The 118,260-nt window shown below is 40.0% G+C and overlaps 10 protein-coding genes and 1 pseudogene across 14 annotated transcripts; 5 read left to right on the forward strand and 6 right to left on the reverse strand.

Moving 5' to 3' along the window:
- Positions 1 to 17,768: 17,768 nt before the first annotated feature.
- On the reverse strand, positions 17,769 to 20,135 carry LOC141657924 (PKS-NRPS hybrid synthetase cheA-like). The gene is made up of 3 exons (XM_074465316.1): positions 20,115 to 20,135; positions 19,325 to 19,532; positions 17,769 to 19,216 (listed from the first exon to the last, which is right to left on the reverse strand). Exons 1-3 carry the CDS (start codon positions 20,133 to 20,135, stop codon positions 17,769 to 17,771), a joined length of 1,677 nt encoding a protein of 558 aa, XP_074321417.1.
- Positions 20,136 to 27,841: 7,706 nt separating this feature from the next.
- LOC141656308 (uncharacterized) lies at positions 27,842 to 32,031 on the forward strand (annotated as a pseudogene).
- A 220-nt stretch (positions 32,032 to 32,251) lies between these two features.
- On the reverse strand, positions 32,252 to 37,161 carry LOC141656307 (putative sodium/metabolite cotransporter BASS1, chloroplastic). The gene is made up of 7 exons (XM_074463149.1): positions 36,506 to 37,161; positions 35,102 to 35,195; positions 34,983 to 35,016; positions 34,850 to 34,904; positions 33,569 to 33,652; positions 33,201 to 33,488; positions 32,252 to 32,656 (listed from the first exon to the last, which is right to left on the reverse strand). The coding sequence occupies exons 1-7, from the start codon at positions 37,055 to 37,057 to the stop codon at positions 32,501 to 32,503; spliced, it is 1,263 nt and encodes a 420-aa protein (XP_074319250.1). The 5' UTR covers positions 37,058 to 37,161; the 3' UTR covers positions 32,252 to 32,500.
- Positions 37,162 to 40,046: 2,885 nt separating this feature from the next.
- LOC141656294 (bidirectional sugar transporter SWEET2) lies at positions 40,047 to 42,868 on the forward strand. Its single transcript, XM_074463131.1, has 7 exons — positions 40,047 to 40,222; positions 41,207 to 41,243; positions 41,349 to 41,565; positions 41,660 to 41,818; positions 42,040 to 42,159; positions 42,257 to 42,390; positions 42,586 to 42,868. The coding sequence occupies exons 1-6, from the start codon at positions 40,162 to 40,164 to the stop codon at positions 42,365 to 42,367; spliced, it is 705 nt and encodes a 234-aa protein (XP_074319232.1). The 5' UTR covers positions 40,047 to 40,161; the 3' UTR covers positions 42,368 to 42,390; positions 42,586 to 42,868.
- A 1,230-nt stretch (positions 42,869 to 44,098) lies between these two features.
- Positions 44,099 to 47,880, reverse strand: LOC141656295 (trifunctional UDP-glucose 4,6-dehydratase/UDP-4-keto-6-deoxy-D-glucose 3,5-epimerase/UDP-4-keto-L-rhamnose-reductase RHM1). The gene is made up of 3 exons (XM_074463132.1): positions 47,780 to 47,880; positions 45,135 to 46,713; positions 44,099 to 44,826 (listed from the first exon to the last, which is right to left on the reverse strand). Exons 2-3 carry the CDS (start codon positions 46,701 to 46,703, stop codon positions 44,371 to 44,373), a joined length of 2,025 nt encoding a protein of 674 aa, XP_074319233.1. The 5' UTR covers positions 46,704 to 46,713; positions 47,780 to 47,880; the 3' UTR covers positions 44,099 to 44,370.
- An 18,171-nt stretch (positions 47,881 to 66,051) lies between these two features.
- LOC141656309 (serine acetyltransferase 5-like) lies at positions 66,052 to 69,302 on the reverse strand. 2 transcript variants are annotated; one of them, XM_074463151.1, is made up of 3 exons: positions 68,607 to 69,193; positions 68,223 to 68,440; positions 66,052 to 68,085 (listed from the first exon to the last, which is right to left on the reverse strand). In XM_074463151.1, exon 3 carries the CDS (start codon positions 67,183 to 67,185, stop codon positions 66,229 to 66,231), a length of 957 nt encoding a protein of 318 aa, XP_074319252.1. In that variant the 5' UTR covers positions 67,186 to 68,085; positions 68,223 to 68,440; positions 68,607 to 69,193; the 3' UTR covers positions 66,052 to 66,228. The 2 variants fall into 2 exon arrangements, with proteins under 2 accessions (XP_074319252.1, XP_074319251.1); XM_074463150.1 differs by lacking the exon at positions 68,223 to 68,440 and having other exon boundaries at positions 66,052 to 67,173; positions 69,049 to 69,302.
- A 555-nt stretch (positions 69,303 to 69,857) lies between these two features.
- Positions 69,858 to 73,833, forward strand: LOC141656297 (NADH kinase). The gene is made up of 5 exons (XM_074463135.1): positions 69,858 to 70,322; positions 71,490 to 71,735; positions 71,845 to 71,925; positions 72,888 to 73,039; positions 73,189 to 73,833. Exons 1-5 carry the CDS (start codon positions 70,128 to 70,130, stop codon positions 73,568 to 73,570), a joined length of 1,056 nt encoding a protein of 351 aa, XP_074319236.1. The 5' UTR covers positions 69,858 to 70,127; the 3' UTR covers positions 73,571 to 73,833.
- Positions 73,834 to 74,832: 999 nt separating this feature from the next.
- LOC141656296 (uncharacterized) lies at positions 74,833 to 82,799 on the forward strand. 2 transcript variants are annotated; one of them, XM_074463133.1, is made up of 6 exons: positions 74,833 to 75,043; positions 75,850 to 75,968; positions 77,360 to 79,387; positions 80,260 to 80,380; positions 81,449 to 81,508; positions 81,604 to 82,799. In XM_074463133.1, exons 3-6 carry the CDS (start codon positions 77,502 to 77,504, stop codon positions 82,543 to 82,545), a joined length of 3,009 nt encoding a protein of 1,002 aa, XP_074319234.1. In that variant the 5' UTR covers positions 74,833 to 75,043; positions 75,850 to 75,968; positions 77,360 to 77,501; the 3' UTR covers positions 82,546 to 82,799. The 2 variants fall into 2 exon arrangements, with proteins under 2 accessions (XP_074319234.1, XP_074319235.1); XM_074463134.1 differs by lacking the exon at positions 75,850 to 75,968.
- A 317-nt stretch (positions 82,800 to 83,116) lies between these two features.
- Positions 83,117 to 87,899, reverse strand: LOC141656298 (E3 ubiquitin-protein ligase CCNB1IP1 homolog). Of its 2 annotated transcripts, XM_074463136.1 has the most exons (12): positions 87,770 to 87,899; positions 87,532 to 87,609; positions 87,352 to 87,423; positions 87,147 to 87,213; positions 85,579 to 85,679; positions 85,355 to 85,427; positions 85,212 to 85,257; positions 85,085 to 85,115; positions 84,634 to 84,893; positions 84,350 to 84,509; positions 83,704 to 83,974; positions 83,117 to 83,555 (listed from the first exon to the last, which is right to left on the reverse strand). In XM_074463136.1, exons 5-12 carry the CDS (start codon positions 85,646 to 85,648, stop codon positions 83,549 to 83,551), a joined length of 918 nt encoding a protein of 305 aa, XP_074319237.1. In that variant the 5' UTR covers positions 85,649 to 85,679; positions 87,147 to 87,213; positions 87,352 to 87,423; positions 87,532 to 87,609; positions 87,770 to 87,899; the 3' UTR covers positions 83,117 to 83,548. The 2 variants fall into 2 exon arrangements, with proteins under 2 accessions (XP_074319237.1, XP_074319238.1); XM_074463137.1 differs by lacking the exon at positions 83,117 to 83,555 and having other exon boundaries at positions 83,700 to 83,974.
- An 885-nt stretch (positions 87,900 to 88,784) lies between these two features.
- On the reverse strand, positions 88,785 to 95,299 carry LOC141656299 (putative alpha,alpha-trehalose-phosphate synthase [UDP-forming] 7). Of its 2 annotated transcripts, XM_074463139.1 has the most exons (5): positions 95,098 to 95,267; positions 90,815 to 93,023; positions 90,445 to 90,718; positions 89,523 to 89,870; positions 88,785 to 89,196 (listed from the first exon to the last, which is right to left on the reverse strand). In XM_074463139.1, exons 2-4 carry the CDS (start codon positions 92,794 to 92,796, stop codon positions 89,544 to 89,546), a joined length of 2,583 nt encoding a protein of 860 aa, XP_074319240.1. In that variant the 5' UTR covers positions 92,797 to 93,023; positions 95,098 to 95,267; the 3' UTR covers positions 88,785 to 89,196; positions 89,523 to 89,543. The 2 variants fall into 2 exon arrangements, with proteins under 2 accessions (XP_074319240.1, XP_074319239.1); XM_074463138.1 differs by having other exon boundaries at positions 88,785 to 89,870; positions 95,098 to 95,299.
- A 14,148-nt stretch (positions 95,300 to 109,447) lies between these two features.
- On the forward strand, positions 109,448 to 112,289 carry LOC141656300 (B-box zinc finger protein 22). Its single transcript, XM_074463140.1, has 3 exons — positions 109,448 to 109,816; positions 111,030 to 111,542; positions 111,674 to 112,289. Exons 1-3 carry the CDS (start codon positions 109,634 to 109,636, stop codon positions 111,947 to 111,949), a joined length of 972 nt encoding a protein of 323 aa, XP_074319241.1. The 5' UTR covers positions 109,448 to 109,633; the 3' UTR covers positions 111,950 to 112,289.
- The last annotated feature ends 5,971 nt before the right edge of the window (positions 112,290 to 118,260 follow it).

Here is a 118,260-nt window from a genome sequence, read left to right on the forward strand (position 1 = left end):
GTAGCGAGGCCAAACTCATTTGTTGAAAAATTGAAGAAATGGTGTGTTTTGCCGGTAGGCCGGCAGCCGGCTCACCGGCATAACGCACCTGGTAAAGCTGAATACACGAAGAATTGATGATGAGGAGTGTGTTTTGCCGGCAGGCCGGCAGCCGGCATGACACACCTGAAGACTTGGAAAATTTTGAAAATTGGTGAAGAGGAGTGTTTTGCCGGTAGGCCGGCAGCCGGCTCACCGGCAAGACACTCATGTATTGAAGTTGGGACGTTGATTTTTGAGAGGGAGTGGTGTTCTGCCGGTAGGCCGGCAGCCGGCTCACCGGCAGAATGCACCTGGTATATGGGAAAATTAATTAGGGAGAGTGATTTGCCGGTGGACCGGCAGCCGGTCTGTCCACCGGCAGCGAGGTCAAAAATCTGAGGAAAAAAAAATTCGAAAAAATTGAGAAAGGGGCGTGTGTTTTACCGGCAGACCGGCTGCTGGTTCGCCAACCGGCAAAACTCACCATCAGACCAAAATTAAAACACGAGAACCCCCCTTTCCTCATTTCATTTCTTCTTTCTTCCTCCTTCACTCCTCCATAATTTTCCCCCTTTCTAACCCTAACTCCATCAAAACTCACTCAAACTCCCCCCAACCTTCACCAATCTACTCCTATCATCAAGATGGCCGGAAGGAGAACAAGAGCAGATATAGCAAGGGACCAAGCGGCATTGATTGCTCAAGCGGCAACCGATACGACCCCCGATCCGGACTTCCCTACGGTCGAATTTGCCACGCCAACTCAGAAGGGTAAGTTTATTCTCTTCAAAAATCGTCCCCTCACCCCAACTAAATTTCTTCATCATCCGTCTTTGTCAACCCTTGGGATTGCTAGGGAGACGGAAGCTTTATTTACGGGGTGTGGTATGAGGGGAATTTTTACCATGCATGAGTACACCTACCCCCGTATTACTTGGGAATTTTTGAGTAGTCTTAAGATTGTAAAACACCGGCAATCAAACATGGTGGCTGCTCTTAGCTTTAGACTCATGAACCGGGAACACAATATCACTTTGGGTCGGTTGGCTACCATTTTTGGACTGGAAAATGCGCCGTCACATACCCCGCCGGCTGATTTTCACTATTTTCGTGTTTGGAAAGTTATTTCGGGCCTTGATGATATAGTTGGTGCGAAAAGGCCCGCAATAAGTTGTCACAACCCCGTCATTCGGGTGTGGCATAGATGTATGGGGTGCACCGTTCTTGCGGTGGATGAGCCATGGGTGTTTAGGACCCATGAACTTGAAATATTGGGGTCCTATTTGTTCACAAAACCCACCCTTTTCAGAATTAATGTGGCTCACTACCTAGCCCTTCACCTCTCAAAGATAGCGAGTTCTCCGGGGCAAAAGGTCCCGATACATGTGGGTGGCATGATCACCCGAATTGCCCGTAATATGGACCGTCCGGTAGACCTTTCTAAGATGAATTGGATACCCGGGGAGACTTACTTGACAAAGCACTACTTGACTACCAAGCTTGAGTGGCTCAAAGTGCACCCCCTTGATGGCCATGAATATTGGCAAATTAATCACAAGAACTCAATCCGGCTTCCAAATGTTACCGCCACTAGAATTGAAAAGGACAAGGATTCCTACCTCCTTGATATTGAACAAGAACCACCCACCGACCAACCTCCTCCTATTATTCCACGTGTATATTCACGGGACCGTCGAGTGGACACTCCTTCCACCCTCCAATACCAAGCGCCACATACTCATCAACCTCCACCGTGGCAATTTCAACAAGGGGGGTCCTCCTCCTCGAACCCTCCTTCCTATCCTCCCTTGCCACCTTCCCTCACCGAGTGGATGGATAGGATGGATATTGCCTCGGCCAAGGCCGCTAGTGAGAGGGACATTTTGGGGAGAAAGTTGGACCGGATATACTATGATCAAGCTACCGGTACTTATCCCATCTACGATGATTTTTGTCGACGGGATTACGTGGGCTATGAGGACCCTCACCCTTCCTACTTCACATGGCCCGATGGGAACTACCCAAGAGAGGATGGGTCGATGGTTCACGGAGGTCTTAACCTCCAACCGGACTACTTTTCTGCCCCTATCTTTCCACCAGAGGGGCAAAGCGCCCATTGGGTAGGGGGTGTTCGGCCCTACTTTGCTAGTGATGTGGGTGCGTCGGGTTCCGGTGGTGGTTTTACGGGAGGTGATGGCGGTGTTATGAACATGAGTGGTGATTTCACGGGCGGTTTCATGAGTGGCGTTGATGGAGGTAACTTCACCTTCAACGCCGAGGATTTAGTTCAAGGCTCCGAGTTAAATACCGGAGAAGATGATGATGATATTGATGATGATGAGATGGGGTCTTAGTCCCCGAGTTGATGGCTTATTTTACTCCCTTTTCAATCCAAAGCCTTTGGTATGCTCCTTATATTCAATCCAAACGACAAGTACGATCTCCCCCTTTTATCCAAATTCTCTCCTTCACGTTTAATTTTTCGCATGCATTTAGTTGATAATTCATTTAGTTGCATCATATAGGATTGCATTAGATTTCAAATTTGTAATATATCGTCACATATAGTTATTGCATCCATATAGAGTAGATCACGCATTGCATTCTTAAAAAAAAAAAAAAAAAACCAACTAAAAATTGAAAAAAATCAAAAACCACCAAAAACATGTTACTTTATTTCACTAATATGCCCTCCCATGTCTATAAATAAGTGTGGGGAGGGCCTAAAAAAAAACAAAAACATGTCTTTTAATTTGAATTCCCTCCACACATTTATTCCCATTTGGAAGTAATGTAAATAAATAAGTGTGGGGAGGGAGTTCTTATATCAAAAAACCACAAAAATATGTTCCTTCCTTTTTCTTATTCACTCCCTATGCTTTTGTCCATTGAGGACAATGTACATTTCAAGTGTGGGGAGGGAAATATCCACTTTGTGAATATTGTTTATATTTCTTCATATCATCATATACTTGTAAATTTGATAAAATTTCAAGAAAATGCCTAAAAATTGAAAAATTTTCTGAAAAATTCAAAAAAAAAAAAATTGCATTGTATATATATGTTTTGTCTAACCTTTGGCATGGCGCATTGACCACTTGAGGCAAAAAGGAGCTAGAAGACCGCTTGGTATAATCCTTCCTACCTCTTGCTCCTTTTTACTATTCTCTCTTTTTGGTATCTTGGATATTTTGAAGGAGAATGGGAATTTTGTTGCTTTGGGTGTCTCCTTGGGAGACCGTTTGGAATTTTGGTGTTGATGTGCTGCTAGGTTTAGCCAATTTGTTGCACGTTTCATTTCATGTTTGTTTAAATTTCCGCATGCATTTGTTCACATGTAAATACTTGTTGCATTTCTTTCTTTTTGCATTGAGTTTGTAAATAAATTTTTAAGAAAGAACATGGTCAAGGAAGGGAACCAAGTACCCCCATGATGAGCTTATGTGCCCAATTGTGCCTTTCCCCTCCTCGTGACTCGCACCCGTGGCCTCTTAGTTAGCCGAGGAAGGAGGGCTTGACCAATGAGTTTAGACCGATCTTGTGAGACCTAGGGCCGTAGACTAGACCTTTGGCTCGACTTAGCTACTCAAAGGTAAGGGTAGAGCCTCCTAGGGTGGGTACATATTTACCCCGCCCTCATCTAGGTTCGAGAGTAGGTCTCCTCGCGAGGCATGTCACATCATTACGCATAAGTGTGTCGCATCGTCCTTAGACCATGAGATTGCATTACATTTTTGTGCACATGATATGAAGCAAAAATCAGTTTTTATGAACCTCACAATAGCCAAATAGCCATGTTTTCTCCCCTACATCGTTTCCCTTTTTGATTCACCCCCTTTGAGCTTAGCCATTTCATTTGGCAAACCCACTTAAAATAGCTACATTCCCATAACCACCATTCCTTAATCAAGAATTGGTCGGTTTTTGTAGTTGTGTTTGTAGGAGGTGATTTGGGTCGTGATGGTGGATGGCTTGCATGTCCACTTGGGTCGGATTTCGATGTGAATTTGGTTTGTATATAAATAAGAGGTTGAAAAATTGTAATGAGAAGCAAAATAGAAAAGTGAAAATGTCGTGAAAAATCAAAAAAAAAATAGTGAGTCATGTTGTATATATGTCATAAAGAAAAAGGCAAGCAACACCCCTCCTCATCATTAAATGGGGTAGAAAAAAGCCGTTGCTAAATAAAAAGGGGCAAATTGATGTTTTTCCAAAGATGGGTCGGGTTTACACATTTTTTGCATGGCTTGGGAAACCGAGTCGTTGTTACGGTGTAGACGTTACCATTTGTTGAAATAAAAGGAGTTTTATCAAATTTTTCCTACTTGAGTTGGGTTTATGCAATTTTTGCATAATTTTGGTCATCAATGCTATGTTAGGGCATAGACGTGTCTCATGTGTTGCAATAAGAGATGGGATGTGATGTGTCGACGATTCTTGATTTGAGCCCCACATGTCCAAACGGTGCTTGCACCAATCCCGTTTCGACCTACTCCTTAGCCCCGTTGTAACCCTTGCTTCATTTTTGTGTGCATTTTACCATTGTTTGCATTTCATTGGACATAGGACGGTTTTACACATTAGATTGCGGGCACGTTTTCGCTAGTTGAGTTAGTTGAGTGATTTTGGTTACATTTATGTCACAAAAATCACCTTGTTCTTTCATTGAGTGACGAGTGAAAACCGTGAGGATGTCGTTGCCTTGGTCCTCTTAGTCATGGGTCCTTCGGTTGAATCTTGTGTCGGTCTTGTAATCCTCGGCGGACTTGCCCTTTCTCCCCTTTCCCCGCTCTCGAATTTGTTTCTTGAGCATTGGTCACACAAGGGTTGCTTTTGTCACATTTAGGGGGTTGGCACCTCAATTGGCACTTCTGAGACGGTACTCCCGACTAAGACCGCGCTACTACAAATGAGCACTTGGGCCACGGCTAAATTCGTGGCGCAAGTACTAAATTTCCGTGGCTAAGTCATTTTGCCACGGGAATACCTTCCGTGGCGCAAGTGGCCGTGGCAAAGGGATAGCCACGGGAAAAACAAGAACGTGGCTATTATTGAATTTTTGGCCACAGATTCTCTCGTGGCTAATAACTCCCGTGGCCAAAGAAATTTCCCGTGGCAAATAATATATATGAAAATTAAATAAATAAAACGTAAAATAATTTATTTATTTTTCACAATGGATATTTTATCATATACAGAACCGTGACAATCTAGGTAATTGTTTCGCTAGTTAACTTGATTCATTTGAACGTTATTTCGTTTCACGAGTCATGCATTTGTGAGCATCGGAGAGGCTTCCCAGGAGGTCACCCATCCCAACACTACTCTCACCTGAGCACGCTTAACCGTAGAGTTATTTTGATGTGCCACCGAAATTGAATGTTACCTTTGTTGATATAATTAGCACTTTGAATCCTTTTAAGTTTATTTTTTTTTCTTTCAAATCTTACCTTTAGTACTATTTAATTACATAAATGTTACATGTTTTACAATTTTTGCGGGAAAAAACATTATTTTGGCCGAAACAATTAAATTTTCGACATTAACCTCCTGATTAATGATTTTGACATCATTTTTTTTGCCCAAGTCTGTAAACCATTTTCTCCAAAAAGTAAAATTAATTGTGTTTTCCTAACATTTTTTTATTTCTTTTGTTTATCGACATACTTATTTTCATTTCTCATGTACTCATTTTTTCGTATATTTTTCTTCGCAAATTTTATTGTATAACCATTGTACCTGCGATATGCAAAATGAGACTATTTTTTGCTAAAATAATGACCGCTTTTTATAATTAAAGGTCTTTTTCCCCAAAGTGATCACTATTAACCAAAAAATAGTCACTTTTTTTTACCCAAAAACCACGAAAAAGATTATTGTACAAAAGAATCGCTTATTTTCCTAAACTGATTTCTCTTTGTTATGATTTATCGTTTCTTTTCTTAAAATTTTCACATTATTTGCACATGTGACTTTAAATTATTATAATTTATATATGTTTCCGTGTGATGCGCTCATTTTCAATGAAAAAAAAAAATTTCCCAATTTTTTTTCTCAGCAAGTTAAATTTTACGTAAATTTTTCACGGTACCCTTGAATTTTGACAGATTACATATGGTACCCTTTTTTTTAAGTTTTTACATATGGTACCCCTGTATTTATGTTTTTCAGTCTCAGAATACCCTTTGACAAACTTCCGTCATAACGCCGCTACTCATATGCCTTATGACGCCTTTTTTTGTTATCTAATACACTATCAATTCATCATCTAATAATACCTAAATCCTTATTTTGTCTAATAAACTAACATTTAGTACCTAAATAATATAACAATAACAACATAACATACACAATTACTCATCAAATTACTTATAGGCGTAACGACGTTATGACGAAATTTCCCCAAAGAGTATTCTGGGAATGAAAAAAGTAAACACAAGGGCAACATATGTAGAAACTTAAAATAAGGGGTATCGTGCGTAATCTGGCAAAGTTCGAGGGTACCATGGGAAATTTCCGTAAATTTTATATCAAATTCAAATTTTTCTATAAATATCCTACAAATAAAGTTGGAAATAAAATTTTGAATGAAATAGTTTAACAATATATTAATTTTGGATTTTCAAAGATAGATGGTAAATAACTTTTTTATTCAATTTGATATGCTATATCTTTAAATGTGATACGATCATTTAAGATTGTTATTCAAGATTATAAAGTTTAATTTGAAAAAGTAAAAGAAATTCACGACTTTAATAAACAGAGTATATATTAAAACAATTTTTTCAAATTATCAATATTTTGAAAAACCTACAAAACATAAATGTGATCTGTAAAAAATCAAAAAATTAGACAATAAACTTTTCTTTGCTTGCATATAGGTGTATAAAATTTTAAAATTTCTTATTAAAGTAAATAAAACAATAAAAAAAAATTAATTAAACTAATCAAAGTGTTTCTAAATTTTTATATTCAAATGTATTTTCATATTATTATATTTGATTAAATTTCATTCAGATTTAAGTCGGAAAAGATACTCGCCACGGGTGTTTGTTTGTTCGTGGCTAAAAAAATATTTGCCACGGAACAATTCGTGACTAAATAAAATTTCGCCACGGGTGTGACATAGGCCGTGGCTAAAATGATTATTTGCCACGGGTGTAGCCTAATTCGTGGCGGAAGTGACTTTTTGCCACGGGAAAACTTATCCCGTGGCATAAATTTTTTTCCAAAATAATGAATAAGTTTTTCCCGTGGCTAAGCAAAATTTAGCCACGAATTATGAGTTCCCGTGGCATAATTCGTGGCGCAAGTGATGATTTGTTGTAGTGCCGTGTTTTGTTATTTGAAAAATTCGGCCACTTAGATGAGGAAAGTGGATCATTTTGTTAGATGCATTCTATTTGTTGATTACGTGCTTTCATGATGAATGTGTCGAAAGTTTTGTAGCAAGACCCAACTTGCCTTGCAATAGGGCACTCTCCCCTCATGGTTGTCAAATTGTGAGTTGAAGGGGCGTTGAGTGCGCTAATACTCGATCGGCTTAGGTAGTAGTTTAGTTGAGTGATGCTTATATTGTGCACCCACTCTCCATATCTATCATAATAATGGTTTGTACATTGGTCTTAGGACTTACTCGGGGACGAGTAAGGTTTAAGTGTGGGGAGGTTTGATATACGATTAATTTACTTCTAATTCCCCTCTTTCTTTGATGCATACCGACTCGTATCGAGTCGGTTTCGGGTGTTTTTCCTTGCATTTTGTGCCCAATGCCCGTACTTGTTACCTTGTGTATCCTTTTGTAGGAAACAATCCAAGTATAGAGAAATTGGGGCAAGAAAGGCACCCCATTGCCTTTACATGAAGAAGAGGTGAAGAAATGGTAAACAATGTGTTTTGCCGGCAGGCCGGCAGCCGGCCCACCGGCAGAACACACCCCAGACATACCAAAGAAGTTGAAAAAAGGCTGAGTGCTGTGTTTTGCCGGCAGGCCGGCAGCCGGCCCACCGGTAGAACACAGCTAGAGGAATTAAATGAAGAATTTGAGGAAAAACAAGCTTGACCTCATTTGCGGTAGAGGACACCCAAGCAGCAATGGTCAACTCGTATTACACACCCTTAAGAAGAAGAAGAAGTCCTGAAGAAGGTGCTCTGCCGGCAGGCCGGCAGCCGGCCCACCGGCAAAACACGAATGCCAGATATTTTAATTCCTTGTGCGGTTTTGCCGGTAGGAGCACCGGCACGGCAAGCACCGCAAAACACAAAGAAAGACGAGAATTTGGGCTTTTCTTTCTTTTCTTCCTCTTTTCTTCCTAATCTTGTACAAGCCTATAAATACCCCCTCTTAAACCCTTTTGTACACACAACCCTAGAGCCAGAATATTTCCCTTTTCAAGTTTAAATCTTTGTTAATCTCTTTGTTAATCTTTCCTTAATTAAGAGAAGTTCTTCAATTAAATAGTGTTTGAGTTTGGGTTTGTAAGAAGATTGAAGGATTTCCTTCTTTATTATTTCTATCCAAATTGCTCTTTTGCTATTGAGTTGGTATTAATTCTCCCCTTATTTTCATTTGTTTACATTTTGTTCTTCCTTCAAGTTTGTTTGATTGTTTATGTTAAAATTGTTGTTGGTGTTTGTTTGTTGTTGTTGATTTCATCATTGTTCATCTCTTCCTTGTTTCTCTTTCCTTTGTTTCTCTTTCATTTGTTCATACTTGGATAGTTGTCCTCAAAGACTTAATCTTTGAGTTGATTTGGTTAAAGATTGTATCTTTTAGTTTAATCAACCTTGTTATTAGATTAAATCATCTTTCTTTACAACTATTGTTGGATTGTTGCATGTTTAGTACTAAGATTCATCTCCTCACCATGTTTGTGACCAAAGTTTCCATCTTCATTGTTTATTTTGCAATTAGAACCATGATTAGTGAGTAGTCTTCCACTAGGGCTCGGTTTGACCCAACATGAGTAATTTCACTAATTGGATTTCATAAAGGCTAATTATTTGGGGAATTTGGTGAGGGTAGTTTAGAGGAATGACATGGTTTATGGGTTGACTTTTGGGTAGTGTCGACTTACGACCCTTGACCACCAACGAGAGTTGGTTAGGTTGTGATTTGGATACCCGAGATTTGACCCTATTGTTGACCTTGGTTGAGACCGAAAGGGAGAACCGGGGTAGGACACCTCTAGTCTAGCGTTTGAAATCGACCCTCGAGAGAGGGAGTGGGATGACCCGGGAATTGATGGGGCTTAATGACCTTAGCAAATATTGGACTACCTTTGGAAAATGCATGTTTTTGGGGTAGTCGGGTATTGAGTTAGGGATTCCGACCTTCGAACCCGAGAGGGGGGTTGGTGGGTAGTACTAGTGTCCTATTTCGAACCCGAGAGAGGGGGTCTTAGGCGAATTAGAGTCGTCACCTCCTCACCTTACTACCCTTGTGATTAGCCTAGAGATTTGATTGTGTGGAATTACGAATTGTTTGGGAAGAACCGAGTCTTAGGTTTTTAATATATTTGATTTACAACCATCTATTCTATCTTGCCTTCTTCTCCTATTTCTTACTTAGTTTGTTTAACCTTGTTGTTAGTAGTTCTAGCATAACCTTCTCCCTTTATTGTCGACTTAGCTAAACCATAGAGTTAAAACGATTAGTAGTCTTCCTAGCTCCTTGTGGGATCGACCCTTAATAGTGTACAACGATAAAATCGTGCACTTGCGAGGTATAGCTTGATACCATCAGAAATCTAGAACTTTCTTCATTCATTTGAGTCCCGGATATATGTCTTTGCTCGGATCCTTTTTGAATAACGTTTCTCAATTCCTCAATAGTGGAAATATGTACAATGGTTGTGTTTTCAACCGTAACCATTCCCTAGTATCAACAATCATCCGGCTATTAGTTATAAATGAAAATCAAAACACAATGAAAAATTATTTGTTTCAACAAATTAATTAAAAATAAATATCTGACTACACGCATTCCCACATAAATAAACAAAACAAAACATTGAACAATATTTGATTCTTAGTAAATTCACTTTCGAATCTTTCTTTATGTCTAGTTTCAATCTCTTTGCATTTATCTTGATATAATTCGAGCATATAAACCTTTAATTATCAAAATAAATATTAGTAGCAACATAAATCTAAAAGAGTATATTAAATGCAAATTTTAGAAACTGTTACAAGTCTACTACAAGACTATACCTTCAATGAAAATGAATATTTCTTATCGTCTCTCTTAAGAATCATGAATAGTTCTGATGTGGCACGTGGTGTAAGTCCAGGATTACGTTTATTACCATAAATGGTGTATGTCTTTCCTGAACCGGTTTGACCATAAGTAAATATGCAAACATTATAGCCGTCAACAGCAGATTGCACCAAATATTGTACAAATAAAAACATCATTAAATTAATGACATGGATTGGATACTCAACATGAATAAGAATGCAGAAAATATTTCCTTTATCTTTCTTTTTGTAAATAGAGCTCCAAAGATTGTTTGATAGAGACGAGTTTTGAAATTAGGTCACGAGTTTCACTAAATAGACAAGTTTCCATTGTGCTTTAAATTACTTGCATTTTTTTTATTTTTCTTTGCCACTATACATTTTCTTTCCATTTCTAAAGGAACTAAATACAATCACTTACTCGATCAATTTGTTTCTGTGAATCTTCAGCAGCTTTATTATACAAATCTTGAACACGCTTCTCATTAACTTCTACAGGAGGCGTTGGCTTTGAATTATTCGAAAGATCTCCACTGGTGGCAATAGCTTTTGCTTTAGAATAGCGGCGCAACATGACATCATTTATGTGTGTTTGAAGAGCAACACAAATTTCCTCCCCCTAAAGGCACAAAAAAAAAGTTAGTATTCTCAAAGTTATCATGATAGTTTCATAATGTGAAGTACTTTTATAACAAGCCTCATTTTTATACACACAAGATTACAACGATAAGTTGGGGATTAAGCTGTTTAGTCTCAAACTGAAAGATATGGAGTACACCGGCAACTCTCATTTTAAAGAATACAGCAGTGTTACTGCTGCCAAACTGCATTATGTCCCTTAGCTCTGCAGAATGCAAATACTCTTTGGGGACTGGTCGGAAAAAATGAACTTCACGCTTGTTTATGCCAAGATTGACCTTTCCAGAAGGAGACCAATGGGATCATCAATCTTGCGGACACCGAAAAAAACGGAGTTGCCATATGGAAGCACTCTCAAGATCCTAAGAAATTGCTGCCTAGCATCCTCCTTAGTCAACTTTTCCTACAACAAAACGGAAATAATTTTAAAGAATTAAACAAATAATTATCTTGAATTGTTAGCTATGATAACAGGAAAACAAATTAATGAAATCATTTTGAAAAAGTAACTAGAAAAGTACAAATCTGAGATATTTATTTCATTTCTACTCCTGGGTTGTTTGATTGGGGGTCCAAGAATTAAACAAATAATTATCTTGAATTGTTATCTTTCTTTTTGTAAATAGAGCTCCAAAGATTGTTTGATACAGACGAGTTTTGAAATTAGGTCACGAGTTTCACTAATTTTAGAAGAAAATGAATTCCACTTTTAGAAACTACTTCATCTCCTTTACAATGATCTCCATTGATTTTGCAAAAGATTTACGAAATCCAACAATGAAACAATATAAGTTGTACATTGGGATTAATATATCGTCAAAGTATATTTTCCACAATTTACTAATCGTTTGTCATGGATTATTAGTATTTTGCCACGAATATTGTACGCTTATTAGTGTTTTGTCACGACTATTGTTGTTGTTGTTGTTATTATTATTATTATTATTATTCTTTTTTTTTTTTATTATAAAGGGATGCGCGCAGCTTTCATTAAAATAAAAATAAAAGTTTACATGAAATTGGTGGGGAGCCGAGAGACAATCTGGGCTCCCACACCCTTAGTAATAGCAAAGCTAAGTCTAGTAAAAATGTAAGCGGTCACTCGAGCCCCCGCATCCTGAGATACCGAGAATTTCTGGATCCGCTTGAGCAAGGCAATAGCATCCGAACCCAGCTCCCCAAGTGAAGAGAAAGAGAAAGGTAGGGAACCATAACCCGCTATCGCGCACAAATCCCCATACTTAGCACACTTTCGCTAAGCAGTATCAGCGACAACCCGCCCCGGCACAAAATCTGCCAACCCAGTCTGAGTCAAAGGTAAAGAACCTGTCAGGTCGACGCACACATCACGCCTTCTGTCCCAAGAATAAAGCAATAAATCCGCAGGACGAAGAGAGCTACCATGCCCATCAACCAAACCGATATCAACCTCCTTCCCCGCAGTAATACCAAATCTATAGCAGATGTCGAAAAGAGTGTCCCGGACAAGGTTATGCCGATGTTTAACGCCCACAGTACCAGTACAAGAAACAGCGTGGTCCCCAAAAACATCCCCAGCAAAAACCCGAGAGCAAGCAGGACAGGGCCTAGATACCGTGAATAACTACTATTATTATTATTATTGTTCTTCTTCTTCTTCTTATTATTATTATTATTATTATTATTATTATTATTATTACTACTACTACTACTATTATAGTTCTTATTATTATTATTCCGGATTCGTAAATATCGACGACGTTTTAGTAAACGTCGACGACGTTTTTTTAAAAAAAAGACGCTCACTGCCCCTCCTCTCTCACTAACCCATTCTCCCTACTCTCTCTATTCTCTCTACTCAAACTCAACCTCCAACTTCCACCAACACTCAACCACCACCACCACACTGCCACCACCACGCCGACCACACTGCCACCACCACGCCGACCACCCCGCCTCCACCTTGCCGCCACCACGTTGCCGCCGACATCACCAACAAGGTAAGTGCCGTTTTTTTTTTTTGTTAAATTAGTTTAGAAACTGAAAATAATTGAATTAAACTATGAAATTAAATAGTTTTCTTTTCTTTATTGTTATTGTTAATCGATTAAATTGATTGGATTTTGTTTTGTAATTGAATTAGTTAGTAAATTAGGTTATGTGTTAGATTTTTATTAAAATTAATTGAATTAGTTTAGAAATTGTTAGTTTTTCTATTAAAATTCATGTTAATTAGTTGTTATTATGTAAATTTTGGTATTGTTAGATGTTGTTTGCGAAATAGACTTGATTTTGAGTCGATTTTTGATGTTGTTAAATCGGATTGGGAGTGATTTAGAAGCGATTTGGGGGCGAGACCATGGCAAACGTTGGGAATACACGTTTGGCCATGGTCGAACGTGGTGAATGCTCGTTATGGCCGTGGTCCAAACGAAGGGTTTGGACGTTTGGCTGCGGTCAAACGTGGATTTCTCACGTTTGGCTGTGGTCAAACGTTGGGAAATCTCGTTTGGCCGTGGTCAAACATCGAGATTTTTTGTTTGGCCGCGGTTAAAAAAAAAAAAAAAGTTTGACCATGGTAAAAAAAAAAACGTTTATCCACGGTAAAGCAAGGGGTTTTTTTGTTCAACCGCGGTCAAACAAGGGGCTTTTTTGTTCGCCCGCGGTAAATTAATTTTTTTTATGCTATTATTTGCCGATTTAAACAAGGGGTTTTATGCTATTATTTGCCGATTTTTGTTACTTTATTTGATATTTAGTCGATTAACGTGTTTTCTGACAACTTATAATTTCCTAATGCAGATGGCAGATCGAAATGAGAGAGGAAAGGCAATCACGAATGCTCCGGCTCCGCCTAACATACACGACTGTACCACTGGTCGTAATGTTACGGGCTCGAAGCGTCGTTTGCGAGTTAAGCAGGCCCACAAGCAGCCACCCCCACTTCGAGAGACGTCTGGAATGGTTATAATGCCTACTCCCGGTCATGTCGTTAGAGAGTCGGAGGAGGCGAGGTCACGGGAGGTTGCTGGTAGTTACCAGCATGATAGAGAGGATGAGCCGTCGGATGACGGTTCCGGGGAGGAGGAGGAGGATGTTGGAGAGTATGTGGTCCAACCGAACCCGCCACCGCCGAGAGTGTTGAGTCTGAAGTTGGGCCGGGATAGTAGAGGACGTTATTCGAGTGTTAGAGAGTCCTCTAGCACCGATAGGTCGAGGAGGCCGAGGAGGGATAGTTCTTGGATCCTGAGAGAGCCCGTTCCTGGTGGTCCTAGGAACCCTAACACCCTACGGAGTTTTGGTGGTCACGTTGCGTTCAACAGTTGGTTGGACCCTAACCCGGAGAATATGAGGTCGTGGATCAAGCTCTACGAGAGGCCGAAAGCTGCGAGGGAGATTAGGCACATGGTTCTCACTGAGGGTGTTGCAGCTAGGGTACAGGCGAGCGGGCTTGGGGTTTTGAAGGAGTGTTTTACCACCGGTCTAGATGATAACCTCCTTAGTGCTTTTATCGAGAGGTGGCACCCGGATACTAACACTTTCCATATGCCTTTTGGAGAGATTAGTATCATGCTCCATGATGTCCAGCATATTCTTGGGATACCTGTTAGTGGTGATCGGGTGCTTGTGGCCGGTTCGGGCGAGGATGATGACAGTGGTCTAAGGGGCAAGATTGCGAGGTTTTATGGAGTTCCCGAGTCCGATGTTGTACCACCGCTCTACAAGAATGGCGGTTTACTAAAATCGGACTTGAGGAATGTTGTTTACCTAGGGAACGAGCCTGACTCGTTACGGGCTTACCTCTTGATTTTACTGGGTCATACTCTTTTCATGGATAAGAGTGGTGATAGGGTGTCCGCTCAGTTGTTGCCCTTGTTTGATAGTCTTGATCGGGTTGGTTCATATGCTTGGGGTGCGGCTTGTTTGGCTTACTTGTACCGACAGCTAGGGATAGCATCGCGCCGAGATAGTACTGGTGTTAGTGGGTGTCTACCGTTACTCCAGGCGTGGATATACGAGTACTTTCCCAGGGTCCGACCCGGTGGTGGATTCTTTTTTGAGGACCGTCCTCTTGTTGAGGCTTGGGCCACCTTGCCTCGGAGTAAGGGCGATTCTCATACTTTTCAAATGTATCGTCATAGTTTGGACGATCTTAGGTCAGAGCATGTCCGATGGTTGCCTTACGGGAACCGTCCTCAGGGAGCTTGCAGAGTATCGCTTTACTCGGGTTTTATCAGGCATCTTGATATAGTAGAGCCGTACCAGCCGGATCGGTGCATGCGTCAGTTTGGGTACCGTCAGGCTCTCCCGGTCTCGATGCCTATTGCGGTGATTGAGTCTCGACCCGCGAACGGGCCTTACAGGGTGGACTTCGGGCAAGAGCCCGATAAGACATGGATGACCGAGATATCCACCATACACCTCCGAAACCTGTCAAAGAAAGCATATATGCCTTTCGAGTGTACTAATGGATACATGTCTTGGTATGCAGACCATTCACACCCCTACCTTTATCCCCCCTCACACCGCGTCCATTTTCGGTCTGTCGAGTTTCACGAGGAGCCGGAAGTCGCCTTAGCTCTTAGTCGTAAGTTGAAGAATGTCTTCCAGCAAGCTGATGAGGAGGCCGAGAGAGAGACTCTAGAGGATTTGTTTGCGGGGATGCGTTCTTACTATCAAGACGTGTATGATGACTAGTTTGTTTTTATTTTCTTATGTTTTTCTATTTGTTTGGATTATGTTTGTATGGTTTTTTTAGTATCTTTGTATGGATAATTTTTATGTTTTTGTTTTATTTTCAGATGTTTGTCTCTTTGTTTGGAGACGGTCATTGTGGTTTCCTTTTAATATGCAACGATATTTAATTAAATGACTTAAAACGTAATTTAACATAATTTAATTAAAACATTCATTAATTGAAATACAACGACATTACATAAACCACTTACAACATAATTTAACGACATTGCATAAACCACTTAAAACGTAATTAAAACATAACTAAACCCTAAACCCCAACCCTCAAACCCCAAACCCCAAACCCTAAACCCTAAACCCTAAACCCCAAACCTCAAACCCTAAACCCATACAACGATATTAAATAAAACATAACATAATTAAACCACTATCGAACTTAGTTATCTTCCGATGATGAAGATGACGATTCCTTATCTTTTTCATGATCTTGAACCTCAATTTCTTCAGGTTGGGTAGACATATATTGAGTCAACAAATCATTCATGTAGAGATAAAGATTTCCTTGGTTGGGCACTCTACCAGCACATAAGTCTGATAGTCTTGGGTAATCGATCACGGTGAGAATATGCTCAAAATATGTAAAGACATCACTTCTTAACCTGCGAAACTCCCACATCTTCTCGTTTAACGCTTCATCAGAAACAACCTCATCTCTAACTGCTGGAGTTAGAACATGATCCGGGTTTCCGGCTAAAATTATACAAAGGCTACCAATTGGAGGCTCTTCAAGCATGTGCCATACAGTGGCACTGGGAACCACTGATTCAAGACGCTCAGTTAGAACTGGTAAATTTTGAACAATTAGATCGATTCTGCCTTGATAACCTCTGATTTTTTGAGTATTTGTGAGAACCATTTTAGTATTGTAGTGAGTGAATATGAATGGATGTTGTGATTGAAATTGACATAGAATGGCCTATTTATAAGCTATTAACTATAACGGCTATTCTTGAATGATAACGGCTATTTTTGAAATTTAACGGTTATTTTTGAATTATAACGGTTATTTTTGAATTCTAACGGTTTTTTTGAATTATAACGGTTTTTTTGAATTATAACGGTTATTTTTGAATTATAACGGTTTTTTTTTAATTATAACGGTTTTTTTGAAATCTAACTATTTTTTGAATTATAACGGTTTTTTTCAATAATATATTACATTACGCAAGTGAACTTAATAGTTTTTTCACTCCGAACAACTACTAACTGAGATAACTGTCGCACTATCAGAGACCTGACTTCTACGACGTCTTCTCGGAGTTTCTAACATGAGCGCTTGACAAATGTCAATGTTATGTTGGTACAAAGTCTCTAGGTGAACAACACTGGGATCTCGGAAGGTCAACCAAGCGGGATCAAGTGGCGGCATAGGGAGACTCTCAGGGGGGCTTCTAGAATGCAACCGCATCCAATGGCTATGATGTAGGACAAACCACAAAATACCACACGGTAGTCGGCCTTCCACTCGGGTCTTCAATGGCATGATAGTTTTGCAACTTCCTTCCCAAACATTCTTCCCGTCTTGCCGTGTATGACCAATCACACATATTGTCCAGTTGAACAGCGTTGCAAAAACTAGCAAATCGTCGCTACACATCGAATGGTCCGGCCCACAACTAATCTGCTGAAAAAACTGAACTCGTCGAAGTGCTATATCCAACCCTGACACACCGCTGAGTGGTGATTGAAAACCTCCATACAACTCTGCGTAGATAGAGTCGGTCCTCATCTCCCTCGAACACCATTCCCGCATAACTATATAATCTGTCTCTTGGCCCCGCTGGGCGTGTGATATTACCCGGAATCCACAATGACCGTCATCTCCAACATCCACCCAACCATCGAAGTGGCCCCACAAAACCTCAGGAATACCCCACCGTTTGGCCCATGTTGATATAAGGCCAATGGTAAAGTTCCTTCCCAAAGGAGCACCGGGAGGTCCTGATTCGAAATCACCAAGTCTTTGTTGTGATTGATCTGCATTTGTTGAACCGTGAGTACTTGGTGTCCCGAACTTCCTTTCTGCATGCTCAAAACCCGACTTGTTTCTAGTTGTTGAACCTCTCGGACGACCTTTCGGGTGCTCATTAATAGGGGGTGGCAAAATCTCTTGGTCCTCCGGGTGGTGGAAATCACGCAACAAGTCTATGGCCGCCCAGTTTAACCGGGTCACTGTGCCTCACATCATCCACTAATATCTCCCATAAATCACCGTCATTTTTCGGCATTTGTTGAGGAATATCATACACCAATGTCTTCCAAAAGACATGAATATCCTCGAGATGGACCCTCCTACCTCTTCCGTGCAAAGATGCCAAATTGCATGCACAAGGTAATCCATAAGTCGTTCGTATCACGTGTCGGCATCGATCGTCCACTCCGATACCCAAACCAAGGCCTCTAGTAAGTTCTTTCTCCATTAACTCTATGGCCTTAGTAGACACGTTTCCTTGCAATAAGGAGAAAGTACGAGATGTTCTCCTTGGTTTACTCATTTCATCTTCGAGTTCTTTCTTAATCTTCGAGTGTTGACTTTCAAGCATGCCGTGGATACGGGACGACATGGAGTCAAGCGTGAGATGCTTTGACTTCAACCAAGCCTTCAATAGAGAATGTGCTGACTCAACACGGGAAGTTGCCGTGTTACCAAAATGTAAGACCTCGTTTGTATAGCATAAAACGAACTTCCCTGCGTGTTGACCCCAAGCTGTCCGTACATAATCGGACATAATCGACCACTTACGTTGGAAACACACCCAAGCACGCTGAAACGATTCCTCGGTAACTGAATTGATCACCTTAAACCAACCGTCTTCTTCATTTGAGACGACATATTTCCTCATACTTTCAGTTTTGTATGATGTCAAGGCTTTTGCATTGATGGCTTTGTTAACATGCCATCTACACAATAAATGCTCAGCCCGGGGAAATACTTGCTCAAGAGCGCTGATCAAACCCAATTCCCGGTCGGTGACAAATACAGCAGGGGACGCTACTCCGGCAACATCTAAAATCGCTCCTAACTTTCTCAACAGCCACTTGTAATTCACGTCAGACTCGGTAGGAATCATCGAACATGCAATTAAGAAGGAAGATCCCGTGGGTGTCACACCAACCATCTCAATGAGTGGGTTCTTGTAAATGTTGGTTTTATAAGTCGAATCCATGAGGACGACATAAGGATAAGCCCGGAACAACTTAATCGCTTCAGGATGAGCCATGAAAATGTGAGTCAACTCTTTTGACTCGGAATCAATCTCGTAGAAGCGGACGTATTTCGCTTCCACCGCTAGAGCCAACATTTGTTGAGCGGTGTTTCTTTCACCCATAACTTCTTTCCTAATTTTCCTTGTTTCATTATATAGTTGGGTGCTTGACGGTTGAGGTTTTTCGGGGGTTCTCAAATGAAGACCATTTTTAATATCCCTCGGTAGAACCCCGGCCAATGTTTGTTGCCTAACATATGCTTTCTCTTCCGCGTCCAATCCCGCAAAGTGCCGATCCCCGTCCTTATAAACGGCTACGTTGTGGTTGTGTAGTCCAGCACCCTCGAAGGTTACAATGTTCCACACCACCGTCTCTTTATCATTTTAAGACACGAAATTTTGAACGGCACGAATACGAAACTTGCATGAACACTTCTGCGACCTCCTTGGCTTTTCAAGATCGTCCGATTCTTTTGGTTTACCATGTCTTTTACATCGAAAATAACATGCCAACAACCCAGTCTTTTTCCTATTTTTAGCTCCGTTATTTGCTTTAACCAAAGCAAACCCATTCTCGAATGCGATTTTCTGAGCCCAATTGAAAGCATCGTCACGCGTTTCGAAATCTATAGTAGTCTCAAACAACGGGTTGTAATCAATTGGATTCTCGCCAAAATCCTCCCACGATTCCTGTTACAAGCAATAAGGACTATAGTAAGACAATAAAAAGGATTCATAAACTACATAAATTGCGTAAAACGAAAGAAAAACATGTAAAAACGAGTAGAAAACGAGTAATTCATGCCTAAAACACGAGACCAAACAAATGACCGCGACCAAACATTATTTTCTATCGATCAACCACGGACGAACAACGAAAACCAACTTTAATCCATGGCCAAACAATGAAAATCAACATTTGACCACGGCCAAACAATGAAATCCAACGTTTGACCACGGCCAAACTAAGAATTCCAACGTTGGACCATGGCCAAACGTGGAAATCCTTCGTTGGACCGTGGCCAAACGTGGAAATTCTTCGTTTGGTCTGTGGCAAACGTTGGTTTCCAACGTTTGGACCATGGTCTGAACGTTGGTTTCCAACTTTTGGCCATGGTTCATCCTTTCGGGGGACAATTTTCAGATTACGCAACAAATTCAAACATTCGCTACTACTAAGTTAATACGTCAAGTAATTCAACTATCGAATAGAATGAACGATGCGCACAAAAAAATTGAAAAATTAAGCAAATGATTAAGTTGTTTACGTACCGTTGAATCGAGATCCGACATATTGTTAATTGTTGCTGTTGTTGTTGTTGTTGTTGTTTTTTGTTTTTAATTTAGTTGAGTTTGAGAGAAATTTTTTTAGAGAGAGAAAGTCAAAAGGGCAGTCATCGTCTTTTTTATAAAAAAACGTCGTCGATATTTACTAAAACGTCGTCGATATAAATCAGCCTTCTTATTATTATTACTACTACTACTACTACTATTATTATTGTTCTTGTTCTTGTTGTTCTTTTTATTATTACTATTATTTGTTACCGCAACATTTATTATTATTATTATTATTATAAAAAAACGCAAACTTTTAGTGAGATTAAACAAAAAATTTACATGAAATTAGTGGATAGCCAAGAGAGAACACTGGTAAGAAAATATAATCTAAAACACAAGGTAAAATAATAACATTTTTCCGCTTTATATACATTGGTTTGTTCATACATTATGCTACGTTTACATTATGATAAAAAATAATGAGAAGAGTGATAGTTTTATTTTGAAAATAATAATGTATATATGTATCGAATAATTAATAATGTCAAATATTTTTGCGTCGATTTTAAAAAAAAAATACTCTGTATATTACTTTTCTAAACTGAATTTATAGGATCTGAACTTAAAGATTCTGAACTGAACTTATAGGATCTCGAATCGAATCGAACTTATAGAATCGAATCGAATCGAACTTCTAGGATCGAATCGAACTTATAGGATCTCGAAATCGAATCGAACTTATAGGATCTGAATTGAACTTATAGGATCTGATCTGAACTGAACTGAACTTATAGGATCTGAAGTAATCTTAAATTAAGTGACTTTGAGTTCAAAAGAACAGAGCCTAAGATCAAATAGGGTAACTAATTAAGCAACCCTCGATACATGGTAGAAAAATCAGGAGAAAAAGAAGCACGACCCGGTACGGCATCCGGAACGGTCAAATTGAAGTGTAAAATACACGGTTTTCGGGATTCGAGGGTCCCGGAAAAAAAATGTCCGTAAATCACACGAATGGTTTCTCGGGTCAGACAAAGCACCCTCATAAAGTATGAGGAGCAAAAGAGGAAATTTGAGGTTGCCGGTGCGTGATAAACCAATCTTGGGCGTAACTCGAATACTCGTTAAAAATTGTTCAATACTCGTTATTTGGGGCTAAGATCGAATATAGTAACTCCTAAAGCAACCCTGAATACATGGTAGAAATATAAGGAGAAAAAGAAGCACGATCCGGTACGGCCTCACAGACGGCTGAAATTGAAGTCTATAATACACGGTTTTCTAGATTCGAGAGTCTCAGAACAAAAATATTCGTAAATCACACGGATGGTTTTTCATGAGTCATGTCAGACAATGAGCCTCATAAATTATGGGGAGCAACCGAGTACATTTGAGGCTGCCGGTGCGAGATAAACCAGTCTTGGCGTAAATCGGATACTCGTGAAAAATGGTTTAATACTTGTAATTTAGGGGTGAAATCGAATAGGGTAACTCCTGAACCAACCCTGGATACGTGGTAGAAAAATCAGGAGAAAAAGAAGCACCCCCCGGTACGGCTTCCGGAACGGTTCAAATTGAAGTTTAAAATACACGGTTTCGGGATTCGAGGGTCCCAGAACAAAAATGTCTGTAAATCACACGGATGGTTTCTCGTGTCAGACAAAGCGGCGTCATAAAGTATGAGGAGCAAAAGAGGAAATTTGAGGCTGTCGCTGCGTGATAAACCAATCTTGGGCGTAACTCGAATACTCGTTAAAAATTGTTCAATAATCGTTATTTGGAGCTGAGATCGAATAGGGTAACTCCTGAAACAACCCTGGATACATGGTAGAAAAATCAGGAGAAAAAGAAGCACGACCCGGTACGATCTCACAAATAGCTCAAATTGAAGTTTATAATACACAGTTTTCGAGATTCGAGAGTATCGGAACAAAAATATCCGTAAATCACACGGATGGTTTCTCATAAGTCATGTTAGACAACGAGCCTCATAAATTATGGGGAGCAACAGAGTACATTTGAGGCTATCGGTGCGACATAAACCAGTCAGGGGCGTAAATAGGATAATCGTGAAAAATGGTTTAATAATTGTTATTTAGGGCTGAAATCGAATAGAGTAACTTCTGAACCAACCCTCGACACGTGGTAGAAAAATCAGGAGAAAATGAAGCACGACCCGGTACGGCTTCTGGAACGGGTCAAATTGAAGTGTAATATACGGTTTTCGGGATCTGAGGGCCCCGGAACAAAAATGTCCGTAAATACAACGGATGGTTTCTCGGGTCAGACAGAGCGGTCTCATAAATTATGAGGAACAACAAAGGACATTTGAGGCTGCCGGTGCGTGATAAACCAATCTCGGGCGTAAATCAGACACTTGTTAAAAATGGTTTAATACTTGTTATTTGGCGCTGAAATCAAATAAGATAACTCTTGAAGCGACCTTAGACCAATGGTAAAAAAAATCAAGAGAAAAAGAAGCACGGCGCGCTACGGCCTTACAAACGGCTCAAATTGAAGTCTATAATAAACAGTTTTCGGGATTCAAGGGTACCAGAACAAAAATGTCTGTAAGTTACACGGATAGTTTCTCCAGTCAGACAAAGCGGCCTCATAAAGTATGAGGAGCAAAAGAGCAAATTTGAGGCTACCGGTGCGTGATAAACCAATCTGAGACGTAAGTCGGATACTCGTGAAAAATGGTTCAATACTCGTTATTTGGAGCTGAGATCGAATATGGTGACTCCTGAAACAACCCTGGATACATGGTAGAAAAATCAGGAGAAAAAGAAGCACGACCCGGTACGGTATCCGGAACGGTCAAATTGAAGTGTAAAATACACGGTTTTCGGGATTCGAGGCTCCCGAAAAAAAAATGTCCGTAAATCACACGGATGGTTCTCGTCTCAGACAAAGCGGCCTCATAATGTATGAGGAGCAAAAAAGGAAATTTGAAACTGCCGCTGCGTGATAAACCAATCTTGGGCGTAACTTGAATACTCGTTAAAAATGGTTCAATACTCGTTATTTGGGTCTGAGATCGAATAGGGTAGCTTCTGAAGCAACACTGGATACATGGTAGAAAAATCAGGAGAAAAAGAAGCACGACCCGGTACGGCCTCACAAACGGCTCAAATTGATGTCTATAATACACGGTTTTAGAGATTCAAGGGTCTCGGAATAAAAATATTCGTAAATCACACGGATTGTTTCTTATGAGTCAGGTCAGATAACGGGCCTCATAAATTACGGGGAGCAACCGAGTACATTTGAGGCTGCCGGTGTGAGATAAACCAGTCTCGGGCGTGAATCGGATATTCGTGAAAAATTGGTTAATACTTGTTATTTAGTCCTGAAATCGAATAGGGTAACTCCTGAACCAACCCTGGACACGTGGTAGAAAAATCAGGAGAAAAAGAAGCACGACTGGTACGGCTTCTGGAACGGGTCAAATTGAAGTGTATAATACACTGTTTTCGAGATTCGAGGGTCCCGGAACAAAAATGTCCGTAAATACAACGGATGGTTTCTCGGGTCAGACAGAGCGGCCTCATAAATTATGAGGAACAACAGATGACATTTGAGGCTGCCGGTGTGTGATAAACCAATCTCGGGCGTAAATCATACACTCGTTAAAAATCGTTTAATACTTGTTAATTGGGGTTGAAATCAAATAAAATAATTCTTGAAGCGACCTTGGACACATAGTAAAAAAATCAAGAGAAAAAGAAGCACGGCCCGGTATGGCCTTTCAAACGACTCAAATTGAAGTCATAATACACGGTTTTCGGGATTCAAGGGTCCCCGAATAAAAATGTCTGTAAATTATACGGATAGTTTCTCCGGTCAGACAAAGCGGCCTCATAAAGTATGAGGAGCAAAAGAGCAAATTTGAGGCTACCGGCGCGTGATAAACCAATCTGAGACGTAAGTTGGATACTCGCCAAAAATTGCTCAATACTCGTTATTTGGGGCTAAGATCGAATAGGATAACTCCTGAAGCACCTTGGATACACATGGTAGAAATATCGGGAGAAAAAGAAGCACAACCCGGTACGACCACAAGAACGGGTCGATTTGAAGTGTAAAATACACGGTTTTCGGGATTCGATGGTCCCGGAAAAAAAATGTCCGTAAATCACACAGATGGTTTCTCGAGTCAGACAAAGCGGCCTCATAAAGTATGAGGAGCAAAAGAGGAAATTTGAGGTTGTCGGTGCGTGATAAACCAATCTGAGGCGTAACTTGAATACTCGTTAAAAATGTATCAATACTCGTTATTTGGAGCTGAGATCGAATAGGGCAGCTCCTAAAACAACCCTGGATACATGGTAGAAAAATCAGGAGGAAAAGAAGCGCGACCCGGTACGGCCTCACAAACGGCTCAAATTGAAGTCTATAATAATACACGGTTTTCGGGATTCAAGGGCCCCGGAGCAAAAATGTCCGTAAATTACACGGATGGTTTCTCGGGTCATACAATGAGCCTCATAAATTATGAGGAGCACTCGAGTACATTTGAGGCTGCTGGTGCGAGATAAACCAGTGACGAGCGTAAAACCGATACTCGTGAAAAACGGTATAATACTTGTTATTTTGGCTGAAATCGAATAGGGTAACTCATGAAGCAACCCTCAACACTTGGTAGAAAAATCAGGAGAAAAAGAAGCACGACTCGTTACGGCCTCCGGAACCGGTCAAATTGAAGTGTATAATACATTATTTTCGGGATTCGAGGGCTCTGGAACAAAAATGTCCGTAAATCACACGGTTGATTTTTCGGGTCAGACAAAGCAGCATCATAAATTATGAGGAGCAAATGAAGAAATTTGAGGCTGCCGTTGCGTGATAAACCAATCTCGGGCGTAAATCGGATACTCGTTAAAAATGGTTCAATACTCGTTATTTGGGCTGAGATCGAATATGATAACTCCTGAAGCAACCCTGGATACATGGTAAGAAAATCAGGAGAAAAGAAGCACGACCCGGTACGGCCTCCTATACGGCTCAAATTGAAGTCTATAATAATACACGGTTTTTGAGATTCGAGGGTCTCGTAACAAAAATGTCCGTAAATCACACGGATAGTTTCTTATTAGTCATGTCAGGCAATGAGCCTCATAAATTAAGAGCAGCACCCGAGTACATTTGAGGCTGCCGGTGCGAGATAAACTAGTCCGGGGCGTAAATCGGATACTCGTGAAAAATGGTTTAATACTTGTTATTTAGGGCTGAAATCAAATAGGGTAACTCCTAAACCAATCCTGGACACATGGTAGAAAATTCAGGAGAAAAAGAAGCACGGCCCGTTACGGCTTCCGGAACAGGTCAAATTGAAGTGTATAATACACGGTTTTCGGGATTCGAGGGTCCAGGAACAAAAATGTCCGTAAATCACACGGATGGTTTCTCGGGTCAGACAAAGCGGCCTCATAAAATATGAAGAGCAGAAGAGGAAATTTGAGGCTGCCGGTGCGCGATAAACCAATTTCGGGCGTAACTCGAATACTCGTTAAAAATGGTTCAATACTCGTTATTGGGAGCTGAGATCGAATAGGGTAACTCCTCAAGCAACCTTGGATACATGGTAGAAAAATCAGGAGAAAAGGAAGCACGACTCGGTACGGCTTCACAAACGGCTCAAATTGAAGTCTATAATATACGGTTTCCGAGATTCGATGGTCTCGCAACAAAAATATTCGTAAATCACACGGATGGTTTCTCATGTCAGACAATGAGCCTCATAAATTATGAGGAGCAACCAAGTACATTTGAGACTGCCGGTGCGAGATAAACCAATCTCAATCTTAGACGTAAGTCGCATCCTCATAAATTAGTTGAGCAATGTTGTAGCCTTGTAGGCTAGCTAATACTTCCTCCGTTCCATTTAATTCTTTACGTTTGTTTTATGCACATATGTCAATGCAGGTTTTCTTTTGTTCATATCTTTAACTACGTGTTACTAAAAATTATAAAGTTTGATTTTCTTAATGATGAATAGTGCTCAAAAAGCAAACGTAAAGAAACAAATGGAACGGAGGAAGTAATGCTTTATGCTTGAATGGTCTATGTTGTAGCCAATGCGGGTGGTGTGGGACCACCAACATGTATTGTGGGGCCGGCTATCAAAGCTAGTGCGCTCGCAGTGGTGTAGTGACCACACCAACTTCAGGGCCTCCGACACCTAGTTGTGGGGGAGATGTAGCATCCATTACCTCGACTTTGTTTGATCAGAATATCAGATGCTTAAACACAGAAATGGGAGCAATTGCCCGGCCCATTGGTTTTACACCTTAATGTAGTCATTGCGGCTGCTCGGTCTTTCCCCGGGTTTAGGACTACTAAGCAACAACTACCTGCATTCTTTGCTCAAACCTCTCACGAGACTACTGGTACGGTTTGCTCAAGCCCTGGATGGACCAAACTCGTGGGGATAATGTTTCGTAAGAGAACGAGGCAAACCACTATCAGCTTGTGACTCACCTAATTGGCCTTGCCCTGCTGGCAAAGCATACTATCAGTTAATATATTAGACAACCAGTTGTATATACAACTTATTCAGTGTTGTGGAGCTTTGTTACAAAATTGTCGAGCTCTATTAATAAAATTATCGAGTTATTATATAAAGTTGTTGAGTTTAACAGAATAATTATTTAGCTAAATAACTTCGTAAAATAGCTCAATAACTTGTAAAATAACTGAACAATTTTGTGTGAGAGCTCGATAACTTTGACGCGATTGTACATAACTCTTATACAACCAGTTGCAGGATAATATTTGTGAGCATACTATGGCCGAGGCCCCTATCCAATCGAGACAGTAATCTCATGAAATCTTTGTTATTCTCGTGATTTTACAAGCTAAGCTATCTGATTATTAACTTCCATGTGTTCTAACTTTCAACCATAACGTAAACTTGTGAAGCAACCATAACTATGGACTGGCACGCAAAGCGATAAACGTAGACCTTATAAACAACCCGAATCTAGTAGCCACAGACCCAACCATATCATCCAAGACAGCCATATGGACGTATTCATCTTAACAAATGACTGTCATAGATCGACGATCATGTAATGTAATGAAAAAACAACGAAATAAAGTTGAGAGTTCTATATTATACATTTATACGTCCAGTGTAAAGACATAGAAGGCAAATGTAATTACAACGTTGAGCGAAATTCAAAATATGTAGCCGATCATAAACAATCCCTCAATCTAAACAACGAGGTTCATGAATGGATCATCATAGTACAGAAGGACATAGGTAGACAACTATCTTCTTATATAATGACGGAACTCGCGACCACTGACGGAAAGTTAAGTAAATCATTAGTCTTGACTCTTGACTCTTGAGTGAAATATTCCTACTGGTGTTTGAGTTGAAAATAAAAGAAAGCTAACCCCTTTGTCACTCCATAACCAACTAGCCAACTACACTATTCGTCATTGTCAGTCTCCTATAAGATGGACGTATCCGTCTTATCGGGTGAAATATCAATACCATTTGGACAAATAGGACAATTTTTTTTGCTTTTTTCCACACTCCTCTTTTGTCTTATTCTACTATTTGACCTTTCTTAGATTTAAGACGGGTACACCAGTCTTAAGCAATAATTTGTGGCTACACAGTCATGCCAACCCCATTATAGATATACATAAGAATTTTCCATAGAAGTCAAGCTTGACGCCTTTAACTTGGTCAATATCGACACACTAAGTTAAGCTTATATAACATCATTTTGCCATTGATGTTCACATAACAATATTACAAGTTACAACACTTGATACAGTAAGATGAAACACTATAATATCTCATGTGTGCTGCTATTATTAGCTTGCATTCTAGGAAACACGGTAGCCGAGCAATGCGGAAAGCAAGCTAATAATGCTCTATGCCCAAATGGTCTATGTTGTAGCCAATTTGGGTTTTGTGGGACTACCAGCGCGTATTGTGGGGCTGGGTGCCAGAGTCAGTGCACCGCCAGAGGTGGGCCCACGCCAACTCCATCAACACCGACACCTAGTGGTGGAGGTGATGTAGCATCGATCATCACCCCGGGTTTGTTTGATCAGATGCTTAAACACCGAAATGAGAATAGTTGCCCGGCTAATGGATTTTACACCTATAATGCATTTATTGCGGCCGCTCGCTCTTTCCCTGGGTTTGGGACTAGTAAGCAAGAACTAGCTGCATTCTTCGCTCAAACCTCTCACGAGACTACTGGTATGTTCCGCATCTCTGACAACTCCTTATGACCACCTGATAGTTAAAACTTGTGTCATTTTCAATGACGCGATATGTTTGTGTATATAGGTGGATGGCCTACAGCCCCAGATGGTCCATACGCGTGGGGATACTGCTTCTCAAGAGAACAAGGCAACCCACCGGCTTATTGTGACTCACCTAGCTGGCCTTGCCCTGCTGGCAAAGCGTACTATGGCCGAGGCCCTATCCAATTGACCCAGTAAGCTTATTGAATCTTGATCTTCTCGTGATTTTACCAGCTAAGCTATCTGATTATTAATTTCACAGCATGAATCCTGTGCAGCAACTATAACTATGGACTAGCAGGAAACGCGATAAAATCAGACCTTATAAACAATCCCGATCTAGTAGCCACAGACCCAACCATATCATTCAAGACAGCCATATGGTTCTGGATGACCCCACAAGGCAACAAGCCCTCATGTCACAGCGTCATCACCGGAAGTTGGTCCCCATCTGCCGCCGACCAATCAGCAGGCCGAGTCCCAGGCTTCGGCGTGATCACTAACATAATTAATGGAGGGCTCGAGTGTGGCCATGGGAGTGACCCTAGGGTGGCTGATCGCATTGGTTTCTATAAAAGATATTGCGACCTTTTGGGAATTGGTTACGGAAATAACTTGGACTGTAATTCCCAGCAACCTTTCGCCTAATAATTCCAAGAAATTGTATACGAAAGATTGTCAATTTGTCATACAACTATGTTTATGACTTGTAACGTTATAACAAAAAATACAATGAAATAAAGTCGACAATTTCATACTAAACTGTTCTTATTATTTAGAGTATTACTCATTTCTTGACTTAACTCAAAAACCCAAAATAATGAACTTGAACTTCAAGATCCAAAATAATGTAATACTCAATTTCTCGACTTAACTCAAAGGTTTTTAATTGACTTAAATCGGTTTGTAGGGGCTCTAATTTATATGAATTTCATCCGTCTCAAGTATTTAATAATGCAGATGTTCACCATTATTTACTCGTGATGTACAAAGGTCATAACTTCGTCATATCTAAACCTTACCTTTTATGTTTGGAAAATTTGATGGTAATAATTTATGCAGTTTTGTCATTAAAGTCAAATCTGGACAATAACTCGTGTTAGCTACAAATTCTACAATACATGGATTAACAATAATGGTGTAAGAAAGACTTGAAAAAAGTTAAAAAATTTTAACTAAAAACTTTAAAATTTCCGACTACTCGCCCTGGCTAGCCCTCCTAAATCCAACATTGCATGGATAGATTCAAGTTTTGTTTTTTTTTCCTTTTTAAAAAAAGCTCTCCTTTTCACTCCATAATTAACTACAGTATACCCCACCCCAACCCCCAATATAGTGACAATACATAAATAAATAAATAAAAAAAAAAAGTACCACACTTCATATACTTTTCCACAGGTCAAGTCAACGTCAACGCAGAAGTTAAAAAAAAAAAAAAAAAAAAAAAAAAAACTTTTATAACTTCTTTTTGTCACAATCATTCATAAAAAGAGTAGCACACTTGATATAGTAAGATGAAACACTAACATTTCATGTGTGCTCATTTTATTTACTTGCATTCTAGGAAACACATTAGCTGAGCAATGTGGAAAGCAAGCTAATAATACTCTATGCCCAAATGGTCAATGTTGTAGCCCACACGGGTTTTGTGGGACTACAAGCGCGCATTGTGGGGCCAGGTGCCAAAGCCAGTGCGTCTCCGGTGATAGGCCCATGCCGACTCCATTGACCATGTCATCTAATGGTGTGGGAGATGTAGCCTCCATCATCCCCCTGCCTCTGTTTCATCAGATGCTTAAACACCGAAATGACTATAGATGTCCGGCCCATCGGTTTTACACCTATAATGCATTCATTGAGGCTGCTCGTTCTTTCCCTAGGTTTGGGGCTACTAAGCACGAGCTAGCTGCATTCTTTGCTCAAACCTCTCACGAGACTACTGGTATGGTTCAAAATTCGTACAAATGAATTTCTATATATATATCTGTAATGACGGGGATAAGATTATGTATTCAGGTGGATGGGATGCCGCCCCAGATGGACCATACTCGTGGGGATACTGTTACTCAAAAGAAAAACGCAATCCATCCGCTTACTGTGACTCAACCAGTTGGCCCTGCCCTGCTGGCAAAGCGTACTATGGCCGAGGCCCTATCCAATTGACCTAGTAAGCTCATCGAATCTTGACCACTTCTTCATCCTTTAATTTAGATCATCTAAGTAATTAGTTTGCCTCATTCACTTCTCTAACTAGTTCAATGAGAGAGAATAACTCTGATGTACTTCGTATCATGCAACGGTTTTTTACAAAATCAACTGAATACAAGATAAAGATCTCGATTTTGATTTCTTAAAACTGTAGCAATGTTGTACACTCTTTGGAGAAATCTTTGTCATCCTTTGAATCCTAACCAACTCTAATACGGCTACAGAACGCAAACCACCTCTCATAAGTTTACCGGTTAATACTCCCTCATATTCCCGATAACTATCTCATTGTTGAAATGGCACAAGAATTAAGAAAATGAGTTAAATAATGTAAAGTATTGTAGTGGAGTGAGGTAATTGGAGAGGGGAAGGTATTGTGGGGAATTATTGTGGGTGAAGTGATTAAAATAAGTATTGTTGTGGGATGAGGTGGGGTATTGTTGTGGATTGAAGTGATTAAAATAAATATAAAAGTTTACCAAAAACGGACAATGGGACATTATTGTGAATAGACTGAAATGGAAATTGTGACAGTTATGTATAATAGGAGGGAGTATGTTATTTCATTACGTTCTAGGGAGAAAAAGGAACATACATCGGATGTAATACCTCATATTTTACTTGTTTTTGAGCATAAGTGTATTTTTTATGAGCTTATTACCTACAAGTTTATTTATTTTTGAGCATATGTGTATTTTTTCTGAACTTATAAAGTTAGATTTTAATTTTTTTCGTCAAAACTCAAATTTAACTAAGTTCGTATGTAATGTTTTTGAGTTTTATTGTAATTTTTTGACCTCAATGTTTTAGTGAATGAACTCAAAAACTTTATAGTAAAACTCATAATTTTTAAAACAAACCAGTGGTAGTACATCAGATGTATAATCCACTTACTGCGTTCTAGGCAACAAATAATTACTTCTCTGTGTTTTAACAATAAGGTGGATTTTGTGCAGCAACTATAACTATGGACTGGCAGGTAAAGCAATAAATGTGGACCTTATAAACAACCCAGATCTAGTAGCCACAAACCCGATCATAGCATTCAAGACAGCCATATGGTTTTGGATGACCCCACAAGCCAACAAGCCTTCAGCACACAGTGTCATCACCGGACGGTGGGCCCCATCTGCTGCCGACCAATCCGCAGGCCGAGTCCCAGGCTTCGGAGTGATCACCAACATAATCAATGGTGGGATCAAGTGTGGCCATGGGTTTGACACTTATGTGGATAATCGTATTGGTTTCTATAAGAGATATTTTGGGAATTGATTATGGAAATAACTTGGATTGTTATTCACAGCGACCTTTCGCCTAAGAATTCCACAAGGAGTTTATGTCTTTGCCAAGAAATTGTCATACAACTATGATTATGACTTGTAATGTTAACAAGAAAACAATGAAATAAAGTTGACAATTTCACATTAAACTGTTCTTATCATTTACAGAGTATTACGCTTTTTTGGATCTTGAAATTCAGAAGTAGATGGCTTTCTATTTCTTTGTGGAAGTAGGCACCAAAGCCAATAAAACGGATTATTTGAATTTCCTACCTATTGTCAACAAGCGCTAGGGTTCATGAATGGATCCTCATTCGTCACTCTATATAGTACATACATCACCGAGACTCAAATTTGATGTGTAACCGGTTGAAAAAATAAGAAGCTTACTACTTAATTTCCCGATTAAGAGTCAGATGGTAATACAATATTACTAGAACCTCATATATTACCTCAACATAATTATTGATCTTAATAACACTGGAAGGTCAATCGGTGCATAGATGACACGAAAACTAACATCAGCCCTAGGTAATACAAGTTTGAGAGAACAGTGAAGAACAAACAAACATAGGCTCAAGCAGACGCAAAAGTGTACCTGGCTAAGTCAAGGACAGTTTAGTCAAGCGTCTGCTGCTTAGGCGAGGTCCATCTCCAGAATCCGGCCAAAGCGCTACCCACAATCGAGTGACAAACGCTAGAAACAGCACACGGTACTGCAGTCAGCGGATTTCCAAAGTGCTGGTTGGCAAGCACAAGCCCAAGAACGGAGTTCTGAAACAAAACACATTGATTCAGCTTACACCGCATTTTTCTTCAAATGAGCAAAACAAGAAAAAACTTCCCGAGTTGGTATGACAAGGTGATTTTGATACGAATTGAACTGATTAACCAAGGTAAAACATTCCATCTCAATGAAATCATATAGAAAAATCACTCAACACCCGCACCCAAAATTCAAAAACCCGAGCCAGATTCATTATAGATATCTTTCATACCGGATTTAGCTTATAAACAAAGTTATTGGTTTTACAAGGCTTTATTGGGAGGAAAAAGTTAGTCTCAAAGCAAAAATGATTGGTTCAATCGACTTTCAGATCGGATTTGAATTGGACTATATATAACACGTTATGGATTTGGATGCGGTAGGATTTTTATCTTTGGAACGAGTACGGGTTTCGATAGGTAGTCCATGGCGGGTCATTTTTGTATAATTTTGAATCCGACCTGAAACCGATTCATTATCATGTATTGATGCATGATGTCTACTTCCGAGGAATGACCCAAAACAAGCTACATATAGAATGTGGCATCTTACCTGCATTCCAACCTCTATTGATATAGTTCTTGCAGCTGACTCGTCAACCTTAACCAGCTTTGCAAGAATGTAACCGAAGAAAAAACCAGATATGTGAAGCAGAGCACAAGCCAGCACAATTTTCAGCCCAGACTGCAGGATAGCTGTAGAACTCAAAGCAATTGCATTCCCACATAATATTGCAACAGTTCCCACAGCAATAGGAGGCATCACAGGCGATATGTATCTGACCAGGCCCTGGAAATATTGATTTAGAAATGCACCCCCCAACACGGGAAGCAAGACAACCTGCACAACTGACAGGCGTCAAAACAGCCGATGTAGCAAGACTGGGAATATAGTTAAGCATTTTGAGAGTAAGAGCTGACCTGCAGTGTTGACATTAGAAGTCCATTTGCATCAACTGCAACATATTGCCCAGCGAGTTTCGCAGTGAGGAATGGAGTCATAAGCTGTCAATCAATGTTTGAGAGAAAAATGAGATACGTTAATAATTCTTTGATCATATGATAAGGTGGGTAGTGGTCAGCTTTGTGAGACCTCGAGGAGTCAGTAAAACTCCCTTCGTCCCAGCGAGGTGTTTATGCGCTTGCTTATAGATCCGTTTTTCTTTTCCATGAAAGCATATTAAGGTGAGATAGGAAGTCCAAACTTACTCTCTACAACACAAACCATGCTCTAAAAGGAAGCATAAACTATTGGCTCCTTGGCAGGGGCATACTTAAATGAAATTATGTAAACTATTGGCAGGGACAGCGGCACTAATTACCAAGTCAGTTATGCTTACTCAGCATCTAGACAAGAACATCAATCCTCACACGCGAAAACATATATGAAGCGGTTTTCCATGTGAGACCAACCTTATTAACCCAATATAAGTGAGAACCACTTAGGGACCTGAAATGGCCTTACGTGCGATACCACCTTATACAAGACTCATTGTTCCTAACATCTATTCTATAGGAACTAGAAAAGTAGAACATGCCTGGCCTCATGGAAAGAGAATTTGACTCCTTTAATGCTACAGGAACCAGAAAACACCAGAGAAATTTGAAGAAGGTAAGGAGCGAATTCATGCAATTTCCATGTTATAGATGAGTGAGATAAACATAATAAACATTTATGGGTAGACAGATGGCTATTTCATAGCATTCGCATTACAAAGCTTCAAGTATTATTGTATCAGGCATTCTTGCGTCAAAGAGTAAAAACCCAAGATTTTAAAAAAAAAACACCATGTCAACTATAATGTAAGGCAACCTTCATCTTACAAGTTTCCTTGTTCTTGTACTAGGCAAAGCCTCATTTCATAAACTGCGGTAATAATCATATAAAAGCATAGAGTTCATCAAAGTATTTCTTTTAATGTATGTTTGATATGTAGTTGTGCTTCTCATAGTGGGGTTGATCAGAGAAGGATAAATGTATAGCCATATAAAGAGGTACTCCCTCCATCCCCTTTTTGACTTTGATTATCAACTTTGACCATTAAACTCTCCACGAATATGTAAACGTAGTATCTTTGAAAATGTTGTAGCTATTGCTTATTGTGAGAAGATATGGGGGTGGGGGACAATTTAAATGAGATACATGGAGTATAATGAAGTATAAAGAAGTAAACAATGCATAAGAGTCATAAGGTCACAAACCACAGCTGAGAATGTGCTGGCTGCTGTCATCAAAACTGAAAGTGCAACATTTCCACTGCAGAAAACAATTAATCAGGAATCTATAATTCTGCTACTAAGTAGAAAAATGTCCAAGAAAAGTATATCCACCTACCGTGCAATGTAGGTCACAATATTGCTAGCAGTCCCTGTAGTTTTCACAACTAGCACGTCAATCAGAGAGAAAATACAAAGAAACTGGAATTAATTCCATGAGTTAACAACATAACGCACCACCAGGACAGCAGCCAACCAATATTAGTCCAGCTGCATAATGAGATGGCAACCCTAAAAGCTTGCTGATAAAGTATCCCGACAGTGGCATCACCTACAATGCAAAAAAAAAAGTATACATAACCCCACTCTACACCAAACACGCAACTGCAATAAGCAAAATACACATAAAAGAGACAGAAGAACTTCTGTAGAAGATTCACATTGTAGACAGATTTCTCTTGGAAGATTGTGCCATGAGCGTGCTAAATGAAGACGCTCCAATATATCACAATAAAAGATCATTAAAGTCACCATCTGATGAGATGGTGTCACACAGCAATATCAGTCATCAATATCCCTCCAATCAACCATCGAAATAATATCCATAAACAAGGTGGCAAACTAGCTTAAGCAATCCCAAAATTGCAAAACTACAGTACTTCATATCAGTCATTTTTTAAACTGAAATGATAGTGTGGTAACTGCTGACTAGCTTACTGAAAATGAAAAGGCTTTAGCAATCTCAACCTTCCCTACAAGCTTTAGCAATCTCAACCTAGCCCACAAGCTTTAGTAATAGACGGGAACTCTCGTAAATAGCCAATTTCACATTCCCACTTGTGTCATTTCTTAAGCTGAAATGATAGTGTGATAACAGCTGACTAGCTTGCTGACAATGATAAAACTTTAGCAATCTCAACCTTCCCTACAAGCTTTAGCAATCTCAACTTAGCCCACAAGCTTTAGTAATAGACGGGAATTCTTGTAAACAACCAATTTCACAATCCCACTTGTGTTTAGCCAAGTTAAGGGCATGTACATTAGTACATTACATATATAGGAATCGTAAATTCACCAATTCAAAAGGTATAAAACATGCCCACAAGCTAAATCCCATCACATTGTAGCTCAAGCTTTATCAAACCAAACACAACAAAACAGAATTATAAGCTTAATAACCTTAGAGTGTGTTTGGATAGCAAAAGTGGAGGGAAAGGAAGGGGAGGGGGAAAGAGGGAAGGGAAAGGGAGAGAAGGGAAGGGGAGGGGGAATGGAGTGTGGTTGTTTGGATACAAATTCCCTCCAAATCTTGCCTATTATGGAGAGATTTTGATTAGGCTTGGAGGAGGGAAATTGGATCCCTCCAAATCTCTTCCCCTCCATTTCCTTAGATTTTAAGTCCCCTATTCTCCCTCCCTTTCTTTTCCCCCCAAATCCCTCAATCCAAACACACCCTTAGACAATCACATGATCAAGGTATCAGTTCCATTTAATTCGCAAAAAGATCGAAATATACCAATCCACAAGCTACATTGCATCCCACATTACACAGTACATCAAACTCGACAAAACCCAACATAAAAACAATGAAATCAAAAGCTTAAACCACCACAAAAACAGCTGATAAACAGATAAACTAACCGAGTATTGAAGCAAAAACCCGGTGATAACTTCTTTGGGCATAGCAAAAGCCCCAGCAAGATCATCCAAAGTAAGAGTCATTCCCATACCAAGCATAGTAACAGTCAATCCATAAATTTGATACTGAGGTTTAACCCAATCAAAATAATTCGGCTTAAAAAGCCCCATTAAACATCCCAAAGCTACCCATATCGGAAATGCAGTTGACAATGCCTCACTGATTGCTTCAAGAAAAGCTCTAATCTTTGATTTCTCAGGTGCACTCAAACTGTTCGACGAATTGCCGCAATGAAGCCGAGTACGAACTAAACCCTCATTTTTGAAATTTGGGTTTAAAAAGTTGATTTCTTTGTTGATTACTGAACTTGGTTTTGGAGAATTGTGGTAATTTGAGCTTAATTTGAGTGATGGCGATGCCGGGATTCGACACTTTTGGGTGTATATCGAGCGAAAACGATGCGAATAGTGATTAATTGAGGGTTTAAGTTTGATGGAATTTGAGAAAGATTGGAACTTTAATGTTGTGTTTGGAGATGAGCATGAAGACTGCATTTTTTTTTTTTTTTTTTTAGGAAAACGAAAGTTGACTGAATGAAGATGATAGTAGGGATAGTGTACTATTTTAATCGGTTGTGTCAACCGTCGTAAGTTCAGATGATATTGAACACAAATTAACGGAAAATGTAAAATTAAACGTCGAGGTATTGGAGTGGGGATTCTCTGTTCCATTTGGTGTTTCAATGTGTGTGTCATTCTAATCACCTTCTAACGCATTAACAAATTAATACTCCCTCCTATTCACTATATTCTTCTCCTTTCCTTTTTGCACAAGAATTAAGAAAGTGAATTTGGACCACACAAAACACACTACCGCACATGCAATTTAATTTGAACCACACAAATCAACCCAAAAAAGGAAATAGAGAAGAAAACTCGAATAATCCGATTAAGGAAATAGGGAAGAATATAGCGAATAGGAGGGAGTATAATTATTGCAATATTTTATTTTGAACAAGTGATTGTCAAAAAGTGGACAGAGGATCTTTACCGGAGGTATTGATACCTTTTTTTTTTTCTTTTTGGATGACGGAACTTGTAGCCGCCACGGGCCATGGCGTCACCTTTAGAGCGAACTGGGTAAATCTCGGCTATACGTGATAGGTATTAAGGTTTTGTTCTTTTGGACTTAATTTCAACTTATTTCAGTTCAATTCAGCTTAGCTCTGGTTTTTTCAGCTGGAAAAACCAGAGCCTAATACTCATTATCGTGTTTTATTTGAACAATGTTGAATCATAAACCAAGTTTGGGTTTATTTAGAGACGACTGATTTGTAGGCCACAACCTTGATTAACAAGAAGACGAATACAAACTACAAAATGAAATTGAGACTTGCATCCAGCTGCTTAACTAGCTTTACACTCTTTTAAATTACATGTATTAGTTTTATCTGAAACGAAAATAATCAATTTATACTCTTTTGTAAGGTTTGATCTATACGATATTCTTTTCATTCTAATTATTTATTGGTTTTAAATTAAATTATCTCTTACAAAGTACATAAAAAGTAAATAAATGATTAGAATAGGTGAGTAGTATTTAACATGCCGTATTACAATCGTTAATTGTGACATGAACCCAACTAATAACGTGGCAACCCGATTAATGTGTGAGGTAGTTGTTAATTAAGCAAAGTTAAACATTCATAAAATACAGTTTTGTTGTGATTTTCCTAGATAATCATTTCAATTTAACGACGTCTATCAGAGATGTGCGTATAATTTGTGCATGGACTTAAGCTAGATGATCTAGACTTTCGACATATTTTTAGATATACATTTCTCAAATGTTGAATCATCCAAAAGTAACTTTGTGCATGAATCATCTCTAAGCAATAATGAATTTTCTTCTCACTGAAATATCTTTTATATCCGTCAACAAGTGTTAAATTTGAAAGAAAGTGCAATAAAAACTTGTATTGGAATTTTAGGAGCACTAATTTGAGAAGGTCAACACCTACTTCTAAACATCTTTGAATTGATGATATTCTCCTAAGTTTATTTGGAAAAAAAAGTCAAAAATATCATCTTTTAGAATAGTATCACATCCAAGAGATTACTTACCTAATCAAACAATCTAAAAAGGATCATTTGCCTAAACAAACAATCCCTACGTCAAAGAAAAATCTTATGCAGAATCGAGCACCACGCTTATAAGCGATGAGAAAATTGAAATCGACCATAACATACACAAATAACAAAATACTCCGTACATTTGATAAAACAAAATGAATATTATCACCAATCAGAACATATAAATACGTAATATTTCTCTCGATATAATTTGGGTTATTTTATAACAATAATCCATTCTATTGGTGGTCTGCAATAATCACTCCATCCTATCAATAATTTCAATTAAATCCAACCTAAACACCATACCTTCTAATAACGAACCAGCTGATATTTTGTGATGTTTATGTGTATCAAATAAACCAAGTTCTTGATTCATCAATTGAAAATATTACACATAAACTTCACATATACCAGTTAGGTTGTCCAAAAACTATCAAATATTCCAACATAAACTTCAAAAAAATATCAGCTGGTTCGTTATTAGAAGGTATGATGCTTAAGTTGGATTTAATTGGGATTATTGATAGGATAGAGTAATTATTGCAGACCACCAATAGAATGGATTATTGTTATGAAATAACCCATATAATTTAAGGATAACAATTCCACGATAGAATATGCGGTATACGCTCTAGGAAAACAACTAATGGCCGTAATAAATTTGATTTTTGCAAGCACCCCAACTAGTCCTACACACAAATGGATTATTGATAGCAATTTTCTAAGAAAATGACCCTTGACATTGAAGAAAAAACAGCAAATCTCTAAGGTTTTAGTGTTTTACAATGTGCAAAAACATTAAAAGTAGGACCTATTGGCAACTAAGATTTGAAATTACACAAATTATATCTTTGTTGACCCCATAATATAAAATGACACATCATCATCTTAATCTCTAATAATAGTCTGTATTTGTATACTTACTCTAAATTATTACTGGTGACAGTCTCAAGCTTTCGACAACTCACATTCAAACAAGCTTTCGACAACTCACATTCAATTTAAATAATGTTAAAAAAATATAATGTCACAAACTTCTAACTGTTACTAGTATAACTTATAAGCAAAACTTGTTGACTTAGGTAAATTCTCATTTCAAACAGGTGGTATATGCCTGAAATTAGGATGAATAACATGTCACTATTTTATAAATGTAACATGTCCTGATAAAACGTTATCATTCATTTATTGTTAAAAATTGACAATTTTAGTTATAATTTTTGTTAATAATTAGTCATTTTTCATTATAAAATGGGTGAATTTTTCTCCTTTTTAGTTAAGACCGTGTTTAGGTTTTAAGTCAAGTTTACTAAATAAAAATCCATCTTAATAAGCTTAGAACAGAATAGTGCCGTCACAAACGACAATTTGTGCTCAATATAAAACGTGACAATTCTCATATGCAAACTGTCATAAACCTGGACAAGGACAGGATCAGGATTCAGGACGAGTGCCACACAAGCATAAGACACTAATAAAGCAGAAAAATTTCAGGAGAGAAAATAACTCAAAATTAATTACTCATGGTTTCTTCTTCATTATTTGTGGATTACACCTTTTTAAAGCAAACAGCTGGTGTTGCTGGTAATTCTTGCTGTTTCCCTTTTCTTCTTCTTTTTGTGTGGTTCTTCTTAATCCATGAACATTTCAATGCATTTTTTATGCATTTGTGTTTAGTAATTTGACTGAATTCCTGTACTGCTAAAACAGATTATGTTTTCTGAATTGTTGGTATTATTTGGTGTTGATTTAATGAATGCTGATGCAAAATTCTGGGTGTTGATCATTCAAATCAATGGTTTTATCTTGTGCTGAGAATATTCACTTTTGTTGACCTTTTTTTTGCTGATTTTTGGATGAAAAGTTCCAACTTTTTTGGGATTTTGTCTCTTTTTTCACTAAATTATGGCATTGCTAGGTAAATTATGCTTGAAAGTTTGAATCTTTGCTGAAAAAGATGAATAACACCTGTTGATGATCTGAAAGATCAGAACTTGAACTTCAAGTTTCAAATGAGTTGACATTTGATGATTATGCAGACTGTAAAGATGTGATCTTGATTACTTTGATGAGAAATTTATGAGTATAAATTCACAAATCCTTGTTTAAGACAAAGATATCCGTTTTATTGTTAAAACGGGTCAAGTATTATCCACTTGCATAGATGAAGTCATGAAGACAGAAGAATATCATCTAGGGGTATAAATTATGATTATGCAAACTGTAAAGGTGTGATCTTGCTTACTTTGATGAGAAATTTTTGAGTATAAATTGTGATTTCATAAACTGTAATTCTATAAAGGTGTGATCTTGCTTATTTTAATGGGAAATTTAGGAGTATACAAAATTTCCAAGGAAAAGCTTTCGCTTCGAGGGAATCACAGACGATGTTAATCGTCACCGTTTCAGACGTTTCAGAAAACAATTCAAATACCACGGTTTTGGTTTTATGTTTGAACTTTGTAGTTTGTATCCAAGCAGGATTTATATGCTGTTGTCCTCTTTTGACCTTTTGGGGTTTGATAATCTGATCTAAAGAGCTGATTTTTATAACATTCTACATTGCAGGCAACATTTTTGCTTTTGGGTTATTTGTGTCACCCATGTGAGTTTTTTTCCGTATATTTATGCTGTCATTTGCTTAATAAACATCGCAGTTTGAATGTTGGAGATTCATTTTACTAATATCGATGTTAATTGCAATCAACAGACCAACATTTAGAAGAATTATCAGAAATAAGTCAACAGAACAGTTCTCAGGATTACCCTATATTTACACCCTCCTGAACTGTTTCATTTGCGCCTGGTATGGAACGCCTTATGTATCGGTTGATAACATATTGCTCACAACTGTCAATTCAATTGGAGCAATATTCCAATTGGTCTACATTTCCCTCTTCATAACTTATGCCGAACGACAAAAAAAGGTTGCTCATCATTTCAGATTTTCCTGTAACAATGTCTGGGAGGATTACTTAGTCATTCTCTGACTGGATCCCGTTCTTATTTTGGTGTTCACAGGTAAAAATGCTAGGTCTTCTGGCGGGCGTGCTTGTGCTCTTTGCTGCTCTTGTCGTAATGACCTTAAGCATGTTTGACATGCCCTCAAGGCAAATTTTTGTCGGCTTTCTCAGCTGTGCTTCTCTCATATCAATGTTCGCTTCACCGCTGTTTATAATAGTAAGTTTTCATAGTCACTTTGTAGATATTTCCTGTTTACACACGATTTTCTTGAGTGTTCCTGAAATGACTCGTACCTGCAATGGCCGTACCCAAATCCGACCCAAATGACTCCTGTAACAAGTCTAGGTGGGAGCCTCTGAGGGACTGGAGTAATGTTGTTCAATGCTTGTAGCATTACAGTTTACCATTCTTGATGATGGAAAGAATTGACTTTGCAGAAATTGGTTATTCAAACCAAAAGCGTCGAGTACATGCCATTTTATCTTTCACTGTCATCCTTCTTGATGAGCACCTCTTTCTTTGCATACGGGATGTTTAACTGGGACGCCTTTGTTTATGTAAGTACGCAATTTCATTTACATTTCTTCAAAACATAGGTTTCTTGTATGGTATATTGGAATCTTAATTTTTTGCTTTTCCGGGGTTGAACTTTAGGTTCCAAATGGCATAGGACTTGTTCTGGCGGTTGTACAGTTGGGATTATATTACTACTATAGAAACAGAGCAGCTGAAGATCAAGCGCCTTTAATTGTTTCTTATTCATGACATTGTTCGCTGTAGTTCACAAGGTACAACCTCTTTGCTTCAATCTCTTCTGAAAGTCCAAAGAATAAGAAAGGATGATTGTTTTGTGTCTTTTGCCGAGTTAAGCATGCAACGAGAACCTAATCTGTGTGGAAATTAATTATCCATGACCTACATTTACATTTTCCGTCAAGTACTTGCATATAACTAACGACTGTGATGCTGTCATGTTGTTTCAGGATACATGAAAATTTGTTTGTAATTGAGAAGCAAGAGTTCATTCTTCACTCTCGCCACATCCGTAAACTTGCTGCTCTTAATCAGCTTGTTGATTCTTCTTTTTTCCTGATGGATGGATGGTTTTGTACGTCATTTTTTTGCGCAAATTCTTTTCGTCTCAGGTTACAGCCTCCTGATGTTCATTGTGATTATTTGATTCATGTTCTTAGTGAATAATTTTGTGTTGTAAAACATCATTTTGTTGCACCTGAGAAAAATCCTTCATAGAGTTCTTTTCAATCCTATAATCAGTTAATTTGTATGCCACCTGAAATTGCCCGAACTTTACGGAGCTATATCAGGACACACAGATTGACCATTCTTTTCGCTGGTGTTCTTCTGAATCCTGTTTGGATACCGTCTCCCAACGACCTTATCATCTAATCTGGCGCCTTTATTATCAGATACTTGACCCGGCTTGAGTGCTCGATCAGCTTTCTATGAACCGTGAAAACTTTGACCCGTAACCCGAAATGACCTAAACAACCCGCAGTTTCGAGGCTAGGACCAGGTTCGTTCCAAATCGAACCAACGTGATATCAAACTGTAATGTACTCCGTATTTCAGTATAAGTTTTACAGTAGTAAACCTTGCGACTCGTATCACTTACATTTTACAGTAAATTCAGTTCTCTTATTTCGTTGTACCTTTTACCTACATATATTTACCCGACTTTTATTTGATCCGAATATGATATAACGCTCAGGACAAGTGCTAGAAGACGACCAAAAGGCGCAGATTCCGCAAAATGAGGCAGAAAATGATAGCTGTGTCATACTGTAATGTGATGGATTGATAGATTGTGATACATTTGTAAGCATGCATAAATGTGGCTGCTAAATTATCTGTAGAAATACTGTCGGTCTGAGTGTGGGGTTCAGGAAAATCATCCAGCTTTCAAGCATCATAAAACTTGTGGGCAACTTCACCCTGGCCCTACCAACATCTGGTAGTGGCAGTACACTTGATTTTTTTGTTTCCGGCGTAAGGGAACGGAATGGCAAATTTGATGCCGACGGGATTGAAGAAACAATGACCTTATTAATGGAGTAGTGATGTTAAGATTGCGTCTCGGGTCGAGTTAAACCGCAAACTAAAGTAGGACTAACTCAGATCTATGTTACTCCGACACTTCACTTAACAACCGTGTCGCGTGTCAGTGTCCGACACGACACGACACTTCAATTTAGACCACAAAACAGAAAAATTCACCCGAAATAGCCATGTCCGGCGTGTCTGAGTAACACAGGCTCAGACTCGAAAGGTCCGAGAGCCGACTCAACCCATTCTTATTTTGCTCTTCACAAGAACTTTTTCAAGAAGCTACAAATGTTTATTAAAACAGAAAGAGAGTTCATGCCTAAGACATGTCTTCTATATCAAATAAGGAGCTAAAATTTCAGGTTCAAACCAAAGAGCTGAATAGTTTCAATTTCGAGTTCGGAATGAACCAAAGAGACATCAGTCACAAAATTTATAAAACAAATAAACATGAAATCTTTGACAAAAATTAAAACAATAAATTTATAAAAATTACAAATGGGTGGGAAAAGGGCATTGTTAATACTGTATATAACTATCAAATAAGAGAATAAAATTAAATACTAATGATGAAAGTAATGGAATTCTAAACCCAAACTAGTAAATAGGACATACAGAAGTACTAAGAATGGCTTTTTACCCTGATGAACCCACTCCCAATCCTGCAGACTATAGCATCTCTGAAATTCTCGGAAAATGTCGACTTACGCAGAGTAATTTGTTTTCTTGTTTGGCTCGAAAACGTATTTGATCAGTGATTCCTTAATGCTGAGCAGCTCAGGGAATTCTTTCTTCAATTTGGAGGCATCCATCTCGTTGTTGCTTCTTGCAGCAACGATGACCTTGGCTTGCTCTTCCACGGTGAAGTTAGCCCATTTGAAGCTTGGGTCAATGTAGTTCTTGTACATCTCGAGGATCTCGTTGTGGCTTACGACTCCTGGGTTGGTGAAGTTCCATATGCCTCTGAGATTACGCTTGGCCATCTCTATCGAGATGGGTAGGAGCTCATCCAAGATGGTCATACTGTTGGGGATGTCCACAACCTTATTGTAGCGAGAGATCTTTGTGATGAAGTTTCGTGGGTTGGTGAGGTCCCCAGATATGGGCATGCGGACTCTAAGGGTGCAAACGTTGTCAAACTCCTTGAGCAACTCCTCTACCTGATCATACATCAATCACAGGTCAGTACACCAATAATAATATAACCCGTGTGTCTCAAAAGCTTGCAAATGATGAAGTCGGTCGAATGTATGCAACATTAACCCTGCTTTAACATTAAAAAGGCCGTTTCTAGATGACCTCTAATGAATAACTATATCAAATGACCGTTACTTCACCATATCAAATGTCGCCTTCATAGGAAATGGAAAAATTAGTTCAGTATAACAAAGACAAGAATAAGCGCTGGCCAAGTGGCCAGTAGCCAAGTCGAACAATATTTTAGTCTTCGAAAGAAACTGAAACATACCATGGCTTTAGTCTTGGAGTAGAATGAACCCGCAAAATTGGGTGTGTCCTCCTCCTTGAACCCGATTCCAGAGCCGAGGGGATGTGCAGCATCATACTCAAAAATGCACCCAGTAGCATAATTCATCACAAGCAACCCATGTTCTCTGCAGACATCTGCCAAGGTCAATGTACCAACGACATTGGTGCGAATAGTCTCGGGTTTGTGAGATTCACACCAGTCTACATTGGGCCTACCGGTTACACCAGCGGCATTGAAAACATGGGTTGGCTTGACATTCTGGATATCTGCAATGAGAGATGCTCTATCTTGGAGACGGCCCTTTCCATACTCGTAAGCAATGCCTTGCTTTTCACACATCTGGCCAAGGAGACCACCAATCCAGCCTGTTCTGCCATAGATCAGGAACTTCAACGATGGCTTCTTAGGGGAGGGGGTGGTTTTCGCGACAGGAACCACCATCTTACTTTGAGAGTTGGGAAGTTCTGAAGAAGCGGAATTATCATTGTCAGCTTCCTCAAAATGCCTCTCGATGCCACCTGGCATCATCAACATTCTAGGGTGAGGAAGCAGGGCTCCTGACACATCACCCCACCACTCAGGGTTACTGATATACCACTCCATAGTCTTCTTTAGACCCTCTTCCCAAGGGGTCCTCTCTGACCATCCCAAAATTTTCAACTTCTCGTCGTCGAGGAAGTACCTCTGGTCATTAAAAGGACGGTTCTCGACAAACTTGATGACAGTCTCGGGGTCCACAGAAAATAATTTGCATACATCTCTAGCAACATCAATGACTCTCCTCTCCCTTTTTGTCCCAATGTTGTACACATGGCCTACTTCTCCCTTGTGGAGAATGACCTCAAAGGCCTCGGCGACATCCTCACAATAGAGATAACTTCTCACATTAGAACCATCTCCGTGAATCGGAAGAGGCTTCCCTTGCATGGCCAAAAGGATGAACTTAGGGATCAACTTCTCAGGAAACTGGTTTGGTCCATAAACATTGTTTCCGCGGGTTGTGATAACAGGCAAGCCATATGATCGGCCATAAGCCATCACAAGCATCTCAGCTCCCGCCTTTGTAGCCGAGTATGGGTTTGTCGGGAGAAGCTGAGAAGCTTCGTGGTTTCCCACCACAGCATCCTCATCCGTCTCCCCATAAACTTCATCAGTACTGACATGAATAAACCTCCTGATCTGACCTGTCACCTTACAGGCCTCTAGAAGAACATGAGTACCGTAAATGTTGTTCTTAGTGAACTCAAAGCTGTTACCGAAAGAATTATCGACATGGGTTTGCGCAGCAAAGTGCATAATAGTATCAATGGACTCGGTGATCAAAAGATAATTAACAAGGTCAGCACTTGCAATGTCCCCCTTGACAAACTTGAAATTAGGAGATTTTTGGGAAGGGCGCAAGTTTTTCAGGTTTGAACAATAATCAAGCTTGTCGAGCACGACAATCTTGTAATCGGGGTAACTCCTAATAAGCTTGTTTGCGACATGAGATGCGATGAACCCAGCCGCACCCGTTATAAGAATGTTCTTTGGCGTGTAAGAAGACATAATGGATCACCTTCAACAAAATAACACAACCATATCACTAATTATATCCCATGCATTAGCCAACACACACAAAAAAAAAAAACTCAAAGGTTCATTGCCTACAAGTCACCATAAACAATCACATAAAGATCAACCAAATCGAAAATTAATCGGATTCTTAAAGATCAAATGCATGAATTTAGTAAACCCCATGAAGCGCAACCGACAAAACACAAAATGTGAGCAATAGTCAACACTAGTAATGAATTATTAGTTGTCAGAATGTCAATATCATACAATCATATTCATAAGATCACAAAAAATATCAAACATACCAACCAACCACCACCAATTTTTCTTCCTCCACATCAACCAGATCCATTAATATTAATATACTAATGATTATGTAATGCATAACAAAAATCCAAATTATGAAAGTCACATGCAAATTATAAGCTTAGATCAGACATATACAACCAACAACTACCCATCTAAGATACGGAAAATGAGATGGCACCACCGGGTCATAAAATGATCATAAAATGATGGACTCCACATAAGGGTAGGTGAGAAGATGGTACCGAGACTCAGTACCATATGGTAGAGCCTAGAACGGTCCTACATAAAATGCAATTATCATAACATTAAAAAGATCAAATCTTTCATCCCAATCACTAAGGTCAAAATAAAGCCAACTACGTGAAAGGATGGTATCGAGACTCAGTACCACTGGTAGTGCCTAGCATTGTCCTACATACAAATTCAATCATCATAACATCAAAAAGATCAAATCTTTTATCACAATCACTAAAATCAAGACAAACCCAACTACGATCACATCAAAATAAAAAAAACACCAAAAATCATTGAAATAACACGAAAATTTATGAGATTAAGCAGCCCATTATAGATCTAACAAAATAAATGATTACCCAGATCATGAAATTCTGGAATAACACAAATGTCACTAAATTATGCACAAAAATCCAAGTCCCAACAATCTAGGAAAACCAAAAAAATCAACAATTAATTAATTAATAATTAATACTCCGTATAAAAGAGGTAAAAGGGGTAAAAAAAAAAGAGAGAAGACTTACAGAGTAAAATGAGGGATCAAATCAATGATTTAACGGGAAAAAAGGGAGGATTAATTAGAGGGAAAATCGGGATGATTTTAGGACAGGAAAAAGTTTGGAGGAAAATGAAAGAAGTAATGTGAAAGTATATATAGTGTGTATGAAAAATGAGAGGAGAGTGAGTGGGTTCCACAATTTAATACGACGAGGGTCGGTGTTTGGGACATTGTTTGTGTCTTTGTGTATTCCATTAATAATGCCAAAATTAAATGCATGTATTATTATTCCTTATTATTATGATTATGAGGCAATATTTTACAAGTTGGCGTTTACTGTTTACAACCATGTTTACGGTTCAAATAATGTATATATCTCATACGTAAATACGTAATGATCTAAATGTGATAAGAATTACTCCGTATAAGATATTCTTATAAATTATGATAAATACGATATTATATTTGAATATCTCATTAGAAATCTTGTAAATTTTTCATATTTAGGATATTAGAAAATTATTTTATCATTTAGGCTATGTTTGGTAAAATTAGCTGAAAATGTAGCTGAAACCTGAAAATGTAACTGAAAACTTAAAAGTTAGCTGAAACCTGAAAAGGTAACTGATTAGTTAGCTGAAAATTAGGAACTGATTAAGTAGCTCATTATATAAAAAAGTGTTTGGCAAACTAACTGATTTTGATGAAATGACGTAAAAGAATATGATAATTATTTAATAGTATAAATTTAAGGGGTAAAAACGAAAAATCAAATCACAACATAACTGAAATCTCAATGCTACTCTAGGTAGCATTTCATTTCAGGTAGCTTATTTGGTTAAATAAGTTACTTGCCAAACGCTTATAAAAAAATAAGGTACTTGTAATTTTGGTCAAATAAGTTATTTTGACCAAATCATGTACCTGAAATGACTTGTCAAACGAAACCTTAGGATATGTTTGGCAAGACATTTCAGGTACCTGATTTGACCAAGCAACATAATTTAACTAATATTTCAGGTAGTTGTTTTATCTAGTGCTGTTTGGTAAAGTCATTTCAGGTAGGTACCTCAAATGAAAAGCTACTCCAGATAGCTTTTTAAAGTTTCAGGGAGCTGAAATGTTTTTTTTTTTTTTGAGGGGAAAATGCCAACTTTATTTATTCAAGAAAGATATCCGAGTTTGACTCGGAAGCAACAAGTTCAAAGAGAGTCCAAGCACCATACTTACCCATACTCTAGTAGTGTACAGTAAGGGAAGCAAATGAGCCATACAATGGGCTACTCTATTTCCGTCTCTACGTACAAAACTAAATTCAATAACGTTAAAATGAGAAGCTAAATTCTGAATCGATCTTCCAATATTACCCAAGTAACTTGATCGCATGTTTCGATTTCAAACATGTTCACCGAGTTTTGCGGTCCGATTCCACGATGATTCTCGCAATACCCATCTCGTAAAGCCATTCTTAACCCATACTCCATTGCTTTTGCTTCAGCAATCTCCGCCTCCCATCTCTCTCGTGTTTGCTTTGGACTCCCGCTCTCTCAACATGGCCTTCGTGGTCTCGAATAACCACTCCCAAACCACAACCCATCGCACCCAAAATCGCAAACATCAACATTTAACTTAAAGAAACCCTCCTCGGTGGCTTCCATCTCTCCGTACTCCCATCCGTCCTTCCCTGTTTCCTCCTCTCCTCTCCCTGTGCTCCATTCCACGCCCCGCACCCCAGGCCACTTCAACCACACGTCCGGATCCCACACTTCTCCTCCATGGAGCTCTTTATTTCGTTGGTTCCAAATTGCCCACAGCAGGATGATTAACTTGCTTTGTTCCATCCCCCTGTTGTTGGTAATTATCATCTCAATTAGGTCCGGTAGCAATAGTATTCGATCCCGTGTCTCATTCACTTCGACTCCAGCTTTCTCCCATACCGTCTGAGCATATGGGCACCAAACAAGCGCATGTGACTCACTTTCCAACTGTCCCCGGCATCGAAAGCGAGGTTGGGTCCGCGTCATCAACCCTCCGGTGTATATTCATGGCACAAGGCAAAGCTCCCTTGATCGCCCGCCATATGAAACTCTTCACTTTTGGTGGGACATGTAGCCTCCATAAATTGCCCCATAATTTCGATCCCTCACTCGCATCTCCCCTTCCTTCCATTTGTTCTTTCCTCCACCGGATAAAGTGGTAACCCGTCTTGATTTGTGTACTTACCCGACTTCTCATAATGCCATATCGTTTGTCCTCCACATCTCCGTCACACAGAGGTATTTTAACGACGTCGTGCACCTCAAAGTCAAGGAGGTTTTGCTGCAATTTGTCTACATTCCACCTCCTCGGTCCTTCCATCATCCACTCCGCCACTTTGCTTCCCACTTCACCTCGAGCTGGTGAGATGAGTCTGAGAGGGTGTCCCCTATTCATCCAAGGGTCCGTCCAGAATCTGACCTTATTTCCGTCACCAATTAACCATCTACTTCCCTCCTTAATCACCCACATAGCCTCCATCAAACTCCTCCAGATGAACGATGGGTGATGTCCCAACACGGCAGTGGTGATGTCACCATTAGGATGATACCGTGCAGCTAATAACCGAGCAACCAGTGAGTTGGGGTTGTCATGAAGCCTCCACACCTGTTTTGCAAGCATAGCAACATTAAAGGATTCGAAGTGCCTATACCCAAGACCCCCGTCCCGCTTAGACTTACACATTTTATCCCAGGCCACCCAATGTATTCGATGTTTCTCCTCTCCATGCCCCCACCAAAATCTCGCCAAGTTTCCTTCAATTTCCGAGCAGAGCTTCAATGGAAATTTAAAAAGACCCATTTGGTAGGTAGGGATCGATTGGGCCACCGCCTTAATGAGGACCTCTCTACCCGCAAATGAGAGCAATTTCTCTTTCCATCCTTTAAGCTTTTTCCATATTCGTTCTTTCAGTGGAGTAAAAGCCCGAGTTCTATTTTTTCCTATAGTGGCAGGAATACCGAGGTATTTTGATGGTACTTGGACCACATTAGCATCCAACACTTCTTGCACTTTATTTCTCGCTTCTTAGGGGTATTAGGGCTATAAAAATCTCAGATTTTTGCATATTAAGTCTTTGCCCCGACGCTTCTTGGTAAACATCAATAATCGATCCGATGGTTTTCGCATTCTTTTTATTTGCACGGCTTAAAACAAGAGTATCGTCTGCAAAGAAAAGATGGGTCAACACCGGCGCTGTCGCATATTCGAAGTCCATCAAGGCTTCTCCTCTCTACCTCCTTTGAAATTAACCGAGAAAATACATTCGCACATAGGATAAATAAGTAAGGCGATAGCGGGTCGCCTTGTCTCAGTCCCCGTCGAGGATAAAAGGCTGCCGTTGGTGAGCCATTTATAAGCACAGCCGATCTTCTTCGTCCTAACGCATCTCATTACCATGTCAATCCACTTGGCCGCGAACCCCATTCTAACCATAATCCGTTCTAAGAATGGCCACTCAACTCGGTCGTAGGCTTTGCTCATATCAAGTTTGAATGCCATATATCCCTGCTTCCCTTGATGGTATGATTTTATATAATGGAAAGCTTCAAATGCTATAATAGCATTATCCGTTATTAGTCTTCCCGGGACAAAAGCGCTCTGTTCGCTGTCCACCAAAACATCCAGATAAGGTTTTAGCCTGTTGACGATTACCTTGGCAGCCAGCTTATATAGCACATTGCAAAGCGATATGGGTCGGAAATCCTTCATATGACAAACCTGCTTCACTTTTGGGATTAAAACAATAAAAGTATTGTTTATGCTAGCTATATCCTCCTCTCCTTCAAGACATTTGATTACCAGATCAGCTACTTCACCACCAATAATGTGCCAATATGTTTGGAAAAAATTAGCATTGAACCCATCCGGACCTGGGGCCTTAGATGGCTTCATCTGACTAAGAGCCTGAAATACTTCATCCCTCCTGAACGGTCTTGTGAAGTCTGCATTCATCTCGCCTGTCACATTCGGTGTGAGACATTGTACCCCAACATAGGTAGCATTTCATTTCAGGTAGCTTATTTGGTTAAATAAGTTACTTGCCAAACGCAAAATGTTATACTTTACATATTTACCCTTTATTTAAATTAATTTTTTATAATTATTAATGTCCTTTTATGTCATTTTGCAAAAAATCAGTTACGTTTTCAGTTAGTTTTACCAAACACTTTACAATTAATCAGCTACCTTATCAGTTTTCAATTTTCAGCTAGCTTTTCAGGTACCTTTTTAATTTCAGTCGCCTTATCAGGTTTCAGGTAACTTTTCAGGTTTCAGGTACCTTTTCAGTCAGTTTTACCAAACAGAACCTTAAATAAAACTTATAAGATATACTCATATACGATCGTTTGATGAATGATCTCATGGCTAAATGGTTTTGGTTATAACATTAAACGGATAAACTTAAGCATTTCTCCTTTCATTATTATGGATTTAAAATGACAAGAGTATTGGTACATTCATTTCATTTTTATACATTTGTTTAAGTAGTTAAATATATGCCAAACACAGAGTACAATTAAAATATTTAATCAAACTAATGAAAATGAAATAAATAGAGAAAGAATACTCCTTATTATTTAAGCATTTTTCTCGACGTTACTTTGTACAATATATATGATTGATTAGAAAGTTTTTCAATAATTTTACAGTCTTTCACAAAATCTTGATGAATTACATGTACTCGTATTTGCTTAAATTAAGTTAATTGATGAAATTATTCTGATGGGGCATATTCTGCACCGCTGACCAAGTCAACACACTGAGCAAGGTCAAAGATATCCACAGCAAGTCAACGACTTAGATAGCCTAGCCGATGCATCCCATCGGCCTGCCACCTGGGTCTCGGCGTGACAACCCGCCAAGGGACACACATCCGCGTACTCATATCCAAGACCCTCGGCGGCGAGTCAACATTGTCCGCCGGCCGCCATAGGTCCCTCGGCCGAGGGGTAGATCGATCTTTCCACCGCTAGCCACTTGGCCACTTGGCCACTACGTGACAAAAGGTGAAAGTCTATAAATACTCCTCAACCTTCATTGAGGAAAGCATCTCACAATTATAACCTAAATACACTATTCATCTGGTAATATCTCCCTTATCTCTCTACAATACGCATCTAGCCAAGTAACACAGCTTAATCCTTTAAGTTTACTGACTTGAGCGTCGGAGTGAGTACGCTTGGCACACATGCCCAAGCCCTCGATTCGTTCATTGTTGCGGAGAGGCCGAGCGGGACGATAAGAGCAAGAAGGATTCAGCTCAAGACATTATTCTACAAGCCACGGGTGGTAACTAATCACTGCTCTGGAATTACACCCGGAACAATTGGCGCCGTCTGTGGGGAAAGACACTAGAAACTAGTCACATTCATTCCCAAAAAAAAAAAAAAAAAAAAAAAAAAAAAAAAAAAAAAAAAAAAAACAAAAACCCACCCAAAAAGCTAAGAAAATGTCGAAACAGCAAGAGGTGTTCGTAACCGACGAGCCCCTCCACCCAGATGATACCTTCAACAATTCTGGAGTCGAGCAGCCCTCCACCGGCGGAGTAATCCAACCGGAGTTCGGGATGCCGATAATACAGATCTACGCCACGCCGACCAACCAACAGTCACCATCATGGGACATGTGGTTGAATATAGCAAAACCGAAAATGGTCCTGGACCTAATTAGCAATGCGTCGCTCACACACCGTCACACCGACAAGAGCGGCGGAAACCACCCAGGAGACCCGGGCCCAAAACGTGACTCGAGAAATCGAACGGAGCACTAGGAGAAGTTGACCCAGTCAAGACGCCGGGGGAGCCCAAAGTGGGCGCGGTAGACCTAAGTCCTTCCCGCACTCGCGGAAGGACAGCGTCCCCGCCACACGAACGAGGCATACCCCAAAGGAGCCAGAGGAGTCCGACTCAGCAGAGTTGGAGAAGGAGTCATAGTCGAAGAAGGAGCCCCTCCCGCTACGAGGGGAGAAGCCAGGATAGGGATGCGAGGAGCCGATCGCCACGTGTCATTCAACGCGTGGTCAGGCAACCCCTCAACGCCTACGTCCTAGAAGTCCCGGTGCCAAACAAGCTAAAACTGCCACCCCTATCATACAAGGGGGATAGCGATCCACCGACCACGCCGAGGCTTTCGAGTCTTACATGTCGGTATGGGAGCAGCCCGACGAGGTCTGGTGCCGAATTTTCCCAACAACTCTGCATGGAATGGCTCAGAGCTGGTACAAAGGGCTTCCCGATGGCTCGGTGTACTACTACGCCGACCTGAAGGGCGCTTTCCTAACCCAGTACTCCTGCAATAAGAGAAGGGCCGTAGAGACCTCCGACCTCCTAACTATCAGACAAGAGGGGGGCGAGTCTCTCCGAAGCTACGTGAAGAGGTTTGATGGAGAGGTCCAGCAGATTCGAGAAATCAATCCCGAACTGGCAGCCTTCGCACTGATGAAGGGCCTCCCAAAAGGAGATTTAAAAAATGAGCTCATCAAGTGCGGAGGCCTAGGTTTGGACGCCGCAAGGAAGTTGGCTGACCAAGCCATCAAGGTGGAAGACTACCACAAGACTTGGGAAGGCCCCAGCGAGGCCAAGCACTCAGAAATGAATAGCCGCCGGGAGAATAACCCGGACGAAAGACGCCGTGACAACAATGGGTCACGATCCGATGAGAGACGCCGTGAGAATAATAGGTCACGGCCAGAGAAGTCTGCCAGAAAACAAAGCTCGGCAAATGCCGGGGGGAGCTCGGGGACATACTACAAAAAGCGATACGATGATCACACCCCCCTAGTCGCGTCGGCCGCCGATGTTTTCGCTTTGAGCAAAAACGAGGGCCAGAAATGGGAAAGACCCCCTAGGCCGAGAAGTGATGGTGACACGAGCCAGTACTGTGAGTACCACGGCCACACCGGACACCTAACCAACGATTGCCGACACCTGAAGGATGCCATTGAAGAACTGATTCGGATGGGAAACCTCGGCAAATATGTTGCCAGAGGACAAAAACCAGATGCCGGCAGATCAAAGAGCAAGCCCGCTCCCGAGCGAGTAGGAGTGATCAATGTCGTCGTTAGGGACGACGAGAGCGGCGAGTTCACTCCTGGGCACAAACGGCACCTGGATAAACCTTATCAGGCCATCAACTTTGCGCCCAACACAGTGACCCCCGCTTCCAAAGTTCCCGATATGACCATCGGACAGGAGGATTACGAGAGAGTCGTCGCTCTTCACAGCGACCCACTTATGGTTCACCTAGACATAGCCGACCGCTTGGTGAAGGGGTGCCTGATTGACACAGGCGCCTACACCAATGTTATGAATAAAGAATGCTTTCTCGGCCTCGGTCTGAGGATTGAAGATTTGAGCCCCTGCACCAACCCGTTATACAGCTTTTCTGGGGCCGGCATGGTACCCCTGGGGTCAATCAGTTTGCCGGTAAGGTTCGGCGAGGGAGGTGCAGCCAAGAACGTCATGTCTAAATTCGTGGTCATCGACGGTACACCTGCCTACGATGTACTCATAGGCCGGATCACTTTGAGCGAGATCGATTATTTGTAATATCCATCCGGGCCCTGACATTGATGTATGTCTCGGACCGGGGGGAGGCACATAAGCTCATCTCGAAGAAAGAGGAAGAACCCGGTTTGTGGGAGGTTCACGCTAACGGCCTCTCCGCGACATATGGCTCGAAGGCCGACATGGTTATCATCATCCCAAACGGGGACGTATCCGAGCACGCCTTGGGGCTTACCTCAGTGACCCCCAAGGAATCCAAGTACGAGGCGGTGATAACCGGAATTGAGCTAGCTAAAGCCGCCGGCGTAACGTATCATGGTAAAGACAGATTCGCTCCTCGTGACCAACCAGGTTAGAGGAGAGTGCGAAGCCCAGGACTACAAGACAATAAGGTATCTAGTAAGGGTGAGAGCTGTCGCTTCAGAACTAGAATCGTTCCGGATACAGTACACACCCAGATCCGGGAACGACCGGACCATCGGCATGATCGAAGGAGCAGAGACCGAGGAGGTAGAGATTGATCCGGGCCGCACCATAACCATCGGTGTCAACCCGGAACCAAAATTGAGCCGACCTCCGGACCGCCGAGAAAGAACAAAGACGTTTTCGCATACTCGGCGGCCGAGATGCGGCGTGAATCGAGAGGTGATCGTTCACAAGTTGAACGTACTCCCCACCGCTCGCCCGATCAAGCAGAGAATGAGGAACTCCTCGGTCGAAAAGGACGAAGCCATCAAAGCCGAAGTAGATAAATTACTAGCGGCAGGTTTTATCATGCCTTGTACTTATCCTGAGTGGTTAGCCAATGTTGTAATGGTGAAGAAATCATCGGGGGCGTGGAGAATGTGTGTAGACTTCACCAACCTTAATAAAGCATGCCCCAAAGATTGTTATCCCTTGCCTCGGATAGATAGCTTAATCGACGCCACGGCGAGCTACACCATCTTGAGCTGCTGGACGCCTTCTCGGGATATCACCAAGTGTTTATGGCCGAGGAAGACATGCCTAAATGCGCATTCATCACCGCCAACGGCACATACATGTACAAAATGATGCCGTTCGGTCGAAAGAACGCCGGAGCGACGTATACAAGGCTGGTGGACAAAGTGTTTCAAAATCAGAAAGGACGGAACATTGAGGCATACGTCGACGACGCTATTGTAAAAAGCAAGTCCGACAAATGCGAGCATCGGCTGATTTACACGAGACATTTTGTTCACTAAGGAAATACAAGATGAAGCTCAACCCAATGAAATGCAACTTCGGTGTCCGGGCGGGAAAATTTCTAGGTGTACTTGTCGGCGCGAGGCATAGATGCCAATCCGGACAAAGTCCAAGCAATCCTAGACCTGCCCGAACCAAGGAATCGGAAAGAGGTTATGAATCGTGAGGAGAATGGCGGCTCTCGCCCGTTTCATCTCTCGGTCGGCCGATAAGAGCACCCCATTCTTCAAAGTCTTTGAAAGGAAATAAAGACTTGGTGGGGGGGAGGAAAGAGCACGGCTTTCAAACAATCGAAAGCTCATCTTCGGACTCTCCCAACCCCCGTCTGTGCCGATAATGGGGGAGACGCTATACCTATACATAGCAAGTAACCTCGGCCACGGTCGGTCCGTGATCATCGGGAAGAAGACAAACAAAGCAACACCCAATCTACTTCGTCGTCGACCCATACCTGTTGCCCGCCGAAAGAAACTATCCACTAATCGAAAAAGCAGCCTTCGCCGTCGTCGCCGCCACAAGGAAGTTAAAACCCTACTTCGACGCACACCCCGTGACGGTCCTAACCGATCAACCATTGGAGAAATCCTTGGAAAAATTCGAACAATCCGGGCAGCTCATCAAATGGGCGGTGGAACTCTCGGCTTCGGCATTCAAGACAAACCAAGGCCTTCGATAAAGGGGCAAGCACTTGCAGACTTCCTTGCCGAATGCACGTACCAGGAAGAGCCAAACCCAGGCATATGGGAGGTCTACACCGACGGCTCCTCCACAACGAATAGCTCAGGAGCCGGCATCCTTATCATCAGCCCAAACGGAGACGAGTTTGAGTACGCCTTGAAATTCACATTCTCGGCCTCGAATAACGAATCCGAATACGAGGCGGTGATAACCGGAGTCGAGCTAGCTAGGGCTGCCGGAGCAGAACACATTGTGTTAAAACGACTCACTTTGTTGGTTACTAACCAAATCGAGGGGAGTACGAGGCCCGGACGACGGAATGGTAAGGTACCTAGAAAGGGTAAAAGCCGACGTAGCAAAATTGAAGTCTTTCCAAATACAGTGCGTCCCCAGATCCGAGAACAACCGGGCCGACGCTCTCTCCAAACTGGCCAGCTCAACCATCAAGAATGTCAGCCGAACCGTACTGGTAGACATCAGGAACGCGAAGAGCATCACCGAGACCGCCGGCATGGTGGGTAACATAGAAACCGAGTCAACATGGATGACTCTGATAATGAGATACAAGCTTACGGGTGAATTTCTGGGAGGGCCGCAATCCCTCGGCCAAAATAAAAAGGATCGCCGCCAGGTACCTAATGTTCGAAGGGGAACTATACGAGAAGATCGTAATAAGACCACTCTTGAAGTGTGTCGGTCCGGCCGATGCACTGATGATCTTGACAGAAATTCACGAAGGCATCGTGGACATCACATGGGGGCGAACACTAGCCCACAAAGCTCTCCGAGCTGGCTACTTCTGGCCCACCATGCTTCAAGATTCCCGAGCGAAGACCAAGAAGTGCACGAACTGTCAAATGCATGCCCCGGTGATACACGCTCCCTTCAGGGACCTACAACCGGTGCTTAATCCCCTTCCCTTCGCACAATGGGGGATGGACATGCTAGGGCCATTCCCAACAGACCTCCGGGGAAGGAAGTTCCTAATTGTTGCCGTTGACTACTTCACCAAATGGGTTGAGGCCGTAGCGATGATCGGCGAAGACCACAGCAGCGGCCGTCAGAAAGGTAATCTGGGAAAACGTTATAACCCGCTTCGGATTGCCCCAAGTTATGGTATTTGACCACGGCCGAGAGTTTTGGAGCGACCTAATAATGAACAGGTTAGAGGAGCTTGGCATCAAGTTTGCGTATTCCTCCGTCCGCCACCCACGAGCAACGGGCGGCGGAGCGCGCCCAACAAAACCATCCTCAACGGTTTGAAGAAGACGGTTGAAGACCTCGAGGAAGATGGGCCGATGAACTACCCGGCGTCTGTGGTCCCTTCGAACCACGAGAGAAAGAAGCCACGGGATACACCCCTTTCCACCTGGTCTACGGCTCCGAAGCGGTTTTGCCGATCGAAGCGACGGTGCCGACATTCGTAACGGCCACTTTTGACCCGGTGAAAACGAGGTAGGCCTTAGAGCTTCCCTTGACCTGGTCGAAGAAAGCCGAGACACGGCACGCCTCAACTTGGCCGTATATCAGAGCCGGATGAAGAGAGCCTACAACCGAAGAGTCCACAAAAGGGACTTAAAAGTAGGAGACCTAGTCCTAAGGAAGTCGGCCGCCACCAACAAAGGAAATATTCATGGCAAACTGACGGCCAACTGGGAAGGTCCCTACAAAGTGATCGAAGAAATAAGGCCGGGTACATACCGGCTGACAGACATGGGAGGTGTGCCTCTGATGAGCCATTGGAACACCGATAACTTGAGAAAATACTTTGTGTAGCGGCGGAGGTGTCCGAACACATTGTGGACACCCCAACGCACGATGATAACAAGCAAGTGAATCGCCCAAGTTCTCCATCGCATGTCTGTCCCCTCCACGTTTGCCACTAGACGAAACTCGAAGGGAAAAATCGCTATCGGCCGCAACCCCGATTACCTCGGCCAAAACCGAGAGCGACGGGGAACACGTCGGCCGATACGCTAAAAAGAAACGTATACTCTGTGCAATTGAGACGCCAATCTAGCGGTCAATATGCCTACACGATTGCGATTGCTATCGGCCGCAACCCCGATTACCTCGGCCAAAACCGAGAGCGACGGGGAACACGTCGGCCGATACGCTAAAAAGAAACGTATACTCAGTGCAATTGAGACGCCAATCTAGCGGTCAATATGCCTACACAGTTGCGAGTGCTATCGAAGCCACAACCCCGATTACCTCGGCCAAAACCGAGAGCGACGGGGAACACGTCGGCCGATACGCTAAGAAGAAACGTATACTCAGTGCAATTGAGACGCCAATCTAGCGGTCAATATGCCTACACGATTCTTGAGTGCTATCGGCCGCAACCCCGATTACCTCGGCCAAAACCGAGAGCGACGGGGAACACGTCGGCCGATACGCTAAGAAGAAACGTATACTCAGTGCAATTGAGACGCCAATCTAGCGGTCAATATGCCTACACGATTTGCGATTCTTTATCGGCCGCAACCCCGATTACCTCGGCCAAAACCGAGAGCGACGGGGAACACGTCGGCCGATACGCTAAGAAGAAACGTATACTCAGTGCAATTGAGACGCCAATCTAGCGGTCAATATGCCTACACGATTGCGATTGCTATCGGCCGCAACCCCGATTACCTCGGCCAAAACCGAGAGCGACGGGGAACACGTCGGCCGATACGCTAAAAAGAAACGTATACTCTGTGCAATTGAGACGCCAATCTAGCGGTCAATATGCCTACACGATTTGCGATTGCTATCGAAGCCGCAACCCCGATTACCTCGGCCAAAACCGAGAGCGACGGGGAACACGTCGGCCGATACGCTAAAAAGAAACGTATACTCAGTGCAATTGAGACGCCAATCTAGCGGTCAATATGCCTACACAGTTACGATTGCTATCGAAGCCGCAACCCCGATTACCTCGGCCAAAGCCGAGAGCGACGGGGAACACGCCGGCCGATACGCTAAAAAGAAACGTATACTCAGTGCAATTGAGACGCCAATCTAGCGGTCAATATGCCTACACAGTTACGATTGCTATCGAAGCCGCAACCCCGATTACCTCGGCCAAAGCCAAAACCGAGAGCGACGGGGAACACGTCGGCCGATACGCTAAAAAAAGAAACGTATACACGGTCAATTGAGACGCCAATCTAGCGGTCAACATGTCTACACGGTTAAGACATACATTCAAATCGCCTCAGTCAATGACACAAGAAGGCAAATAAAGGATCGTAATCAGAGTCCCGGCCAAGCCGAGGACCAAAAAGATAAAACCTTGTTAAAATGACTGCAAGAAGAGTACAAACGACGGCCGTCCCCATAAGGATTGCCTAAACTCTACCTACCAGAGCTTTACAAAAAGCAAGGAAACAGAAAAACAAAAGGTACAGACTTGGAAATTGAAGCGCCAAAAGGATGGCAGGGAGAGAAGGCTCAATAATTGGCCCCCGAACAGCTAAAGCTATCCGAGATGCCGGGTGAGTCCGGTGACGACCGTCGTCTCCCTATGCTCGATGCTCCCCTGCGTCGCAGTAGCCACAAAGCATCATCGGTGGCGGCTTTGTTGAAGGCCGAGCACCTTCAAGCGACTTGACCTCTCATCCTCCTTCACTTTCGCATCATAAGCCGCCTTGGCCTCGGCCTCTCCGAGCCGCCTTCGCCGCCTCGGCCTTCTCCGTAGCCGCGGTCTCCTCGGCCTCGACCATTTCATCCAAAAGAGTATCAAATTTATCCCATGGAAAGGAGCCCTCGGGGACGAGTCTTCTTATCGCCTCCCCGTCGCCTCCTCGCCCGGTCCGGAACTGGACGCACATTTTAGGAAGGACCTCATCCTGGAGCATTTCAATATCCTTCTCTTTCTGAGCAAGGATAGCCTGCGTGCCCCTGAGCACCTCTGCTTGCTTCTGAAACCGATCCTCCCACTCGTCCCTCTTGGCAACCACAGAGTCGTAGGCGCCCTTGTACTGTCCCGTTCCTCCATCATCTTGGCCGTGGCGCCATCAGCATCCTCAACTTTGGCCCTCTCGGCCCTCACGCCTTCTCAGCTTCCTCCGCACGCCCCTCAGCAGCACGGAGATCCAGCTTAGCCTTCCCGGCTTCCCCCCTCGCAGCAAGAAGATCAAACTTGAGCTTTGCAATCAGCGGCCCAGATTGGGCCGTGGCCTTTTCTTGCTCCATGATGAGGGAAGCGGCTTGACGTTTCCATCTCCCCAACTTCTTGTATATTTCCTCACCCTCCGCCACGAGTTCGGTAGGGGTAAACTTCTGGGGTGAGGAGTCCACGGTGACACTTTGGTCACCCGTCTTCTCAACCGCCTTCTCAGGCTGCTTCCCTGCTTGCCGTTCAGCGAGGACGGCGGTCTCCGACGATGGAACTGCAAAAAAGTTACAGAGAGCATCCATGTCACCGTGCATTGACACGTCAGAAAGCCTGTCACCCGGGAATGCCCAACGAGCCGGCTAAATCCGAACCACAAGTTAAATCCGTACCGATTCGAACCCTCTTAGTGAAGGGCGGAAACGAGCTCCTCCACGCAACGGCGGAAGCGACAGTGGGTCTTTCCTCTTCTTCGGAGAAGGGACCTTAGCAACGGTCACCTCCCCTCGAAATGTTGATCACCTCCACACGATCCTTTTCGATCACGGGGTCGAAGAGGGAGTTGCCATTGATGCACCGCCGACTTGGACGTCGCCTTCTTTGGTCTTCTCAGCACGTTGCCAAGAACCCGTGCTTGAGCCGTCTCCGGATCCAACGCCTTTGTCTGTCTTTCCATGACTTCGTTAGGAGACAGTCGGCGATCACGTGCTTCAGCCGTAGGATGGCGGGTGAGAACCTTTCCGTCCTTATCAAGCCCAAGCCTCTCCAAGTCCTTCTCTGACAGATCCTGACCAAATCGATCTGCAAGGAATCAAGCAAGAGTTATATGAAAGAAGCAAGAAAGCTCCAAACAGGAACATAACAAGCAAAGGTGGGCCTCACACCGACCCTACTCACCACGGCTGAGGGCGGTATGAGGCCGACGCGGCAGAGCATCTCGTCCGAAGGATAACGGGTCGGGGGCAGCCATCCCTCCTCAGCATCAAATAGCTGCATTGCCCGCTTCTCATCCGCCGTAAGGGGGACAAAAGAAGCGTCCATCTTAACCTTGCTACCCCGGGAGACGTACTTCGCATACTCTTCCCGGGTCTCACACCGCAAATGAACGGGGCCCTGGAAAGACCTCGGCAACGGGTAGTCCTCCGGCACCTGGACGTACACCCATCGCCCCTGCCAATCTTTGCGAGAAGTAAGCTTGTTTACGGAGACATATCCAGGCTCCGTCCGGGACGCTGTACCACCCCACCTTTCGGGAGATCGACGGCCGAAGACTATGAAGTCGGCGGAATAGGTTGACCGTAGGGACCTCCCCTTTAAAAAGGCAGAGCCACACAAAGCCGATTATCGTCCTCATGGCCAACGGATGCAGTTGGGCCACGGCAAGGTTCATAGCTCTGATGATGGCCACAACATGCTCGTTTAAAGGAAACCGGAGCCCGTACTCCAAATGCTTAAGGTACACGCCGATATGGCCCGGGGAGGGCAAAGACCACTCGACCCTCCTCCCGGGACAACAATTTTATACCCCTCACCGAAGGAGAAATGATCTCCGAACAGGGTCCCTCCGGAACTACTAGCGAATTTATTCGTCCAAACACGGTCGAGGCGGTCGTGCAGGCCTCGCCATGACTCGAGCAGTCATCCTCCCACCATCGACGGGAGCCCCAAAGACCGTGATCAACATCATCCTCATCCTCCAACTCCCGGGAGGGGGGGGTCATCTACGGGAGAAGAAGGCCTAGGACCCCCTAACCTTAGCGGGATGGCCTCTAAAATCTCCTCCTCGTCAAGACGCGACGGGGAACCCCCCGGCGCGGAAGTGCTAGCCGGATCAAAAACTCCGAAGATTGGAAGAAAGAAGAAGCCCTTCAGTTTAGCAAGACGAAAATTTTGAAGAAAATTTGAGAAAATGAAATTAGTGACCAAAATCACGAAAAAAGCGCCCTATTTATAGGGAAAAAGCCCATAATAAAGGGCCAATCGAGCACGACCCATGAAGCAACAGCCAATCAACGAGCAAACACGTGTCGAGCATGCAACCACGGAATGTCAATCGTCGCAACAGTTAAACGTCAATCAATGCAACAGTGACCAAGCGTCTTCAACACGCCCGTTCACATCCCTTCAACTATTCATTTTCCTCAACAAATTCCTAGGTATCCGGTCTCCGCCGCCATCCGATCAACCAAGGCTAGGAAGCACGGTACGGGGCAATCAAAATCAACCTAAGCACTCTCGGCCTTGGTCACGGCCGGCGTCATATTCTTTTCCACATCGAGTGCCCTTTACGCATCCATGTGGAGGGGGGATATAGTATACGGCACGGCCTAGGATATGGTATACGGCACGGCCTAGCAAGAGCCACGCCGATGCACAAGAAGAAGCCGTCGAGAAAATTTCTAAAAATTACTTGTGCGAATACATGCTCAACGTACATCGGAGCCCATACCACGGCATAGACTACGCTGGGGGCAAATTGATGGGGCATATTCTCGCACCGCCGACCAAGTCAACACACCGAGCAAGGTCAAAGATATCCACAACAAGTCAACGACTTAGATAGCCTAGCCGATGCATCCCATCGGCCGCCACCGGGTCTCGGCGTGACAACCCGCCAGGGACACACATCCGCGTACTCATATCCAAGACCCCTCGGCGGCGAGTCAACATTGTCCGCCGGCCTGCCATAGGTCCCTCGGCCGAGGGGTAGATCGATCTTTCCACCGCTAGCCACTTGGCCACTTGGCCACTACGTGACAAAAGGTGAAAGTCTATAAATACTCCTCAACCTTCATTGAGGAAAGCATCTCACAATTATAACCTAAATACACTATTCATCTGGTAATATCTCCCTTATCTCTCTACAATACGCATCTAGCCAAGTAACACAGCTTAATCCTTTAAGTTTACTGACTTGAGCGTCGGAGTGAGTACGCTTGGCACACAGCCAAGCCCTCAGTTCGTTCATTGTTGCAGGAGAGGCCGAGCGGGACGATAAGAGCAAGAAGGATTCAGCTCAAGACATTATTCTACAAGCCACGGGTGGTAACTAATCACTGCTCTGGAATTACACCCGGAACATATTCAATATTACTCTCACTGTTTCGGTCATTTGTTGTCCTATTTTATTTTAGGTGTCTCAGAGAATTGTTGTCCCTTTTACTTTAGAATTGCATTTGATGAACAATTTGATCATTCATACTCAATTTGGTCTAATTGTCATCTTATAATTGCCTTGTTCCTTTTTCCTTGGTTTTTGTGCCAAAATCAAGGGAAAATAATTGAACGGAACGGAGGGAGTATATGAATAATTAAATACAATGGCTCACCACATGGTGCACGAGGTCCTTGCTGTCATTGTTGCTTGTTGGCCTTACTGACAGACAAATTGGTAAAACGGATTTACCGGGAACCATGCAATAATACGTCACAATCTAAGAACAAAGGAAGCTAGCTTAACGAGCAAATTATGGGAAAATAGGGCTTCATTCATGAATTTGACGTACAAATTAATCTATATTAAAATTGTTTTGTATACTAAACAATTTTAAAAACATTTGTATATTTTGCCTAAAATCATCGTCTTTCTAACTTATTTAGAAGTCATTATTAATTTCTATAAGCATACGAATAAACTATCAACTACACATATGAAAGTTGTCCGAGAAAAAAGAACATACATCGGATGTATTACCTCAGATTTTACATGTTTTTGAGCATTTTTGTATTTTTTCTGAGCTTATTACCTTAAACTTTATTTGTTTTTGAGCATATGTGTATTTTTTTTGAGCTTATTAAAGTTTATAAGTAAGATTTTATTTTTTTTTCCGTCAAAACTCAAATTTAAGTAAGTTTGTATATAATGTTTTTGAGTTTTATTGTAATTTTTTTGAGCTTAATGTTTTAGTGAATGAACTCAAAAACTTTATAGTAAGACTCATAATTTTTAAAACAAAGCTCAAAAAATTTATTATAATGCTCAGAAAGTATAAAACTTATGGTAGTACATTAGATATATGATCTACTTACTGAAGCTGTCCTTATCATTTATTTCAAGATTTGTCACTAAATTAAGCGGGAGTTTTTATTAAGTTTCTATTGCGACGACCGACAAGTGTGTCTCTTTTCATAACATCATAATCATCAAATGCTAGACGCAAAAACTCATAGGTTGTACAACTACAGAACAGAAGTGACTTGTCTGTGCAATAATTATTGTTGTTTAGAGAACATGTTCAACTAATTTTGTTCAATTTGCATGTCACGGCCAACGAATATCATTCAATTTGCATGTCGGCCACACATTATTTTTATTATATATGAGTATGATTTATGAATGTTATGTACTCCCTCCACACACCTATTTTCACCCCATTTGCTTTTGGGAGGTCAAAGTTTCCGAACTTTGACCGTAAATAACTTGGAGAATAAAAATTATTGGATTATAAAATAAAAACATTCACACTTATTTTCATGATAACTTTCACGAAAAAAAAATTCAAGAAAAAAAATTAACATATAGACGTCGAAAATTACGGTCAGAGTGCCGTCTTGGAGACCGCAATAAAGCAAATGGGGTGAAAATAGGTTTGTGGAGGGAGTATCATTTGTAAGGTCAATGTGTATTATTAGAAGTCAAGCACTCCTGATTTTATGTACTTCATGTGGCACCGTGCCGGGTAGAGTGATCGGATGTATGCAATCTTTACCTACGTTTATAATCCATAACATATACGTCAAGAAAAAAAATCGCCAAATTTGCAGGATTACACTAAACACTGAAGATAGTTATGCATTCTGAATGCATTATTAACAGTGACAAATTTGCAGGATTACATGATACAATTAGATAGAAGTTGGGCTAGGTGAGTTTTAACTACGCGGAATTACTGAGAAATCCGACCAATCTGGGAGAGACGATAGTAGTCATATGATATAATCCGACCACTCTGAAATAAATGAGGTATGATCCATGGATTCTCCCGGTACATCAGCATTCTTGGATGGTTTCTCTTTCCCTCCGACTAACCTAGCCGGATTTCCTACGGCTGTTGTCCTCGGAGGCACGTCGATCAAGACAACAGACCCTGCCCCAATCTTGGCGCCATCGCCAATCTTAATGTTTCCCAAGATGGTAGCTCCTGCTCCTATCAGAACACCATCCCCAACTTTCGGATGACGGTCCCCACCCGCCTTTCCTGTCCCCCCGAGAGTCACATGGTGCAAAATAGAGCAGTTGTTACCAATGACAGCTGTCTCTCCGACTACCACCCCGGTAGCATGGTCGAACAAGATTCCCTTCCCGATGGTAGCCGCCGGGTGGATGTCAACAGAGAATACTTCAGAGATTCTAGCATGGAGGGCGAGGGCGAGGGCCTGCCTCTCCTGGATCCAGAGTCTGTGAGTCAACCGATGGGCCTGACAGGCTAAAAAACCCTTGTAGTTCAGTAGGCAGTGAGAAAAGGAGAGGCAGGCTGGGTCACGGACCCGTGCAGCCCGTAAGTCGGCAACGACAGCAGCACGCAGGGGAGCATCTGAGGATAGGACGTTAAGGAAGAGGTCGTAGAGAAGGGTGGACAACAAAGTGGAGGAACAAAGCTTGTTGCCTAGGTGAAAGGAGAGGGAGCGTGCCAAAGACGAGTGAGAAAGAATTGTTGAGTACAGGTAAGATGCCAAAGCTGGCTCTGACTCAGCGTCTTGCCGTGCCTCGGCCTTGATTTTACCCCACACCCATGCTTCCTCGTCATCGCTAGATTCAAAATCTTCGAATGAGAACTGTGGTGGTTGAGGTATTGTTGATGGTGGCGAGATGAGCTCCCCCGCCGGCATTGCAGGAAGATCAGTTGGCAATCTCGTGGTGTTATTATCCCGCTGCAAATTCATCAAATGTAAATTGAAAGTGAAAACAAAGTTAGAAGAAATCAAGAAACACCAAGATTCATAAATAAACGTACGAAAGACTGACAAACACTCAACAGATTGTCAACTATACAACCTGGCAACCATGGTATTAAATAATCGCTGTTACATAAACAATGTCCAGTATGTAACAGGCTGCCAAAAATTAATCGATATTTTGCCAATACCGTTTATAATGATCAATATAAAAACATGCCGCGATAAACTGCTGATGCTACACCACGTCATAACACGCAATTGGAATTTGTGAACATTACCATGACTGCAACTGATACCATGAGTTAATAATACAATGCTGGCAACATGAATAACAACTACCAAAGTGGTTCTTCTAAAGCCAATATTGTTACCTAGATTAATAGTATATACTCCGCATATAACTAGCGACCAAACACGGCCTTAAATAGAGCCTTCTTGAGTACTATTCGTCTATTCTGCCTAGGCAAAGTCACAGGCTAACCTCAGGGGTAGCCATGGACAAGTCCAGAAAACATGGAATCATCAGATGCAAACATGTATAGAGAAATGCAATTTCGGAGGATAACAAGCTAGAAAAGAAACTAATACGCAAGAAAACGTATTTGAGTCACTCGTTTTAATGCTCACTCACTAGCCTTGGTACTATAAATCATGAATGCACGATGCTACTAAACCTACATCAACAAATTTAAAACAGAACTTCTTTTTCAATGTAACAGTAACAATTCCAAGGCGATTTTGTGATAAATTTGCAAAACAATGATTTCACAAGAACAATGTGCCTCCAACATAACCGCTACAAATTACAATACCATTTTGGAATCTACAAGAATTTAGTGTTACAAAAAACACTCTCTATTCCTCAAGCACAATCATAAGGTACCACTAACACCTTTAAACTCTAAAGAACGCGCATAAATAATAGCCCGAGAATCCCTCTTACAGTGCCTCATACACACAAACCCTCTTCACTCATCCCCCTTTTGACTATGTATTAGAATTTGGAGAGGGCCTGATAATACTATGATATGTGAGATACGATTTCCAAGTATTTTTCGGTTGATTCCCCGTCATAAAGCAAACCCAATAGGAACAACAAACAAACCTCACTAGTAAATGGTCATTGAACTTTCACCTCTAGTACATAATAAGTACATTTAATTCGTAATGCTTCTACACGTGTTGGCAAAATTAACGTCAATCTCCCACAAGCTACAAAAGCAACCAACTCGATTTTATACTGACCCCAAACCAGTGGTGGAGTGAGGGGGGACCTAGCAGGGGCGCGCGCCCCCGCTGAAATTTGAAAAATCCGAAGTTTCTAGTCAAATTTTCCTTAAGAAATTAATTGTTCGCCCCCTCTGAAATTTTTGGCACCCCCTAACAGGGAATCCTGGCTCCGCCACTGCCCCAAACTAAGAATCTTAACTGCCAATTGCGCCAGTCGCACTAAACCAAGACAAACCTCTACTTGGACACCTGCTAAAGGGTAAACTAGTACTCCTTCCGTCTCAATCATTTGTTTACCTTTGATCAAACTTCAAACTACCCCTCACAAAAAAATACACTCCTATAAAAGATAAAGAAATGAATGAGACGAAGAGAATAAAGTTTTAACTAAAGTTTCAATCTTTTCAATGTCTCTGAGACGACTGCTAACCCCCTAGTTCCGCCACTGGTAACATAAACTAACTAACTAACTAAAAAGGTAAAAAGTAATCAACTTGGTAACAATTCAATGACAAAAAACAACACAAACAAATCTAATTAGAGAATAATAATAGTAATAATAATTCCAGCCAAAATTAACTATAAAAAATAAATTAATTAATTAAAGAGGGGGAAAACCTGATTAATAGAACAGTGAAGGGTGAAAACAGGAGGAGGGGTAAATCTGGGGCGGTAAAAAGAAGAAGAAGAAGAAGGGAGAGAAAGAGGGAAAGTATTAAGATGAGAAGATAAATTGGAAGGAGAGAAAGTGAAAGGCAAAGGCAAAGGCGGGACGGAATACCGACCCGCCAACAACATCCGGAGTAATAATGTCGAGAATTAGTTGTGATGAAAGGCAAAGGCAAAGTAAGTGAGTGTGTTTTATGTTTATGTTTTTTTTGGTCGGATGTCCAAGTGCTACTTTTAAGGTTCCAATTCACCGTTACCACAAACTCATTGATCCTTTCCTATCAATCACTAGTATACTTTATACCCGAGTATTGAATAGGTTTTGGTTTAGTGGTTAAGATTGATGTATAGCGATAATATGTCATGAGTTCGAATCGAATTCTCCCTCTATTGTATTGGTTTTGTGGTTCATTTGACACCAGCCAGGTGTTTGATGAGTAGGATGGTTCGGGAGGTTTGAATTTGGGTTTACGGTAAGTAGTTTTAAGTGGAGGTTAATTGGTGTTATACGAGGTTTGGTTGGTTTAATGCGTGAGAATAGGGTAAGAGTCTCGTTTGTAAAACTGTTAGCTTTTTGGTGAGTACGAAATTTATTCTTACTCTTTCACTTTTTTCATGTAACGGTTTAGAAAGAAGAAGATAATCCCCCAATTGTTAGTTTACTTAAAGGGAGTTGCACCTACATAGCGAACCCAATTTAATACAAACTCGTCTGACTAGACAAAATATTTCATTGTCGCAATCTCACATAAAGTTAAATAACTTGACAACCACACCACTCGACCATCCAATATCCGTTTTAAAAAATGACTAAATACATTAATTGAGTGATATCTAGCCCCCAAAATGATTACACATTGATCAAAGTTGATTGTACCCAACAAAAAAAAAACATTGATCAAAATTGAATCAGTCCGCAAATACTTGCCTCTTTTTTTTGCAACATTGGGAAAAGTTGTAGGACAACTAAATAGTTGCACATACTACTAATAATCCGTTAAAGTTAGTTAGATTTGTTAGTAAGTGTGATGCGTCTAACATTGTTAAGGTCTGCAGTTACAACAACCTTCTCAACAGCTATACCCAAAGGTGTTCGTATGTTCTCCTTCCATGGCGATCCCGCTTCAATGGCGGCTAAAAGAAGGCTCCTTTTGCTTCTTAAGCCTTTCAATGCGTACCCTCTTCACAATTCTCATGGCTTCTCCAAGATCACCAATCCTAAGGTTGAATAATGCTTTAAATTGTTATTTTTTTTAGGGTTTAATTCATGCATATTACCTGTTTGATGAAATGTCTTTGTGTGATTTGTCAGTAGAAAAGCCGCGATTTTGCAGGTTTTTGGGTTGTAACTTGTAAGGTTCAATTTCTGTGATGAATTTACCTAATGTCTCTCGTCATTAGACTATCTTACTACGGTTTTGGGGTTGGTATACCATGTTGTGGAATGTCGATTTCTTGTCATTTTGAGGGAAAAAGATCGTATCTTGGATAATGATAGATGAACCATCTCAACCAAAACCTTAAGGTAATGGTTGAGGCCCAACAATTATATTTATTTCCTATTAGATAAGATGTTTAGGCTTTGTTTGGAGAGATGAATTTGGAGAATTGGAGGGCGGAGAGAGGGAGTGAAAAAACCTTGCTGTTTTTGGATGACAAATTGGGTTGGAGGGAAATAAAGGGGAGGAAAATGATGGGTTCTAGTTTCCCTTCTATAAGCCTTGTTAAAGCCACTATAACATAGGAATGTTTTGGAGGGAAAACATAAGGTTCCATTCTCCGAACCTCCCACAAAACTCCTTTTCCGTCTACTCCATCACCCTCCCATCCTCGTGCATCCTATTTTTGTATGCAAACAATGCATTAATAATGAGATAGGTTATGATTTTTGGATTGGAAGGATAGTTGTATAATACAAGGATTGCATTGCATGGTCAGATTAGGATTGTTTCCAATGGATTTTGCTGACGGACAGGTTCAATGAGTTATCCGTGCTTGCTGAAGTTAGCAATTTTCAACTTGATACGAAGTAATTGCTATTTTAGTGACGGCTAGTAATGCATGAGATTACTTAGTAATGTTCTGTACCAAATAATTTGATGTGGAATACGATGTTAATTAAACTACAATTTCTTAGATTGTCTGATTATTATGGTTTCATTGGTCCATTGTCTACGTGATTTATAACGGTGATAACTAAGCACCCTAGTTGTATTGGTAGTGTTCAGGTACTGAAGTTTTGATTAATACATTGAACGACATATGCTGGTAAAGTAGTTGCTGTCAGTGGTGTACAGAGCCATGGAGTTTTTCCCCTCCCATTCTATGTTTCCTTTCCCTTGCTTAGTGAGAAAAGAGTATTCTCTGAGTAGCTTTCTGCAAATTTGCAGATACTACGACATTTTGATGATAGAATTCAGGTTCACAAGGATGCTGTAAAGTATTGTCAGGATATTCTGCGTAGAAAGATGGTTGACTGTGAAACTTTGTTTTACAACGAGTTATCTCGCCCAATCAAGGACGTGGATTTAGTCATAACTATTGGAGGTGATGGCACTCTTTTACAAGCGAGTCACTTTATGGATGACACGATTCCAGTTCTGGGTGTGAATTCAGATCCAACACAGATTGAAGAGGTAGAAGCGCTTCAACCATGCATATCTCAAGAAGTTTGATTGGTACATTTCGGTCAAGAAGAAAGTAAAACTGGACAGGTGTAATTGACCTCAAGTTTCTTTCATGCAGGTGGAACAATTCAAAGACGAGTTTGATGCTACTAGAAGTGCAGGCTACCTCTGTGCCGCTACAACTAAAAATTTCGAACGGGTATAATTTTGCAATGTTTTTTCATCTTTGTATACTATCAGCAGCTGAGAAAATAATTAAAAGGCAAATGTGGGTGAATTATATTTCAAGATCACTGCTTTAATGTCTTGGTACCGTAAATCTTCGTGTGACTTTTTGGGCTTCTTGAGGCAATATCTATGTTTTTTTATGTATGTGTTTTTATTCTTGATTCTTCCACTCAATTCTCCTACTAAGAGCATTTACGAACCACAGTAAATAAAGCCCTTCCATTCCATTTAAGACATTCATTGGGCATTCTCCCTAATTGCGTTACGCCTGCTCAAACTTTAACATAAGTCAAGTGTTACCATTGCTTTTGCCCACAGCCCTCAAATATAGCACACCACTGACTTGTACTGCTTCAAGTCCTAGAAAATAATTCTCTAAACTTGGTTTATCTTCTTGTTTTGCTAAGCATTTCGTGTCCCCATAATTGTATGGAATATTTCAACAATTTTAAGGTGCTTGAAGTTAAGTCTGAACTGATGCTTCCAAAGCATGGATCCTAAATTCTTCAGTTTTTGGAAATTCACGGTAATGACATTTGATTGTGACTACTGAAAGTGCTAAGAAGAGACTGATGTTCGTGAATAAGATAGGAAAAGTATACAGATATCTTCTGGCCATTGTTGATTGAGGCTTGAGTTGACCCTTGACCATTCTGTAAATCATGGTAGAAGTGATGATATGCAAGTAACTGCTGTGCCATAGTTATACATATGATCATGCTAATTGCTGTAGGTTTCCCAAATAGTTATAGAGTTGAAAGTAATTGTTGATCTTTCGTAATCTCGTGTGAATCATGATTACACAGCCTTGGTTTAACTGATGAAAATTTTCTCCAGGTTTTGAGTGTTTTTTTCAGTAGTTTTGTTTTAGAGATTTTCTCTCAAACTCTTATGCTCCTAAACTGTTAACAGTCTAGAAAACTCTCTTTGCAGGTCTTAGATGGCATTCTAGACGAACGTACTGTTGCATCAGAAATCTCACGAATATCAATAAAGCTGAATTCACAGTTGTTGCCTACACATGCACTAAATGATGTTTTGATTGCACATCCATGTCCTGCTTCATTGTCTCGATTTTCATTCAGGTATGAGGTTTGTTCTGGTGCATCTAATTTACAAGTCTCCGTCATTTAGCAGGAACAAATCAGTACCATGTCTCACTTAATACTTGTTGCATGATCTTACAATAAGTTACTGTGGAGTATAACATTGTCTCACTTGTGACTTGCTGCAGAAATGATGGCCAACCAGATGGCTCATTGATAAATTGCCGGTCAAGTGGACTAAGAGTTTCGACTGCAGCCGGATCAACTGCAGCCATGCTCTCTGCTGGTGGGTTTGCAATGCATATACTGTCTAAAGATCTGCAGTACATGGTGAGAGAGCCCATGCAACCAACTCCTGCAAACTTGAGTTCAATGCATGGATTGCTGAAATCTAATCAAACCATGGAAATTCATTGGTCTACAAAAGAAGGTGCAATATATATTGATGGATGTCAAATTGCCCAACCTATCAAACTCGGCGATTTCATTGCATTGTCGACACAGGCCTCCGTTCTGAAGATTTTTCTGCCACCCAACGTGTTACCGGTCAAAGGACCAGCAAAATTATAAGGCTTTCCTTTGTGTATGTGACTGTCTTTGCGTGTTTTTCCCCCAGATCACGGATTCACGGTATATAAAACATGGTAGAAGAAGTTGTTGACAATAAGAGGAATGAATTTATGGTGTTGTACGTGGTTAATTCGTTAAGATCAAATCCATTGGTCGCCATGAATCCTTTTGTTCCAAAAAGGCTTAGAAATAGGTTTCTCAACTAGAGCCTTTTCACGGTGTACGACGACTCTTATTCAGGTTATATTATACGTTTCATTTAATGATCGCACTAATAATTATGTTATCATATTTAGTGGTATTTCACCAAATTACTCACTAAGTGCAATGACGATGATGAAAATATAAGGAGTTCCATACTAAGGAGCTACTCAATAGACGAGAAAAACAATATTATTAAATTTGCACATGGGTCTGAATTGCGCCCATTAAAAAAAAAAAAAATTATGCGTTACTCTCTAATGTGAGACACTTAAAATGCATGTGCACATCTTTGAGTTGGGCTCACTATTTATTAACGTCATCTTTTTTCGGACCCGTCACATACTCGCATAATAACTCGGTATTGCCTTTTGTTGGACTGGATCACTGAAACATCGTCATTTTTCGAACCCATCATAAATGGTTTGTTCGTGTCGAAAGATCTAAACCCTAAAACGACTCACATAAGTTTTGTGTCATATTCGTGTCAACCTAGTTACATAAATAAGTCCTAATATCTTAACTCTAACCCACTAAGTTGATGGGTTGGGTTTAGACCTGGCAAATTGACCCAACTCGAATAACTTGACCCTTGAATATGACCCGAACCCAAATTAACCGACCCAATAAAACTCGAGCTGTATGTTTATTATTGCAAACTAATTATTATTCATAAATAACTTGATAATAGTTTACCTGAATCCAAAATAACCCGATTCTACCCGAAATTAAACCCGATCCAATTGATCCATTTAACAAGTCTAGTTGGGTTTATGTCCTATTTTCGGATTGACCAAAAATTACCACCCTATCTCACCCTAAAATCATCCTAAAAAGGAAAAAAAGAGATAGGGAAGCACAAATTCTTATTATAGACGGGCATTATCCGTCTATACGTATAGACGGATATCATTTTCCCTCACAAATGACCCATTTTGCCATAAAGTGGGAAGCACATGAGGGTGCCCCACCTTGTCCCCCTACCCATTTTATTAGAGGTCTTTACCCGTCTGTTCGCCCCACCCGTCTATACCAAGACCTATTGATAGGGAAGATAGACAGCAGTCAGAGCACGTGTCTATTATAGCTTGAATTGCAAAACCCAGTTTTCATCTTTCTCTCGATTCTCTTCTCACCAAACGTTTCTACCTTTCTACTACGTTTTTAGGGCTTTTTCCTTTTTTTTTTAAATAAAAATCCAGCTTTTTTACTCCACTTTCCTCTTCATCTCTCTCCTTTGACTGCTGTTACTTTGCTATTTGCTGTTCCTCTGTAAGTTTATCTTCCTTAATTCTACCTACCCTTTTGATTTCAACCTTGATATTTTCCTGTTTTATCCCAATTTCAGTTTTAAAACCCTAGTAATTCATGGGTTTTATCTTGTGCTTTTGTCGATTTAGTCATTTATAATCTGTTTTTGTGTGGTTTTATGTGATGGGTTACTGTTTAATTTATCTGGGTATTTCTCAATTTGTGAAAAATTTGGTGGTTTGATTGATTTCTGTTTAAAAAACCCTAATAATTTATGGGTTTTATCTTGTTTTTTTCGTCAATTCATTCATTTGTAATCTATGTTTGTGTGGTTTTATATGATGGGTTGCTGTCGAGTTATCTGGGTATTTCTCAATTTGTGTAAATTTGGTGGTTTGATTGATTTTATTGAAAAATTGCTGGACAATTCAAGTTATGTTAGGGTTTTGATTGAAGATTTGCACGAAAGATTGAAACTTTATTATGAACCATCTAGGAATTGATTGATTGATTGATTGATCTTTTTTTCCGCATCGTTGTGTTATCTCATTGATTTAATCTTGTTGGAAACTGGTGGTGTTACTGTGTTTTTTTTATTTGTTTTAGGGTTGTGTGGATGCGATTCATCAGTTTTTACAGGGTTTATAGTTTTGAATTTACTGCCCTTTTTACCGCCTAATGTATTTCTTTGGAGGTTGTGATCTGCTGATAAAAAACTGTAATATGCTTATTAGTAGCGATTATTGAAGCGGGTTCTACAGAATGATATGTGCTCCTTTGTGGTCATAATACACCCTAATGGAAATTGTATGCTGCTGGGTTTGCAGCTCTTGTGTATTGTCAGCGGCGAAGAAGTGAAGTTTTGCTGTGATGTTGTGGCAGAAGTGACAGATCAGTTTGGAACTTTGGTCGAATGCTGAAGCAAAAATTGCTTACGATTTCTCAGGCAAGATGGCGAATCATTGATAGAACGCGACATGGACTTGAATCGTTTTGCAAATGTTTTGTGTATTTTTCAGTTATCTGATTAAACATTGGTAATTTATGAGCAATGGTGATTCCAAAAATTCCCAAAAAATGTTTCTCATGGAGCTTAAAGTATACTCCAATAATACAATCACATGCCTATAACCACATTCTGATTCCGTTTCGACCTCCTTTAATAGATCATTTTTCTTACCAGAGGAGATGAAAGTTGATTAAAATAATAACTGAAGTTAAACTCCTATCTCTCTTCATTACTGATTTCATTAATAAAGGAAAAAGCTTTTGATTTTGACTAATGGTAATTAAAATTACATGCTTAGTGCACTCAAATTGTACTCCTAAAATTACAATCATACTTTGGCAGTCTAAAACTTGTATAAAAAGAAAAAGTTCTAATCTTTGAGAGCTTAGCTTACCAACATGATCTGCTAGATGATGCTGAAATCAGCTGACTTCCATTTTGGCTGTAACTTGTAATGGTTATAATAACTCAATATAAAAATAAGTTTCAGATCTAACTAATAAATATTTACTGGTAATTCGTCAGTGATTGGAATCTTCAGAGAAATTAAACTATAACTGTCATAGCACCTTTGGATTATCTGGATCTCTTTTGGGAAGTTCCTAGTTTGTGTAACTGTAGAGTGAATTCATTTTGGTCAGGCATACAATTAGTCTAACAATGCAACTGTTTACCAAAGTTGAGTGATTATTGATTAATGTTCAAGGTTTACCAAAGTTTGATGAATGTTCAAGGTGGCCTATAAATAATTGAGTATTTGAGCCTTACCAGCAGAAACTGAACATCATGCTTCTATGCTCTTAAAAGAAACATTTTGTTGTATACATTGTTCTATTGTATGATTGTAGTATTGTACTCTAATGACATTGTGTTGTTGATAGATGACTTTCGTTATACTGACTGGACTGTTTATCTTTTCTGATCTCTGATCAAGTTGAAAGTTTTCATCTTTTATGAGTTTAGTTTGTTCAGAAAAGTTATTTAAGGAGTAATGACCATAGTTCAACAACAATTAAAGAAGTTAAGTGCATAAAGGGTTTCAGGAGATCACGATATGGTTTTCTGTTTACATTCGTTGTATGTTTTGCTGTAACATTCCTTGGTTGGGTTCGCTGTTTTGACTAAGAGCAATGCAAAATTGTCTTTCAGATTAGAAGCTAAAGATTCAGAATGAATGATTTACCTTTCTGCTGTTTCTTTTGAGATTGATTTGCTGAAATGGTTTCTTCATGTGCATATGTGAATTATTCTCCTTTTGCATTTTTCAGTGATGTTGGGTGGTATTTTGAACTATCGATAAGTGTTTAAACTTAACTTTCTGTATGCAGATTAAAATATAACTCGTTTAGACATATAAGACTCAAAGAGGACTTGCTTAGCATGGAGGACTGAGGATTTTTGTGCAGTTTCTTGTGTTGATCCGTACTTAAAATCTCACCCTTTGACATTTATGAACAATCACGGAGAATCATGAATCCTACATTGAACACATGTGATACAACAATGCCAACTGTTCACATAGAAGCAACTGAACTCTCGGACAGAGTTCCTGACAGACTGGAATTTCCTGCAACAACCATGGATTCTGGATTAACCAATTCTTCATTCAGCATGCTTATGTCACAAGAAATGCTGACCCCACATAAACAGCAGGGGGAATTAGAGTCCGTCTATGCTGATTTAGGAGAAGACAAAATGTGTATTTCAAACAAACGAAAGGCAACTACTGAAGTTAGAGCTTATAATCCTAGTTTGCCAAATATGTCAATCTCCAACAAAAGAGTTGCGGTATCAGGAATCTCTCCTAGGAGCCATGGAGTCTCACAGTTGACAACACGAAGTAAGAGAGCAGAGGCTCAGTCTGAATCACCCAAGACAGCTACCCCCGTTTTGACTAAAACCCGGTCAGCTGTTTCGAGAAACCGAGTCAAGCAACCAGATGCACCTTCTGGCATTGCAGCTGAAAAAATCGATCCTGTGAGGGCTAAGTTTAGGGAATCATTAACTGCTGCTCTGGCTCTTGTTTCGCAAGAGAAAACAAGTTCCGTAGATGCTGACAAGACTGAGGATACGGGCCATACAGCTGATGTACAATCTTTAAAGGGAGAGTCTAAGCTAGAGACTTCTGTGTCAAGTAATACTTGTCCTTCAAATGAAGTTAGTACTGTTAAAAATGATTTTCCAGAGATCCATTCAAATGATGTGTCTGGGGAGCCTTGGAAATTTACAGAGCAGGATTTCCAGTCTAATTCTATCTTTCCTGGCGAGGATACTCCATTTGGTGAAAGCTTATTCCTAAAAGACGAGCTTTTGCAAGGGAATGGTCTTTCCTGGGCCCTGGATTTTGACGCGCAGATTGCAGAAATGCGGGCGGTGGAATCTTCACGGAGGGATGAGCTGGCCAATGAAGCAGTTACAGTAGAAAAGGTGCAGGAAGATATGTCCCCTGAATCTGTTGCTTTAAGAATTGAATCGGAATTGTTTACATTATTTGGGAGTGTGAATAAGAAATATAAAGAGAAAGGAAGGTCTCTTTTATTCAACTTGAAAGACAGAAATAACCCTGAGTTAAGAGAAAGAGTTATGTCTGGTGAGATATCAGCAGAGCGCCTTTGCTCAATGACCGCAGAAGAGCTTGCCTCGAAGGAACTTTCACAATGGCGAATGGCAAAGGCTGAAGAGCTTGATCAGATGAAAGTTCTGCCAGATTCAGAAACTAATGTGAGACGTTTGGTTAAGAAAACTCACAAGGGTGAGTATCAAGTAGATTTTGACCAAGATGATAGTGTTGTCGAGGATATTCCTACCAATATAAGTATAGTTCGTGAAAATAGGAAAAGGAAGACGAACAGTAGTGGTGCCGAACACCGTAGTTCCAGTGATGGAGCCAGGGAACATCGAGATGCTCAGTGTACAATTACTATTCCTGGAGATGGTACTGATATGCTAGGGCTAATGGTTGATGATATGAGAGATCTTCCCCCTATTCTCTCTTTAGATGAGTTTATGGATTCACTTGACAAAGAACCACCTTTTGAAAATCTTCCTCGTGACTCTGAAAGAACACCAGAGCTGGATAAAAACATCGCTGATGATGGTGTTGAATCTGCTGATGATGGTACCGAATCCAAATCACCAGTACTACCTTCAAAAGATCCAGATGTGTCAACGTCTGAAAAAGGTGAGAAAGCTGAAGAAGAGAGAGTGCAACCCAAGGGCCATGTCAACAGAGCTGAAAATCAGAGAGCATTGGAGGCAACTAACACGGCTGAACAAGTGAAAGTGGAATATCTCTGGCAGGGATTGCTTCAGCTCACTCTATCTTCTACAGCATATGTTGTCGCATCGTATAAAAGGTGTGCTTATATCCTTTCGAGCAATCTTTTTCACTAGGTTTCATAATTCATGATATTTGTGCAAATGGATTTATGTCTTGGACATATACTAGTTGATTCTTAGTCAAATATTCTGGATCTTAAATTTCTATTACCCTTCCAGTTTTCGGGAATTGACTTTTAGATGGAAATTATTTGGCATAGTCTCTCTACTACCATTTAGACCTCTCTAGACTTTGCCGTTGGCGGATTCTATCAGAGACGTTGGTGGTAATGACTTAGTGTGGTGATGACATATTGACATATTGGTGGAGGTGGTTCACGATATCGTTGCTGTAGGTTCCAGCTTGCCAAATCGCTGTTTGGATATACTAATAGGAGGGAAAGGGAGGATTTGAGTTTGACATGTGGAAAAGGGAAAATGGGTCCTTCCATTTCCCTTTAACCAAACAAGGGGAAGTTGTCCCATTTCCTTTCCCTCCTCTCTCTGCCCTACCCTTCCCTCCAATCAAAGGGCTAGTCTTGCAAGTTGCAAGTGATCACATCGTTTGTGTGCGTCATGGACTTCTAAGATGCGTTCTGATAGTTCTTCACAAAAGAGTTTTTGTACAGTTTTTGAGCCTGAGCTTTACCTTATATGAAATGTACAAATGATTTACAATTGAAAATAGTATGTCAGTAGCTTGTTTTTGTTATAGTGATGGTTTTATGAAGTTCATGGTCGTTGTGTCATTGGTGTTGAACTGCTGATTTATATTAACTGGTAGAAACTTCAGACACAAGGTAGCTACTCATGTTTGAATGCTGATTGGAACATGTTCTTGCTGTATATATAATATTGGTGTGCTCATTTATTATAATTTTCTCATTTTTCTGGTGGATATTGTGTGCAGCGGCGAGAAAGCAACTACAAGGCAGTGGCCAAGCTCTTTTGAGATTAAGGGAAGGGTTAGGCTTGACGCATTTGATAAGTTCCTGCAGGAGCTTCCCAAGTCTCGGACTCGTTCAACAATGGTAAGTTTATAGCCTTTCTAAAATTCATGTTTTTCACTGTTTTCTTGTTTGGACAAGCTACTGTGCTTGAAAAGATAGGCCTTTTTCTATCGAGTCGGATAGACCTGGCAAAAGCAACCCGAGACCCGAACAACATCACCCCGAACGTGGCCCGAAACCCGAATTGACCCGGCCCGAACTTGACTCGAGCTTTCTTGACCGTAACTGACCCGATTTGGAACCACCCAACCCGAAAATGACCCGACAAAACTTAACTTTAATTGAACCGAAAAGACTTGAAATAGCTTTTTCTCTCTTATTCATTGACCCGAAAATGACCTGACCCGCTTAATCCGAACAACAAACCCGAAATAGACCCGAAACCCAAAATGATCCGACCCGACCCGATTTAACCCGAAATCAATGAGAGACCCGAACTGACCCGGCCTGAACCCGGCCCGATTGACCCGTTTGCCAGGTCTATAGTCGGATAACTGAACTTTTGAGAAGGAAACAGGAGGAGATTTGTTTCAGAAGTTTTATACGGTGTTTGTAACAATTTTGTCTTTTCAATTCTGTTTGCCCCCCTCCATTGTATCGTCACAAATGCGTATGTAATGCTCTGTCACTTACGTATTATCTGTATAAGTGTATAACTCTGTGTATTTGACCTATATAGAAAGCAAAATTAGTAACTACCATTACCAAACTTATGATGTGGGTTCAAGTCGCTGTAATGAATGGTTTTATATTAGTATGTTAGTATAAAGTCGTTTAGAAGACCGTTTTGTGTTCTACCTTTAAGTTTGTTATAAGATTATACTTTGGTGGCTAGCCGATTTTGACCATTAATTTCCCCAAATACATACAGCGGTACAATGGTATCTATGCTATGTTTGATTAATCTTTATCAAATAACTACTCGTATTTTTTTAATTTCATACATTCAATTTTAAACAGAAGAAATTGTTATATACTCCTATATTTTAAAATGTCATTGTTACTTGATACCCCGAGTCAAATGGGTATTAAAAGGAGTACATTCTTTTGAGGGATGTTCATTAAAGTTCATTTTGTTCACTTGGTCAGGTTGTTCATTTTGCCCTAGCGAAGCGATGTACAGAGGAAGAGCGCTGCAACCTTATTGATGTATATTCCTCCTTACACTGACTTGTTTTTTCTCTTAATATTTAGCCGTGCTCTTTCTGTTTACTTACATACTCTTCTTGTTCCCGATTTTACAGTTGATTGATTCGTATGTCACTGATCAGAGATTAGGGTATGCGGAGCCCACTCCAGGAGTTGAACTCTATATCTGTCCACCTCGCTCAAAAACAGTTGATATGATTATCAATCATCTACCCAAATCGTACACTGAGAATCTGACTGATATTGATAATGGTCTGATCGGGATTCTCGTATGGCGTAAAGAGCGAATACCATCTACTACGTTGCCTGGGACATTGCCTAATCCCGAAAAGCATTCGACAATTACCAAACCGCCTGCTGAAAGAGACTTGAAACCAAAAGAGAATTTCCCTTCTAAAGCAGTTCCGAAAGGCAATGATGATGATGGTGAGGATGTTCCTCCTGGATTTGGCCCCACGGGAGGGAATCGGGATGACGATGACCTGCCCGAATTTAATTTCTCTGCTGGCCCAAACCTGTCGAGGTTTTCAACAACAAAACTCCAAAGTCCACCGCCAAGAGTGCCGCTTGCTCCTGATGGGGCAGCAGCCAAGCAAGTAGAACAAATGAGGGCATTGATCCAAAAATATGGGAAAAGTGAGGACACTACTGCAGTAAATGGTATCCCAGTACGACCATGGAACGATGATGACGATGACGATATACCAGAATGGCAGCCTCAGGATCAAGCCGCCCATCATTACCGGCAACCCAATCCACTGACTGGTTTGCCGGCTCAAAAAGATACATTGACGGCCCATCTGCCAGTCCGTCCATCTTTTCAGCAGCCAATGGCTCCACTGGCTAAGCCAATGCTGCCTGTAGTGCAACCCAACATTAGATCACAAGGAACTTGGCGGCATCCTGGTCCGAATACTGCACGACCCACTGGCAACCGTGGAGGACGAGGCCAACCCAGAGAAGACCGATTCTACAGGGGCCGCCAAAATAGAGATCGGAGGTCGTCTGCCCCGTATAATAGGAATAGAGGTCACTGACTTTTATTTGCTTGTAAATATGTACAAGTTAGGGTAGCTTGTACAGTAGGCTTTTCTTCCCATTAGTTTTCGTGTAGCTGTAATATTTAGCTTTTGATTTGTGTAGTTTTATAGACCATTTTTCCGGTGTCTAGCATTTGTCGCAACCTAACCATGTTTTGGTGAATGCCGCTAAGTGGCACCGTTTGCTCAACTAAAATTGTGCCTTATTAATACCAGTTGTTATGCCGAAACTTTAGGCGAGTTTGCTGTCATTTGCTTGTTTATGGCCTTTTCTGCCTTTTTGGTGGCTAATGTTTTTGTGTTTCTCGAATCCCGGTATGTTTCAACTAAAGGTAAGTGGTTAAATTTGTAAGTTTACAAGATTGGAGGACCACATTTTATAAAATGTTCTTGCTGAATCTATTCTCTAATTTACGGTTTAACTTTCGAATTTGCTTTCAATTTTACGGCATCTGAGGACTGAATTTTATAAAATATGTTCGTCGCGAGAAATACTTGTATAGAAGTCCACATTTTATGTAGTACCCTACGAATTAGAACGTGACGTAAATTAACAAACTGAAGCAAATTGATCGAAAACGGTATCATGACGCCTTCTTTAAAAAACAACAGAAAAAAAGAGTTACACTGAGAATTGTAAGGAAACCAACGCCGTGTCTGCAGAGACTTTTGAAACCGAAACCTTAATCTGGGTATATACTCACAATTTAGGTACATTTGGAACACCGTAAGGCGGAACGGTTTATTTTCACAAAACACAGTGATTTTAAGTTCCTTAGAAAATGGAACTAAACTTGCTTCAGACTACTAAATTCAGTGAGCCATAACAAATGATCAAGCTCAATTGCAGCACAATTTGTATATGCAAGTTTCGTTGCCAGAGGTGGCGCCATTGTTTGCAGCTACCAAAAGAACGAGCGAGATGAATCAAGCTTCCTATATGCATCTTAAAGACTTTACTCAGCATGCTTTGCACACAGTAGGACACTGAGCTTCTACACTACAACCTGAAAACCACAGTAAATTAAGTTAATCATAGTAGAGATGAATCGGAGATTGTATTATATAAGAGTATATATACGACTGCAGATATCAGTATCACCGCAATTTGCTAACTTGGATTCAAAATCCGTCAACATCAGAAGGCATACTTACGTGAACAGATGAGCGCGGTTGTTACGTGATAACTGAGGACGCTTTATAGGAGAAAGAACCAGATTCCTTAGTGCCATGGAAGCATTATTGCCTCCTGCTCCAAAGGTAGACTGAGTGCCAGATCTTCTGTTTCCAGTATCAACAGGGATTGGGGCCCGCCTTGGCGAACTAGCTGACACCTCAAAGGCTCCACCGGAGTTGTTACTAGTCTGCCGAGCTGGCCAGATATCGCCTCGTGGCCCTGGAGTTTCAGGAGTGAAATATAACCGATCTGCAACAAGTAAGTCCACTGATTTTCCTTGGTGATGCAATATACACTAACATCATTACCCTAGTGCCACAAGAGGTCTCGCAATTGGTGGGGTTTAGGGTTGCACGTACGTAATCTTACCTCTGTATTACTAAGTACTAACACAAACTGTTTCTATTTGAAAAGAAGTGCAGCACCAATGAACCATGCTGGGATAAAATTACTACTCTTCTAGTTTTATTACGAAATATGTTCCACTTTGGTTATGGTAAAATTTTACTCTTTCAATGTACCAACTGCCAAACATATTAAGATGTACCGAGTTTCAATCAAAATGAGTTCAGGATAAAAGTAAGCACAAGTTTTGGCATACTTGAAACATAGGAATGATATTACCTTTCCTCATTGTATCTTGGTTATCCATTAAGTTGGTGGGATTAGAGAACATATCAGGCTCAGGTCTGGAATAGAAACTGTTTGCCGGTTGTATGGCTGAACGCTTCACTGATTCAAACTCGCTTCTCAGCTGATCATACATTTCATCAAGTTTTCTCTTCTGTCTGTTACCAGCAAGCAATATATAAAAGCTTATAAAAAGCAGTATAGAGAATGAAAAGATAAAATATCGAATTCATTCTTAGGCCTGAAGGTGATGAAGGCATGAGGGCATTGTAAGATACTTTCCTTGATTTCTCGGCAAACTTCTCTTGAAGCTCTTGCTTATCTTTGGCCAGGTTCTCCATCTCTTGTTCCATCATCTGACACCTTTTGGCCATTTTTTGATAAGCAGTGTGCATCTGCTCTAGTTTCTCACTGAACTTTTCCTGCAGAGCCTCACATTTCTGTCGGCACTGACCCATAAGCCTGTTCATCTTGCATTGCATCTCAAGTTCCTTTTGCCCTATGTAGAACATCACGCTTCTGTACGCACTCTTCATCACTGGAACAGCTAAGGATAGACAAAGCATGCAACCAAAACTAGCGTACACAAAATTTAATAGTTGCAACAAGAAATCATAATCCTGAAAACTCCACCAAAAATTTAGCTTCTTTATATTACAGTACGTGAAAGGATCGGATTTTGCTCCATAAACAAGTTAATGATAAAATGGTGCAAGAAAACAAGGATACAAATTTGGGGTGAAACCCCTGTCATTGACATCTGCAAGTACAAAAGCTAGTATCGGTACAACTTCCACTCACATAATCACGAGGAAAATCATCAACAAAATTTGTATGTAATGATCAGCCAACTTACATTCACCCATTCGTCATTTGGATTAATTTCAACTGGTTTCATATGACTACAAGAAAAATGAAGGAGATGCATTTGTAAGTCAGAGAGATATCACAACAAAAACATATTCTAAATAAAGTACTGCCACTACAAGCTTATGTTACCTCTTAGATAGAACCTGATCACAGATGGGACACGCTCCATCACTGCCAAGTATCTTGCTTGCATCAGCAGTGCCTTTACGCTTGTTAAGGGAAACTTATGCTACTTATCAGAATGCAGGAGAAGGTGTAAAAACATGAAGAGAAAATGGAGGATTCAGAACTCAGGAGAATATAAGAATACAAAAGAATGCAAAACTTCAGAATTGATGCAATCATCAGGATACACAATAGGTGGCCACAGGTTGTTGTAATCGCCTGGCCTTCCAATTCCCTCCAGCATGCATTGCACCTCATTTTGATCTTCAGTAAAAGTTAATCAATTTGACTGCACATAGTTGAGACCCAGTAAGCATGTAACATTAAATAAACTGATGCCTAATGGCGTAGCTATGAGCTTAATTCGTTACTAATGCAGCATATTCAGATACCGAGTAGTAAACAATGCTGGGAAATATGAAGGGTTATAGGCCTAAAGGTGACAAGGCTGAGCCAATTTGAAATATGTAATGTCTACAGGCATCATAGGGGTTACCAGGGGAGAAGGGAAGGGAAGAGAAAGGTAGTTGGGATATATCAAAATGTGATGAAGACTACACCTCCCTTAGGTCTTTCTCTTCACCACAGACGTTTCTCCCTGGCGACATGACGCACAAGCTATGTTGCTCAAATAAACTTGACATCAGACGTGTAAAACCATAAAAATATCCAAGTATCGGTCTTGCCATGACTCAAAATTTGAGACAGTGGGATTATGTACTAAAACATGGATACAGATACAAGAAAAGTTTTGTGACAAATAATTTTCAGTATCAAATGTAAAGTGAAATACAGACATAATTCAGAGTTTGAAATCACCCAAATTTGTATAGAGACTTCTTCTTCCTCTACTTTTATCATGCAAGTCTCCTAATCTGTCTTCTTGAAAAAAGTTGGACTGTTACACGATGGCACAAATTCCATAATATATTTCAGTCTCGTATCAGACCGACCCCAGAGTGTTGCCTTAGAAGTGAAGAACTGAAATAACATAACACTCAAATCTCAAGTACAACTTATCCACTGTGAGTGTAATTGTTTAATGAGCATGACACAAGATATTCGAATTAAAATCCATGCTGGACTACCCTTAGTAGTACACACCACAGTTTGCAACAGCAGCAAAGACAAATAGCACAAGAAAACAACATCTCAGCATTGGAAAAAAAAAAACAGTCAACATAATCACTCTCCTACTCGAAACAGCACAGCCTATGATTTCCTAGTTTTTTTTAATTCAGTTGTACACTTGTACCATCTTAACATTGAAAAGCATAACTGAGACTAAAGATACTTTTAACATAAAAACTCATCTTTCTATCTAATTAGAAGCCTCTTTACCGGAATGAAATAAAAACAAAAAATAAATCGCCATTTTTACTGATGACCTGCAGTAGTAACATGACCTAAGCCAATCTAAACACAAGGTGATACACAGTTGTCAAAAGAAGCAGCATCAGTCAAATGTGTCGCCCTAAACGAAACCCTCAAGAAACTTCATACACAATATGCAAACATTTAGAACTTACAGAAAGTCACGAAAGCTGAACATAATCAAATCATACACAAAACACTCAAATTGTATCATTAAAACATCAAACAAAGGTCCCTTACATAAGAAATATCGCCAAAAATGGTAAGAAACTTCCAGAAAATCAAATCATCCGCAAGTAACTAATTCCATCACAAAATGACCAATCAAATGAAGTAACGAACAAAATAAAGCGAAAATGGATAAATGTCGAACTAGGTATACCTGAATTAGCCGTAATTTTGAGGACATTGACGAATTCGAAAAATCACGGTCATGTGCTGAAATCAAACTGAAATTCAACGAATTCAAAGGCGTTAGCAAGATCGTCACATGATAAATTGAACAAAATCAACGAAAATTATGAAACTTAACGCAATCAAAAACACACATCAGTAAAACTGTGAAATTGAGCTACTAATTCACTTACTGAATTCAAACTTTAGTACGATGATGATGAAATTAACGAGGATTTGGCAAATTTCAGCTACGAAACATCAATCTGCTAATTTTAACGGAAATTATGCACTTTAATCGAAAATAACAAAATTGAACGCAATCAAAAACACACATCAGTAAAACTGTGAAATTGAGCTACTAATTTACTTACTGAATTCAAATTCTAGTACGACGATGATGAAATTAAAGAGAATTTATCAAATTCAGCTATGAATCATCAACCTGCGAACTATTAACGGAAATTACGCATCAGAAATTGAGCGGGAAAAGTGCGATAAAATTGAGCGGAATGGACGAGTAATTATTCAAAAAAACAGTGAAGAAAATCGAAGCATAGGAATTCGATATAATTGCGAATCGAAGAAGAGAGTGAACGAAGAGATTTTTACCTGAAGATCAATAACAATCAGCAACGGATTATAGAAACTATGTGAATATTATGAAGAAGAAGAAGAAGAAGAAGAAGAAAGAGAAATGAATAAATGATGATTTTGTAGCGCGCGTTATATTTCCTTTTTTTTTTTTTTTCTTTTTTTCTTTTGAGGTTTGGTATGTACGGAGTAGTTATCCACTCTTTGTAATAACACAAAATCTTATTGAAGACGGCGATATCCGTTACAAGCTTGTGACGGATACCGTTTTTTCTCATAAAATATCCATTGAGAAATAAGTGGGAAGCATATGGGGGTGCCCCACCTTGTCCCCTCTCCCTTTTTGTGAGAGATCTTCACAAGCAAGACGCTTTGTTGTAATAATGTTCTCACTTTTGTTTTCTGATCCGTATTACAAATTTACAATAGGTTTATATTCCCGATTTTTTGTTCGCTTATTAATGGTAAGATAGTTTTGTGCCACATACTTTAAAAAAAAGGAAAAAACCTCAAGTTAATCGTATGATGATATAGGATTTCCGTATTTCATCATTACAGATGAGGGAGGTGGATTTCTGAGTTTCCGTATTTCATCGTTACAGATGAGGGAGGTAAGACTGTAAGACACCAGATTTCGATTCAAAAAATTTAGATACAAATGTTCAAGATTTGTCAGACTTTATTATCTCTATTATTCTTTTTTTTTTTTCAGTAGGTAGATTGTAAGTTAAATAGTCACTAGCTATGATACAATTAATTACTAGCTATGATACGATTAATTACTACACCGTATGAATTAAGTTTTGGCGCCTTTAGTTTCATCGGCCATGGTATTCATGACACTCAAGTTGAGTGTTGTGTGAAATTCAACTTATGTCAAGTTTTCAATTTGACCAATAATGTTTCCATGAAGCTTTTGAAATGGACAATTGAGCATCTGTGTTATGATGGTCTAATTGCATAGAGTTCATCAAAGAAAAATCTTGAACCAAGTCAAGGTCGAATCACCTTATACGACATTCTTCCACACGGATTTCATCAAAGAATTAATCAATCAATATTGAAATATTATTTGCCAAAGTCTACAAGTAAAAATTGATGATTCAACAATACAAAACCTAAAGAAAAAGAAAAAGAAAAACTTATTTCAGAAAACAAATGAAGGCTTCCCCAGGTCATCTATACCAACATATTTCCACAAGACATTGTCAATCACTTATTCTGTCCATCAATCAACAGGCAATCAGGCAGTAAGTCGAAAAAGCTCCAAATACCGACTTCCAATCATTCAAACAGAGTCTAAATGGCGGACGCTTGTTGCTTCCTATGTACAATTGTCGTACCAAAATCTTATTTATCGATACATATCGCACCAGTTCCAAATCAAGCGCGATTAAAATCCATTCTCCCTTAATGCAGTCCAGAAATAAATTCTCAAATGTATCCTACATTGCATCCAAGGGCGTGTTCATGTTAACTGCATAGGCCGTGGACACCCTAAAACAATTTTTATGGTGCATTTTGTTCAATCTTGGTGTGAAATAAAGAGTTTAAAATCTGAGTATGTTTTTTATGAAAAAAAAATGACTTGGAATATTTTCAACATGACCCCATCGACAATTTTTTCTCGATTTGCCATTGATTGCATCCATGGTCGGTCAACCTCACTTCTTTACCTTCAGGTGTCTCCACAAACCCATGGCTTAAAGTACAGGACCATATGAACCAGGAGTTTGTAGTAACTTAAGACGAAGAACGAGGTCTAATTTACCTGGTCTGAAAACTGCGGTTATCAAGGCGGGCTTCCAGACCCAATGTCAATGGATGAGATGTCAATGGAGGGAGACGGGTCTGAAACCTCGGCAAGAGCATCAAGCATGGTCATGACTTCGGTTGTGTCATCTAAATAATATTTTGCTTTACTTGGTTTTTGTCCAACTGTACAAGCAAAGACAGAAGTATTTGCTGATAGGATGCCAGAGTTAACAGCACCCCCAATGAACTCAAACATGTCTTCATCAGATCTGTCATCGCCAACACATAGTACAAAATCGGCCTGTTTTCCAATCATTTCCATTCTGTTAAAGATCTTCTCAGCTACTAAACCTTTACTCACTCCCTGAATCATACATAAGATAGAATCAGGATTTTATATTTATATGGTAAAGCCAGAATTCAGGTAGGTAAATTACAAAAACACAAATTCTAATATCAGGATTAGTCAAGGTAAATGGGTGTAATTTAATATTGTAGTTAAATGGGTTGGACTCACATACCATATAGTCATATACTGTATTACATGTGACCCTTCTTCAAGAGAAATGACTGTTTCATGTTAACAGACTTTTGACATTAAATTACACCTATTTCTTGCATCAGGAGTTATGCACCAGAAGGCAATGCAATCAATACCATTACATACATGAAAAATCGGTTACCAAAGAAGTCCAGTACAGTTTCGAGAACTTGTAATCCAACATTTTTACCGGCAGCCTTTCCTAGCCAGCATAAAGCATACTAAGAGTCCTTGGCACAAATTATTACGTAAAATCCACATAAAATAGGATGTCACTGAAATCAGTAAAGTAGTTGCCAAATAGCTAAATGATCACATTAATGCCTATAATTTAGTCATGTGCGTGATATGAACAGAGGCACTATAAAATTCTAGATGGGAAGTAAACAGCACAAACCTGAGGCTTCACTTCAACAATATATTGGCCACTTTTTACGGAAACGGGCTCATTGGCTAACACACTTTCTAAATGATCAAGCATCTCCTTTGCTTGGCATGAACCAAAACCTGGGTCTGCATCTCTATGATGCCAAACCAAGGCACTCTCTTTCGTTTCAATGTAAGAACCATCTGTTGCTTCAGTATATAGTTTCATTACAGGTTCAGCTATCTGTACCCATCCAAAATCACAATTTTGGCCACAAATTTCCCAGTGACTCTCAGCCGACCATCTGACCAGATATCAAATTACATATGTAAGTAGAAGATCACATGCAATAGAGAATTGACGAAATGTAACTAAGCAACTATACAAGTATAGAAAATACCTCATGAAGTATCCATGTTCAGCAGCAATGCCGACCTTCGAGCAAGGTGAAAACCATTTACCTAAGCTATCTCTTCCTCTTCCACTAACAACAAAAACAGTATTCTTCGGGTCCCCAGAAAGTAAGTTGACAATCCTCATCACCTCTTGACTGGGTTGCTTATTTATGGATGTCTGAGGCATCATAGTTCCGTCATAATCTAACAGTATGGCCCTACTTTTAGCTCTGCAGAATGCAGAGACAATGGCATCGATGGTCAACTTTCTGAAATTAGGATCTAGAGCTACTACCCTAAAACCAAAACCCAAACCAATCCCCCAGCAACGCCGTTTAAAGTGGTCTCTGCAACTCCTCTCTAAATCATGGAAAAAGCTTCTTGCCCAGAAAGCCACGTCATGAGAGCTGACATATTTATAATGTTTGTCGTGACGCAAATGCTTCTCAGCATCATTCATGGATATAGCCTCATTCATCGCTTCTGCTGTCGCTTCCACGTTCCATGGGTTTATACGAATAGCACCACTTAAAGAAGGAGAACACCCTATAAATTCTGATACAACCAACATGCTCTTTTTTGGTTTAACAGACGATGAAGCGGATTCGGATTCAGAAGCCCCTTGCCTGCAGACAACATATTCATATGGAATGAGGTTCATTCCATCTCTGACAGCAGTTACAACTACACATTCGGCCGCGGTGTAGTAAGCAACTCTTTCACTCAAAGATACTGGCCTGTCGATGAAAATTATTGGTTCGTAACCAGGACCCCCAAATGTTTCATTGATTCTCTTACAGCTAGCCTGAATTTCACCTTGAATCTCTTCAAGATCTTTACCTTTTCCTCTAGCAGGGTTTGCAATTTGCACCAAAACTGCTTTTCCACGCCACTTGGGATGCAGCTTGAGCATCTGCTCCATTGCCAAAAGTTTCAGATTGACACCTTTAAAAATGTCCATATCATCCACCCCAAGCAGCACAGTCTTTCCTTCAAACTGCTGTTTAAGCTCCTGCACCCTCCATTCTTTATCGGCAAGCCTCAAAACAGACTCAATTTGCCCCATGTGAATCCCCACAGGCATAATCTTTATCCCAACGGTCCTTCCGTAATATTCTAACCCGATATATCCCCTCTTGGATTTATACTCCAAGCCTAACATCCGACTACAACAAGAAAGGAAGTGACGAGCATAATCAAAGGTATGAAATCCAATAAGATCTGCATTTAACAATGCCTTGAGTATCTCTTCCCTCACAGGCAAAGTCCTGTAGATCTCTGAAGAAGGAAATGGACTATGGAGGAAAAATCCCATTCTCAATTTAATGAAACGTCGTCTCAAGAATGTTGGCAACACCATCAAATGGTAATCATGAATCCAGACAAAATCATCCTCAGGATTAATCACCTCAATCACCCTTTGAGAGAATATCTTATTGGCAGCAACATAGGCTTCCCATAGGGAGCGGTCAAAGCGAATACCATGGCTTGCTGAAAAGGGTAACATGTAATGAAAAAGAGGCCATAGATGATGCTTGCAAAAGCCCTGATAGTATTTCTCATGGAGATTAGGGGGTAGGAAAGCGGGGACACATTTGAACTTCTCCAGCAAGATCTGTGAGACGTCATCTTGTTCATCCAGATCCACTTCCACCCTCAACGACCCTACATAGAGCACCTCCATGTCTTCAGGCAAACCATGTTTGACGTGCAAGAGTAACGAATCCTCATCCCAACTAAAACTCCACCCCTGATTATCAGGCCTTCTCTTCGATTTAATGGGAAGATGATTAAAAACCATGATTATACGATCTTGTACAATTGATGAGGGAACATCAGAGGAAATGCTATTAGCTTGATCATCATCAAGCTCAGATATCACACCCGCAACAGTCATCACCCTTGGGAGCCGTTTTTTCTCTCGCCCCATTACTGGGAAATTACCAGACGCTAAATCTAATAGGTTGGTATATGATCTGGACATCATCTTGATAATATCCTTTTTATTCCCCACCTACCAACTTTTTTTTGTTCTCTTATAAATTGCCTACTACAAATTTTGTAGAAGTACTACTATTCTTTGATAGAGCTACTCGGGAAAATAATTATTTTCAACACTGCGTAATCCTAAAATAGAATAATTCTTCAACACAAATTTTTGATTGACCTGTGGCCAAATTCATAAACAGTATGTCTTCAAACACGCAAAATTTCCTACAAAGGTTGAGAGGAGAACAAGATTTCAGTCTTCAAATCAAAGAGAGAACATTTATACAAATAAAGAAACCAACAAAGGGTTGAGAGAAATCGGTGACATACAACAAAACAAACACTGTGTAACCCTAAAATAAAATAAGGTGCTACCTACTCCACAGCCTCACATAATCCTCAAACATTTTTCCTGACTAATATTAATCTTGGTAACTAAATCGAAGCAGTTGCAATTTCAAGTTCATCTGCCAGTTACAATTGCAGCCAATGCTGTTGGTGAAAACCCTAGCAAGAACCGTGTAAAGCCCCGAGAACAACAGCTCAATGACCCATTCACTTCTACGATCACTACAAAACTATTGGCCCACTAATATATGATAATAAGTGAATTCATCATGCATTTTATGATTATAAAAGTACTTCGTCCATCCAATTAATGTTCCTAACGGCGAATGAATGACATCACACCATGTGAATTTTAAAGACAAGGATAATGATTAGATTTCACCACTAAATCCTAGACATGAAAGCTCTGGTCAAATGAAACAATATAAATAGGATGGGGCAGTACAAACCAATAGCCATTCAAGCAAATATGCACGAAAGAAAGTTAAAGCAGTCTCAATATTAACTGGCTGAAACAGGACTGATGAAACAATTACAACACCAACCCCCTATGAGAATCCAACCAACCCTAATCATATAATAGTTAGTCATATGTAAGACGGTTTTACACTAATAGAGTGTAAAATGGGTCCCGCCAACATAGAACATGGCCCATATGACTTGAAGGATCTGTTTTGCAACACACTTGTGTAAGGCTGTCTTACACAATTATTTGTGATCACATACCGCCCTCCAAATTAGTTGTCTTAAGTTCATTTAGCTCAGAAAAATCAACAAAATTAACCAATATCAGAAGCTAACCCTCGCATTCAAAGGCTCTAAGTACCTCTTTAGCTCAGACAGATGAATTAATTCTACAACAAAACAAACCAATATGAAAAGCTAACACTCACATTCAAAGGCTTGAGGTACCTCATTTAGCTCAGAAGCCTTGATTTCACCGTATTAATTCACAAAATGACAAAACTAACCAATATCAGCTGCTAACACTCGCATTCAAAGGCTTGAAACACCTCATTTGGCTAAAAAAAATCGCCCTAATTTCACCGAATTTTATTTAACAACAAAACTAACCAAATTCAACTCCTAACCAAAAATCGCCTTGATTTCACCGTATTAATTCACAAAATGACAAAACTAACCAATATCAGCTGCTAACACCCACATTCAAAGGCTCTAAATACCTCATTTAGCTTATAAAAATCGCCTTGATTTCACCATATTAATTCACAAAACTAGCCAATATCAGCTGCTAACACTCGCATTCAAAGGCTCAAAGCACCAAGCACCACATTTGGCTACAAAATAACAAGAACACCCTAATTTCACCGAATTCATTCTACAACAAAACTAACCAATATTGGCAGCTAACACTCAGCATTCAAACTTCAAAGGCTAAAAGTACCTTATATAGCTCAGGAAATTCAGGCTAATTTCACCAAAGTCATTTTACAACAAAACTAATTTCACCGAAATCATTGTACAACAAAACTAACCAATATCGGCAGCTAACACTCAGCATTCAAGCTTCAAAGGCGCAAAGTACCTCATTTAGCTCAAAAAATTCGCACTAATTTCCCCGAAGCCATTTTACAACAAAGCTGATCAAAATCAACAGCTAGCATTCTCATCCAAAGGCTCAAACTACTCCATTTACCTCAATAAATCAATGTATCTTCGCTAAATTCATTCCCGAAACAAACCTAATCAACCTAAAGCATTCAAACATGATCACCAATCCTTCATTTCTATCAATTACATCAATGTGTACAAATTTTTCTTCATCCTAATTCAAATATGCTAACTACATGATCTCATATAATAAGATTGCACGATCATAAGTCATAACAAAACAAATGAAATCAATCACATAATCCACAAAACGTTAAACAATTGATCACAAATCATGCAATGAATTTGAACAATCAAATGAAAAATAAACGATACTAACCTTGAATTAAGCTAAACACGAAGGAAACGGAACAAATGAATTAGAATCAAAAAATGGGGAAAAATTGAAGTAATTAATAGATCTAGGGTTCGCGTAAGCCGACGAACTTTCCTCTTCGTGGAGTAGTAGTCGTACTTATTTTTTATCGGCCAATATTACTCCTTTTTTTCAATTTCCCTGCTTTTTGGGGGGTCATTATTTTAAGAGTAAATTATCAAAAACTACCTTTTATATACAACTTTTTAAAATTTACTCCCTTTTAAAAATTTTTTTAAAAATTACTACCTTTAAACGCACTTTTTTTAAAACTTGCTACCAAACTTCTATTTTTGTGTTTTTGTGACGAAAATGCCCCTAATCTTTCTAATTGGGCAGAATTGGGTCATTTTGTTTGCTTCATATCTAGAGTTTTACATGGACAAAAATTATGTTCTTTATACGGATAGAATCTTGAAGAAGTCTACTTTCCAATGGCGTTGGAATCAATAAGTTTTACCGTGTGAATTTTGTCCAACAAGCCTTCAAAGACTGATACGATTTTATGACAGATTTGCGTCCTTCCACGAGAATTGCGATTCCCGACAAACTACAAATCACCCAGAAGTCTACCTTACCAATTCGGAAACTAGACTCAAAGGGCTACAACCATGTGAAAGGGCGTTTACATTAAATTAAAATAACACCATGGAAATGGCTCCTCAATATCGACACGAAACGGAAAACAGGAATTCCAAACCCGAATTGGGTCATTTTGTTTGCTTCATATCTGGAGTTTTACATAGACAAAAATTACGTTCTTTATGCGGATAGAATCTTGAAGAAGTCTACTTTACAATGGCATTGGAATCAATAAGTTTTACCGTGTGAATTTTGCCCAACAAACCTTCAAAGACTGATACGATTTTAAGACTGAAATTCCCTGTTTTTCCAGATTCGTGTCTGATATTGAGGAGCCATTTCCATGGTGTTATTTTGATTTAATGTAAACGCCCTTTCATATGGTTGTAGCCCTTTGAGTCTAGTTTCCGAATTGGTAAGGTAGACTTATGGGTGATTTGTAGTTTGTCGGGAATCGCAATTCTCGTGGAAGGACGCAAATCTGTCATAAAATCGTATCAGTCTTTGAAGGCTTGTTGGGCAAAATTCACACGGTAAACTTTATTGATTCCAACGCCATTGGAAAGTAGACTTCTTCAAGATTCTATCCGTATAAAGAACATAATTTTTGTCCATGTAAAACTCTAGATATGAAGCAAACAAAATGACCCAATTCTGCCCAATTAGAAAGATTAGGGGCATTTTCGTCACAAAAACACAAAAATAGAAGTTTGGTAGCAAGTTTTAAAAAAAGTGCGTTTAAAGGTAGTAATTTTTAAAAAAAAATTTAAAAGGGAGTAAATTTTAAAAAGTTGTATATAAAAGGTAGTTTTTGATATCTAAAATTAATTAAACACCCGTATTTTTTCTTAAAATAAGAGTAAATTATCAAAAACTACCTTTTATATACAACTTTTTAAAATTTACTCCCTTTTAAATTTTTTTTTAAAAATTACTACCTTTAAACGCACTTTTTTTAAAACTTGCTACCAAACTTCTATTTTTGTGTTTTTGTGACGAAAATGCCCCTAATCTTTCTAATTGGGCAGAATTGGGTCATTTTGTTTGCTTCATATCTAGAGTTTTACATGGACAAAAATTATGTTCTTTATACGGATAGAATCTTGAAGAAGTCTACTTTCCAATGGCGTTGGAATCAATAAAGTTTACCGTGTGAATTTTGCCCAACAAGCCTTCAAAGACTGATACGATTTTATGACAGATTTGCGTCCTTCCACGAGAATTGCGATTCCCGACAAACTACAAATCACCCATAAGTCTACCTTACCAATTCGGAAACTAGACTCAAAGGGCTACAACCATATGAAAGGGCGTTTACATTAAATCAAAATAACACCATGGAAATGGCTCCTCAATATCAGACACGAATCTGGAAAAACAGGGAATTTCAGTCTTAAAATCGTATCAGTCTTTGAAGGTTTGTTGGGCAAAATTCACACGGTAAAACTTATTGATTCCAATGCCATTGTAAAGTAGACTTCTTCAAGATTCTATCCGCATAAAGAACGTAATTTTTGTCTATGTAAAACTCCAGATATGAAGCAAACAAAATGACCAAATTCGGGTTTGGAATTCCCTGTTTTTCCAGATTCGTGTCTGATATTGAGGAGCCATTTCCATGGTGTTATTTTAATTTAATGTAAACGCCCTTTCACATGGTTGTAGCCCTTTGAGTCTAGTTTCCGAATTGGTAAGGTAGACTTCTGGGTGATTTGTAGTTTGTCGGGAATCGCAATTCTCGTGGAAGGACGCAAATCTGTCATAAAATCGTATCAGTCTTTGAAGGCTTGTTGGACAAAATTCACACGGTAAAACTTATTGATTCCAACGCCATTGGAAAGTAGACTTCTTCAAGATTCTATCCGTATAAAGAACATAATTTTTGTCCATGTAAAACTCTAGATATGAAGCAAACAAAATGACCCAATTCTGCCCAATTAGAAAGATTAGGGGCATTTTCGTCACAAAAACACAAAAATAGAAGTTTGGTAGCAAGTTTTAAAAAAAGTGCGTTTAAAGGTAGTAATTTTTAAAAAAAATTTTAAAAGGGAGTAAATTTTAAAAAGTTGTATATAAAAGGTAGTTTTTGATAATTTACTCTTAATTTTATTTTGTATGGTGTTCACCGTTAACAACAATGATTAATTAATTTATTGCGAATGCAATGTAGACCGTTGATTAGACATGGTACCCCTCATTTTAAGTTTCTACATATGATACCCCTATGTTTACTTTTTTCTTTCCCAAAATACCCTTTCCCAAATTTCCGTCATCACTCCGTTACTCTTTTTACTAATGACCCCATTTTTTTGTTATTTAATTCACTAATCCTATTTCACCCACTACCATACCCTCTATTATCAATTCATCATCATTCATATGCTCTCCATCATCGGAACCCACCATAGTTGCCATCATCCATGTTTCTCAATCAACGGAACCCACCGCCACTTCATAGGGCCGACGTACGGTCAACCCAGATGCGTCCCTGCTCTTATTGCTTCTTAAGGTCGGTGGCCGCACCTATTAACTTTGGTGTTGCGGTCTTTTGGTGGTTGAGGGTCACTGAGGGGAGAGGTTGCGATTGTGATGGTGGGGTGACGAGAGTTATGGTGGTTTAGTGAGGGGTAGAAGGGAAGGTGAAAGGAGAGGAGGTGATACAAGAGGGTAGCCGATCGGAGGGTTTTGGGGATTTTCGAGGTAGTGCGGATTCTGGTAATGGCGGGTTCAAGAGATGGTGGTTCTGTGGAGGCGGTGGTGGTAATGGTGGACTATGATTGAGAGGTGGTTTGAAAAAGTGATGGATGGTTAAGGAGGAGACAGAGGTGCGAGAAACACTTCGTTATCGTCGTCGTTGCCATGTCATTTTTCGTCGACGGCGTTGCCGGAGGTGTGAGGTAGGTGGCTTTCAATTAATAGATTTGAGTGCGGAAATTGATGGTGAGTTTAGTTTCTCCCTGACAGCGCCAATCCGTCATCGTTGAATAATGATAGCGGCGGCTGGTCTGGTGGTGGGTGAAAAAGTAGGCGTTTTGGGGTGATGGTGAAGAAGATGATGATAAATGATAATGGGTGGGTTGGGAATTTAGATATTAAAGTTAGTTTATGGTATAAAATTAGGATTAATGTTTAGATGATGGAGATTTAGTGTATTAAATAACAAAAAATGGGGTCATTAGACAAAGGAGTAACGGAGTGATGACGGAAGTTTGGTGAAGAGTATTTTGGGAAAGAAATAGGTAAACATAGGGGTACCATATGTAGAAACTTAAAATGAGGGGTACCATGTGTAATCTGCCAAAGTTCGAGGGTACCATGGGAAAAAACCGTATTTTTTATCGGCCAATATTACTCCTTTTTTTCAATTTCCCTGCTTTTTGGGGGGTCATTATTTTAAGAAAAAATACGGGTGTTTAATTAATTTTATTTTGTATGGTGTTCACCGTTAACAACAATGATTAATTAATTTATTGCGAATGCAATGTAGACCGTTGATTAGACATGGTACCCCTCATTTTAAGTTTCTACATATGATACCCCTATGTTTACTTTTTTCTTTCCCAAAATACCCTTTCCCAAATTTCCGTCATCACTCCGTTACTCTTTTTACTAATGACCCCATTTTTTTGTTATTTAATTCACTAATCCTATTTCACCCACTACCATACCCTCTATTATCAATTCATCATCATTCATATGCTCTCCATCATCGGAACCCACCATAGTTGCCATCATCCATGTTTCTCAATCAACGGAACCCACCGCCACTTCATAGGGCCGACGTACGGTCAACCCAGATGCGTCCCTGCTCTTATTGCTTCTTAAGGTCGGTGGCCGCACCTATTAACTTTGGTGTTGCGGTCTTTTGGTGGTTGAGGGTCACTGAGGGGAGAGGTTGCGATTGTGATGGTGGGGTGACGAGAGTTATGGTGGTTTAGTGAGGGGTAGAAGGGAAGGTGAAAGGAGAGGAGGTGATACAAGAGGGTAGCGGCTGATCGGAGGGTTTTGGGGATTTTCGAGGTAGTGCGGATTCTGGTAATGGCGGGTTCAAGAGATGGTGGTTCTGTGGAGGCGGTGGTGGTAATGGTGGACTATGATTGAGAGGTGGTTTGAAAAAGTGATGGATGGTTAAGGAGGAGACAGAGGTGCGAGAAACACTTCGTTATCGTCGTCGTTGCCATGTCATTTTTCGTCGACGGCGTTGCCGGAGGTGTGAGGTAGGTGGCTTTCAATTAATAGATTTGAGTGCGGAAATTGATGGTGAGTTTAGTTTCTCCCCGACGGCGCCAATCCGTCATCGTTGAATAATGATAGCGGCGGTTGTGCAGTGGTGGGTGAAAAAGTAGGCGTTTTGGGGTGATGGTGAAGAAGATGATGATAAATGATAATGGGTGGGTTGGGAATTTAGATATTAAAGTTAGTTTATGGTATAAAATTAGGATTAATGTTTAGATGATGGAGATTTAGTGTATTAAATAACAAAAAATGGGGTCATTAGACAAAGGAGTAACGGAGTGATGACGGAAGTTTGGTGAAGAGTATTTTGGGAAAGAAATAGGTAAACATAGGGGTACCATATGTAGAAACTTAAAATGAGGGGTACCATGTGTAATCTGCCAAAGTTCGAGGGTACCATGGGAAAAAACCGTATTTTTTATCGGCCAATATTACTCCTTTTTTCAATTTCCCGCTTTTTGGGGGTCATTATTTTAAGAAAAATACGGGTGTTTAATTAATTTTATTTTGTATGGTGTTCACCGTTAACAACAATGATTAATTAATTTATTGCGAATGCAATGTAGACCGTTGATTAGACATGGTACCCCTCATTTTAAGTTTCTACATATGATACCCCTATGTTTACTTTTTTCTTTCCCAAAATACCCTTTCCCAAATTTCCGTCATCACTCCGTTACTCTTTTTACTAATGACCCCATTTTTTTGTTATTTAATTCACTAATCCTATTTCACCCACTACCATACCCTCTATTATCAATTCATCATCATTCATATGCTCTCCATCATCGGAACCCACCATAGTTGCCATCATCCATGTTTCTCAATCAACGGAACCCACCGCCACTTCATAGGGCCGACGTACGGTCAACCCAGATGCGTCCCTGCTCTTATTGCTTCTTAAGGTCGGTGGCCGCACCTATTAACTTTGGTGTTGCGGTCTTTTGGTGGTTGAGGGTCACTGAGGGGAGAGGTTGCGATTGTGATGGTGGGGTGACGAGAGTTATGGTGGTTTAGTGAGGGGTAGAAGGGAAGGTGAAAGGAGAGGAGGTGATACAAGAGGGTAGCGGCTGATCGGAGGGTTTTGGGGATTTTCGAGGTAGTGCGGATTCTGGTAATGGCGGGTTCAAGAGATGGTGGTTACGTGGAGGCGGTGGTGGTAATGGTGGACTATGATTGAGAGGTGGTTTGAAAAAGTGATGGATGGTTAAGGAGGAGACAGAGGTGCGAGAAACACTTCGTTATCGTCGTCGTTGCCATGTCATTTTTCGTCGACGGCGTTGCCGGAGGTGTGAGGTAGGTGGCTTTCAATTAATAGATTTGAGTGCGGAAATTGATGGTGAGTTTAGTTTCTCCCTGACAGCGCCAATCCGTCATCGTTGAATAATGATAGCGGCTATTTGTGCAGTGGTGGGTGAAAAAGTAGGCGTTTTGGGGTGATGGTGAAGAAGATGATGATAAATGATAATGGGTGGGTTGGGAATTTAGATATTAAAGTTAGTTTATGGTATAAAATTAGGATTAATGTTTAGATGATGGAGATTTAGTGTATTAAATAACAAAAAATGGGGTCATTAGACAAAGGAGTAACGGAGTGATGACGGAAGTTTGGTGAAGAGTATTTTGGGAAAGAAATAGGTAAACATAGGGGTACCATATGTAGAAACTTAAAATGAGGGGTACCATGTGTAATCTGCCAAAGTTCGAGGGTACCATGGGAAAAAACCGTATTTTTTATCGGCCAATATTACTCCTTTTTTTCAATTTCCCTCGCTTTTTTTGGGGGTCATTATTTTAAGAAAAATACGGGTGTTTAATTAATTTTATTTTGTATGGTGTTCACCGTTAACAACAATGATTAATTAATTTATTGCGAATGCAATGTAGACCGTTGATTAGACATGGTACCCCTCATTTTAAGTTTCTACATATGATACCCCTATGTTTACTTTTTTCTTTCCCAAAATACCCTTTCCCAAATTTCCGTCATCACTCCGTTACTCTTTTTACTAATGACCCCATTTTTTTGTTATTTAATTCACTAATCCTATTTCACCCACTACCATACCCTCTATTATCAATTCATCATCATTCATATGCTCTCCATCATCGGAACCCACCATAGTTGCCATCATCCATGTTTCTCAATCAACGGAACCCACCGCCACTTCATAGGGCCGACGACGGTCAACCCGGATGCGTCCCTGCTCTTATTGCTTCTTAAGGTCGGTGGCCGCACCTATTAACTTTGGTGTTGCGGTCTTTTGGTGGTTGAGGGTCACTGAGGGGAGAGGTTGCGATTGTGATGGTGGGGTGACGAGAGTTATGGTGGTTTAGTGAGGGGTAGAAGGGAAGGTGAAAGGAGAGGAGGTGATACAAGAGGGTAGCGGCTGATCGGAGGGTTTTGGGGATTTTCGAGGTAGTGCGGATTCTGGTAATGGCGGGTTCAAGAGATGGTGGTTCTGTGGAGGCGGTGGTGGTAATGGTGGACTATGATTGAGAGGTGGTTTGAAAAAGTGATGGATGGTTAAGGAGGAGACAGAGGTGCGAGAAACACTTCGTTATCGTCGTCGTTGCCATGTCATTTTTCGTCGACGGCGTTGCCGGAGGTGTGAGGTAGGTGGCTTTCAATTAATAGATTTGAGTGCGGAAATTGATGGTGAGTTTAGTTTCTCCCTGACAGCGCCAATCCGTCATCGTTGAATAATGATAGCGGGGATGCAGTGGTGGGTGAAAAAGTAGGCGTTTTGGGGTGATGGTGAAGAAGATGATGATAAATGATAATGGGTGGGTTGGGAATTTAGATATTAAAGTTAGTTTATGGTATAAAATTAGGATTAATGTTTAGATGATGGAGATTTAGTGTATTAAATAACAAAAAATGGGGTCATTAGACAAAGGAGTAACGGAGTGATGACGGAAGTTTGGTGAAGAGTATTTTGGGAAAGAAATAGGTAAACATAGGGGTACCATATGTAGAAACTTAAAATGAGGGGTACCATGTGTAATCTGCCAAAGTTCGAGGGTACCATGGGAAAAAACCGTATTTTTTATCGGCCAATATTACTCCTTTTTTTCAATTTCCCTGCTTTTTGGGGGGTCATTATTTTAAGAAAAAATACGGGTGTTTAATTAATTTTATTTTGTATGGTGTTCACCGTTAACAACAATGATTAATTAATTTATTGCGAATGCAATGTAGACCGTTGATTAGACATGGTACCCCTCATTTTAAGTTTCTACATATGATACCCCTATGTTTACTTTTTTCTTTCCCAAAATACCCTTTCCCAAATTTCCGTCATCACTCCGTTACTCTTTTTACTAATGACCCCATTTTTTTGTTATTTAATTCACTAATCCTATTTCACCCACTACCATACCCTCTATTATCAATTCATCATCATTCATATGCTCTCCATCATCGGAACCCACCATAGTTGCCATCATCCATGTTTCTCAATCAACGGAACCCACCGCCACTTCATAGGGCCGACGTACGGTCAACCCAGATGCGTCCCTGCTCTTATTGCTTCTTAAGGTCGGTGGCCGCACCTATTAACTTTGGTGTTGCGGTCTTTTGGTGGTTGAGGGTCACCGAGGGAGAGGTTGCGATTGTGATGGTGGGGTGACGAGAGTTATGGTGGTTTAGTGAGGGGTAGAAGGGAAGGTGAAAGGAGAGGAGGTGATACAAGAGGGTAGCGGCTGATCGGAGGGTTTTGGGGATTTTCGAGGTAGTGCGGATTCTGGTAATGGCGGGTTCAAGAGATGGTGGTTCTGTGGAGGCGGTGGTGGTAATGGTGGACTATGATTGAGAGGTGGTTTGAAAAAGTGATGGATGGTTAAGGAGGAGACAGAGGTGCGAGAAACACTTCGTTATCGTCGTCGTTGCCATGTCATTTTTCGTCGACGGCGTTGCCGGAGGTGTGAGGTAGGTGGCTTTCAATTAATAGATTTGAGTGCGGAAATTGATGGTGAGTTTAGTTTTCTCCCGCGGGCGCCAATCCGTCATCGTTGAATAATGATAGCGGCGGCGTGTCCAGTGGTGGGTGAAAAAGTAGGCGTTTTGGGGTGATGGTGAAGAAGATGATGATAAATGATAATGGGTGGGTTGGGAATTTAGATATTAAAGTTAGTTTATGGTATAAAATTAGGATTAATGTTTAGATGATGGAGATTTAGTGTATTAAATAACAAAAAATGGGGTCATTAGACAAAGGAGTAACGGAGTGATGACGGAAGTTTGGTGAAGAGTATTTTGGGAAAGAAATAGGTAAACATAGGGGTACCATATGTAGAAACTTAAAATGAGGGGTACCATGTGTAATCTGCCAAAGTTCGAGGGTACCATGGGAAAAAACCGTATTTTTTATCGGCCAATATTACTCCTTTTTTCAATTTCCCGCTTTTTGGGGGTCATTATTTTAAGAAAAATACGGGTGTTTAATTAATTTTATTTTGTATGGTGTTCACCGTTAACAACAATGATTAATTAATTTATTGCGAATGCAATGTAGACCGTTGATTAGACATGGTACCCCTCATTTTAAGTTTCTACATATGATACCCCTATGTTTACTTTTTTCTTTCCCAAAATACCCTTTCCCAAATTTCCGTCATCACTCCGTTACTCTTTTTACTAATGACCCCATTTTTTTGTTATTTAATTCACTAATCCTATTTCACCCACTACCATACCCTCTATTATCAATTCATCATCATTCATATGCTCTCCATCATCGGAACCCACCATAGTTGCCATCATCCATGTTTCTCAATCAACGGAACCCACCGCCACTTCATAGGGCCGACGTCACGGTCAACCCGGATGCGTCCCTGCTCTTATTGCTTCTTAAGGTCGGTGGCCGCACCTATTAACTTTGGTGTTGCGGTCTTTTGGTGGTTGAGGGTCACTGAGGGGAGAGGTTGCGATTGTGATGGTGGGGTGACGAGAGTTATGGTGGTTTAGTGAGGGGTAGAAGGGAAGGTGAAAGGAGAGGAGGTGATACAAGAGGGTAGCGGCTGATCGGAGGGTTTTGGGGATTTTCGAGGTAGTGCGGATTCTGGTAATGGCGGGTTCAAGAGATGGTGGTTCTGTGGAGGCGGTGGTGGTAATGGTGGACTATGATTGAGAGGTGGTTTGAAAAAGTGATGGATGGTTAAGGAGGAGACAGAGGTGCGAGAAACACTTCGTTATCGTCGTCGTTGCCATGTCATTTTTCGTCGGCGGCGTTGCGGAGGAGGTGTGAGGTAGGTGGCTTTCAATTAATAGATTTGAGTGCGGAAATTGATGGTGAGTTTAGTTTCTCCCGACGGCGCCAATCCGTCATCGTTGAATAATGATAGCGGCGGCTGGTCTGGTGGTGGGTGAAAAAGTAGGCGTTTTGGGGTGATGGTGAAGAAGATGATGATAAATGATAATGGGTGGGTTGGGAATTTAGATATTAAAGTTAGTTTATGGTATAAAATTAGGATTAATGTTTAGATGATGGAGATTTAGTGTATTAAATAACAAAAAATGGGGTCATTAGACAAAGGAGTAACGGAGTGATGACGGAAGTTTGGTGAAGAGTATTTTGGGAAAGAAATAGGTAAACATAGGGGTACCATATGTAGAAACTTAAAATGAGGGGTACCATGTGTAATCGGCCAAAGTTCGAGGGTACCATGGGAAAAAACCGTATTTTTTATCGGCCAATATTACTCCTTTTTTCAATTTCCCGCTTTTTGGGGGTCATTATTTTAAGAAAAATACGGGTGTTTAATTAATTTTATTTTGTATGGTGTTCACCGTTAACAACAATGATTAATTAATTTATTGCGAATGCAATGTAGACCGTTGATTAGACATGGTACCCCTCATTTTAAGTTTCTACATATGATACCCCTATGTTTACTTTTTTCTTTCCCAAAATACCCTTTCCCAAATTTCCGTCATCACTCCGTTACTCTTTTTACTAATGACCCCATTTTTTTGTTATTTAATTCACTAATCCTATTTCACCCACTACCATACCCTCTATTATCAATTCATCATCATTCATATGCTCTCCATCATCGGAACCCACCATAGTTGCCATCATCCATGTTTCTCAATCAACGGAACCCACCGCCACTTCATAGGGCCGACGTACGGTCAACCCAGATGCGTCCCTGCTCTTATTGCTTCTTAAGGTCGGATAGTGGCCCTCTCATAAAATACAAGTGGGAGGGCAAGTGGGGTATCTATTTCCCCCCACTTGCACTATCCATTTGTATTTTGTAAGAGGGACACTATCCGTCTTCAGCTTGTGACGGATGGTGTCTGTCTTCAATGAGATTTTGTGTTTATTTATTGCTAATAAATAAGCGGTCTTTATAGCCAATGAAACTATTTTATAGTGTGAATTCGTTTCACACAATAACTACTGATGCATGTAATAGTCTATTACTCTTTTTCATCATATAATGATCTAAATTTTATTGCAAAACGATCTAATGGTCAATTTTTGATGGAGTGGATGGAATTGGCCCTGTTCTTTTCGGCTGAAATGAGCTGGACTGAATTGAATGAAGATGAGATGAACTGAACTGAATGGAGCTGAGCTGCGCTGAATGAAATTGAAGGAAGAGTTAATTTATAAAGAAATGAGATGGACCGAAATTAATGAAGCTGAATTGAACTGAACTGAATAGAATTAAGCTCAATTGAAATGAATCAAAATTAAGCTAGAAAGAACAAAGTCTTAGAATTGTGTTGGACTTCCTACAATCATACCCAAGCCCACTTTCCATAACCAAAGTTCTAACATGAGCAAGTACTCGGCCGGTTTTGAAAGAAAGATGATTTTATTATTCGTGGAAATCCGATACTAGATCAGAAGAAACAATATCAATGATCGTCTCAGGACAAACATCTACGCACACTCGAGTAGAATAGTCAATATGATAAAACAATCCTGATAATAAGGTGTTCCTTTAACACCCCTTTTACTAAAGAAAAACAAATAGACTTAACAATAACAATTTATTTTGGAGGCGCAATCAGCGAAAACTGTTATTCTAACACTAGAAAATAAGAATTTGTGTTTGATGTGTATAGCTAATCTAAACTTCTAGAGTACCTTTCTAGGAATAAAAGCCAACATGTTAACATTAAACCTTGCAAAGCATATAAATTAACAAAGAACTTGATACTTAATAACAATGATTTAAATAAAAATTTATGTTTTAACTGTGAAATTTTTGACGAGCCATAAATTTAAGCTCATATGTGAAAATTATGTCAACCGTCAAGATAAAACAAAAACCTGTCTAATTAGGCATCGTGCAAAAAAATCCTGGTCGTTCAAAGATTTTTTTAAATATTAATGATCAATGTTTTAGCATATTAAATCGTTTATAAAATATGGATATTTCACGGAAACACCGAGGTTTGGATGTGGATTTTCCACGTCCCAGGCTCTTGAATAACTTGTTCTTTTATGGTTTTTGAAGTCGTCATCGCTTACGTTTACGTTTACGTTGCTAATTACTGTACCACTTTTAACTTTTACAACAAACATTAAGCTTATGAGATTAAGTGCTTACGATAAATTCAAAGTTCAAAATTATAAAGTCGACGATATTTATTAATAAGACGTGAATATAATACATTATACCTCCGAATTTGAAACAATAAATGAGAACAATATATGAGGTGGCAAGAGTGTCCACTGACCACTAACACTAGCCACTTGACTAAAAATACCCGTTGTGATGTCGCCATTTTCCAGCTCCACATTTTCGTCTACTTTATTTTGCAACCTTCACTGACTCACCAATTCATTGTATTTGTACTCTCCATCAAATTACCTGTCCAATTTCTCACCTCTACTTAAACATCTTCGAAGCACGGTCACTTTTATTAGACACTATGTCACTATGTCAGATACTGATATTAATACATCGATAAATAAATTTAATAATTAGTCTTGCTATAGACGGGTATATCCGTCTATTGCTATAGACGGGTCAAATACAATGAAAGTGGTGACATTTTTTGCCTCCACCACCTCACTTGTTGTTTGTCCTATTAGGAAAATGATATTGTATTTGGCCCGTCTTTCATTATAGACGGATAGTGTCCATCTATAATGAGAATTTGTGTATATTTAATTCCTTTTCATTTTTACTAGTAGACGAATTTCACAATATGATAGATGAGACAAAAACATAATATCTAAACCAAGTGGTGTTAGTCCAGTGGTAGCTGGGTTAAACCTTGAAACTTGCAGAAATGCAGGAGTTGAGAAGTCTCAGGTTCGACTACCAGCTGGGACGATGATCACTTGGCCACTGCAGCCCCCGAAGAGGGTGGCTTACATGGTCCATGTGGTAGTGCGGGAATTCATGGGCCTGTGAGGGACTCAACCCCTCGTCATCAAAAAAAAAAAACATAATATCTATGGGTGATAACGAGTTAAGCTGAGTACGAGCTTGGCCTTAATTGATTTGTCCTCTTGAAACAAAAGTCGAGCTCGAGCAAGCTCATCTGAGCTTGAAAAAGTTAAGCTCATTACCATTGTTGTCAGCTTTAACCTGAACTTAAAAATTACTCGAGGTAAACTCGAACTTATATATACTTGTAAAGTTATCGTTTTTTTCCCCAAATATTTTCAATAACATAATTCAGTGGTTATATATAAAAATATTAGGCAAATCAATATAACATTTGATATGGTATATTATCCAAAGATATAATCATGATAAATATTTTTATAACAGAAGAGCAAACTATTATATTTGAATTGTTCGTGCGTTTTTCGATCTGAGTCAATGTTAGTTCGGGTTGACTCGCTATATCGAGCCGAGCCAAGCCAAGCCAAGCTTTATATAAGCTTTGATCGAGCGTAGCTCGAGCGGATCGTGAACTATATCGTCTCATTATCACTTATAATAATATCTGCACTAATTTTCGTTGAGAACGGACACTTTTTGTCATAAGCTGAAGACGAGCTAAATGTTGCCATTTTAACGACAAAATGTGACTATTTTAATGACAAATTATCATATCTTAAAAAACTGTTCTTATACTCCGTATTAGTTGTCTAAAAATAATTACATTTTCCTGTTAAATGGGCAATATTTTATCAGTTTTTAACTTATAACGAAATACAGCTAGTCTTGCTTGTGACGGGATTTCCCGTCAATCCCGTCACAAGCTTGCGACCTCTCACAAAAATGAAGAAGGGACAAGGTGGGACACTTCCCATGTACTTACCACTCACCTCTCAATGAATATTTTGTGAAAGGAAACGGTATTTGTCACAAGTTTGTGACGGATATTGCCCGTCTTCGATGAAATTTTGTTAACGAAATAATATCTCGTCCCCTTCGTTTTCATCAAATTTTCCATCAATCGAATATAGCAAAAGAAGAATCTCCTTTCACAAAGAAGAATCTAGTTCCTAAAATAGTCAACAAATTACAATCGCAAGTTAATTATTAATAAAAACAATAAATAAATAAATAAATCACCCAACAAGAAAGAAACACAACTACTTCGTTACTCAACTAAATTCTGACCTCAAATTTACCTCCAAAATATCTCCTTGTCTCTCCCTCCATTACTCCTTTTTCTTTATCCTCTCCATTTCTCCTTCGCCGCCATTATTAAACCTTCACATTCACTTAACCTAAAAAACAACAAGAATAATTAACAATGAAGATACAGTGCAACGTATGTGAGACGGCAGAAGCAACGGTATTATGTTGTGCAGATGAAGCAGCGTTATGTGATTTGTGTGATCAGAAAGTTCATGCTGCTAATAAACTTGCTAGTAAACATCAACGTGTTTCTCTTTCCACTTCTTCGACAAGTATGCCTAAATGCGATATTTGTCAGGTTAGTTAGTCTCTTGTAAAACCGTTTTACGACTCGTACAATTATATAAGCAGTTGTGGAGCTAGGTGAGGATGAAAATTTCGAAGTTTTTATTTAGTTAGTTAAAATTTTCTAGCATTTTTTGAGTTTTCCTTATAATAATACTAGTTCGCCCCTATTGAGTTCAAATCCTAGCTCCGCCACTGATATTAGGTTATTAGATCGTGTTATTACAATTACAGTATTTTTTAATTATTTTGGATTGTAGTAAGTAGTGGCGGAGTCGTGATTTGAAGTGTAAATGGAGATTTTAGTTGTGTTGTTAATATTATAATAATACTAGTTCACCCCTGTTGAGTTTAAATCCTAGCTTCGCTACTGATATTAGGTTATTAGATCGTGTTATAACGATTACAGTATTTTTTAATTATTTTGGATTGTAGTAGGTAGTGGCGGAGTCGTGATTTGAACTGTAAATTGAGATTTTAGTTGTGTTGTTAATATAATAGAGGTTATTAGGATTTGAAGTTAAAGTTTGAGGCGGAGTCAAGATTTGAAGTTAGAATCGAAATTTAAGTGATCAATAGAGCAAATTAGGGAAAAAAATTGAAAGTGTTTCTATTTTGGATTCAAATCTTGATTATTTAAGTGCTTATTAGAGAGGTGTGATTAAATGAGGGTTTGAGCCGGACATGGACGGGAGCTACTCGGCTCATGTTGATTTTTGGCACACGGATAAGCAGTGGCGGAGCCAGGATTTGAACTTAGGGGGCGAAAAATTTTAGGGGGGGCGAACGACTAATTTAATAAGGTATACTCGATTTTTTTTTTTGAAAAATTTAACTAAAAACTTTGAAAATTTCATCCGCCAGGGGCGGTGACCGCCCCTCCTAGCCCCCCCCGCCCCCCCAGCTCCACCACCGGGATAAGCGAGACTGGTATTTGTAAAGTTCCGAAATACATGTACTGTACTACTGTCTCCGGCTGTTTGCAGTTGGAAGGACTGAGCTTCATGTGATCAGCTATAGTTCTTTATGTGGTTACTGATGTTTTTGTAGATTATGAGTTGAATTGCAATTGTTGAAAATTAGGACTATTAGGTAAAATTTGTAATGCGAATAGTTGTAAACTTGTAATTAAGTTATTTGCAAGGCGAATAATTTCTTTAATGATATCCATACTAACTCGACAAACTACGATGGGATATGATATTGGGATTTGGAAATTGTTGCAGGAGACGGTTGGCTATTTCTTTTGTTTAGAAGATAGAGCTCTTCTGTGCAGGAAGTGTGACATCTCTATCCATACCGTGAATTCCTTTGTCTCCGGTCATCAGAGATTTCTGTTAACCGGAGTTAAGGTAGGGCTTGAAGATGCTGAACCTGGTTCTTCATCATCAGGAGGAAAAACTCAGTCCTCTGAGAAAGGCTCAGATGTTGATAATCGTGCACCAAAGAGGAGCGCGCCTACCTCAACCATGACCCATTATGATAGAGCGGGTTCTGGTCAAAATGGAAATGGGATGACCACACACTCTAATAAAAGAAGCACGCCGATGTCTGCAATTGAATATGCGAAGATACAACCCGTTGTTCAGAATGGCACCCTGGAGGATCTAACCCAATCTAGAATGAGCTTTGCTGGTGGTTCTATTGCAGGAAACCTGTCACAGTGGCCTATGGACGATTTTCTCGGGATGACTGATTTCAGTCAAAATTTTGGTTTCACTGATAATGGATCATCAAAGGTATGCTACTGTTTGTCATGATGCATTGGTTATTTGATAAAATTCTCGACGTAATTCTTACCTCTGGCTCCAGCTTCCAGTTGCATGATGAATCTGTTTGCTATTTACGAGTACTGTTAAATCTGTGACAGGCTGATAGCGGAAAGATAGGAAGCACCGACTCATCTTCAATGTTGAGGTCCTTGGAAGATGATTTGGATAGCGACGAACAGTTGGGTCAGGTGCCAGATGTTACCTGGAACAAGATTCCTTCACCGCCAACAGCATCAGGTCTATTTTGGTCCAAAACTCCTCAGCACTTTGCTGATAATTCAGTGTTCGTACCAGATTTGTCATGGTCTGAACAACCAAACTATCACCAGTATCAACCAAACCAATTTTCTCGCAAACAAAGAAGGCATTCCTAAGCGTCTTGTCTGGAAGCCCGAGACTTCAGAGATCTGCAAATGCTGCTCAAATAGTAAGTGGCTTAGGTACCAACATATAGCTAGTTTGTTTCATTTCATAGTGGTTTTGTATTCACCTGATTAGTGTCTGACTGCTTGTACGATTATATGGAAGCATGAAAATAGACCGTGTCTTGTATTCTAAAATGTGAATAAAGAGTGATAAGCGATTAAGCGTAGGATTATAAGATTTGGAAAACGGAATGCCTAGGTGCTTTAATTTCATTTACCGATATGGTTTCAGTATGTAATATGTATTCAACTTGGCTCAATGGGTTCTTTTACCTTTGTTGAAACTTAACCCCGACTTGCTGTAGAATTATGCCATGTCTGCGCGGTGAAATCCGTAGCTGATCCATATTTCTAACTCACAAGGTAATAATGTCGTGAGCTTTGAAGAACTTGCAGCAACAAAATGGCATAAATGCTACCTATTGATATATATTGACGATGTTGACGACGTCATTGTTAAGCTACAAAAGGGAGGAGATGAATGGTAAGATGCGTATAGGGGGAAATGGATCCTCTCCATTTCCTTTCTCTCCATTTCCTCTCACAATCTCTTTAAAATAATAATTTCCCCTTTCACCTTCATTTTCCTTTATCTTTATGCGTAAATTTAGAACCGTTAGATGTTGTGCACATGCGATCCCCACCGTTAATAGGAACTTGCCTCTCCATTTCTTTTTAGGAAATGGAGAGGAAATGGGCTCCGTATAGGGACCATTACCCCAAGTAATCTCCTGTATTAGACAATAATCGCAACAAGTGACGGGTGGAGCCAAGCAAAATAGAGTAGCACAACTATACACTAGTAAACTGGTCATGTACCAAGAGAATAAAAATGGTTGATTATTTTGTTGTTTGTTTGACACATAGAAAAGGTAATCCATACCCCCAAAATCATTCTCATCCATACCCTTTCCCCCCTTGGGTAAGCCCATAACCCCATAATCCCTTCTTCCTCCTACTCCCTATTTCAACCACTCCCACCAACTCCCACCAACGCCCACCACACCCTCTCACAACGTCAACCACTGCCACCTACACCCTACACCCACCACACCGACACAACCACCACCAGCGACGCCGTCTGTCCACGCTACCCCATATCCTCAACCACTAAACACCACACCAACACCTTCAGTAACTCTCCCACCCGACCAACCACCACCAACACCTTCCTCGGCCACACCACTGCAACCGCCCGACGCCGACCACACCAGATCTGGTGTTTTAAGGGGTGGGGGAGGGGTTTTCGAAGGGTTGTGGAGGATTTTTTAGAATGAATAAGGTGTTTGGGGTCGGGATTGTGGTGTTTGTTGAGGGCGTGAGGCGCGGTGATTAGGTTCGCCGTGGGGTACCGTGAGGAAGATCGTCGGCGCCGCTACTTGTGGTGGTGTCGGTGTAGATAATGGTGGCAGGTGGTGGGTAATGGTGGTGGAGGTGGTGGATGTTGCTTTTAATTCCCTTTGCCTCTAATTGTCAACCAAACACCCAAGTATAATATGGGTGATCCCATTCATTTCTCTCTCTTACCTTCTTGATTTCATTCTCTTACCCTTTCCCGTACCAAACGCCACAATGTTGGCCAACTCAAGTTAAAGCAACTAAAGGAGAACATAGGATAACATGGTACAATTAGTCTTGCTGAAGACGGGTCGGAGTAAGTGACGGGTAATGCCACTCACAAAACGGATAGGGGGACAAGGTGAGGGCACCCCATGTGCTTCCCTCTCTCCTCTATTTGGGTCATTTGTGAGAGGAAATGGTATCCGTCACTCTAAAATGACGGATACGTGTCGTCTTCAATGGGATTTTGTGAACATGGTAATATAGTCAACTAACATTCACACATTTCAAAATCCGCGAAAGTGGTAATTGAGCTCCATTACTTTGTCTAATTGTGAAATTAAACCTCTTAACTTTAGATTGTAGTGATTAAGCCCCATAAATTATATAAAGTGTGAAATTGATTATTGTAAATATGGATGCCAAGATATACGAGATATTGTAGCATCCTAAGTCGAAGATATGATTCCATTCAGATCTTTCATATTGTTCTTCATATTGTATATTTAGTCTAAATATCTTGTTACCTTAATTGTAGGATTAGTTAAAGATAGGGTAGAACTAATTCTAGTATATATGTACCTAGTTGTGTTTACGCTTGAATCAATGAATTGAGCATCGTTCTTCATCCCGCTGTTCAAAGTTTCACAATTATACTTTTTACAAACAATCAAAATTCAAAAAAAAAAAAATAATATAACAAATGAAATCGTAATTTAGAATGAATTAACATCGATTAGAGAATATTTTAAATTATTTTATAAAAAAAACTCTTTAAATTTTATAAAATAACTAAATATTTTCCTAAAATTGTTAACAATTATTTAAAAAAATATACAGTATGTAATTTTTTTTTTGAAAAAAAAACCCCTGAATACTCTAAAAATATATTTGCCGAGTTTTAATTGTCTAAAGTTTTCTTAGGTAACAAAGAAATATTTCAATAAAAAAATGTTTTTTCTCAAAAAATATAAAATAAAATAATTTTTTTTTTCAGAATTTAAAAACATAATTTTATTACATTTAAAAAATCCAATAATTTTTTAAAAATAAAATTAACTAATTTCGATTTTTACGGTATGAGAAAATGAATTTCTCATGAGATTTTGATATGAGGCTTAATTTCACCTTTTCCAAAAGTTAATGGGCCTAATCACTCCAATTTAAACTTAAGGAGTTAAATCTCACGATTAGACTAAGTTAAGGGGCTAATTTACTACTTTCGCGTTTCAAAATCAACTCAAACAATACTCGTATTTCAAACAAGAATTGAAACAATGAAATCAACTCAAACAATACTCCTTATTTCAAACAAGAATTGAAACAATGTCTAATTGCCTAATACAAGACAGTAATACAATATTTAATTAACTACTTGAAACAATTGTCTTGTATTACAATCATGTTTTGAAAATATTGATTAAAATCAAACCGATTCTCTCTAATAAGCAAACTATTTTCTAAAACTAACCGATATCAGACATTTACTCATCAATTTACTTCTCCCTTGACTCCATCACTTATCCGCCTTTACTCAATTTGACCTCGTTTGTTGTTCCAAAACCACCGCAGACCAGAAAACCTGAAACCTTTCATTAATTTCATTCTCCCTCAATTCCACCTCTTCTTCACGTTTCCTTAATTGAACCTCTTTCAACTCTAAAACCAGAAATTAATTAATGATGCACAATAGAAGGATTAAACAAACATTTTATTTACGGAGTAATAGATTAATAGGTAAGTATATAGTAACATAATAATCCTTATAGGGGCTGCACCGACACGAGCAACAGTCCTTCCATTCATCAACATGCCCGGTCCTGAGGTTTTGGGGCCTTAGACAAAAGTGTAGATTAGGGCCTTTTAAAAAAATACAATGTATGGTAATTTTATTTAAAGCATTAGTTGTATTACCCGTGAAATTCACGAGGCTAGCTATCTTTTACGTTGATGGTCTTTTGTAAATCCGGATTCGCGATCGCCTACGTTCTTGAGAAAAAAAAGGTCTCGTAAGAAAGAAAAACTTTTATTAATCAATAGGTATATTAACATAATATATCGCCAAACATATGTTATGTTTATGACCACAATTTGTTAAACTTTATCACAAATTATTAATATTTTGCTACGAATATTGTTATGTTTATTAGTCTTTTGCCACGATTATTGTTATTATTGTTGTTTTGTCTTCAATATTTTGTCTTTATTTATTATACTCCCTAGTCCCTCCGTTCTGGTCATTTCCTTACTTTTATTAGCTTTAACCCCGTGCAAAAATTACATGGATCTATTCATTCATTTTATTTGTAAAATCTAAAGAATATATGGAGATTTTTACAAAAAATGCACAAAGTTCTGACTGAATAATATTTTATCAAGATTTATTTATAAACAAAGTATACAATTTGTATACGAAAGTTTTGTCTATATTTATGTTATGGAGGGTTTTTCTATTGGGGGCGAACACGCATATTCTTGAATTTAATTTCGAAACTGAACAGTTTGCCTATGTTGAGTGGCGTCTGATTGTGAATTTGAGGTGGACAATTTTTGATTATACATGGAGGCGGTAGTTTAAGAACTCTGGGATATTGCAAAACCTTTTTCTGGTATGAAGTTGGGATTCAGTCCAACGTGGATGGAACACGATCATGGATTGTCCAGGTGGGTGGACAAAGGTTTCCGAGTTTTTTGATGGTCATCATGGTTGGATGAGGCCAAAGACAATAATATTTCGGAACGATTGTCATAATTTTCTTGTTGAAGCCGCGGGTAGTCTAACTCGATTGACCGACCAAAATAATCAGAAATCTGAATACGGAAAATTGTTACATATCTTGATTATTATGAAGAGACTGTTTTATTTAGCAACAGGCCAGAGCTAAAGGACGATGATACATGATGGGTTGTTAATTATTAGTTAAGGTTTTGTTGTCTAAGTTGTTAGAGTTCGTTAAATTAAGTTTGTTATGTCATGTTTGTTGTCTCGCTCATCATCAGCTACATCCAATTAGTCTATATACTACTACGTAAATATCATGTTTTAGTCCTTCTGTCTCATTTTGCAGCAATTAAGACAGACTCGTTTATGGCATTTATTAATTTTGTAATAGCGGAACTCTTGTTTTCCTCGTATGTTCTTCAATGAAATCAAAGGAATTTGAATTAACCCTTGTCTTTTACTTTTCCTACTTTTATTTCAGTTTTTATTTTATTTACTGGCGTTGTGATTGTGGATCTGATTGTGCAGTTGTGACGACAATTGAGAAAATAGTGTTTTACGATTTAGGAATACCAACAATTCAATGAATATTAGCCTAATATGCATTGGAAATTCTCAAATAAGATCGTGGTAGGACGTGATAAGAATGGATAGGTGTAATTAAAAGGGATTGTAATTGTAACCGCTTATAAATTTGTATTCTACACAATTCCATTGAGTTTTTGGGTTTTCGAAAACAAGGGATCTGCAACAAACAAGTAATGTAATAAACACTTGTCAAACGAGGGGTTTACATTTTCTAACTACTAGTTGTTGTATCGCCTTCGCACGATACTTCCAAGATAGCATAACTCATTTATTTAGATAACAGTGCATACATATTATTAGCCTCTGCATTAGCTATGCATGCCTGGATGAATCTGAACATAGTATGTTCCCATTGGTAAGTAGGTTCCATCAGTGCAGCCATAGCCTCGTATCTCCAACATTCTCCCAAGCTTGAATGCGGATTCGCAATGTGCCGGGAAGGTACCAAATTCAACAACAAGAACAACTCCACTAAAGCCCCACTGAGACGTACTTTTTAACGGCCAAATGGTCAGTCCCAGACTCCCAGCAAACTTCCTCCTGCATATACGAGTTTTTCAAGTAGATGGGTAAATATTATATATAATACACACATTTTACCTTAAAACGAATCACTTCAATATTACTCATTTGAATACAAGGAACTGTTTCAACTATATACTTCAGATACAAGAAACTGTTTAGACTATATAGAATATGAGACCCAAAGTTAAAAGGATTCCAACTTAACAAAAGCCATATAATAAATATACCAAGGTTGAGCTTGTTGGCATTAACACTGGCTTTTCTATGACCTATTAAATGTCAGAATGGAGTAGCACATACATTCTTGATGCTCTAACTGATTGCCAGATTGGGCAATTGCATTCAATGAGATTTACTGACATCGTTTATATAGAATTGCATTCCGTGCCCAATCCCAACATACAAAACACATTTCTTTTTTCTACACTTAAAAATAATTTGACAGTATGAACAGTAATTAGCCTACCGCCATCAATGACCGTCAAAATGTTTCATATATGTAGTTTTGTTTTGTTTGACAGTATGCACAAAATCCCGAACAACACACTTTTGTTCACATACTTACCCATTTACTTTTCCTCCCTCCCCCACCCTCCATCCCCTTCACTTTCGTTTACTTATTCATCGTTTTATCTCTCTCCCTCACTTCCTCTTTTATTTCCTCTCTCCTCGTTTGTTCCCATTATCATCCTTTTCTGCCCCCAACCTTTCTTCCTGTTTCATCTCTCTCGCTCTCTCTATCTCCACGGTTGACAACCCCCCCTCCCGCTCTCTCTCGTTTAAATATATAAAGGTTTTTTCCCATGGTACTCTCGAACTTTGGCAGATTACACATGGTACCCCTCATTTCAAGTTTCTACATATG

This window comes from Silene latifolia, chromosome 5 (assembly GCF_048544455.1).
Source record: "Silene latifolia isolate original U9 population chromosome 5, ASM4854445v1, whole genome shotgun sequence".
Classification (NCBI taxonomy): domain Eukaryota; kingdom Viridiplantae; phylum Streptophyta; class Magnoliopsida; order Caryophyllales; family Caryophyllaceae; genus Silene; species Silene latifolia.

What these genes read in the sequence shown, in the direction of transcription:
- LOC141656299 (XM_074463138.1), bottom strand. Translation starts at nt 92,796, where the DNA reads ATGATGTCCAGATCATATACCAACCTATTAGATTTAGCGTCTGGTAAT. An exon ending in GAACATGGATACTTCATGAG is followed by an intron (nt 90,719 to 90,814) that starts GTATTTTCTATA and finishes ATATCTGGTCAG; the next exon opens with ATGGTCGGCTGAGAGTCACT. An exon ending in TTGTTGAAGTGAAGCCTCAG is followed by an intron (nt 89,871 to 90,444) that starts GTTTGTGCTGTT and finishes TGTATGATTCAG; the next exon opens with GGAGTGAGTAAAGGTTTAGT.
- LOC141656307 (XM_074463149.1), bottom strand. Translation starts at nt 37,057, where the DNA reads ATGCAGTCTTCATGCTCATCTCCAAACACAACATTAAAGTTCCAATCT. An exon ending in GGTTGGCTGCTGTCCTGGTG is followed by an intron (nt 35,017 to 35,101) that starts GTGCGTTATGTT and finishes TGAAAACTACAG; the next exon opens with GGACTGCTAGCAATATTGTG. An exon ending in ATTGTGACCTACATTGCACG is followed by an intron (nt 34,905 to 34,982) that starts GTAGGTGGATAT and finishes TGTTTTCTGCAG; the next exon opens with TGGAAATGTTGCACTTTCAG.
- LOC141657924 (XM_074465316.1), bottom strand. Translation starts at nt 20,135, where the DNA reads ATGTCGGATCTCGATTCAACG. An exon ending in TGTCGGATCTCGATTCAACG is followed by an intron (nt 19,533 to 20,114) that starts GTACGTAAACAA and finishes TGCTTGTAACAG; the next exon opens with GAATCGTGGGAGGATTTTGG. An exon ending in TTTTCGATGTAAAAGACATG is followed by an intron (nt 19,217 to 19,324) that starts GTAAACCAAAAG and finishes AAAATGATAAAG; the next exon opens with AGACGGTGGTGTGGAACATT.
- LOC141656309 (XM_074463150.1), bottom strand. Translation starts at nt 69,228, where the DNA reads ATGTTGTTGGCGGGTCGGTATTCCGTCCCGCCTTTGCCTTTGCCTTTC. An exon ending in TTCACTGTTCTATTAATCAG is followed by an intron (nt 67,174 to 69,048) that starts GTTTTCCCCCTC and finishes ATGAATTTGCAG; the next exon opens with CGGGATAATAACACCACGAG.
- LOC141656300 (XM_074463140.1), top strand. Translation starts at nt 109,634, where the DNA reads ATGAAGATACAGTGCAACGTATGTGAGACGGCAGAAGCAACGGTATTA. An exon ending in CTAAATGCGATATTTGTCAG is followed by an intron (nt 109,817 to 111,029) that starts GTTAGTTAGTCT and finishes AAATTGTTGCAG; the next exon opens with GAGACGGTTGGCTATTTCTT. An exon ending in CTGATAATGGATCATCAAAG is followed by an intron (nt 111,543 to 111,673) that starts GTATGCTACTGT and finishes AATCTGTGACAG; the next exon opens with GCTGATAGCGGAAAGATAGG.
- LOC141656295 (XM_074463132.1), bottom strand. Translation starts at nt 46,703, where the DNA reads ATGTCTTCTTACACGCCAAAGAACATTCTTATAACGGGTGCGGCTGGG. An exon ending in ACTCCAAGACTAAAGCCATG is followed by an intron (nt 44,827 to 45,134) that starts GTATGTTTCAGT and finishes ATGTATGATCAG; the next exon opens with GTAGAGGAGTTGCTCAAGGA.
- LOC141656296 (XM_074463133.1), top strand. Translation starts at nt 77,502, where the DNA reads ATGAATCCTACATTGAACACATGTGATACAACAATGCCAACTGTTCAC. An exon ending in GTTGTCGCATCGTATAAAAG is followed by an intron (nt 79,388 to 80,259) that starts GTGTGCTTATAT and finishes TATTGTGTGCAG; the next exon opens with CGGCGAGAAAGCAACTACAA. An exon ending in AGCGCTGCAACCTTATTGAT is followed by an intron (nt 81,509 to 81,603) that starts GTATATTCCTCC and finishes CCGATTTTACAG; the next exon opens with TTGATTGATTCGTATGTCAC.
- LOC141656297 (XM_074463135.1), top strand. Translation starts at nt 70,128, where the DNA reads ATGCGTCTAACATTGTTAAGGTCTGCAGTTACAACAACCTTCTCAACA. An exon ending in ATCCAACACAGATTGAAGAG is followed by an intron (nt 71,736 to 71,844) that starts GTAGAAGCGCTT and finishes TCTTTCATGCAG; the next exon opens with GTGGAACAATTCAAAGACGA. An exon ending in TTGTCTCGATTTTCATTCAG is followed by an intron (nt 73,040 to 73,188) that starts GTATGAGGTTTG and finishes GACTTGCTGCAG; the next exon opens with AAATGATGGCCAACCAGATG.
- LOC141656294 (XM_074463131.1), top strand. Translation starts at nt 40,162, where the DNA reads ATGGTTTCTTCTTCATTATTTGTGGATTACACCTTTTTAAAGCAAACA. An exon ending in GCAAACAGCTGGTGTTGCTG is followed by an intron (nt 40,223 to 41,206) that starts GTAATTCTTGCT and finishes TCTACATTGCAG; the next exon opens with GCAACATTTTTGCTTTTGGG. An exon ending in ACTGGGACGCCTTTGTTTAT is followed by an intron (nt 42,160 to 42,256) that starts GTAAGTACGCAA and finishes GTTGAACTTTAG; the next exon opens with GTTCCAAATGGCATAGGACT.
- LOC141656298 (XM_074463136.1), bottom strand. Translation starts at nt 85,648, where the DNA reads ATGAGGTGCAATGCATGCTGGAGGGAATTGGAAGGCCAGGCGATTACA. An exon ending in CAAATGACGAATGGGTGAAT is followed by an intron (nt 85,116 to 85,211) that starts GTAAGTTGGCTG and finishes TTGTACTTGCAG; the next exon opens with ATGTCAATGACAGGGGTTTC. An exon ending in AGGGGTTTCACCCCAAATTT is followed by an intron (nt 84,894 to 85,084) that starts GTATCCTTGTTT and finishes TAGCTGTTCCAG; the next exon opens with TGATGAAGAGTGCGTACAGA.